The 112,684-nt window shown below is 46.7% G+C and overlaps 3 protein-coding genes and 1 long non-coding RNA gene across 25 annotated transcripts; 2 read left to right on the forward strand and 2 right to left on the reverse strand.

Moving 5' to 3' along the window:
- The first annotated feature begins 29,698 nt into the window (after positions 1-29,698).
- CHI3L1 (chitinase 3 like 1) lies at positions 29,699-43,403 on the forward strand. 12 transcript variants are annotated; one of them, XR_015143828.1, is made up of 10 exons: positions 29,699-30,035; positions 30,399-30,428; positions 31,329-31,530; positions 32,049-32,105; positions 32,875-33,025; positions 34,967-35,088; positions 37,883-38,006; positions 38,561-38,743; positions 39,114-39,359; positions 39,533-40,165. XR_015143828.1 is itself a non-coding variant. In XM_086345792.1 (10 exons), exons 3-10 carry the CDS (start codon positions 31,517-31,519, stop codon positions 39,671-39,673), a joined length of 909 nt encoding a protein of 302 aa, XP_086201918.1. In that variant the 5' UTR covers positions 29,699-30,035; positions 30,399-30,428; positions 31,329-31,516; the 3' UTR covers positions 39,674-40,165. The 12 variants fall into 12 exon arrangements, 6 of the variants coding, with proteins under 6 accessions (XP_086201918.1, XP_086201920.1, XP_086201919.1 ...); XM_086345792.1 differs by having other exon boundaries at positions 39,243-39,359; XM_086345794.1 differs by having other exon boundaries at positions 38,667-38,743; positions 39,243-39,359.
- LOC147357166 (uncharacterized) lies at positions 41,715-44,735 on the reverse strand. The gene is made up of 2 exons (XR_015143829.1): positions 43,835-44,735; positions 41,715-42,465 (listed from the first exon to the last, which is right to left on the reverse strand). It is a non-coding gene; the product is annotated as an uncharacterized LOC147357166 (long non-coding RNA).
- MYBPH (myosin binding protein H) lies at positions 43,119-51,424 on the forward strand. 3 transcript variants are annotated; one of them, XM_086345786.1, is made up of 11 exons: positions 43,119-43,435; positions 43,543-43,677; positions 44,405-44,572; positions 46,999-47,087; positions 47,442-47,637; positions 47,790-47,929; positions 48,485-48,644; positions 49,852-49,988; positions 50,098-50,284; positions 50,591-50,641; positions 51,098-51,424. In XM_086345786.1, exons 1-10 carry the CDS (start codon positions 43,189-43,191, stop codon positions 50,605-50,607), a joined length of 1,476 nt encoding a protein of 491 aa, XP_086201912.1. In that variant the 5' UTR covers positions 43,119-43,188; the 3' UTR covers positions 50,608-50,641; positions 51,098-51,424. The 3 variants fall into 3 exon arrangements, with proteins under 3 accessions (XP_086201912.1, XP_086201913.1, XP_086201914.1); XM_086345787.1 differs by having other exon boundaries at positions 51,101-51,424; XM_086345788.1 differs by having other exon boundaries at positions 51,156-51,424.
- On the reverse strand, positions 49,259-92,976 carry ADORA1 (adenosine A1 receptor). Of its 9 annotated transcripts, none has more exons than XM_086345802.1 (3): positions 92,750-92,976; positions 91,502-91,566; positions 49,259-53,732 (listed from the first exon to the last, which is right to left on the reverse strand). In XM_086345802.1, exon 3 carries the CDS (start codon positions 53,645-53,647, stop codon positions 53,093-53,095), a length of 555 nt encoding a protein of 184 aa, XP_086201928.1. In that variant the 5' UTR covers positions 53,648-53,732; positions 91,502-91,566; positions 92,750-92,976; the 3' UTR covers positions 49,259-53,092. The 9 variants fall into 9 exon arrangements, with proteins under 9 accessions (XP_086201928.1, XP_086201927.1, XP_086201929.1 ...); XM_086345801.1 differs by having other exon boundaries at positions 91,502-91,815; positions 92,750-92,934; XM_086345796.1 differs by having other exon boundaries at positions 52,468-53,732; positions 91,502-91,899.
- Positions 92,977-112,684: the final 19,708 nt, after the last annotated feature.

Here is a 112,684-nt window from a genome sequence, read left to right on the forward strand (position 1 = left end):
TTCTTTGCATCAGGTGGCCAAAATATTGGAGTTTCAGCTTTAGCATCAGTCCTTCCAGTGAATATTCAGGACTGATTTCCTTTAGGATTGACTGGTTGGATCTCCTTGCAGTCCAAGAAACTCTTAAGAGTCTTCTCCAACTCCACAGTTCAAAAGCATCAATTCTTTGGTGCTCAGCTTTCTTTATAGTCCAACTCTTACATCCATACATGACTACTGGAAAAATCATAGCTTAACTAGATGGATATAGTTGGCAAAATAATGTCTCTGCTTTTGAATATGCTATCTAGGTTGGTCATTAACTTTTCTTCTGAGGAGCAAGTGTCTTAATTTCATGGCTGCAATCACCATCTGTAGTGATTTTGGAGCCCCCCAAAATAAAGTCTGTCACTGTTCCCATTGTTTTCCCATCTATTTGCCAAGAAGTGATGGAACCGGACGCTATGATCTTAGTTTTCTGAATGTTGAGTTTTAAGCCACCCTTTTCACTCTCCTCTTTCACTTTCATCAAGAGGCTCTTTAGTTCTTCTTTGCTTTCTGCCATAAGGGTGGTATCATCTGTGTATCTGAGGTTATTGATATTTCTCCTGGCAATCTTGATTCCAGCTTGTGCTTTATCCAGCCTGGCATTTCTCACAATGTGCTCTGCATATAAGTTAAACAAGCAGGGTGACAATATACAGCCTTGGTGTACTTGTTTCCGAATTTGGAACCCGTCTGTTGTTCCATGTCCGGTTCTAACTGTTGCTTCTTGGCCTGTATACAGGTTTCTCAGGAGATAGGTCAGGTGGTCTGGAATTCCCATCTATTTAATAATTTTCCATAGTTTGATGTGATCCACACAGTCAAAGGTTTGGCATAGTCAATAGAGCAGAAGTAGATGTATTTCTGGAACTCTCTTGCTTTTTTGATAATCCATCAAATGTTGGCAACTTGATCTCTGGTTCCTCTGCTTTTTCTAAATGCAGCTTGAACATCTGCAAGTTCATGGTTCACATACTGTTGAAGCCTGACTTGGAGAATTTTGAGCATTACTCTGCTAGAGTGTGAGATGAGTGCAATTGTGCAGTAGTTTGAACATTCTTTGGCATTGCCTTTCTTTGGGATTGGAATGAAAACTGACCTTTTCCAGTCCTGTGGCCTCTGCGGAGTTTTCCAAATTTGCTGGCATAATGAGTGCAGCACTTTCATAGCATCATCTTTTAGGATTTGAAATAGCTCAACAGGAATTCCATCACCTCCCCTAGCTTTGTTTGTAATGATGCTTCCTATGGCCCACTTGACTTCACATTCCAGGATATCTGGCTCTAGGTGAGTGATCACACCATCATGGTTATCTGGGTCATGAAGATCTTTTTTGTATAGATCTTCCACATATTCTTGTCACCTTTTCTTAATATCTTCAGCTTCTTTTAGGTCCATACCATTTCTATCCTTTATTGTGCTCATTTTTGCATGAAATATTCCCTTGGTAGCTCTAATTTTCTTGAAGACATTTCTAGTCTTTCCCACTCTATTGTTTTCCTCTATTTCTTTGCATTGATCAGTGAAGAAGGCTTTCTTATCTCTCCTTGCTATTCTTTGAAACTCTGCGTTCAGATGGGTATATCTTTCTTTTTCTCCTTTGCCTTTAGCTTCTCTTCTTTTCTAAGCTATTTATAAGGTCTCCTCAGACAATCATTTTGCATTTGGGAATGGTCTTGATCACTGCCTCCTGTACAATGTCATGAATCTCTTTCCAAGTTCTTTGGTACTCTGTCTATCAGATCTAATCCCTTGAATCTATTTCTCACTTCTACTGTATAATCATAAGGGTTTTTTTTTTTTTCAGAAATCTTTCAGTTTACTTATCCTTTATCATCTATTTGTTCTGGGGGCATGTTTGAAAATATCCCTAAAGAAATATAGCAGATAATCCCCCCTTTCAACAAGATTTTATCACACATAATTCACTGTTTTTTTTACTGAGATATAGTTGATTTACAATATTATATTAGCTTCAGATAAATCTTGATTCAAAATTGTTATAGATTATTCCCCACTTAAAATTATTATAAAATATTGGCTATATTCCCTATGCTGTATAATATTTTCTTGTAACTTATTTATTTCATGCATAGTAGTTTGTACCTCTTAATCTTATGCACGATTTTGCTCCAACCCCCTTCCCTCTACACTCTGGTAACCACTCATATTTCCCTAGGTCTGTGAGTCTGCTTCTCTTTTGTTACACACATTCCTTTGTTTTATTTTTCAGATTCCACATATAACTAATAACATACAGTATTGTCTTTCTCTGTCTGACTTACTTAACTAGCATGACACTCTCCAGGTCCATTTATGTGGTTGCAAATAGCAAAATTTCAGTTTTTCATGACTGAGTAGTATTGCCCATTCATCTGTTGATGAATACTTAAATTGCTTCTGTATTTCGGCAACTGTAAATAATGCTGCTATGAACATTGGGGTGCATGGATCTTTAGAAATTAGGGTTTTTCCTTTTCTTCAGATATATACCCAGAGTGGAAATGCTGGATCATATGATAGTTCTATTTTTAGTTTTTTTTTAATATCTATACTATTTTTCATAATGGCTGTACCAATTTACATACCTGAATAGTCTAGTGGTTTCCCCTACTTTCTTCAATTTAAGTCTGAATTTGGCAATAAGGAGTTCATGATCTGAGCCACAGTCAGCTCCCAGTCTTGTTTTTGCTGCCTGTATAGAGCTTCTCCATCTTCGGCTGCAAAGAATATAATCAATCTGATTTCAATATTGACCATCTGGTGATGTCCATGCGTAGAGTCCTCTCTTGTGTTGTTGGAAGAGGGTGTTTGGTATCACCAGCGCATTCTCTTGGCAAAACTATGTTAGCCTTTGCCCTACTTTAGTTTGTATTCCAAGGCCAAATTTGCCTATTACTCTAGGTATCTTTTGACTTTCTACTTTTGCATTCCAGTCCCCTATGATGAAAAGGACATTTTTTTTGGGTGTTAGTTCTAGAAGGTCTTGTAGGTCTTCATAGAGCCATTCAACTTCAGCTTATTTGGCATTAGTGGTTGGGTCATAGACTTGGATTACTGTGATGTTGAATGGTTTGCCTTGAAAATGAACAGAGATCATTCTATCATTTTTGAGATTGTATCCAAGTACTGCATTTTTGACTCTTGTTGACTATGATGGTTACTCCATTTCATCTAAGGGATTCTTGCCCACAGAGGTAGATATAACGGTCATCTGAATAAAATTCGCTCATTCCAGTACATTTTAGTTCACTGATTTCTAAAATGTTGATGTTCACTCTTGCCATCTCCTATTTAACCACTTCCAATTTACCCTGATATATTGACCTGCCTCTTGAGAAACCTATATGCAGGTCAGGAAGCAACAGTTAGAACAGGACATGGAACAACAGACTGGTTACAAATAGGAAAAGGAGTACGTCAAGGCTGCATATTGTCACCCTGCTTATTTAACTTATATGCAGAGTACATCATGAGAAACACTGGGCTGCAAGAAGCACAAGTTGAATCAAGATTGCTGGGAGAAATATCAATCACCTCAGATATGCAGATGACACCACCCTTACGGCAGAAAGTGAAGAGGAACTAAAAAGCCTCTTGATGAAAGTGAAAGAGGAGAGTGAAAAAGTTGGCTTAAAACTCAACATTCAGAAAACTAAGATCATGACATCTGGTCCCATCACTTCATGGAAAATAGATGGGGAAACAGTGGAAACAGTGACAGACTTTATTTTGGGGGGCTCCAAAATCGCTGCAGATGGTGACTGCAGCCATGAAATTAAAAGACGCTTACTCCTTGGAAGGAAAGTTAATGACCAACCTAGACAGCATATTCAAAAGCAGAGACATTACTTTGCCAACAAAGGTCTGTCTAGTCAGGGCTATGGTTTTTCCAGTAGTCATGTATGGATGTGAGAGTTGGACTGTGCAGAAAGCTGAGTGCCAAAGAACTGATGCTTTTGAACTGTGGTGTTGGAGAAGACTCTTGAGAGTCCCTTGGACTGCAAGGAGATCCAACCAGTCCATTCTAAAAGAGATCAGCCCTGGGTGTTCTTTGGAAGGAATGATGCTAAAGCTGAAACTCCAGTACTTTGGCCACCTCATGCGAAGAGTTGACTCATTGGAAAAGACTCTGATGCTGGGAGGATTGGGGGCAGGAGGAGAAGGGGACGACAGAGGATGAGATGGCTGAATGGCATCACTGACTCGATGGACATGAGTTTGGGTGAACTCTGGGAGTTGGTGATGGATGGGGGGCCTGGATGGTGCAGTTCATGGGGTTGCAAAGAGTCGGACATGACTGAGTGACTCAACTGAACTGAACTGAACTGAACTGAACTGATGGACCAATTACCTAACTTTCCAGATTCCTATGCAATATTGTTCTTTATAACATTGTACTTTATTTCCATCGCCAGGCACATGTACACCTGGGTGTTATTTTCGCTTTGGCTCCATCTCTTCATTCTTTCTGGAGTTATTTCTCTGTTCTTCTCCATTAGCAAATTGGGCACCAATCAGTTGTTCAGTCATGTCCAACTGAATGCCTAAGCATACACTTTTGTACAGGATACTAATCCTTGAAGCTAGTTCTTGAAGCTTTGGGCTGAATCTTGGTCATTCTATTTGAATAAAATCTGCATAATCCATTTAAACTAATGATCCATTTTGTCTTGCCCTCACCCAAGGCTGTTTTTGGGGCAGTACTCAGGGAGGCAGTTAAGGATGGAGACAGGTAGGGAGAGAAATGAACTGACTCTTTGCATGGGTACAAGCAGCACCAGATCCCTTGAGCAGGGACTTCCCCTCTATTCCCTGCCTGTGTGCCAGCCTTCTGAAAGCTGCTCTTCAGTCCAGAGCACAGGTCTGCTTTTGCCCATGTTTTTTCCGCTGAGGTCTCAACTGAGACTTAACTTCCGCTCAGAATGGAGTGTAGAATGGAAGTCTCCTTATGGTAGGGGGAGCACCAGGCAGGAGCAGAGCTTCCTGCCCACCACCTACTAGTCGTGTGAGTTTTGGGGAAGAAATGGGAGCTCAGTGTCCTAGTCCGTCCTGCTGGCAGGGTGGGTGAGCATTAAGTACACATTAGCTGGATCAACATGATCAGCACTGCCTCCCACGAGCCTTCTCAGTGGGCTGTCTGCTTCTTGTACCTCTCTCAGCCAGTCCAACCTCCTCACTGTGACTAGCTTGATCTTTCTAAATTAGGAATCTAATCCTGTCATCTCCCATGCTCAAGAACTACCAACAACTTCTTCCTGTCTAAAGAATAAAGTCTCTGTCAAGTGCCAAGACCTTCCATCAGGCCCTAGTCTCTTCTCCTGCTCTCACATCTATCGTTCCACTCCAGTTTGGTTGCCAGGTACCCCAGTGGTCAGTGCTAACCTCAGACATGCCAGCTTTTCATATAGGATCCCCAGATGTCTACCATCATATGTCTACATCTTCCTATAATCTGAGCCCCTGCCCCATAGCAAATATTGCTTTAAACAAGACTGTCTCCATTGATCCACCAGTCCGTTGATCTCCAGTTGATCCTACCCATCCACCCCTAATTTTATAAACTAGGTGATTCACCCTTGAGTGGAGCAGGCCTTTGAAGTCAGGTGCAAATGCTGCCTGAAATGTTAGAATTTGCTTGTCTTTGAGCCACACAGTTTATATAAAAAGGAATTTGGGGTCACTTATGCTTTAGTGCTTAGCCCATGAATTGCTGTTAGACCACTCTTCCTAACAGCAGTGACCACTCTGAGCCCCCTAGAGGAGTTCCTCTGGTCTTCTCTCTGAGCACACTCTGAGCATTCACCACCACGTCTAATACGCCTGCTGGAACAGGCAAATCCTCAACCCCTATGCAACCCGGGACCCAGCTCTCTTGGTGGGCCCACAGGACTGCCCCAGCATCATCCACCTCTGACTGTGCCACACCTCACCTGGAGCCACGGAAACCGAAGCACTATTGTCTTTATCTTGTCTCAACTATGAAATCTACCACAGGAGCAAAAGAGTGTTTAAAATATGAATGTTCAGTATCTTCCAGAAATCAATCACAGGAGGTAAGGAAACAACATTACCAGGAACTTTGAAGCTACTCATGGGCCCCTCTTTAGTAGCACACTCTTCTAGCCGGACTTTGGTTAGTCATTCCTTCTTTTTTGTTAGTTTTACCAACTGTGTATATGTTTCTAAATAAGATATTGTTTAGTTTAGCCATTTTTGAACTTTAAATAAATAGAAACATACGTGTGGTACCTTCTGTGGCCCACTGAGTATGCTCCCCAGAGCTGGAGCCCAGTCTTCTTCACTGCTGTGCAGCAGTCCCTCACATGACTATACCACAACTTATACACACTGCTGTCAATTGGCATTTTGGGTTGCTTCCGGCTTTTGGCCAGTGTGGACAATACTGGTATGAACAATACTGGTGTGAACAGTCTTGAGCATGACTTGTGATGAGTGTGCATAGGGTGTGTCCAGGACTTGACAGCACCTGAGGCATGTTGAGTATGACTTCTGATGAGTGTGTGCAGTGTGTGTCCAGGACTTTATAGGACATGAGGCATGTTGAGCATGGCTTTTGATGAGTGTGTATAGGTTGTGTCCAGGACTTGACAGCACCTGAGGCATGTTGAGTATGACTTCTGATGAGTGTGTGTAGTGTGTGTCCAGGACTTTATAGGACATGAGGCATGTTGAGCATGACTATTGCTGAGTGTGTATAGAGTGTGTCCAGGACTTGACAGCACCTGAGGCATGCATAAGTTCATTTTTACTGGGTGCTGGTGAATGTTTTTTCAAAGTGATTATACAAATTTTTCCTCCTATTGAAAAGTTTACATTGCTTTCCATCCTTTCTACCAATCCAAGAGGTGCAAATAGGTATCTCACTATGGTTTAAATTTGCATTTTCATGACTAGTCATTACTTTACCATATTTTCCTGTATCTTAAGCTATTTGTATTCATTCTTTTGTGAGTAGAGTGAGTGTCTCTTGCCCATTTTTCTGTTGGGTTGTTTGTCTCTTTCTTATTGATTGTATGAGTTCTTTACATATTTTGAACACTGATCCTTAAATCTTTACAAGTTCGACTATATTTTCTCCCAGTTTGAGGCTGGCTTTTCATTCTTCTTGTGTGTGCTGATTGCTCAGTTGTCCAGCTCTTTTGACCCCACTGACTGGATGAAGCTAGTTTCTTCTGTTCTCGGATTTCTCCAGGCAAGAATACTGGCGTGGGTTGCCATTCCCTTCTCCAGGGTATCTTCATGACCCAGGGGCCGAACCCAGGTCTCCTGCATTGCACTCAGATTTTTTAGCATCTGAGCCACCATGCAAGCTCCATATCTTGGTCCCCCATCTTGGTAGATGGGACAGTAAATCCTTCTGTTTTCTGTTTCAGGAATGTCGTGGCTATTCTTAACTCGTTCCATGTACATGTTAGAATCATTTTGCCAAATTTCATTAAAAATTCTGTTTAGGTTTTAATATGAACTACATTAAACTTATAGGTTAATTTAGGGAGAATTGGTATTTTTATTGTTTCCTATTCTAAAGACATGGTATATCCCTTTATTTAGTTTTATCTTCTAAAAGTAGCTCAATAAAATTTTGTAATTTTTTTCATAAAGATCTTATACATTTCTTATGATACTTATTCCTAGGTTTTTAATTTTTGGTAAATTTTATCCTTTTTAAAAATTAAAGTTTTTCATTAATTGTTGCTAGTGTATAATAATGTCAGTGATGTTTGGATATAGATGTTATGCTCAGAAACTTTTCCAATCTTCTTGTTAATTTCAGTGGTTATTCTGCAGAAAGTTCTATGTAGACAATCATATCGTCTCCATGAATGTGTTGTATATTACGAACCTTATGACCTTTGTTTAATTTTCTTGTTGTCTGCACCTCCAGTATGGTGGTAAATAAAAACAGTGACAGTGGGCATCTTTATTTTGTTTCTGGCCGGATAGATGTTTGCAACAGTCAATCTTAAGTATGCTATTTATTGTAGGGTTCTTGTAGATCCCTTTTATAAGACAAAGGGAGTTTCTTTCTATTCCTAATTTGCCGAGAGTTTTCATAAGAAGGACTGTGATGCAAAATAAATGAGTCACCAGCATGAAATGTACAGTGTCAATAACAATGTTGTATCTTTGTATGGTGACATATCATAACTAGACTTATTATATGATCATTTTGAAATATATGGAAATATCAGATCACTATGTCACTTAATGGGAACTAAATTAGTGTTGAAGGTCAATTATACTTCAAAAACACCCAAACAAACTCACAGAAAAAGAGTTCAGATTTGTGGTGTGGTTTTCAGGGGCAGGGCCTTGATAAGATGGTGGAGTAGAAGGACGTGCGCTCATCTTCTCCTGTAAGAACTCCAAAGTTACAACACACTGCTGAACAACCATCGACAGGAGAATGTTGGATCCACCAAAAAAGATACTCCACATCCAAGGGCAAAGGAGAAGCCCCAGCAAGATGGTAGGAGGGGCAAAATCGAGTTTTGACTCAAACCCTGTACCCATCAGAGACTCTCAGAGGGCTCAAACAAAACCTTGTGCTCACCAGGACGCCACAGAGACTGAGCCAGACCTGCCTTTGAGTGTTTCAGAGTCTCCTGCAGAGGTACAGGTCAGCAGTGGCCTGCCACATGGGCAGGGGCTCTGGGTGCAGCAGACCTGGATCACACAGCATGTGGCACAAGCTCTCTTCAAGGAGGTCACCATTCCCCACCATAGAGCTGCCAAGAACACGACCCACAAACTGCAGAACAATTATACCAAATAAATTCTTGCACTGTTAAAAAAGTTCTAGGACCCACAACTGATTTCCCAACCTGGAGATCTGGCAAAGGGACTGAAAATTCCCAGGGAATTTGACATTGGAGGCTGGTGGGATTTGATTACAGAACTTAAACAGGACTGGGGAAACAGGCTTTTGGAGGGCACAAACAAAACCTTGTGCACACCAGGACCCAGGAGAAAGGAGCAGTGAGCGCACAAGAGACTGAGCCAGACTTGCCTGTGAGTGTCCAGGAGTCTCTGGCAGAGACATGGGTCGGCAGTGGCCTGCTGCAGGGTCGGGGGCACTGAGTGCAGCAGTGCCTGCATGGGACCTTTGAAGGAGATCACCATTCTCTTCATTACCTCTGCCATGGTTTGGTCTCAGGTCAAACAACATGGAGGGGACACAGCCCCACCCATCAACAGAAAATTGAATTAAAAATTTACTGAGCGTGGCCCTGCCCATCAGAACAAGACCTAGTTTCCCCCACAGTCAGTCTATCCCATCAGGAAGCTTCCATAAGCCTCTTATTCTGATCAGAAGCCAGACAGAATGAAAACCACAATCACAGAAAACTAATCAAACTGATCACATGGACCACAGCCTTGTCTAACTCAAAGAAACTATGAGCCATGCTGTGTAGGGTCACCCAAGACAGATGGGTCATGGTGGAGAGTTCTGACAACACATGGTCCACTGAAGAAGGGAATGGCAAACCACTTCATTATTCTTACCTTGAGGACCCCACAAAAAGGCAAAAAGATAGGACACAGAATGATGAACTCCCTGGGTCGGTAGGTGCCCAATATGCTACTGGAGAAGAGTGGAGATATAACTCCACAAAGAATGAAGAGACGGAACCAAAGCAAAAATAACTGTGAATGTGACTGGGGATGGAAGTAAAGTCCAATGCTGTGAAGAACAATATTGTATAGGAACCTGGAGTGTTAGGTCTACGAATCAAGGTAAACTGGAAGTGGCCAAACAAGAGACGGCAGGAGTGACACCAACATTTTAGTAACCAGTGACCTAACATCGACTGGAACGGGCAAACTTAATGCAGATGACCATCATATCTACTCCTGTGGGCAAGAATCCCTTAGAAGAAATGCAGTAGCCCTCATAGTCAACAAAAAAGGCCTTAAAAATGCAGTACTTGGATGCAGTCTCAAAAATGATAGAATGATCTCTGTTCATTTTCAAGGCAATATCACAATAATCCAAGTCTATGCCCCAACAACTAATGCCAAAGAAGCTGAAGTTGAACGGTTCTATGAAGACTTACAAGACCTTCTAGAACTAACACCCAAAAAAGATGTCCTTTTCATTATAGGGGACTGGAATGCAACAGTAGGAGGTCAAGAGATACCTGGAGTAACAGGCAAATTTGGCCTTGGAGTACAAAATGAAGCAGGGCAAAGGCTAACAGAGTTTTGCCAAGAAACCTCACTGGTCAGAGCAAATACCCACTTCCAATAACACAAGAGATGACTCTACATATGGACATCACCAGATGGTCAATACTGAAATCAGACTGATTATATTCTTTGCAGCTGAAGATGGAGAAGCTCTATACAGGCAACAAAAACAAGACCAGGAGCTGACTATGGCTCAGATCATAAACTCCTTATTGTAAAATTCAGACTTAAATTGAAGAAAGTAGGGAAAACCACTAGACCACTGAGTTATGACCTAAATCAAATCCCTTATGATTATACAGTGGAAGTGAGTAATAGATTCAAGGGATTAGATATGATAGGCAGAGTGCCTGAAGAACTATGGACAGAGGTTCATGACTTTATAGAGGAGGCAATGATCAAGACCATCCCCAAGGAAAAAAATGCAAAAAGGCAAAATGTTTGTCTGAGGAGGCCTTGAAATATCTGAGAAAAGAAGAGAAGCTAAAGGCAAAGGAGAAAAGGAAAGATATACCCATTTGAATGCAGAGTTCCAGAGAATAGCAAGGAGAGATAAGAAAGCCTTCCTAAGTGATCAATTCAAGGAAATGGAGGAAAACAATAAAATGGGGAAGACTAGAGATCTCTTCAAGAAAATTAGAGATAACAAGGGAATATTTCATGAAAAGATGGGCACAATAAAAGACAGAAATGGTATGGACCTAACAGAAGCTGAAGATATTAAGAAAAGGTAACAAGAATATATGGAAGATCTATACAAAAAAGATCTTCACAACCCAGATAATCACGATGGTGTGATCACTCACCTAGAGCCAGATATCCTGAAATGCAAAGTCAAGTGGGCCTTAGGAAGCATCACTACAAACAAAGCCAGTGGAGGTGATGGAATTCCAGTTGAGCTATTTCAAATCCTAAAAGATGATGCTGTGAAAGTGCTGCACTCAATATGCCAGCAAATTTGGAAACTCAGCAGTGGCCACAGGACTGGAAAAGGTCAGTTTTCACTCCAATCCCAAAGAAAGGCAATGCCAAAGAATGTTCAAACTACTGCACAACTGCACTCATTTCACACTCTAGCACAGTAATGTTCAAAATCCTCCAAGCCAGGGTTCAACAGTACATGAACTGTGAACTTCCAGATGTTCAAGCTGGATTTAGAAAAAGCAGAGGAACCAGAGATCAAATTGCCAACATCTGTTGCATCATCAAAAAAGCAGGAGAGTTCCAGAAAAACATCTACTTCTGCTTTATTGACTACAACAAAGCTGACTGTGTGGATCACAACAAACTGTGGAAAATTCTTAGAGTGATGGGAATCCCACACCATCTTACCTATTTCCTGACAAATCTGTATGATGGTCAAGAAGCAACAGTTAGAATCGGACATGGAACAACACACTGGTTCCAAATAGGGAAAAGAGTACATCAAGGCTGTATATTGTCACCCTGTTTATTTAACTTATATGCAGTGTATCATGGGAAATGTTTGGCTGGATGAAGTGGGAGCTGGAATCAAAATTGCCGGGAGAAATGTCAGTAACCTCAGATATGCTGATGATACACCCTTGTGGCAGAAAGTGAAGAACTAAAAAGCCTCTTGATGAAAATGAAAAAGGAGTGTGAAAAAGTTGGCATAAAATTCAACATTCAGAAAACTAAGATTATAGCATCTGGTCCCATCACTTCATGGCAAATAGATGGGGAAATAATGTAGACAGTGACAGACTGTTTTGGGGGGGCTCCTAAATCACTACAGATGGTGACTGCAGCCATGAAATTAAAAAACGCTTGCTCCTTAGAGGAGAAGTTAATGACCAACCTAGACAGCATAATACAAAAGCAGAGACATCACTTGGCTGACAAAGTTCTGTCTAGTCAAAGCTATGGATTTTCTAGTAGTCATGTATGGCTGTGAGAGTTGGACCATAAAGAAAGCTGAGTGCTGAAGAATGGATGCTTTTGAACTGTGGTGTTGGAGAAGACTCTTGAGAGTCCTTTGCACTTCAAGGAGATCAAACCAGTCACTCTTAAAGGAAATCAACCCTGAATATTCATTGGAAAGACGGATGCTGAAGCTGAAACCCCATACTTTGGCCACCTGATGCAAAGAACGAATTCACTGGAAAAGACCCTGATGCTGGGAATGACTGAAGGCAGGAGGAGAAGGGGATGACAGAGGATGAGTTGGTTGGATGGCATCACTGACTCGATGGACATGAGTTTGAACAAGCTCCGGGAATTGGTGATAGACGGTGAAGTCTGGTGTGCTGCAGTCCATGGGGTCGCAAGGAGTCAGACATGACTGAGCGGCTGAACTGAACTGAGTGAGGCAGGGATGGGGGAAGAGGGAATTAGATGAAGACAGTCTAAAAATATAAACTTCCAGTTATAAATAAGTACTGGGGATGTAATGTACAACATGATAAATACAAATAACACTGCTGAATGTTACATATGAAAGTTTAGAGAATAAATCCTGAGTTTATCACAAGGAAAATATTTTTTGTGTTTCTTTAGCTTTGCACCTATATGAGATGATATTCACTAAATTTTTGTGATAATTGTTCCATGGTGTCGATCAAATCATTATGTTGTACACTTGTATACAATGCTGTATATCAATTATATCTCAAAGCTGTAAGAAAAAATCTAAGGAATAAAGCTGAGACATTGTAATGTTCTAGAAAATAAGTAGAAGGGCTGTGAATTTTATCATATGGTTTTCATTTATAACACTTTTTGCTTTTATTCTCTTAACATAGTACATTACAGTCCTCAGTTTTCTCTCTTAAGCTCATCTTGCATTCCTAGGGCAAATCTGAGTCTTGATAGCTTACAGTTCTTGTATATCACTGGATATGGTTAATATTGTGTCTCGTGTTTTTGCACTTATTTATTAATGAATAAGATGGGCCTGTACATTTTCTTTCTTACATTCTAGGATGTCCTTGCCATCTCTTGCTGCCTTCTAGGCTTAAACTGAATTTTGCTAAACTTATAAAATGAGTTGGAGAGGTTCAATCTTTCCATTCTCTGAGTTTCATTGAAGGACTCATCTATTTCTTGAATGTTTGTGCCATACTTTCACAGAGGATGATTTGTAACTGCTAATTAAATGTCTCTTTGTGGTTACAGGACTGTTGAAATTTCTAGTTTTCCTTTAGTAGATTGATGGCTGAAACTCTATTATTCTCTGGGCCAAAGTTCTCCCCTTCCTCTTCAGTGAATCTAAGCGTTGTATCTGGTGGCATTAGAGCCTGCTTTTATTTACTCAGAGTACAGTATCCTGTGCTTCTGGTACAGCCTTCATTTGAGATAAAGTTGGGGAGGTTACTGGTTCTCTCTTTTTCCCATCTGTCCCTCCCAAGTGGCCCTGGAGAGGATTGGGTCAGGTTGCACACCCATAATCTCAGAAGTCAGTGGGGTGGACTCAGATTGTTGAAGGTCCCATGGACAGTTACAAGTCTCCTGGAAAGGCAGCCCATCTAGACACACCATCCTTACCTCCTCCCACTAAAGAGTTCTCAGATACCCCCAGGGATCTCCAGGGGGTTCAGGCTCAAAGAACTAGCTTCCCCTATGCCTCTCTGCTTCCTTCCTTTGCCCTGACCCCAACCCCTACCCAGAAGGCAAAGGCCTCTGGATGCCACTCTCCCTCCAGTGTAAGACCTGGGAAACACTTGCAACCCTTGACCCTAGGGCCTGCTATTGATGAGTTTGGGGAAAACTGGAAGGGATTGTGGCTAAGGGATCAGCACCATGAGAGCTACAAATGGAGAGGTATGGAAAGGCATTTTAGATAGAGCTGCCTCTAAGAGGCTAGCGGAGGCCATATCAGGAGTTGGGGGGTGCTAAAGGACCCCTGGACACCCCTGCCATGTCATGCTGCCAGGCAGCTAGTAATACAGTACTTCTGCTAAGCATCTTCACTGGATGCCACCACACAGGTCAGTGTGGAGTCCCTTCTAACAAGCACTCCTGGAGTTCATTCCACCTTTCTCTGCTGTTAAGAAAACCCATTTCCTCCTGTTCAGATCTTGGTGCAAAGTGAAAATAGCCAGTCATATATTAATTAAGCCAATAATTAACTCAGTCATTCAGACAAAAAAGTGTTTTTTAAATACATCTCAAGTAGAAAAGCATAGCTTCTGAAAGCTGACTGTTCAAATTCCCTTGGGCCTTGCCTCATTTTATTTAGCACTGGGAGTAGGGAGAAGAAAACACACAGACTTTCCTGGCACTCCCCTCTCCTCCTTGGCCCCCAACATACGGCATGTGAAATCTTGGGCGTTTGGGATGGCCGCACCATCATCCACTTCAGACTGTCTTTGCTATTTCCAGCTGTTGCCTGAGCCAATAGCAAACTGACAGCTCAAAGCAGCCGGGAGCCCAGGCTTAGCTGAGGATGTCCTCCCAGTCCTCCCATCCTCTCAGCCCCTTCATTTCCTGGAGACCATGCTCCAAGAAAGGACACCGAAGGGGCAACCTCAGAAGGAGAGGCACCTGGATGAAAAGGGCAGAGGGACTCAGTGTCCATAACTTCCATCATCACTGTGACTTGCCCTTGGCTTTCCTCTGAGACAAAATAGCTGTGGTACTGGGGAGCCAGACCAGTCTAAACCAGCCCAGACCACAGGCCTTGGGTCTTGTTTTCCTTAAGGTCCTTCCTAGCATTAAATATGAGAGCCTGGAGCTATAGTAATAATTCACGCAAGCTTATTTGGACCTCTGTAGGTCTGGAAAACTTCACCCTATTGATTTTTAAAGTAAGCCCTCAATTAACACTCTTGGCTTCTCTGTGTCCATGTGTAAGTCTTGGGCTCCCTTCCAGTGTACAACCCAAGGCTCCTTCACTCACCCTTGGCCCCCTGAAAGGCAGACTTCAAATATGAGGAGCTCAGACTGTGTAACACGAGCCAGGGCAGGATTTGAAGCCAGACATCTGGAACCCCTAAAGTCAGAGTACGGAGAGATTGTCACCCCGTCTTGTTCCTACCACTGTCACCCAGACTGAAAAGTGACTTGATAAGGCAGAACGTATACTAGGCTTTACCTCGGCCTCCCTGTGTGGCCTTGGGCAAGTCACTTCTGATCCTGAGTCATTAGTGTCCTGCTGTACAGCGGGTGGTGAGACTTACTGGCCACAACCAGCCACCACCAACCACCGAACACCTCTTCCCAGGAAACAGCATGGGGAGGCCAGAACCTCCTTTTGGCTTAAACATTTCCCCCTCACTCTGTTCTCCCAACTGAAAGGCCACTTTTAATATAAGTCTTGAGCTGAATGTTGGGAACATGCCCTGTGAATTTCTCCTACACACACACACACACACACATGCATAGGAAATTTGTGCTTCCTTGGCCAAGCAAAGGAGCTGCAACACTAGAATGGGGATTTTCCATTGCCCTTCATGCCAGAATCTGTCTTAACATATTTCTCAGGGTCTCCATCTCCGCTAGCAGACTTCAACCAGGCCTTCCTTGCCCTTGCCTCTGCCCTGTTCCACATCTGCAGGGGCAGCCTCAGAGCCAAAGCCAGCCAACAGCTGAGCATAATGTTCTGGCTGTGCTCCAGAGCATCCTTGGAGTGATTCAGAGGTCACTGGCCTCTGGGGGACATCCAGACCTCCACTCCCCAGTGGTGGAGCGATCTCTCAGCACACCAGTCCTCAAATGCCTTGAAACAATCTCTCTCCAATCCTTTAATCCAGGAGGTTGGACCATTTTCTATTAAGAGACAGTGACCTCAGTGGAAACAACAAAACATCCGTGGGTCATATAATCACATAAAATTGCTTAAGTTAGGTGTGGATGCTGCTGCTGCTCCTTTTTAGCTTAAAGAGATGTATAAGCATTAAACACACCTAATTTTAAAAGGTAAACAAAGCTATACTAAATAATCAATGTTTTTAAATACGTCTTTAATCTAAAGTTTGGTTAGTTGAAATGATACGACTTGAAATAATGTGAAGGAAAGCACAAATAAGAAATTTGTGATGGAAGAAAAGAAAGAAAAATAAAGGGTAAGAAAAAAGGTGAAGCAGTGAGAAAAGTCAGGGAGGAAGAGGGAGATGGAATTAGAAGAGAGCAGGGAAGACTTGTTAGGACAACTGCTAATAATGCCTCACCTTCTGAGCTTCATGTTCCCAGTCATCCCTAACCTTATTAAGCTTGTTTCTAAATTACTACCCGGATTATAATTTACCATTCGTAAAGAGTCAACATGGTAGATGCTTATTTCTATCATATCATTTAATTTCATAAAAATTCTAAAAATGAGATCTTTTACAAATGAAGAAATTAAGACCCAGAAAATTTGTCCAAGTTCACACACCACTAATAATTAGAATCAGGACTCAAATTCATCCTTTGTTTTAAAACTCTATATACTATGCATCTTTTATGGGCTATCTCACTATCAGCTCCCTATTGAACACTTGTTTCCCATGACACAGTTACTCTCCCCTCCCTCTAGTCCTCACAGCCTTTAAACTCGCTCCGTCTCTTTTCCCGAATTCCCCAATCTCAGAGCTTTGTGTTCCCCCCTTCACGGACTGCTCTTTTTGCCTTTCTGTGGCCACTCATGCTCATCCTTCAGGTCTTTCCTTAAGACCCACTTCTTCAGAGAGCCCTGGCACTCATTTTCCAGTTACACTATCACATCATTCTGACTTATTCTTTATCATGGCACTTACCACTAACTGATGTTTTCCTTGCTTATCATCTGTTTCCCTGGGTGAGAACAGAATCTCTACCTGAGTAAGAACTTAGCAGTCTTATTACTCTATCTCCAGCATCTAACATGATTTCTGGCACATGGAAGATACTTAATAATTGTTTGTTGAATGAATGGATGGGTGAATGAATGAATGAATGAATGGATGTTATCCCTTTATATACTGCTTTTAGCAGAGAGATGAATTTTTCCCAGAGAACCAATAAAATTAAGTCCTAGGCTGCATTTCCCACATCATTTCAAGTTTCCCCCTACAATTTTAATCAAAACTCACCCATTCCACAAACTTTACAGGATCTCTGCTAAGACTGTGGATGGAGATAAATGAGATTTGGGCCCCAGACACAGGGCTTGATCTCCTGGAGTTTATAGAACTAGAAGGGGCAACATGCATGCCTGAAGCATTATACTCCAAGATTAAAATGCCAGAAAGAATGAAAGAGGAACAAAGTAAACATGTTCAAAGGGAAGAGAAATTTTCTTTGGTTGGGTGCTGGGTGAGGGCTTTAACAGAGGTGCCAGCACTGAGACTGAGCCTTGGATGTGGGTTCAGATCCTCCTCAATCTCAGAGGCAGAGCATTGCCCAAGCAAGGACTGAATGCCAGGATCCCCAGGGCACAGCCAGACTGACTGGACATGGCACACGCAAAGGAGGCACACACAAGACAATGACGGAAGTAGGGGTTGGGGCCAGATTGTGCAAGGTCGTGGACTGGACCTAGCCAGGGGGGAGTGAGCCACAGTGCGCCTTGACCTAGAAGCAAAGCGAGCAAGTGCAGCCAGGTTCCCTTCCCCCATCAGTGGATGGGTGGGGGGAGGGTGGGCAGAGGAGGGTCTTCACTTGCAGTCATGCAGGGGCTGAACTGGCTTCTCTCTGAGAAGTTCAGTGAGACACATTTCTCTTCTTCAAGCAGTGTGAAAAACAAGCTGGTCGACATACACGATTTCTCAACAGTAAGAAATTAAGCAACAGTTTTTGAGACAACATCCTGCCTTGAGAGAGGGCAAGGTGCCAGAGTAATTTTGCTCTGTAGTCAATCCTGTTTTTGAAAGCAGTTTTCTTTGTAAGGGTGCTAGTCTGTCTGGGAAGGGGTGGAGACCTGGGGCTGGAGACAGGGATGGAAACTAAGAGTGATCTGTATGGAGTTGGCATGGACAGTGGGCATTCTGGTGGAAGAAGACTAGGGTGTGGAGGGCGGGGGAGAGGTGAAGTTGATGGTGAAGTTGAAGTTCAAGGAGACTCGGGGAGTCTCACGGGAGATCCACCAGATCAGGAATAATTCCAAGCCTCTGCATCCTTTCTCTTCACCTTCCAGAGGCTCATGGCCCCTCCCATAGACTCAGCCACACTCCCAGTTTCAGAGACCAGCAGACATTTTCAGCTCCTTCTCCTGGGTCCATCTCTACAACTGCTTTACCACATTGTGCTGTAATTACAGGTTCATACACATGCTCACACGCACTGTGAGCTCCTGAGGGCAGGGGCCGTGTCCTCCTCCTCTGGTGTCTCTAGCATCTGTGCAGCCAAGCCTGTAGGCTGGACAAAGTGTTTGGCTGAATGAAGTGGCTCCAGCTGCACCTTCTGGGCGCTACTATCTCTGCCTGATCTCTAACCATCACGGGGCTTGGACAAGGGCTGGCTGCCCTTCCATCCCTGGAAGATCTCATCCATTCTCATGGCTTTAAATAGCATGTTTATGCTCACGACACCCATACTTCTATCTCTGTAGTCCAAGGCTCCCCTCTGAGCTCCAGACATATATATCCATAAGCCTTCATGTTATTTCCACCCAGAGGAAGTGTAAACAGCTCATCTTTACCATGTCTGAAACAGAACTCTTTACTCTAAAACCTATCCTCACCCCAAATATTCCTCACTTTAGAAAATTACCACAATCCTCTCCAAGTTGCTAGAAGTCCAAGGTGGTTCCTGATTCCTTCTTTTCCATCATCCATTTACATCCAACTCATCAGTAAGTTTGTTAATTCTCCTCCAATAAATGTCTAGAATTTGCCCACTTACCTCCATTTCCATCTCTACCAGCCTGGTGCAGGCCTTGATGTCTCTTGCTTCGACTCTTTAATAGCTATTTATGTTCTTACCTCTTTCCACTCTATATCTATTCTTTACAGAGCAACAAGAGTGGCTTTTAAAAACACAAATCCTACCACATACCTCTTTGCTTAAACATTCAATGTCATCTGATTGCACACAGAGTAAACTCCCCCCATGGGTTACAAGGTCCCCCTGACCCAGAGCTTCCTCTCTCTCTCCACTGGGCTTCCTGCCTCTGTGCCCCTTGGCTCAGTCTGCCATAGCCACAGTGACTGTCTCTTTCTCTTACTTAAAAAATAAAATATCAAAGCTGTTTCTCACTCCTGGGACTTCACATATGGTATTATCTACCTAGCTCACTTTCCCATTTCTTGGCATGGCTAACTTCCTATCCCTCAGATTTAAGCTTAAGCTCACCTCTCCAGAGAGACCTCTCTGGCCATGCAGGGTAAAGTAAGTCCCTCCACGCACTCATCACTCCTACCCACCCTGCTTAGCCCAGGACTTGGCATCTAATAGGGCTCAGCAATTACTTCCTGAAAGGATGGTAGGTGCAGCCCTGGGTCCCATCTCCTGTGAGTTCTTTTCTTCCTCCTTCCATACCACCAGGGATTCAGCACTCTCCCCCACATTTTTACAGTTTCTCAAACCTGCCCACACAAGCACCATATTGTAGGATTTCTTTCTCCTCCAAAATTAGCTGCAAAATTAGACAAAGACTCCTTTGCTATCTGCTTCCTGGCCGTCACCTTCAGTTTCAGGTTTAAAAGCTAGTCACTGCAGGGAAACAGTGGGGAGAATGGAAAATCACCAACAGGGAGAAGTGGCTGAGTCCAGAGCCCGATGCAGTTCCCGGAGACGTGGTCGTGCTCTATAGTTAGCTCCTGACTGCCTCTCTTGGCAAGACCCCACCAGTTATCTAGGACAGCCCTGATTTCCACTGATCTGTTCTAGTGTTTGACTATGTACCATGAGCCTTCTTACCATGCGGTCATTCTAACCTTTTCCTGCTCTTCTCCCAAGACAGCAGGCTTTCTTAAACCACCCCCACTCTCAGTAGTTGAAAGGCCACAGTCTGGTCCAAACCCTTGTTCTGCCACATTAAAATCTGCATGACTTTGGGGAAATTACTTATCCTCTTCATGTCTCAGTTTGCTCATTTGCGAAACAAGGATAAGAACAATACCTCCATTCCAGGAAGTGCCAAAGCCGTGACTGGCATAATAAGTGTCAAGTATTTGGAACCCATAAAAGTGCCCCCATTTCCCTCAGAATGGATAAATGGTATGACAGAATCCTAGGCTCTAGTGAACACTTTAGTGCTTTGACCAGTGTACACATGATATGGCATTGGATGACTGTTACATTCCTGCGGGCTGGGTTGTGAGCCAGGTCACGTCTATAGGTCAGGAGTTCGGTCTCTCTGAGGAGAGGAAGAAAGTGTGGGGACTTTTTCTTCTAGGGACTCAGGTTTGCACTTTAGTGGGGAAAGGGCAAATCTTTATTGGAAATCAGAGCTCCTAAGACTGGTCTTAGGCAGAAATAAAGGATCTCCAGTCTTTTGGGCATGGTTCTCTTAACCCCAGCTCAGGAACAGGGGTGCATCCCTGAAAAGTGGTTGTGAGATGGCACCCTTCCTACAGCATCAGCGGGAGACCATAGCTGGAAGGTCTTCTTCCTGTGGAATCCATCGCTTAGTGCTCACTTCCCTTTGACACCCCGGAGCCGCCCCTAACGTCTTAGTTGAATCCAGTGGCTCAGACCCAACTCTGCAGAGGGAAGGCGTGCCACCTCCTGGGCTAGAGTATTCATTGAGGGACAACCAGTGTCCCAAGTCCACTTTGCTGATAGCCTCTCAAGGTGGGATCACGTGGTCCAGTTGCCCTTCCCGTGTATGAATTCTTCCAGCGCCAACTCAGGCAGTCCTGTCTGAAGTTTGCTTTTATTAAGGGAGCTGCAATGGCCCCTTCAACATTCCAGGGGCATTCATTTCACACTGCGCAGGTTTTACCTCCCAAGGCTTTGCAGGAGAACCCTCACTTTCAGGCATGGCCTCATAGTCCCTGAGCTCAGGTCTGCTTTACGCTGTGCCTGTTGGAACAAAACTGAAGTCTGGGCTCTAGGGCAGGCTCTGTCACAGCGGAGGAATGACCTGGGAATTCACCTATTCTATTTCCTTGTTGCTAGTTGGAGAAAACAACCTCTGTGTTAGTTTCCTACTGCTTCTGTAACAAATTACCACAAACTTTAGTAGCATATTTATTCTCTTACAGTTCTAGAGGTAAATTCTGTGGTGCTAGAATCAAGGCATCAGCAGGACTGTACTCCTTCTAGAGGCTTTGGGGTAGAATCCATTTGCTTGCCTTTTTACTGTCAACAAGCCACGGCATTCCTGGGTCTGTGGCCCCTTCCTCCATCTTCAGAGCTGATCACTCCAACCTCTGCTTCCATCATCACATCCCCTTTTCTGTGTTTGAAGGATTATTATGATTACATCAGGCCCACCCAGATAATCCAGAGTAATCTCCCCATTGCACAATTCTTGATTTAGACACATCTTCAAAGCTCTTTTTGTGTGTAAGGTGCTGTATTCCCAGGTTCAAGGATCAGGACGTGGGTATCTTTGGGGAACCCATATTCTGTTTACTGCAATGTCTTAGTGTATAAGCTATTCTTTTCAAACTTCATCTATTTCCCAGGCTCCAAAAGAGATTTTGTTATCTTAGTCCAAAGTGCCTGGCTTAAGATTCTAAGAATGGAGGATCTATCTGATGCTGGGAGGGATTGGGGGCAGGAGGAGAAGGGGACGACAGAGGATGAGATGGCTGGATGGCATCACTGACTCGATGGACGTGAATCTGAGTGAACTCCGGGAGTTGGTGATGGACAGGGAGGCCTGGCGTGCTGCGATTCATGGGGTCGCAAAGAGTTGGACACGACTGAGCGACTGATCTCTGATAGATGTTTCTAGTTGCCTGTTTTAGTGTTAAAAGCCCTTAAAGGAACCATCTCCTGGCTATGGTATAAGAGATCCATGTAGCTCTGCATTCACTCTCTCACACAAATGGACTGAATATTGTACTTGGATGAAAAAGGCTCTACAATCCTACCCCATCTTTTGATTAACCAGAACCATGTAATCTTATTATTACAGATGATAGTTTATTAATCATAATTACAAATTAGTTTTCCTTGTGTCTACTAAAGGCCCCTGCTATAAGCTGAAAAATCAGAAATTCAGTCTTCTGAAAGAAATAACTAACAAAGGAACGTCAATAAAACAAAACAAAACCCTGAATCTGGTTGGTACTCTTGACTTGAACCCCATAGGACATACACTCACAGGTACAGTTCAGTTCAGTTCAGTTCAGTTGTTCAGTCGTGTCCGACTCTTTGTGACCCCATGAATCGCAGCACGCCAGGCCTCCCTGTCCATCACCAACTCCCAGAGTTCACTCAAACTCACGTCCATTGAGTCAGTGATGCCATCCAGCCATCTCATCCTCTGTCGTCCCCTTCTCCTCCTGCCCCCAATCCCTCCCAGCATCAGCGTCTTTTCCAATGAGTCAACTCTTCGCATGAGGTGGCCAAAGTACTGGAGTTTCAGCTTTAGCATCAGTCCTTCCAAAGAACACCAGGGCTGATCTCCTTTAGAACGGACTGGTTGGATCTCCTTGCAGTCCAAGGGACTCTCAAGAGTCTTCTCCAACACCACAATTCAAAAGCATCAATTCTTTGGTGCTCAACTTTCTTCACAGTCCAACTCTCACATCCATACATGACCACTGGAAAAGCCATAGCCTTGACTAAACAGACCTTTGTTGGCAAAGTAATGTCTCTGCTTTTCAATATGCTGTCTAGGTTGGTCATAACTTTCCTTCCAAGGAGTAAGCATTTTTAATTTCATAGCTGCAATCACCATCTGCAGTGATTTTGGAGTCCCCCAAAATAAAGTCTGACATTGAAACAGTGTCACTTCTATGAAATGATGGGACAGATGCCATGATCTTCGTTTTCTGAATGTTGAGCTTTAAGCCAACTTTTTCACTCTCCTCTTTCACTTTCATCAAGAGGCTTTTTAGTTCCTCTTCACTTTCTGCCATGAGGGTGGTGTCATCTGCATATCTGAGGTTATTGATATTTCTCCCGGCAATCTTGATTCCAGCTTGTACTTCTTCCAGCCCAGCGTTTCTCATGATGTACTCTGCATATAAGTTAAATAAGTAGGGTGACAATACACACCTTTTTATACACACCAAATAGGAAAAGGACGTACTCCTTTTCTTATTTGGAACCAGTCTGTTGTTCCATGTCCAGTTCTAACTGTTGCTTCCTGACCTATGTATAGGTTTCTCAAGAGGCAGGTCAGGTGGTCTGGTATTCCCATCTCTTTCAGAATTTTCCACAGTTTATTGTGATCCACACAGTCAAAGGCTTTGGCATAGTCAATAAAGCAGAAATAGATGTTTTTCTGGAACTCTCTTGCTTTTTTGATGATCCAGCAGATGTTGGCAATTTGATCTCTGGTTCCTCTGCCTTTTCTAAAACCAGCTTGAACATCCGGAAGTTTACAGTTCACGTATTGCTGAGGCCTGGCTTGGAGAATTTTAAGCATTACTTTACTAGCCTGTGAGATGAGTGCAATTGTACGGTCGTTTGAGCATTCTTTGGCATTGCCTTTCTTTGGGATTGGAATGAAAACTGACCTTTTCCAGTCCTGTGGCCAATGCTGGGTTTTCCAAATTTTCTGGCATATTGAGTGCAGCACTTTCACAGCATCATCTTTCAGGATTTGAAATAGCTCAACTGGAATTCCATCACCTCCACTAGCTTTGTTCGTAGTGATGCTTTCTAAGGCCCACTTGACTTCACATTCCAGGATGTCTGGCTCTAGATCAGTGATCACGCTATCGTGATTATCTGGGTCATGAAGATCTTTTTTGTACAGTTCTTCTGTGTATTCTTGCCACCTCTTGTTAATATCTTCTGCTTCTGTTAGGTCCATACCATTTCTGTCCTTTTTCGAGCCCATCTTTGCATGAAATGTTCCCTTGGTATCTCTAATTTTCTTGAAGAGATCTCCAGTCTTTCCCATTCTGTTGTTTTCCTCTATTTCTTTGCATTGATCTCCCTAAATAAATGGACATCCTTACCATAGGCCTATCAGGCTGAGCCAAGTCACCAAGTCAGACTTTCTAGAGTGACTTTGGTCTAGATTTGAATAAGGGTCAGCAAATTATGGCCCTTAGGAGAAATCCAACTAGCTGTTTGTTTTTGTAAATAACACTTTTTTGGAACATAGTCACGCTCATTGAGGGGTTTTCCTGGTAGGTCACTGTTAAAAAAAAATCCCCCTACCATGCAGGAGTCACAAGAGATGCAGGTTCCATCCATGGGTAGAGAAGATCCCTTGGAGAAGGAGATGGCAACCAACATCATTATTCTTACCTGGAAAAATCCCATGGACAGAGCAGCTTGGCAGGCTACAGTTCATGGGGTTGCAAAAGAGTCAGATAGGACTTAGTGACTGAACAACAACATGCTCGTTGAGTCACTGTTATCTATGGCTCACTTCCCACAACAGCAGAATTCAGTGGTTACATACAAGGTATGCAACTCACCTAAAAGTATAAAACTTTGTAGAAATAGACTGCTGCTGTGGCTAAGTCACTCAGCAGCAACCAACTCTTTGCAATCCTATGGACTGTAGCCCATCAGGGGTCCATGGGATTCTCCAGGCAAGAAAACAGGAGTGGGTTGCCACTTCCTTCTCCAGAAATAGACTACCTAACCCCAGATCAATAAAATTAAAATGAATTACCTACAGTTAAATAGACTAAAGGGACTGATCTCATATTATTAACATTTATATTAATTGGCATAAGGATAAAACCTTTCTTTTTAATCTATTTATTACCCTCAACTTAGAATATACTTAACTTTTAAATAATATACTTTATTTAACCCTATGTAATCCATAATATTAACATTCCAACATATAATCAATGCAAAAAATATTACAGATAGCCTATATTTTAAATTCTCTGTCTTCAGTTTTATTTTAAATCTAGTGTTTATTTTTATACTTTAGAGCCTACTGAATCACATTTTGAATGTCATTTTGTCCCAATTGAACTTTCAGATTTCAAAAGGAAAAAAAATAATACCTGACTTATCTTAAAATAGATTATAAGCTGATATATCATTAGCACAATTTAAAAAGAACAATGTTGTAAATTATAATGATCTGTATTGATGGGGCTTGTCTACAGAACAATGATAACACAGGTTAAATAGTATGGAAAGTGCCTTTACTGATTTCCTATACTTTTCATGGCCAAATTCCGTATTTTATAAGTTTGAGGCAATGTAACCAAACTGATATAGCTTATTTACCTTTACAGAGAATTAATACTTGTGATCATGTAGATTATTTATATAGGCTCAGTAAGAATCTATCCATTTTTCCTACCAGAATATAATTGAATATTGACTATGCCAAAAATTCCACTTAATTAGGTGTGATAAGCCCTTTTTAAAGGAACAAAGATTATATTTTACATGTAAGGATGACATGAAGTCTTCTCAGGAAAAGTTTTCTGGGACAGCTTTATGGTTTGTGAAATTCAAAAATTTCATTTATTGGCAGACATATTAACAAATATGGGAATTTAAGAGAAAAAAATACTAATAAGGATGGTAAAATTTCTCTGACACATAAAAGTAATTCCCAGCCTAGGAGTTTCACAAGCCTCCAGACAGAAGTTCATTATATGGATATAAATCAAAAACAACAGGCTATCCTGACTGGTTTCAGACTCCAAAATAGTAAATTCTGACTATTTCTCATAAATATGGACTTTGGACAAAAGCTATTTTCTCCTTGATTTTTACCATGCTAACAAGTGAAGATAAACTGAATAAGATGGACACTTAAGAAAGCTGCTGATTTCTACTATGAACATAGTAGCCTTAGTCATCTTTTTTCACTTTTTAAATACTTGTTGCAATTTGTATTCAATAAAGCTTTCTTTCTTAAGTTACTTTTGCAATTGTTTACTTGTCCAGATGTTTCTGTGTCTGAGTCTTTGATAGCATTTACTACGTGCTGGCACTAATACCATGCTGGAACCCAGGATTTGGAAATGAATTTGAGGAAGAGACCTGCCTATGAATAAAGAACTTCCCCTCAAATACTTGGTAGGATGTTAACATCACCTTCATTTGTTCTGACGCTCCATGCAAAAGGAAAGGATCCTCAAAACAGTTATGCCTGAGAGGCTATCCCTGGGATCCAGAAAGTTGTCCTCTGACATGGTTCTGTCTGCCCACAGCCTCCTGATCCAGCCTTATCTGTGCCTCCCTTGCCCTACTTTGCTCTTCAAAGTGAAAGAAAGAAAGCGAAAGGCGTTCAGTAGTGTCCTACCCTCTGTGACCCCATGGACTGTAGCCTGCCAGGCTTCTCTGTCCCTGGAATTCTCTGAGCAAAAATACTGGAGTTGTTATGTTAGCCACTCCCTTCTCCATGGGGTCTTTCTGTCCCAGGGATCAAACCCAGTTCTGTATTGCAGGCAGATTTTTTACTGTCTGGGCCACCAAGGTGCCTCCCTTACCCTACTTCGTGCTTCAACCTCTTAAATCCATGCAGATCCTGGAACATGGCAGCCTCTTCCCATCACAGGCTTTTTCTGTTTCTCCTGCCTCATATGTTTTTGCCAGGTTAGCACCTGTTCTTCCCCTTCCAACTGAAACATCATTTCCCAAGGAAGACTTCCCTGACCACCCACAGCATTTGTAAACTCTCCTAACCCTCAGAAGTACTTTGTTGAACTTTTCACAGTTGTAATAAATAACTGATTTATATGAGCCGCTGTTTAATGTCCATCTTCTTTGCAGACCACGTGCTTCATGAGGACAGGCGCTGATTCTCTGATTTCACTGTTTTCTGCCTCCACCGCCTCCCACAGTACAGGGCAACTGTAAGTGCTCAATTAGCATTGGTTGCACGAGTAAATGAAGGATAAGAGCAGACGATTAGAATGACTGGATCAGGGAAAAATTGTCAGGGTGCTTTCTTTGGGTTTTCATTGTACCTCCCGAGTTGGTTATTCACAAGGTGACATAACTATTGAAAAGATGAAATTTCTAGCACCTTCGGTTCCAAACTCAAAGCAGAAGAGTTTGGAGTTTTGTACCATCCTGAGATCATTTTTTCATTTATCCAGTCACTTAATAAATACTTCCCTAAGCATCTACTATGTGGCAGGCACTAGGGATGAACACAAACGTGAGTAGAACAGGACCCCGTCTTTGCCTTTACTGAGTTTATAGACTGGTGAGGGAGGCAGACATCAATGACATCCGCACTCACACACAAGACGTAAGATTATAACAGAGTCATGTGCTAGGAGGAGAGGTACAAAGTACTCTGACAGCCCCAGTAGGGATCTTCCCTCACAGGGGAATCTGCCTTTTCTGAAGGTGCTTGCTGAGCTGCAGTCTGAAGGATGCGTAAGTGTGTTAAGTTGAGAATATGCAGATTATGACCTGCAGACCGAGGAGGCATGAGCCATGCACACAGGGTGGGCAGGAGGCTCCTTCACTATCAGCTACGACTTTGGGGAAATGAAAACCCTGGGGCTGTTTTGATTGAAGGTACGGTTTCAATACACAAAGAAAGTGAAGTGACAGGATTACTTACAGACTCCAGAAACAGAGGAGGGAGGCGTGCAAGGAGCTGGGGCCAGTGCAAGGAGCAGTGATCCGTCCTAGGTCACAAGCCGGCAGGAGACAGAGAGCAAGCACCTTTTACTTACAAGGTGGTTGAGGAGCACCACTTACTTTTTGAGGGCTCAACTTTAAAATTTTATTTTAAAAGCTGCCCAGGGAAATGCAAAGCAGGACCTTGTGGCTGGAATCCTAAACGCAGGTTCTTATCTAAATTGCCAGATTCTGGGTGTGAGTAGAGTTGTCATACTGTAAAATGCTTAGGCAGCAACTCAAATAGCTGCCTCATCACAAGAAATGATGCAAACATGGAGTTCATGCTGCTTGTTGTGACATGAAAAGTCCTTTGTCTCTGCCCTAGGGTTCTGTGTCTTCTGCCGGAATCCATAAGACTGGCTGTCTATCTCATTAGCTTGCAAGTAGTAGAAAATCTCAGGCCCTTCGTCGTTATTGACATGCAAGTAGACGGCATATGCAAAAGCTGTGTGGTGGATGAGAGCAGAGCAAATATAAGAAAGTTCAAGAAGGAGGGCATCGGGACTTCCCTGCTGGCCCAGCAAGGAAAATTCTGTGCCTCCACTGGTTTCGAACCCTGGTCAGGGAACTAAGAGCCCACATGCCACGTGGCGCGGACAAAAAGTAAAAAAAGAAAGATGGAATGAATGGATGGGTTACAGGGGCTGAAGCGGGCAGGACATGAGATGAGGTTGGGAGGTGCTCTGGGACCCTCGGCCAGTCATGCTGGGGCAGCCCCAGGCAATGTCTTGGCCTCTTCTGGCCACATTCATGCACGACATGTGGAACCGATGAACTGGGTTTAGGGGAGCACAGGATAAAGCTTGGGCCAATCTAAGCCTATGAAATAATTTTTAACAAAGGAGGAGAGTGAAAGTAGGTGTTTTCTTAACATCCTGCACCCTGTTATGAAAATTTTTACATACCTACCACTGTAATATTTCTATTAGACTTAGAAGAAGTCTATTTCCCAGTGCCCCAAACAAAGAAAGGTTATTATGAACTATCATTTCTGTCAATTATCTAGGGTACAAAAGAAGGCTATTCACCTTAAGAGGGTGAAGCAATGACCCTTTAGTGTTCATGAGTATGACTCTGGACAAACTGCTCTCTGATCGTTTCTTTCAGTGAAGAGTTGTTTCAGTTTTACAGAGAGAGGAAGGAAGAGAAGTGCACAGAGAGATAGACCTCACCAAGAGAGGGCTGTGAAACCAGTGTGGCTAACATCAGATTAGTACCGAATGTTAGTGTCAAAGTAAAGGTATCTATTGAGAAGCCCTCTGACCTCTTCCAGCAACTGGAGTTCTGAATTTTTCACTCCCTGCCTATTAATTCATTTGTAGCCTACAAAGAATGGAGTTGTCTAGGATCTTTGGATCAAAGTGTGTCCACAAATAAGACAAATCATGCAGAGCCTTGTTAAGAAGCTTTGTTCTTATCTGAAGAGTGACCAAAAAAAAAAAAAAAAAAAAATCACCGAGGGATCTAGAAAGGGGTGGTATCATTACACTTGGGTTTCAAAAGAGAGGAGCTGAGGGAATGGGGGTTATTGATCTTCTGAGATTATCTGCTCCTGGGGGAAACTGAGTAGTCTGCATTTTTACTTCTTGGTACTTCACCGAAGCCCCAGACTTGCCAAATTCTTTCTCATTCATTGTAACTGGCATTTCAAAAGGAGGGAAAGCAGCAGCAGGTCTCAGAGTGCCACTCAGCACTTCCTACTCCTCTCTAGCTTTTCTTGTTAAACAATCAGCATGTCAGTTGCTGAAAGGCTCTCTGGCCCTCACCTTGACCTTCAGGCTGCTATGGGAAGCAGGCTTGGAGAGGAGGAGAGGAGGTCAGGCAGGGTGATGCCGGGGTCAGGGAGAGAAGAAATAACAGCCTTGTTTAGAGGTGCTGCGGGTTGCAGAATTCAATTGTGCCCAGTTTCAGCCTGGCCAAAGGCCTGGACAGAGGGCTGGAGAGGCAAAGGTAGGGGTTGCCAGAAAAGCAGGGGAACTGCTGACTTTTGGAGAAAAGTGAGTGGGAGGCTGAGTCACTGGGCCCAGGAGCCCCCAGATCATCCCTCTAATGGCTGTTCTACTGGCAGATGCCTCAGGAAGACTTGGCCCAAGTTTTCAAGACTCTCCAGGGTTTCCCAATCTGCCTCTCGTGGCCCACAGTGCTCCTCCCCCGCCACTTCACAGTCTGCCAGTTCCTTCACTGACACACAGCTCAGTTTCCAGTAAAGGGAGGATTGCGGTGCAGGGGAGTGGAGAAGGGTACGTATAAGAGGAAGCTGGAGGCCCAGGAAGCGTCCTGCTCAGGCAGCTGGGGAGCAGGAACCTGAAGGCACAGGAAGAGGCCGCGCCATGCCCTCCTCTGCTGCAGCCAGGATGGGGCTGAGGGCGGCTAAGACAGGTCTCTGGGTTGGCCGCAGAGCTACTGCTTGCAGAGACTGGCCTCCTACCTGCTGTGGGGAGAGGCAGTGGGCGGGAGAAGGGGTGGTGCAGAGCCAGGGGGGAGAGAGGAGGTGCCTGGTGTGAGGAGGCCCTGGATTCCATGGTGGTGGCGGGGCGGGTGCAGGGAGCAGGAGGGAGGACCAGAGGTGCTTGCAGGGGGTCTCATCCTGGATTTCCCTTCAGGTTTTGTGGTCCTGCTGCTGCTCCAGAGCTGTAAGTAACCTTCTTTTAACTCATGGAAGGTGGGGGTGTGGTGAGGGCTATATGGAAGGGAACTTGGCACTTTTCCCCAGTTTCTTCTGTGATGCAAATGGCTCAGAAACATTAGCATTTGTTAAACCAAGGTGATGAGTATATAGATGTTTATTATACTACTCTCTACTTTTCTGTATATTTAATATTTTTCAAAATTAAAAACTTTCAAAGGCTCAGGTTCAATGAAGGCTTCAACCAATAGCCTAGTGGGAACCACTAATAGGAGCCCAGGAACAGTGTGCATGAGTGATGCCCACTCCAATCAAGAGGGCAGAAGAGGCCTGCTCTGCAGCAGCAGAAATTAGAAAAAGAAGAGAGCAGGAACTTTCCAGTCCACTGGGTTATTGTGTCTCAGCTAGGGGGATGGACTGAGGGGCCGGAGACTGCCATTCTGGGTGGGTTACAAGTCAGGGGTACCTTCCCCATGAAGGCAGAGAAGAGACAGGCCAGAGCCTCTCAGATCAAGGACTCCTGAAAGGCAAAGGTCTTCTAACACTGGCTGTTTGGAGCTAGGCCACTCCTTTCCTTCAAAGCCTCCAGGGAACCTTCCTTACTTGTACCAAGTCCCATCTCATCTTTATTCATTAAAGCCTCCTCACTCCATGCAGTGTTCTGTTCTTAGTCTGCAGTATATTTATATACTTTGATCTTTCCTAAGCATTTTCAAAATAGGTTTTATTTTCACCAGACAGAGAACTCCCTTGAGCCAGCTGCTTTCACTGAGAACTTTAACTATGCTCACAATTCTACCCATCCATCCCACCCCTCCCCAAAACCCCACTGGTGCTCAGCTCAGGGCCCCAGCCAGAGGGTCCCTGGCTCAACTTGGCCCAGGGCTCACCCTAGCCTTCTCCTCAGGTGCTGCATACAAGCTGATCTGCTACTACACCAGCTGGTCCCAGTACCGGGAGGGTGATGGGAGCTGCTTCCCAGACGCCATCGACCCCTTCCTGTGCACCCATGTCATCTACAGCTTTGCCAACATAAGCAACAATGAGATCAACACCTGGGAGTGGAATGACGTGACGCTCTATGACACACTGAACATGCTCAAGAACAGGTTAGGCCACTGACTAGCCAGGGCAGGAGAAAGATGGAGGTCAGGAGGGCTGGTTTCAGGGTAGAGTGTGCCTGCTCAAGGGGATGGGCAAGGTCTCCGGGACTCACTTCTGGGTAGAGAATTGGAGGGCCTTGGCTCAAATGGGAGGAAGTGATGAGGGCAGAGGTCAGGGTATAGAAGAAGCCTGCAGAAAAAGGCATAGATGAACTCCCCTGGGAGAAGGAACTCTCTCTGTCCCCTGTGGGTGCCTCTCCACAGAGAAAATGTTCATGGTTCTATTTTGCCATATCGTGGCTTCCCACTGGAGGGAACAAAAATGGGCAACACATCTCAGAATACATGCCACAAATACTTAGAAAACCTTAGAATAGTGAATTTCAAGGTTGGAAGGGCCTTGGAGGCCTGATTCAGCCTCTACCCAAAGCTAGAAGCCTACTACAGCTTCCTAAACATGGGGCCACCCCATATCATGGCAACTTCACTCAACCCCAGCCTTCCTGCCTCTCTGTGCCCCACAGGAACCCCAACCTGAAGACCCTCCTATCTGTTGGAGGATGGAACTTCGGTTCTCAAAGGTAGGATGCATCCCCCAGAGGATGATGGGATAAGAGGAAGCATAGGTTTCTCTACACCCATGGGATGAAGGTCACAGGGACCCCAGAATGGTCAGGCACAGGGACGTGAATGGTTGTCAGGAGTTTGCATCACGTGCAATCATGAAACCAGAGCCCAGAAAGGGGAAGGAACTTGCCAAGAGACACACAGCAAGATGGCAGTCAATGTTCTGATTGCTTGCCAATGCTCTTTTTACTACTTCTCAGACATGAAAACAAAGAAATTTGAGGGGATACTGTCCTAAGGGTTGGAAGGAGCAAGATGGAATGAATGGGAATTTGGGAGTGGAGACCCTGGGAGGACTTCCTGGAGTGGGTAGAGTTGGAGCAGCTTTAAAAAGAGTTAAAGTAATGGCTATAACAGCTCTCATTTATTGAGTGGTTGCTATGTGTCAGGCATCCTGTCCAACCACTATCACATGTAATCCTCATAATAGCACTGTGAGATATTACATTTATGCCTGTTTTACAGATGAGGAAACTAAGGCTCAGGTTATAATCTGCTCAAAATGGCTTGGCTACTAGGTGATAGAGCCAGGGATATCTGATTATAATGCACATGTTCTTTCTATTAATAAGATGATTAGAAGTGGGTCCTGTCCAAACCATGCCCTCCTATAGCTGTGTGAGTTCAGGCTCCCAGCTGCACATGCCCCAGAGACCACTCCAAGGGGCCAAGGCACCCAGCATTTTGGTGCTGAGCACTCTACTGTGGTGATTTTGGTTCTAGATTTTCCAAGATAGCTTCCAAGACCCAGAGTCGCAGGACTTTCATCAAGTCGGTGCCACCATTTCTGCGGACCCATGGCTTTGATGGACTGGACTTAGCATGGCTCTACCCTGGGTGGAGAGACAAGCGGCATCTCACCACTCTGGTCAAGGTGCTGGTTGGGTCGGGGAAAGGGGCAGGGAGGTGGGGAGCACCAAGGAGTAAGGAGGGCAGAAGCTATCTTTGGGCATGTTCTCCTGAGGCAGGCAAAAGGAGACTAAAGCCTCCTTGCTGCAGAGTCCTGAGATTTGGACCAAAGGTAAGACAAACAGGCCTGTGTCCTGAGGTCTGACACAGCAGGGAAGACATCCGCTGAAAACAGGGGAGGTGGGCTGGGGTTCTAAGAGGCAGCGTTCACTAACCAGGGCACCTACTCCTCACTGCCACTTAGTCGAGCATCATTGTCCTCTATTCATTCTCAAATTGACACTGCGCACTCCTGAGCATGCACTAAATCAGGGATACTCAACTCCATCTGGGGGCAGCCCAAGCATCTCTAGTTACCCTAGGGGCAGAGCAATCAAACAAATTGTTTACAGTATCAGTAACATTTGCTGGATCATAGAGAAAGCAAAGGAATTCCAGAAAAACATCTACTTCTTTTTCATTGACTACAATAAAGCCTTCCACTGTGTGAATCATAACAAACTGTGGAAAACTCTTAAATAGATGGGAATACCAGACCATCTTACCTGTCTCTTGAGAAACTATGTGGGTCAATAAGCAACAGTTAGAATCTCAACAACTGACTGGTACAAAATTGAGAAAGGAGTATGACAAGGCTGTATATTGTCACCCTGTTTATTTCACTTATATGCAGAACACATCATGCAAAATGCTGGGCTGGCTGAATTACAAACTGGAATCAAGATTTCTGGGAGAAATATCAACAACCTCAGATACGCAGATGATACCACTCTAATGGCAGTAAGCAAAGAGGAACCAAAGAGCCTCTCGATGATGGTGAAAGAGGAGAGTGAAAAAGCTGGCTTAAAACTTAATATTAAAAAGAAGAAGATCATGGCATCCAGTCCCATCACTTCATGGCAAACAAAAGGGGAAAGGTGGAAGCAGTGACAGATTTCCTCTTCCTGAGCTCTAAGATCACTGTGGATGGTGACTGCAGCCGTGAGATTAGAAGATGGTTGCTTCTTGGAAGGAAAGCTATGACAAACCTAGACAGTGTATTAAAAAGCAAAGACATCACATTGCCGACAACGGTCCATATAATTAAGGCTATGGTCTTTCCAGTAGTCATGTATGAATGTGAGAGTTGGACCAGAAAGAGGGCAGAGCACTGAAGAATTGATGGTTCAAACTGTTGGATTGGAGAAGACTCTTGAGAGTCCCTTGGACTGCAAGGATATCAAATCAGTCAATTCTAAAGGAAATTGATCCTAAATATTCATTAGAAGTACTGACACTGAAGCTGAAGCTCCAATACTTTGGCCACCTGATGTGAAGAGCCGACTCAATGGAAAAGACCCTATGCTGGGAAAGACTGAAGGCAGAGGAGAAGGGGGTGACAGAGGATGAGATAGATGGATGGCATCATTGATTCAATGGACATGAACTTGGGCAAACTCCAAGAGATGGTGAGGGATGGACAAGCCTGGTGTGCGGCAGTCCATGGGGTCGCAAACAGTCAGACACAGCCTGGTGACTAAACAGAGTAGAACAACAGACTGAACAACAATCAATATGAATCACTTTAACTTTGTGTTCTCATTGACTACCTTAAACAAAGCAGAGACCGACAGGCAAATGTCTTCCAGCTCTATCTGTGGACTAAGCGGGATGACTCTTTATTCTCATGGTCCCTGAAGGACAAAGAAAAATGGAATATTGATGAGTACACACGGGGTGTAGGGATGAGATCGGCCCGAACTGTTTTTAGGAAAAGGATGGGTGAGCCTGCAGATGGGACCACTTTATCATTCCCACTAAGCTCCGGTCTGGTTGGAGATTACAGCAGACAGGGAAGGCCAATGACATCCTCAAAGATCTTTCTCCACAAGGCTTGTTGTCACTCACCTGCCTCTCTCCCAACCAGGAAATGAAGGCTGAGTTTGTAAGGGAAGCCCAAGCAGGCACAGAGCAGCTCCTGCTCAGCGCAGCAGTGCCTGCAGGGAAGATTGCTATTGACAGAGGCTATGACATCGCCCAGATATCCCGGTGAGTCTCCTGATCTACTCTGCCTTAGCAGTCTGTGTACAATCAGAATACTGGGCTTTTGGTCCCAATTTCTCCAGAGATGAGTGACTTTGAGCAAGTCACATCACTTCTCTGTGCCTCAGTCTTCCTATCTGTCAAAAGGGGTATAATAATCCCTATCTTTCCTTTTCACTTGGGATATTGTGCTGACCAGTTGAGAAGATTGCTATGAATGTATGTTTGTGGGAAAAGAAGTAGAGAGAGTTATACAAATGAGCCAGTCACTAGTCTCTGGAAGGGCAAAGCAGCAGTTAACAATACCTTTCATTTCTAGGCTGCTGGAGAGTCCTCAAGGGACTCTGTCTTGCAGAGACTCCCCTTTCTTGTCCACCTGTCCCTTCTCCTTGCCTTGCCTCCTTATGCATGTGGCGATGAGCAGTCTCGAGCCAAGCAGCTTGATTTCTTGGTGGAACAAGACATGGATCTTAGGAAACCCAAGAGTAAGAGACAAAGACTCTTCACTCTGACTAGAATCTTCTTTAGGGTCTCAGGCACATGTAGATTCATTGTTTTAATTGCTTTAATTGATCACTTCAGTTCAGTCACTCAGTCGTATCTGACTTTTTGCAACCCCATTGACTGCAGCATGCCAGGCTTTCCTGTCCATTACCAAACTCAGGTCCATCAAGTTGGTAATGCCATACAACTATCTTATCTTCTGTTATCCCCTTTTCCTCCTGCCTTCAATTATTCCCAGTATCAGGGTCTTTTCAAATGAGTTAATTCTTCCCATCAGGTGGCCAAAGTATTGGAGCTTCAGCTTCAGTGGCAGCATCTGTCCTTCCAATGAATATTCAGGACTGATTTCCTTTAGGATGCACTGATTGGAACTCCTTGCAGTCCAAGGGACTCTCAAGAGTCTTCTCCAACACCACAGTTCAAAGGCATCAACGCTTCAGCACTCAGCTTTCTTTATAGTCCAACTCTCACATCCATACATGACTACTGGAAAAAAACATAGCTTTGACTAGATGGACCTTTGTTGGCAAAGTAACATCTCTGCTTTTTAATATGCTGTCTAGGATTGATGATAGCTTTTCTTTCAAGGAGCAAGCATCTTTTAATTTCATGACTGCAGTCACCATCTGCAGTGATTTTGTAGCCCCAAATATAAAGTCTCTCACTGTTTCCATTGTTTCCCCATCTATTTGCCATGAAGTGATGGGACCGGATGCCATGATCTTAGTTTTTTTAATTTTGAGTTTTAAACCAGCTTTTTCACTCTCCTCTTTCATTTTCATCAAGAAGCTCTTTATTTCTTCTTCCCGGGTCGTGTCATCTGCATATCTGAGGTTGTTGATATTTCTTCCAGCAGTCTTGATTCCAGCTTGTGCCTCATCCAACCCAGCATTTCACATGATGTACTCTGGATATAAGTTAAATAAGCAGGGTGACAATATAGAACCTGACATACTCCTTTCCCTATTTGGAACCAGTCTGTTGTTCCATGTCCAGTTCTATTGCTTCTTGACCTGCATATAGATTTCTCAGGAATCAGGTAAGTTGGGCTGGTATTCCCACCTCTTAAAGAATTTTCCACAGTTTGCTGTGATCCACACAGTCAAAGGCTTTGGCATACTCAATAAAGCAGAAGTAGATGTGTTTCTGGAACTCTCTTGCTTTTTCGATGATCCAACAGATATTGGAATTTGATCTCTGGTTCCTCTGCCTTGTCTAAATCCAGCTTGAATATCTGAAAGTTCACAGTTCATGTACTGTTGAAGCCTGGCTTGGAGAATTTTGAGCATTACTTTACTAACGTGTGGAATGAATGCAGTTGTGCGGTAGTTTGAACATTCTTTGGCATTGCCTTTCTTTGGGACTGGAGTGAAAACTGACCTTTTCCAATCCTGTGGCCACTGTTGAGTTTTCCAAATTTGCTGGCATATTGAGTGCAGCACTTTCACAGCATCATCTTTTAGGATTTGAAATAGCTCAACTGGAATTCTATCACCTCCACTAGCTTTGTTCATAGTGATGTTTCCTAAGGCCCACTTGACTTTACACTCCAGGATGTCTGGCTCTAGGTGAGTGATCACACCATTGTGGTTATCTGGGTCATGGAGATCTTTTTGTGTACATCTTCTGTGTATTCCTGCCGCCTCTTCTTAATATCTTCAGCTTCTATTAGGTCCATACCATTTCTGTCCTTTATTGTGCCTATCTTTGCATGAAATATTCCCTTGGTATCTCTAATTTTCCTCAAGAGATCTTTAGTCCTTCCCATTCTATTGTTTTTCTCTATTTCTTTGCCTTGATCACTGAGGGTGGTCAAGTGATCATTGATCACTTAGAGGGTGGGAATGAGGTGGCTCTCAATCATTTGCCCCAAACACCTAAAGCTCATATTCATGCAATCCACCTGGAGACCCCTAATCTGTGTGTGTAGAAAGCTTACTCCGTATTACAAGGAATCATAGTTTCAGGCCATCCTTTGGTCCTGCTCTTTCCCCACAAGGCTAGTTACTGATGATATTAATCTGCTTTCTCGAAGATGAATGTGGCTGGAGAGCAGGGATTGAGATGTGCTGGAGGGCAGCTCCCAGTTGTGTCCTGGGTGCAGACAGGAAGAGCCCTGTTCTTGCTTTGAATGCTCCTGTGGGACCCTGAGCAGGAGCCTAGGTCCAGCAGCCTAGTCTGGTCACTGGGTTCTACCAGATTTTGGATTAATGACTGCCTGTTCTTCTTGCTCACATCCTGTTGGGGTGGTGTGCTTTTAAACTTTTCTCCTTGCCCTGCATCCACTCTTCTATAGACACCTGGACTTCATCAGCCTTTTGACCTATGACTTTCACGGAGCCTGGCGCCAGACAGTCGGACATCACAGCCCCCTGTTTCGAGGCCAGGAAGATGCAAGTTCTGACAGATTCAGTAACGCTGTGAGTGTCCCAAAGGAGGGAAGGCTGAGAGGGGGCCACAAATGCCTGCCGCCTGCCAGAGCTCACACACCAACCTCTCCACTGCTTGGTAATCCTGTAAGGGAGGGGTTAGGGGCCCACTTCACAGATGAGGATCTGAGGCGCAAAGTTCATGCATCCTCCATGGCTCTGGGAACTGAGGAGGTGATATGTACATACAGAATCAAGATACCTCCTGACGGGCCTACAGGGTGAAGGCACAGGGCAGGTGGGAGAGAGCAAAAGAGGGCTGGGGGCTGAGAACCAGGAGTCTAGTCTAGCCCTGCCATTTGCTTGCTGTGAAATGTGAGCCAGTCACCTGATTTCTGCAACTATGAAACAGCATCTTCTCCTATACCTAAGAGGATTTCTTTGAGATGGAAACTGTACAGTGCTTTTTAGACTGACATTATAAGTTCCCGGAAGGAAGGGAATTCCAGGTGCATCTAGATCTGGAACTCCCTTCAAGGCAGCAATGGGAATTGCACGACCTTTTCCCTCCTAGACTAACTGCTCTAGACCCTTCCCACACCCAGGACTACGCGGTGAGCTACATGCTGAGGCTGGGGGCTCCAGCCAATAAGCTGGTGATGGGTATCCCCACTTTTGGGAGGAGCTACACTCTGGCCTCTTCCAAGACAGATGTGGGAGCCCCCATCTCAGGGCCAGGAATTCCAGGCCAGTTCACCAAGGAGAAAGGGATCCTTGCCTATTATGAGGTATGAGCTAGGAAGAAGGTAAGATTTCCCACAGCATCGGCAGCCCTGGGGAAGGTGACCCTCCAAATCGTCCTCATTTTACTCCTTTGAAAATTAAAAAAATTAAAAAAAAATTCCAGCAGACTTAGCACTCTAGAGAAGAGGGAGGAGGAGGGCAGGCATATCACGTCTTCATCCCCTCTGGCCACCAAGTTGGGGCCTTCCTTTTAGCCCAGGAAAAAGCAACAGCCAAGAGGTGGGTTTTGTTTTGTTTTGACCCAACTTCTGCTGCTCTGAGTTGCCTTGGCCAGTCCTCAGTGTCAGTGGAGAGCAGCCACAGAACCCCGGGATATTTGCATCTATTTTAAGTAAAGTTGCGTGAAATCTGCAGGTTCTAGGGGCAGTGCAACCTGCAGGATGAAGCAAGGGGCTGCAATAGATTTGGGGGGTAACATCCCCCCAGTGACCGGCAACGTCTCAGCACAGCTCTCCAGCCACCCCTGCCCTGTTCTCTGCTCAGATCTGTGACTTCCTCCACGGAGCCACCACCCACAGATTCCGTGACCAGCAGGTCCCCTATGCCACCAAGGGCAACCAGTGGGTGGCGTATGACGACCAGGAGAGTGTCAAAAACAAGGTATGTTCACAAGGCCACACCCCCCAGATGAAAAGCGAGAGGGACGCCCCCTGCACCGAGGGTGGGACTTGGCTACAGGGGTGTTTCGGGTCCCAGTGTCGTCTAGATAGCATGCCCCCATGTGCACCCTGGCACGGGAACCCAGCCACGCCTGCCTTGGGTCTCCCCACCAGGCACGGTACCTGAAGAACAGGCAGCTGGCTGGCGCCATGGTGTGGGCCCTGGACTTGGATGACTTCCAGGGCACCTTCTGTGGGCAGAACCTGGCCTTTCCTCTCACAAGTGCCATCAAAGATGTGCTTGCTGAGGTGTAGCCTTCTGCCCTTGGGCTCACAGTGGGGCAGAGACGCCTCTCACACTTGGCTCTGACTGACCAGAAGCCTGATCTCCTGCCCTGCTGGGGCCCCGCTGAGCCTCAGCCTCCCTTCCTTGGGCCCATGTGAGGGCCATGGCTCCGCAGTCTGAGCTCAGCTCTGGTTGAGGGGCAGGCCGGGGTGGGGCTGTGGGGCCAGCACAGCGCACAGTGCAGGGTCAGCATGTACCTGCTGACGAACAAGAATGCTCAGCAGCGCCAAGCCCAACACCGGGAGATTTCTTCCCCTTGCTTACTCTGGGGCCTGATGCCTAAGGACGCCATTTTGGCAAGCTCTGCTGCCACACAGCCTTATAAGAAGCAGCAACCACACTAATTACACTGTCTGCAAGGCCTGGCTTGAAACCTTTTCCCGGGAACATAACTGTATCTCCATCCCACTTCCCCTTGCTGGTTCTGGATCTGCTCAATAAAGCACCAGGGTTCACCCGTTGTTGGCGCTTGCTTCAGTATCTGTGGCCCCACTGGGCTCACCTCCCACCTCTCTTCTGGAATCCTTTCTCTCAGACTTGGGAGCCCTGAGGTGCAGAAAGTGAGACCACCCTGTCCTCTGCTGCCTCCAGGGCATCCCCCAAAGCGGCAAGCATCACCAGATTCATCGGTTGTGGGCTTAACCCAAGAGTGCTGGAGGCCTTCTAGATCTTAAATTCATTGTCATCCAGACTTCTCTATATGGTTCTTTGTTGAAAGAAGCCTTTTCTGTTTCCAGGGGCTAGCAGGCACTAGGAAGGAAACCCTTTAATCCCAGCCCTTCATCTCTTCTCACCCTGGGGAGGGGTAGGAGCCAATATAGGGCCAGGTTAGAGACAGCCCTGACCCTGGACTCAGAGGTAGGAGACACCAATGTTACCTCACACACTGTCCCACAATCACTGGTCTAGAGTCTCTGCAGATCTTGAGAGCTGGCCTTCCAAGCTCCCCTCACACTCTCAGTGAGCAGTTGCTCATCACCTTAGAAGAGCCCTTTTCATTGCTGGACTGAAATTGGTCAGATGTCATAGGGCTGTAGCCTAGCCCTCTGCCTCTCTCCTCTCAGGACACACTTAGCCCTCAGCCCATGCAGAAATCAAGGCTCCTTGGCCCAGCCTGGGACACGAGGTGGGGGCCAGATGAGACAGTGTGGGTCAGATAGGATGAGCTCAGATCAGCCAGGCTTCCAGTCTTCATGAAGTAGAGACGCTCTTAACAGTTTCTGCACACTCCAAGAGCCTTGGACAAGCTTTGTATCCCGAGTTCATCTGCATGCTCCAAAATCAAAGAGAATTTATTCATGGATTCCCGGCTGTTTGAATTATCTGTGACTTGGCCCAGTGGTTTGTGGCACTACTTTGAGGTGTGGGGAAAGGAAATACCTATCGGCCTCCCTGAAATCTGAACTAGCTGGAGCAGGGCAGAAGCAACTAATCCCAAGGTCACTGCCAAGCTAAAGGCAAAGAGTGAGAACTTGGCCAGAGCTTCAAGGTTGCCTGGCATTTCACTGCAGGCCAGTGGGCCCAGCATTCCCAATCTGTGCCTACAGCCCTCCCACCACACTGGGGTCTTTGAAATGCCAGGAGCTGTGAATCCTCCAGTGCAGCTACCCCCCTCCCCATCTCCCCCGGCCACCCTTCCCCCATCCTGGGACAGGCTCTGCAGGGCTGACTCAGGGTCCCACAGAGTTAGTCACATTCACTTATAGCTGCAGAGTCAGAGCCCAGGGATGGGGATCGGGTCTCCGGACCTAAATCCCGCCCGGCAGGACTCTGACTCACCCAGCAGAGGGCTCGGGCACCCAAGCAGGGCAGGATGAAGAGGCTCCTGAGGCCCTCCACTGCCTTTCCCAACAAGGACAGCCACCATGGGACGTGGCCACCACACTCCTGTGCCCTCAGCGCTGGGGAAGGGGCAGAGTGTGAACGCGACTGATGGCTTGAAATAAATTACACGGGCATTGATTTTAAAATGGTAGGATATATCATACATGCTGAAGAGTGCACAAAATGTATTTTCTATTTTTTAATTTAAAGAATTACTATATAGTGAAAGGCTGTATAACTACTACTCAGGACAGGAAACAAGACCTCATTTGTGCCTCTGAAACTCCATATCTCTGTCCCTCCACCCAGAGGCAAGCACTATCCTAATCTTCCTTGCCTTCTTTTGCGGTCTTATCACCTAAAGATGCCCACTGAAGAAGAGAGCTGGTGCTGCCCGTGTTTGAATTGAGTATGAATGAGGTCGCATCACTCTCTGTGCCCAGCTTCTTTCACTCCCTGTTATGTCTGTTAGATCAACCGAGTAGCTGAAGTTTGCTCATTTTATTCCACTTTTGGTTTATAGGTGCACATATACGCCACTTATTTATGCATTCCTCTGTTGAGGCAGAGCTGTGTTCTCCAACTTTAATGTTATACACAATGCTGCTGTGAATGTTTACATGCATGTTTCTAGGACTGTAACTGCTGGGTCACACACTTTCAGTTTGACTAGATACCATCTCACTTTTTTCAAAGAGATTGCTCCCATCTACACTCCCGCCAGCAACAAATCTTAATGTTTTATTGGATGAATGACTCAGTGACTAGAAATCTGGCCATACCTGCCTCATTTCCCCCGTGGCACACAAATGTCCATGCCATGTTCTGCTTCGAGGACTCTAGAAGTCTCTGAGTGCTGTCCTCCTCCAAGATCGCTTCCAGATCTGTCTTACGACTTGATTTCACCCCAAGGGCTAGGGGACTGTCATAGTGTCCTCTGTAACAGACAAGGAAACTGAGGTCCAGAGCAGGAATTTGAGAGGCTGGGTAACCTGGGGCCTTGGACTTCCTTCCTGGGGTCCCATTGTTAGAAGACTTCCTGCAATCCAGCCCACTTTGGGCATCTCAGCTCCCTCCCTCTCTAGGCCCTCAGCCTCATACAGCCCAAGTGAAAATTCCCAGGGAATGTGAGGGCTAGGGGAGTGTGGGAGCCCAGGAACACAGTTGGGAGTGCTCTAAGAGAAGGCTGTTGCAGGCTGTGTGCACCCAAGCTGAGAAGCCCTGAGCACAAGTGGCCCCACAGAGGCCAAACACACAGAGCCTGATCTGGGTTCATTATCCAGATGGAAGCTCTGGTTCCCAATGCCCTGACCCCTGGCACAGCCTCCTGGCAACGTCCCATCTCACTGATCTGTGCCCTCCTCCCATCTGGGCACAAGAACCCTGTCTCTAAGATTCAATCGGGATGATGGACGAGGTTGTGCGCTCCTCAAGGGACCCTTGCAGTTCCTCCCCCAGAGCTATTCCTGGCCTATGCGCCTCCCTCTCCCTTCAGTCCCCCTGCCTGACCTGACCCCACAGCTGGGAACATTTGCTTGGGGGTGGGGCAGCCCCCTGACTATATAAGACTGAACCTAGGTAGTCCCAGGCACCCTGGAAGCACAGCTCCTCCAGTGCTAATCCCTGCACACTCCAGCTTGACCCTCCAGCGGGCACTGCAATGACAGAAAAAGCCACCTCGGAGGCCCCTGCCTGTGGTCTGGAGGAGACCACCTCTGAGTCTGCACATGTGCCCCTTACAGAGCCCTCTGGAGACACGGCAGCTCCGCAGGCTCCTGGGGGGGAGCAGGCTCCCAGGGGACAGCAGGCTTCTGACCCACAGGAGTCTGCCCGTCAGCCTCCTGACCCCGCAGCCTCTGCAGCCCCCGCAGGCCCTGCAGCCACTGACCCTGCACTTCCACGTGAAGGTGATGAGAGCTGGGGCGGGCGGAGGGGGGAGGCAGTCATGGCAGGGAGCGGCGGGGGGCGAGGTCTCGGCTGCAAACCCCTTCACCGCCCCCTGCTTCTCCCTCAGATGTCCCCAGTGCCCCGCTGCTGCTGGCCGTGGAGGATGTGAGTGACAGCTCGGTGACTGTGAGCTGGGAGCCTCCAGAGAGGCTGGGGAGGCTGGGGCTTCAGGGCTATGTGCTGGAACTCCGTCGAGAGGGAGGTGAGCTCCGGGTTAAGCCCTCATATACGGAGGGGAGGTGGGCCTGGGGGGCAGAAGGGACAAGCCCCCAGACTCTGCAGTTGAGTCAGAACAGAGGGAGACGCAGAGCGGGAGTGGAGGCAGTCTGCTTAAGCCTCATGGACAGCGTCTTGCTCACCTACACATCTCTGAAAGCAGGAGGGCATCCAAGGGGCCTCAGCAGGTGCCTTGTCCTCCAGCTTCAGGAAGCCTTTGAGTAACAAGGGTAAAATGGTCGGTGACACTGCGGTTCTCCTCTGTAAGAATTAAGGAGGTCCTGAGTCTCAGAGGACCCTGCTTGTAAAGAAGCTGAGGGAGAGGGCTAAGTTAGAACAAGAGACAGTGAGGAGAAGGAGCGGGGCTGTGGCCAAACTCCTGATGCCGCCATCTTGTCCGCTGCCGTCTTGTCCACCTCCGCGGCAGGCAAGTTCAGTCTGCCTCCGCCTTGCTGTGTGACTTGGTGAACGTGTCCAAGCCTCTCTGGGCTTCAGGAAACCCGTTTCTGGCCACCACTCAAAGGTTCTGACACAAGGTGTCTTTGATGCCATTTGATACATGAGAAGTCAAGGAGGGACAGCAGAAGGAAAATAAGGCCCGGAAAGGGAGGCCAGCTTCCCCAGACCGTCAGTGAGAAGGGAAGCCCCACTGAGAAAGGGTGCTGGCGGCCATGGGGCCAGGCAGGACCTTGTACTGTCTTCATTCCTCTCAGCCTTGGACTGGGTGCCTGTGAATGCCCGGCCCATGATGGTGACCCAGCAGACCTTGCGGAACCTGGCTGTAGGTGACAAGTTCTTCGTGCGCGTGGCTGCAGTGAGCTCTGCAGGGGCTGGCCCACCGGCGGTGCTGGAGCGGCTCATCCACATCCAGGAGACCATCGGTAAAGCCCATCCCTGCTCCCCAGTCCTTCCCAGGCATCTTAGCTAATGGATGGAGAAAAGGAGGCCAATGGATAGAGTCGCTTCCCCACACTCACGTGCACAAGCCACCTGCTGGCGCCATCTTGCCTTAAGAAAGTTCCAGGTTCCTCAGCAGCAAGGAGTCTCTGGAGGTCAAAGAGGTCAATTTTCTGGGTGGTCCGGCTTGCAAGCATTGGAGGAAGGGCTTCCCGACCCCCAGAAACGAAAGCTCACGCTGCCCCGGTCACCTGCTCAGAGTCCCAACACTTAAGAGTCATTTCATTCTTCCTATCTAATCGTAATCCCTTCAGCAGCCATAGAAGCTCATTTTCTGCTCATTTCATATGACCTGGGTTCCAGATTCTCCCAAAGGTTTTGGAACAGAGAAAAATCTTTGTTTGCCTCTTACTGTACCAAGTCCCTAGTGGAAAGAAGACGAACACCCTGCAAAAGACCTGTTAAAGTTTCTCCATCCCCAGAGGCCAGTGCTGAACTGGAAACCTGGGAGGCCAGCTGCTGTCTCCTTGCTAAGATTTCTATTTGTAGGGTGCATTAGCCTCAAGCCTACCCTTGCTCCCCTCCCAAGGCTGGTCGGGTTTCAGTCTGTTAATGGCAGTGAGTCATTTGGTCTGATCCAAGGTCTCTGGGGACAGCCCAGAGCCCCAGAGTGACAAGAGACATGGGCCAGCAGGTGGCCTGAGGCCTGCTCCACCTTCCTGCTTGTCCTGCCCTCCTCTCTCCCAGAGGCAGAGGGGCACCCCGCAGCTCTGGACAAGGCCACCAGAAAGAGGGGGCTTCATGGCCACAGAAGGGAGTCAAGTTTGGATTCAAGGAAATACTTTCCAGCTTTAAGGCCTGAGAAATGTGGGAACCACAGGGCTAGGCAATATAGAATTATAGATTGTCATGGCTGGTCCATCCAAGCCAAGACACCCCAGGACTCCCTTGAGGTCACCCAAACTATTAGTGGCAGTTCCAGAACTGACTCCCACAGAGGACCATTCCTGTCCCACCAGGTGGCAAGCAATCTCTTCTGGTGAATTTCAAAACCAGAGGGCATGTCCATCCTTTGAGTCTGGGTGAGACATGGTCCCACCTGGCAGCTCAGTGTGATTCTAGCCTGGAAGTGGTGGGGAGACCTCCTGGTTGGGAAGGGGGCGTTGGCAGGCATCCTGGACCCTCCCTGATGGCACAAGGAGTTTGGACTCTGAGAGCTTGTTGGGGCCAGGACCTTCGACTTCAAGGCCTAACGTTGGAGGAGTCGGCTAGACTCGGCACCCACTACTCCATTAAAATTCCTTTGGCAGGAAAGAAGGGGATTTCCTGGAGAGAAGCGGGCAGGAGGAGGTTGTGAATAAACAGGGAGCAGCCAGGCCCTTCTTAGGGGCAGGGCAGGGTGGGGACCCTGTATAGAGTCCTCAGCTGCTCAGCTGTCCCTCTTCAGCCACCTGGAGCTGCCAAGCATTCCTGGCCCCCTGCAGCTGCCTCTGGAACATTCCACCCCGGGTGCTCCCAGGGCCAAGTGCCTGCGCAGCTAGTCCTCAGAGACACCGTGTTCCTTCTCACTGTCCCCTGCCTCTCCGCCCTGCACGCCACTAACCACCTGCTGCCACCTGTTTGTCACTGAGGGGCCTCAGCCACCCCCACCCCCACCCCGCCTAGGCAGAGAGTTGCGAGGGTGTTGCAGCTCCCCGTGGAATGCCCAACAGCTTCAGTGGTTGCACCTGATGAGGTGATGGTCAGGAATGTGGTTCTCCACTGGAGCACGGGTCGGAAGTAAGGTGTCAGGAAGGACCTCCCAACCGCAGACTGAAAGGTAGTGGGAGGGAAAAGAGAAGGAAGCGGGTATGCCTGCTCTGGCTCCCTTTAGCAAGGGAAAGACCCCAGTTCTCTCACCTGGACTGGGGACAGAACAGTGTGCAAATGGGTCTCACGGGGCGTCTCTGAAGGCCTGGGCTGGTGCGAGGCAGAAGGGCAGAGGCATTAGGAAGGAGACAGTTGGCCATCCTTCTTGGGAATGCAGGCGACAGGTGCACACTCACTGCCCACCAGGGGGAGCCCGGGAGCCAGCAGGGCCCATCTGGAGTCCAGGAATGCCAGGGCTGCAGGGCAAATCCCAGCCTGGCAGGGTTGGAGCACCAAGGGAGTGCCTAGGATGCCTACCAGTTCACACCGTGGAGGTCCTGCCCTCCTGGAACCTCCTGTCTCTCAACTCCCCAAGGGCCTCAGGGGATTCTGGCCCCTGAATCTGGGGAGTGAGCTTTGCCCTGCCCACAAGGAGGCAGTCTCAGAGCATCCCAGGAGCCCTCCTGCGGGGCGCAGCCTCACTGTTTGTCCCGTCCCCTGCCGCAGAAGCCTCTCAGCAGCCCCCCTGCTGTGCTAAGCCTAGACTCTGGTTCTAATGCAGAGGCCCCCAAGATCCGTGTTCCCCGCCACCTTCGTCAGACCTACATTCGCCAGGTGGGAGAGTCGATTAACCTGCAAATCCCCTTCCAGGTGGGTATGCCTCCCTCCCAGGGTAAGAGCATGGGTGGAAATACAGGGCCCCGCCTGAGGTGTATCGGAGGAGCCCAGAAAATGTCAGGGTTCCCTTGGAGGTCTGCTGAGACCCACCCATCAAGATGCGCGTGACTCAGTCGATTCTCCAGCTGGCGAATAGGACAGGTGGCCCCGGGGCCGGCTGGACAACCGGATGATGAGGGTCTAGGAAGCACCTGTGGCTCTAGCCGCTGCTGCCCTTCCTAGGCAAGGCTGGTGCGGCCAGCTCCCTTGAGCACAGCTCCAGAGAACCCTGGAGCGGTGGTGGGGGCCTGCCACCTTCTGCTCCCATTCAGAGTTTCTCCCTCCCAGGGGAATCCCAAGCCTCAGGCTTTGTGGACCCACAACGGTCATGCCCTGGACAGCCAGCGGGTGAGCGTGCGCACTGGGGACCAGGACTCCATCCTCTTCATCCGCTCCGCCCAGCGCTCTGACTCAGGCTGCTATGAGCTCACTGTGCAGCTGAAAGGCCTGGAGGCCAAGGCAGCCATCAACATCCTGGTGATTGGTATGGGACCAGGGGAGGCAAGGGCTGAGGTTCCCCTGCCCCAGGACTGATGGTCAGGGGGGTCAGGCCAAGAGAGAGCGATAGGAGCCCGATCGTGTTGAGGGAGGGGTTGCTGCGAGCCCAGCCCTCCTCCTTACTCTGTGGTCCTGCAGAGAAACCTGGACCCCCCAGGAGTATCAGATTGCTGGATGTCTGGAACTGCAACGCTACCCTCGAGTGGACACCGCCCCAGGACACAGGCAACACAGAGCTCCTGGGCTACACGGTGCAGAAGGCAGACAAAAAGACAGGGGTGAGGCCTGTTCGAGCAGGGTGTTAGGGAGGAGGGTCTGACTAGAGGTGGCTCTGGGGGAGAGGAAGTGGCCGAGGTGGTGGGGAAGGCCTGTCCACAGAGAGTACAGGAACTGAGGCCTTCTGGTCTGCCCACTGCCATCCTGACTCGCTGTGTGGGTTTTGGCAAATCTCTTTAAACTCTGGACTTCAGTTTCCTTCTGAAGACTGCAAGGACTGTTCTCTGGGGCCCTTCAAGCTCTAAAGCAGTGCTTCTGAAAATGTAATGTACATGTGAATTACCTAGGAATTTTGCTAAAATGCAGGTCTTAATTCAGTGGGTCTGAGGTGGGGACTGAGATCCTACACGTCTCTGAAGGTCCCAGGTGATTCTTTGCAGGTCATCTGGCCACACTTGGACCAGTAAGGTTCTAGAATTCTCTGAGGTCCCCAGAGAGGTCGCCTTCTCCCAGGAGTTGCTCCTCTGCACTCCAAGCCCCTCAGAGGAGAAGGCCCCAGGGGGCGCAGGGAGGGCGAGGGCATGGGGAATGAGGACAGCTGGGCCGGGCTCTTGCAGCAATGGTTCACAGTGCTCGAGCGCTGCCACCCCACCAGCTGCACTGTCTCCGACCTCATCGTGGGCAACTCCTACTCCTTCCGAGTTTTCTCAGAAAACCTGTGTGGACTCAGCGCCTCAGCAGCTGTCACCAAGGAGCTCGCCCACATCGTAAAGACAGGTAGGTCTGGGTCCAAGACCAGAAAGCAAGCCAGGCATCACCATGCCCGTCTCTTCCATGCCTTGGAGTGTCAGCACCCCTCCCTGGGTGCATCTCACGGGAGTCCACTTGCCAGAACTTTGGCTGCTTCTCCACACCCAGGCCACCGCTATGTAGACACACACATTCACAGAGTGACTGTAAAAGATGGATGTGGTTGACTGATCGTAACAAACACATCAGAGTAAACCACGCAAATGAGCAGCACCCCTTGGGAGACTGCACTTATGCTAAAGATGCCATGTGGTTGCCAACATCATAGCAGTCACTGGGTCTCATGTACAGCGTCCCAAGAGAACCACTTTGAAGGACAGTGTGTGTGTTTAGGTAGACTGGCGAGTTTGCTAAAAGCAAACTCCCAACCCTAATATAGCACCACGTAGATGGACAACAGAGATATGGTTATTTACTGTTTCTACATAGACACATTGTCCTCTTGCGTCAAATGTGAAATTCCTGGTCCTTTCTCCCTGTCACCTTGTGTGTCACCTGGACGTTGGGCCTAAGGGCCCCACACAGTCCGTGTGGGCCACAGAAAGCACACTCTTTTAAACACCAGCCTAAGTTGCACAGAATTAGGAAAAAGGTTTTGTTTAAAAATAGAAAGCCAGTAAAGTCTCCAAAGACAAAGAGAAATAACATGTGGACTTGCTGGGTTTTAGTCCCCACCCTCAGTCAGCCACCCCCCTCCCTGCCTCCCTGTGACTCTCCCAGCCATGGTTTTGGCTTTCCTCTGCCTCTCTGAGATACTCTGTCTTTGCTCCTGCATGTTGGCTGTGCCTGGCTTCCCAAAGATCTCAGGAGCCTGGGGTCCTGCCATGGGGCTCCAGAGGTGGAGGCAGGGGTGAAGTGGGCTGTCGCCTGCCCTCAGCCTTCCTCCAGACCACTGGCTGTCTGCTCAAAGAGCCACGACCAGCACGTGGCCTTCCACCTCTTAAGCCACAAACTCACTGTGTGAGATTGGCAAGTCCCTCATCCATGAAGGGTCTTAGTTTTCCATCTGTTAGCTGGGGTGATAAACGTACCCTTCCAAAGGAATGCTGTGTAGATTAAATGGGATACCTAGGTGTAAGCTATAGTGATTATTTCAGGAAAACAGATGAGGTCAGTCTTAAGAGGTCTCGTCCTGTAACCTCAAACTCATCCCCTCTTTCTCCTCTGAAACCAGATATTGTTGCCAAACCTAAAAGCTTTGTTGAGCGAGACTTCTCAGAAGCCCCCTCGTTCACTCAGCCCCTGGCTGACCACACCTCCACCCCCGGCTACAGCACACAGCTCTCCTGCAGTGTCCGAGCTTCACCCAAGGTGAGGTGAAGAATCTTTCCAGACAACTCTGCCTAAGCCTGAGGGTGGCCTTCGGGGGCTTCATCCTGGCCCACACCCTTCCCAGCTCTCTCTGACCTTGCCCCCCCAGCCCAAGATCATCTGGATGAAAAACAAGATGGACATCCAGGGTGATCCCAAATACCGAGCTCTCTCTGAGCAGGGTGTCTGCACCCTAGAGATCCGGAAACCCAGCCCCTTCGATTCCGGAGTTTACACCTGCAAGGCCATCAATGTGCTGGGGGAGGCGTCTGTGGACTGCCGGCTGGAGGTGAAAGGTGAGGCCTGAGAGAGGCTGCTTTTTAGGAATCTTCTGATGCATGGGAGACCAGGAGAAGCCATCTTTTCTCCTGCTGGACTAGATGAGGCTGAGCGCTGAAAATCAAGGCAAGATGAGGAAGTAAAGATAGAAGTCAGGCTCTCAGGAGGACTTTCCAAATGTGGGAAAAGGAGGGCTGGAGTCTGCCTCTCAGACACACGGCTCACTGGGTGAGGGCTTGAGACTCACTACCTCCCACCCTGCACTTGGGTCCCCAGCAGACACCCACCCCCTCCCTGAGCTCTAACCTTCAGGTCTCTCCCAGCCTCAGCCACACACTGAGGAGCCTCTGGTGGAAGCTGTGAAGAGGAGAAAGGTAACTGCATGCACCCCCTCTCCTGCCTCTGGGGGTGGAGGCCTGGAGCAGGGGTGGGCTTAAGAAGGGAGGGTGGCAGTCAGCTGAGTATAAATCTGCAGTCACAGGCAAGATACCTGCACAGTCCTGGTGGTGCTCTGGAGACCCAGCACAGTAGGGTGATGCTGGCAAGGCCTGGAAGGCTTGGGCATCCAGGGGACGGGCACAGGACAGAGTCTAGTCCCGACTCTGAATGACCTTAGGCTGGGGCATCCCCATGGGATAATTTCCTCAGCCAGAAAAGTAGCAGAAACAACCATGCCCTGACTGCCCTTCCCAGGTGGATCTGAGGTTCTGGACGGGTGAGGGTATATCCTAGAGCTGCGGGAGGCAGAGCTGGAGCCCGGGCTGCGGGTCTAGGGCCTGAGGGGAGGGGGGCCGGGAAGGGAGGCCTTCTCCCCCTTATCATCTCTTCAGCAGGCGCACGTCTCCCACCTCTGCCTACCAGCGGGGCTCGTGAAACGTTCTTTGCCAGGTGCCACAGGCCTGAGGGGTCAGGGCTGCCAGGCCCAGAATCAAGCGCCTCAGAGGCCCGAGGTATTCACCCCACAGCGACAGTTGATGGGCTTTGCTCCTTGGTACCTGCCTCGCCTCTGTCCCTCCGCTGGGAGTGGGCCTAGCAGGCCTCTGGACAGGCTTCTAGACACCAGGAGCCCTGGAAGTTGCAAAGATTGGAGCTCTCCTGCAAAGAGTCGTATGCTGGGCGGGAAGCACTTGAATAAAGGTGTTTGGTGTTATGCTGCAGCGCCTCTGTGACAGTGAGAGTCAGCGTGACGGGCGCTGTGTCCCCAGGAGGGTGGGCTGAATGTGTCCCCATGATGGAGTCTCCACCTCTGACACTGTGAGGAAGGTCCAGTGGGAGGGGACCCGTGATCTCATGGAGGTTTTCCAGATATGAGATCTTTTAGGATCTTGTTTCACATTCAGTTTGCTGACCTTAGAGGATAACTATAGGAACAGACACACCCTTCTCTGGAACCCTCCTTGCTCCAAACGCCTCCATGCCCTCCTGATTCCCTTCATTTCTCCCCAGACACCACCACTGATTTCTATCTGTTGAGGTTGCCTGTTGCCCTCAGTGGTGGAGTGCATTCTCCATGAGGGTTGACGGTCTTTTATTAGTCAAGTGACCTCCCTGGGAGCCAGGGGACATTCCACCTGAGAGAGGGAAGGGCCTGGAATCAGCCCTGGAGTTGCTGTTCACACTTAGAACCTGGCCCCTCACTCCTCTGTATAAGGAGCTTTGGTTTGGGCCAGGAGTAGGCCCTTGCCGAAGGGTCTAGTCTAAAGGCCTAGACTCTGCAACAGAGCCTCAAAGCCCGTGAATATAGTACTAAGTGCCTGGGGTGCTTAGGGTACTTAAAATCCGGTAAGACCTTCCTGTCCACACACTCCAGAGGGGCATCTCCTCCGGCCTGAGCAGCCTGTCACACTCATCCCACGGTGCCCATGGCAGCCCACTTTCCCTTGTTCGTCTCCTCCCCAGGCAGGCAGCATGTTCCCAAGAGTTGACAGGTCTGGAGTTCCCCAGAAGCAGCAAAGAGGGGTGTCACCTAGGAGGGTGCCCAGCACAGAGGACTGGAGGAGCTGGTAGAGCTGGTGGCCCAGATGACAAGCCGCAACGCTTCATTCTCTTACTTGGGATGCTCAGGGCAAGAGTCAGGGCTCAATGCTTCTGCCTCGTGGCTGTCTGAGGCCGACACCTGCCATTCCACACTAATTCCAGGGAGCATGGAGCTCCCACTCAGGGACCAAGGGCTAGTGGAGAATGAAGCAAACACTGGAAATGATTTCTGGACCCGTTCTTTCTGCCTCTCACAAGTATAACCTTGGAATCCCGGGGGTGAGGAGAGCAGGCACCCTGGCAAGCATCATGGTCAGGAACACAGGGTTGTGGGAGGTGGGGACTAAAGGCTCCTTGATTCCTGCCTGTCAGTGGCTCTGGCCACCTTCTTCTGCAGAACAGGAGAGAAAACAAGGCCAGGACATCCACTTTCTCTCCTTCTCTCTGTCTTGGCAGGGAGCTTCTCTCCTTAAGCTGGGTCCCAGGGCTGCAATCCCAGCACCTGTCAGACAAGCCGCTGTCCTGCCTGCTGTGGGAGCTGAGCTTGCTCTTCTGGCCTACGTGGTCCCACGGCAGTCTCAGGGTCTCAGGCCCACTCAGGCCATGGCACTGGGCTGCCTTGGGTTGATCAGGCAGATGGGGAGGCCCAAGCCACTTTCCTCTTTCCCTCAGGTTACCTGGTTCTCTCCCCATAGACTGACCTCCCAAACCTCCCCCAGGACCGTGAGGGGCGGGTCACAGCCACAGCCCACAGCAGGGAGAGACCAGGGAGACGAGTGGGATAGCAGGGAGGGGAGCCCTGGGCTGAGACACCCCAGATGCGGGCAAGGGGGGGTGGCGGGCGGAGTCTAGTCATCGGGTCTCTCTGCTGGGGCATCCTCATCAACGGGGGGCGCAGGCTGGCAGCGGAAGTGGTCATTCCAGATCTTAAGGAAGGTCACTCGAAACTTCTGGATGCGGAAGGCGTAGACGATGGGGTTCATGGCCGAGTTGCCGTGTGAGAGGAAGATGGCGATGTATATGAGGATCCTGGGCATGTGGCAGGAAGGGCAGAAGAGGGTGATGCAGTTGAGGATGTGCAAGGGCAGCCAGCTGAGGGCGAAGAGGAAGAGGATGAGGGCCAGCGACTTGGCGATCTTCAGCTCCTTCCCATAGTACTTCTGCGGGTCTCCGGAGGAGGCCGACACCTTCTTGTTGAGCTGCTTGCGGATCAGATAGAAGACCTCCATGTAGATGAGGACCATGAGCAGCAGCGGGGGCAGCACCCACACGAAGAAGTTGAAGTAGACCATGTACTCCATGCTGATGACCTTCTCGAACTGGCATTCAATCACAGGCTCGCCCACGCTGCCATTGGCCAGCCAGTCCCGCTCCACCGCGCTCAGGTTGTTCCAGCCGAACATGGGCGTCAGGCCCACCACGAAGGAGAGAATCCAGCAGCCAGTGATGGCCACCACAGCCCTTCTAGGAGTCACCACTGTCTTGTACCTGAGGGAGAGGAGGGCAGAGTGTGAGGCCCCCTTCTCGGTTCACCCAGCCCCGGGGGTCTCTAAGAGAAGCTCCTTGCTCAGCCAGGGCCCAGTAAGTGGGGAGGTGCATGTCTTTGGCTAGAGGGCAAAGTCTTTGGGATCTAAAATTTAGGCCAGAACTTGCAATGCACTGGCTCATGTCGCCTGCTGAGGGTGGGAAAAATCTAGAAGGAAATAACAGATGAACTCCTTTAGGAGTTTTACTAAAATTACCAAAGTAAAAATTGTTCATATGCACTTGGAACACCCCCACTGGTGACCTTATCATGGCTTCATGACAGTCCCCACGTGGTAGAAAAGCACCACCAGAATGAGGGCCCATTTGACAGCTGAGAAGACTGATGTTCAAGGTAATCAAGTGTTCTTCCTGAGGCCACACGGAGGGTGCAGGCTATCCTGTGCTTCCTAGCTTACCACACAACAAAATGATTAACAAACCACCCCTCCCCTTGGGCCAGCTGACTCACTATCATAAAAAGCTCTCCCACACCCGCCTCCCATGGCTCCGTCCCATCTCCCCACCTCCATCCTAACCTCCCCTCCTTTTACAGTCATTGTACAATGCTTATCTCCTGAAGGGTTCATCTCAAGAACCAGCTCTCCTCCCCCAAACTAATTGGGAATTATTCTCAAGAAAGAGAACTGACGGTTCCTGAGGACTGCATGCAGGGGACCTCAGTTTAGGCCTGCATGCCTGGGCAAGGTCATCCGTTTTCTGAGTGCTTTCTGAGTGCCAGGTGTTGGTCCCTGTGCTGGGACCAAGATAAAGAACCCCTTCCTCTACACAGCTCACATTTTGAGTGAAGAAACAGAAAACATAAAAGAAAGAAAGAAAGAATACAGCTACAGGTTGTGATATGTCCTTTGAAGAAAATGAACAGGACCATATTAAGGGACAGAGCCCCCAACCCTCTTCAGGCCATAACATACACAGATATGAAACCATTAGGAGGGCCTTGAGAATGGACGCGGCTGCCCGTGGGCCATGCCTCTCTCTCTGCCACTGTCCCCACGGTGGAGGAGATGCAGTCTAGAGGGGCTCCCCACTTCCCTTTAAACCAATTCAGCCAGCAGCCGGCATGTCCTTGGCCCACGCACTGGCCTTGGGATGAGTGCCAAAGGCTGGGGCCTGCCTGGCTCTGGGCCAGCAGCTTGCCCAGTTGTTATTTTCCGATGCAGTTTCTGAGATGGATGGAGTGGCCTCCTGAGCATGTAAACAGCTACTGAGGCCCACGGGTGTGAAGGCGGAGGCCTCCTTCTAGCTCCATTTTCTTCTGTCCTCTGCCTGGAGAATCTGCAGCTTTGTCCTTCACAGCAATATTTACTTTACTGGAGTGGAAAGGGGGATGATTTGGGGGATGTGAGAAGCTGGACCCACTCCCACCCCGCCTAAAAAATGAGCACTAGAAGGGACCCTGGGAACCTCGTTTCCAAACTCATCATCCCAGTGGGGAAACTGAGGCCCTTAGAACACTCCAACACCACAGCGTGGTTCCCGTCCCCTACTCTGTAATCTTGTGTCCCCAGAGCTCTGAGGAGTCTTGAAAGCTGCCCAGATTGCTTGTGCCTATCTGAAGTTATGGTTTTTCCTGTGGTCATGTATGGATGTGAGAAATAACTTGGACTAGAAAGAAACCTGAGCATCGAAGAATGATGCTTTTGAACTGTGGTGTTGGAGAAGACTCTTGAGAGTCCCTTGGACTGCAAAGAGATCCAACCAGTCCATCCTAAAGGAGATCAGTCCTGGGTGTTCATTGGAAGGACTGATGTTGAAGCTGAAACTCCAATGCTTTGTGGCCACCTGATGGGAAAAAGTGACCCATTTGAAAAGACTCTGATGCTGGGAAAGATTGAAGGTGGGAAGGGAAGGGGATGACAGAGGATGAGATAGCTGGATGGCATCACAGACTCAATGAACATGAGTTTGAGCAAGCTCTGGGAGTTGGTGATGGACAGGAGGGTCACAAAGAGTTGGACACGACTGAGTGACTGAACTGAATCCTTGCATTCTTGCTGTAACTAAAGCCTATTTCTGCCTCTTGAATCCCCAGCAGAATAGCAAGCCTGGTGCATACTTTGGAGCCACAGATCCATATCTGAGTCCCAGGTCTGCAACCTACTTGGTCAATTCTTCCTCTGTAAGATGAGACTATGGGACCTACTTCGGATGAGTTAATATATGTGAAATGCTCTGTAAGCACCCCACCAACATTCCTGTGCCTGAGCTCCTACCCCTCCAAAGCTCCTGAAAACACACACACCTGGGAAACCCTGCTATCTTTAGATGTTCAGCAAACGTAGCCCAATGTGTCTGCAATCATCTGGCTCAGGATTTGTTTCTGATGAGCTCCAATTGCTTTCCCATGTGTCCCATGGTGAAAGAAGTTCTGGCAGAGTCTATGGGCTGTGACTAAAGGACTGAAGATCATTCTACAAAAGAGAAAGGCACTCTGTCACAGCTGTCACAAGCAGGGGGCAGGACCCTGGGGTGAGCCTCAGCAGGGCCAAATGGGGCTGCAGCTGCAGAAGGAAGGGTGGAGGCAGGCGTTCCCTGTCACAGTTTATCACCTCTGTGTTCACATCACGTGTGCCACTTATAAGGTGCTTTCACATTCATGTCTCAGGTCATCCGCACGACCACCCTGCAGGCTGACTATGGGTTGTTTAGTTGTGGATGATAAGCAGATTCGGAACATCCCTTTCTGACAAGCTTTAAAATGCCTGTCCACAGGTGGTACTACCCGGAGAAGGAAGGGTAGACACGGTGAGCTCTGGTATTGCCATCCAGCCTGAGGACTGGAGGCGGGGGTGCCTAGCCCAGGACTCACATCTGGGCAATGACCCACCAAGAGAGGACCTGAACTCTGACAGTGTCCCAGATGGGAGACAAGGAGGAGGCAGCTTCTGTCTAAAGAGGTGCCCCCCTTTTCTCCTTCCCGCACCTTTCTCAACTGCCTGGAGCCCTGGGGTTAAAGCTTTCCTGGGGCTCCTCCAGGACCAGGTCCCAGCAGACCCTGCAGCCTACGGTATCAGTTCTCATCTGTTTTTCTTGCTATTTTTTCCATAGTGGGAAAGGATTAGACTCAGAACCTTGGTGGGGTAGGGGCAGGCATTCACAGGAAGGGCTATCTCCCGGGGCTGGGAGAAAAACTCACTTCTCCTTACATGTGGGAAAGAGCAGCAGAGGCTGCAAGTTCTGGGGTGCACATAGAGTGGGGCATGTTCAATAGGACAAGTGCTTGTCCCCCTCAAGTCATGGTCTAAGGCCTCATCACCCCTGGGGCTGTGCTGAGAGCTAGTCAGAGAGATGACTGCCCCAGACAAAGGGGAAGCAATAGCGTCGAGGCACTGAAACACCATGTGGGGCCCCACCGCAGGCAAGCGGGGTGGGCAGCCCTTCGAAGACATCACTGAAGGAACCAGGGAGAGCCCTGCCCACCCCTGTAGCCTAGTGAGGGCAAGACACAGGGCAGGGCAGTCAGAGCTGTGGTCTGGGGGAGCCCCCTGGGCTGGGCAGGTCACATGAAAGATTTCAAGGTTTTGTTCTGGTGCAGGGAAAGCCGTTGTAAGCAAAGCAAGAATATAATCCAATTTCGGTTTTTAAAAGATACCTCGCGCTGCGGTGTGGAGTGTGCTTTGTGCAGCGGGGAAAGCAAGAACACCACAGGGAGCCTATTTCAGCTGTCCAGGCAAGAGGCAGGGATTCCCTATTCCATGGTGGCTCAATGGTAAAGAACTCACCTGCCAATGTAGGATACATGAGAGACGTGGTTTGATGAAAAGATCCCTTGGAGGGCATGGAACCCACTGCAGTGTTCTTGCCTGGAGAATCCCACTGACAGAGGAGCCTGGTGGGCTCCAGTCCATGGGGTCACAAAGAGTCGGACATGACTGAAGTGACTTACACGCATGAAGGCGAGAGGCGAGGTGGTGACCTCGGGTAGGTGACGGTGGGGGTGGGGAGGAGCTCCCGGCTGTCAGAGGTGTTGGGAGCACAGCCCACAGGACCTGCTGCTGAGTTTGGATGTCCAAGTGAGAGAGAGCACCATCAGGCTGAGACTCAGTTTCTGATCCCTACCACTGAGGGAACAGTGGTACCCCGCCTTGAGCCTGACCCCTCTCTCACCAGGGGCCCTTCTCCTCTCCCAACCCCTCAACGTGAATAAATACACGTAAAAATGGACACATGAATCCATATATCCATTTATTCAATCTTTATGATTTACGCAGTGGCAACCACATTTTATTCAGCAACAAATAAAAATGACTTATTTGACCATTCATGATTGATTGAGGACGAGGGCCTCTTCTGAGCGGTATGAGTGAGTGTCACCAGGCCGCCAGCCAGGCTCCAACACACACAGCAGTCCTGCTCCCAACACACAGTGAGACCAGCAGAGGCTTCCCCAGCCAGAACCAGTCTCCCCAGAGTCTCCCAGAGCATTTCCATCTCAAGCTAAATTCCAGCAGGAGCTATGACCATGCCTGAGCTCTGCATTGGCCCTTTGCATTATGAATAAGCCCTCTTCATGGGTTGGAGACCCGACTGCAGAGAGGCCTGGCCTCTGCCTGCCTACAGCGTCATAGGACGGCTCTTCAGGGACACCGTTGTGGACTAATTTTTAGGCAGACTCTGATACCATGAACAATAAGCTCCTTAGAACAGGAAAAGCTTAGAATGCCACCAGGTGATAAAGAGACCCGGGGACCTAGGCAGGAAAGATGCACTGGACAAAGAAGAGAGAAGGGAGGAAAACAGATCCTCAAAAAGTCTTTGGTGGACAAAGAACTGGCCAACAGAGCAAGGCGCTCAGAGAAGCTGCTCCAGCCCTGCACAGACAAGACAGGTGTGCTGTCTTCAGGCTGGGCACCCTACCCGCCCCACACCCCCGACCCTGCCCTGTTCTGAGTCACAGGGGATGGGGGCTAACTCCTGAAGCCTGCATCTCCCAAGGGCCTGGGTCACTCAGTTCATCGAAGGCATTGGACTGCTGGAAGGAGGAGATGGAAGGATGTTTCCACCCACCTCTCTGTCACAGGAGGGTCTCAGGCAGAGGTTAAATCTCTTCCTTGGCTCCACCTCCGGCTATCAGGCCCACTGTGGTTCCAGCTTCCACTAACCGCCCACAGCCCCTGGGTTCTGGGACCACCTCCTTTTTTGTCCTTCAGCCTAGGGGTAGCTTCTTTGTTGCTAATGTCTGAGTTACCTCACTATCCCCTCTTTGACTTTTCAGATGCTTCATGGCCTATGTTACCAGTTCCTAATGAAGGCATTAAAAGCCCTCGGTTGTAAACACCTAATACTTTCTGTGTTCCAGGTTAGATCCCAATGGTTCAGGAGTGAAGCTGGAGCAGGAGCAATTGAGTGTAGTTATCACAAAGAACTCCCTGCTAGAGAGACGAAAGACCTGGCCAGACTTTTAATAAATATGTGTTAACTCAAAAGAAGAGAGATAATCCAAAGAATGAGTGTGGAAAAGGCTACACATGGTTCTGTTTGGAGGCAGGGGTGACGAAGTGTCCTGTGAACTGCTGAGACCAGGGCAGGGTCCGCAGGCCATCGTCACCTGCTTCTCACCAAGGCCTTAGGCATGCAGACTGAGTAGGGGACTGGAAGGGGCCCACACCTTTCTGCAACATGCAGTTTGGATAGTCTGCGGCTGAATCCTCCATCTTCCCTTCCCTTTCTTGCCGTGTGAGAAGGAGTCATATTCCACAGCTCGGGTTACCTCCTTCCTTGCCTCCCTTCTTATCATAGATCTTAGCTACTTATAAATGGAAACTTGGATCTCAAGATCAGGGACGTAAGACTTTCAGACTACTAAACTACTTCCTGCAGAGAAATTCTCCCTTTCAAAGGAAACAGGAAACCATATACAATGAAAAGCACACTCCAGGGACAAAATATTTAATAGTAACATTCCCCCGGGAGTCTGGATCAGAAGCCCCAGGGAAGGACCAGGATGTCTGGGTCCTAATTATCCTGCCTTGAATATTGTTTGCTTTAGGCCCTGTGGCATTACCCACCACCTCTAAATATCAGTGTTACCAATCCCCAAAAACAGGATCCATCTGAAACCCTCAGGGCTACTTTGCAGAGCTACAGACAGTGGGGGAAGACACTAAACTCCTTGAAAGAACAGAGCTGGATAAATTAATTATGCTAGTAGGGTAATGGACCTTGGAAATAACTCCTGGTCATGTTCTGAGGACAAACAATTCAACAGACCGGTAGGAAAAACAATTATATCTATGTATGTGACCCAGTTGGAGAAGGAAATGGCAACCCACTCCAGTGTTCTTGCCTGGAGAATCCCAGGGATGGTGGAGCCTGGTAGGCTGCCGTCTGTGGGGTCACACAGAGTTGGACGCGACTGACGCGACTTAGCAGCAGCAGCAGCAGCATGTGACCCAGTAACGTCCTCTATTCTGAAACAACTTCCCCCACCCTCTCTGCTTCAGATTCAGAGCTTCCTTGAATCTGGGAATGAGTGGAAGACACATGCTATTCTCTGCCCCAAGGGAACTCCCCTTCTGACAGGGGAGGTATAGCTCCTAAATCTCTGATGGAAGAGCAGTCCAGGCTAAATAAAACATACAAGGCCAATAAAAGTTCCTGGCCTCAGCCCCAGACTCAAAAGCAGTCCAGATAACTGACATCACAAGCTCCTCTAGAGGCCTAGGAGCCTGTGACAAAGCCCCTCTCCTCTCTGGCTGTGTCCTCTCATCCTCACGAAGAGGGGTTGGGATTTGTTCAGAGCATCTGATGCGGAGGACGCTGCAGGGGGAGGGTGATTCAGGGAAGGCATGCTCTCAAAGTATGAATGTGAAAGTGTTAGTCACTAAGTCGTATCCTACTCTTTGCGATCTCAGGAACTGTAGCCCGCCAGGCTCCTCTCCATGGGATTCTCCAGGCAAGAATACTGGAGTGGGTTGCCATTCTCTTCTCCAGGGGAATCTTTCTGACCCAGGGATTGAACCTGGGTCTCCTGCAGTGCAGGAAGATTCTCTACTGTCTGAGCCCCCAGGGAACCTTGCCTACATCCCCAAGCCTTTCCTGCAGTCCAGGGCATATCAGAACATCCCTACACAAGCAGCAGGAGACCCGGGACTGTGCTCTGACACAGTCCCCTGGGTGACTTTGAGATGCTGTCACTTCCTCCCCAGCCCAGTACTCTGACTCCTGAGACCAGTGAAGCCCCACATCCCAGGAACAGGGTGGTCTTCAGGGAGGAGAGTGTCTTACCTGAACTTCAAACTCAGGAAAACAGGACCCAGACCTCAGCATTCCTGGCCATTTCCTGCTCTCAGATTTGATTGTCTCCAGTTCTTGGGGGTAAGTCCAGGATGGTGAAAACATCAAGGCCAGATAGCCCCACCTGCTGTGGGAGACTTTCTGACTCATTCGGTGGCATGGAAAAAAAAAATCCTGTCTGCATATAGATTTGATGACCTATGAGTGGTTGGCACGGTGAGGCCTTTCTGGTTTGACCACGGTGGTAAAGGGTGTCAAATTCTTTTCCAACAGAGTGGAAAGACCTGATGTTATAGGAAAATGGAGCTGAGTTCTGGTCCAGGCTTTGCAGGAGGGAATGAGCTTGGGTGAAACTCTTTTCCAATGAATGAAGAATGCTATGGAGTCAGATCTGAGTTTAAGCTTTGGCACTACCAGTTAACAGTCTGTGGCCTTGGCCAAGTAACAATTCCTTGAGCCTTGCTTTGTCCTCAGCACACTGGCACAAGAGGACCTACTTGGCAAGCTCACTGTGACCACAAGGCCCCTCTGTGAATAGTAGCAACTGGTGCCTCCTCTTACCACCGCCCCTCTCCCAAGGACACCCCTGGCTCTACCAGAAAACACAGTCAGCTCCTGAAGAGAAACAAATCAGGTTGCAGCAACTTAGAGAAACAAAAAGTTACTTGTTTCACTTCAGCTCCCCTCCTGAATTCAGCCTTGGTACAGAACTAGTCTGTGTCCCCTGATCTGACTAGTGTCTGAGTCTTTGGGTGGGGAATGGACGGGCATGGGGAACTTGCTGAGCCCAGCACTACACCCCACACAAGGCCCTGGAGAAACCTTAATTCCTGACTAAGTCCAGTAAAGCTCTCACAAGTAAGCGGCCGGTGCAGAGAGTGGAGACGGGGGGACAGTCTTGGGGGGCTCTGACGCTGTCTCCCACCCTCCTCTGCTCATCTTCTAGTCTGTCTGGAACTGTAGAGTACTCAATATCTGCCTGAAGGCCTGTTTCCCTCAAGGGGCCATGACCCATCCTGGGTAGAGAGACAGTGAGCAGAGTCAAGAGCAGCCCAAAGGGGGTAGCCCACTGAGACCAGAGAGCAGACCAGAGCGTGGAGTCACAGGGGCGCCCCCCAGGCCTCCCCTGGCCTGGGGGTGGTGGTGCTCGCCCTGCGGAGGCCGCTGCTCTCAGAGGACTCGGGTCCTTACTCTGCTTTAGCCTCCTGGGCCTCATTGGTGTTGTTTAGTCATTAAGTCACGTCCAGCTCTTTTGTGACCCCATGGACTGTAGCCCACCAGGATCCTCTGTTCATGGGATTTCCTGGGCAAAAATACTGGAGTGGGTGGCCATTTCCTTCTCCAGAGGATCTTGCCAACTGAGGGATTGAACCCAAGTCTCCTGGAGTGCAGGCGATTCTTTACCAGTGAACCACCAAGAAAGCGGCTTTGGCTTTCAGGGTCCCCTAAGTCACAGCATCAGCCCTCTAGGAAAGACGCAACAGATGTGGGAGGAGGACAGGAGAACAGGGAGACCCTCCTCTGTGGAAATCTTTCCAAAGAGAGGTCCCATCTCACCCACAGGCCTTTATTCCATAGCTTGTACTTTTACACCAGAAAGTCCTACCCAGGATCTAACTTCAGTCCCTCCTGCTGTATCCCAACCCAAGGAAGTACTGCTCTTGGGACCTGGAAGAAGCTGCAGTCATATTTTCCCAGGTCCTGTCCTTGCTCCCGCCTCACGTTCAGGTTGGTGGAAATTTGGAGCCCCAATTACAGCAGTAAGAACTCCAGCACCCAGCAGCTTCCCATCGTCCCTCCTTTGTGCCTCTTCACGCTTCCTTTGTCTTGAGCCCCACCACAGGCCTACTCACTGATCCCCGCAGTGTGCAGGACATTCACACGAAGCTGCAGGCCAGGCCCAGTCCCCGAGCCAGCGCAGCCACTCGGGCAGCAGCACACAGCAAAGTTCAGCAACGGCTGCCAGCCCTGAGCCCTGTCCCACCCTGCCTTTCCGACTTTTTGGACTGGAGGCTTTTCTCCTCTTTTCTGTAGCACCTCCAGAGATGGGCTGGGGAGAAGGAGGGTCCTGATGCAGTGAGAGACTGGGAAGCACCCAGCATTGCCCAGGTGCCCTTCCCAGGCCTTCTCGCAGTCGGCTCACCTAGATCAAGGTGAAGGCTGATACCGTCCTCTTCGCCATGCGGGGCAATCACTAAAACTATGTTTTCCTCCCTGAGCATATAACTGCAAGTTCCCCAGTGACGGGAGTCAGGTCTGGTTCAATGTTGTATTCCTAGCACCGGCCATGGTACTGGTACACAGTAGGCACACAATAATATTTTTAGAAAGGAAAATAGATTCACATAAAATGCTCAATTAAAACCAGAGACGTCAGAAAAACAGAAGGTGGGAGAGAAACAACAAACTCAGTGAATAGAAAACAGGCACTAACATGGTAGATATGTTATCATGGTAGATATGATATCATTGGCCATTTTAAATGGGAATAAAGCAGGAAGGAGAGGAAGAGGAAGCTGCTCTGAGGCTTTCTGCTTCTTGCCACAACATCCCTTCTGCAAGGAGAAGAACAGAACATGCACCCAGCCCACCAGCTGAGGAACCTCCCATAGACTCCTTGAGATTTCCAATCCTAAGTTTCTGCCCCAGTTACTCAGCCCACTTTCCATTCTAAGTCACCCAGCGTAATACATTAAGCTACTTAATTAGGTGATTCTAGCCTATTTAGAGTCTAACTACACTTCCTCCTGCTGCAACGCTAGCCTTTCTCCTTACAGCTGCTCCTGGGTGGAAGCAGGGGACAGTCTGTTCTCAGCAAGCTGGCCTACCTCCCCGTGACTTGCATCAGGATAATGGAGCAGTATGGAGCCACTGGCAGCATCCCAGAGCAGGGACCTGGTGAGGCAGCTTCTCGGAGCCTTGATCAATGACCTCATTTTCAGTCACTTCTGCCACTTCTGCAAAGCCTAATAAATCACTCACATCTGCCACAACCCTGGATGAGGGAATCTCACATTATGATGTATGTGGGAGAGGAGGAAGCTTATTAAAAATCAAAGCCTTTTTTCCTGTCTACCATTCACAAAAACTTCAGAGTGCTGGCCTCAGAGCCGCAAAAAGTAAAGGCAGATTGTGGGCAATAATGGACCCTGGGGACTCAACCAAGCAAGGATTAGGTGGGAGAGGCATACCAGGCACGTGGCGGGGACCCCACAGTGGCTTCCTCTCCCAGCTGATGTTGATATCAACAGTCTGGGCCATTCGAAAGGTCCAACTCAAGTGCCCCACAAAGGGACCTGACCACCCACTACTCCCCCTCTCCTGGGGAAGCCGCTACCAGTATCTGCAACAGAGTCACACTAGTTGGCCAGGGAAGCAAGAAGCTCAAGATAACAAAGCACTGGCAGGCATGTGACAGGCATCAGAGGGCCGGGGTTCGAGTCAGACTCAAACCTGCTGTGTTAGCAGATTGCATCACCTCTCAGAATCTTAGCAAGGCAGATATCAAACGGAGCTGATATCTCTGGAGCTGCCTCACCCACCTTCCAGTGTTTCCACAGTAACTACTTGGCACTGAGCCTTCCGTGCAGTCTCTCCTTTCCCCTTTTCAAAATCCTCCTGGGAAGAAGGCAGCATCTGCACAGATGAGACTGGGTACTCTCTCAAAGTCATACAGCTGGTGGTCAGAACTGGGATTGCATCTCAGGCCAGCTCCCTCCAAGACCAGGGTTTGGTGTCTCACACAGTCATATCCCCATGAGGCAGGGCAGACCCTGAGAGCAGGGACTGTAGCCTTATGTCCCCAGTGTCCCTCACCGTCCAAGCTTCTCAGACTTCAGTGTGTGTCGAAGGAGCAAGGCCCAGTGGTATTCAGCCGAATGGTTGGCACAAAAAGTTACCCTTCCCACCCTTGTTTGTGCAAAAGCCTGTCTGAGGAGCCCAGGAAAAAGAAAGGCATATGTCTTGGATCCTGTAGGAAATAGAAACTCAAATCCATGCCAAGTCGCCTGCAAACCACCAGTGTGACTTGCTTCTCTTTATGGAGAGCCACCTCCACCATATAGAGGGAGCAAAGGCAGGGAGCCAGAACGGGAGAAAGAAGGGCAAGAGGCTTCCACCTCAGCGAAATGACAGTGGGGCGGAGCACCTCCAACCAAGGATCCTCCCTGTTGCACACATTATCTTGTCTGACCAAAAGGATAGCTTTTGTTGTTGACATTTCACAGGTAGGGAAACTGAGGCCTAAGAGGGTTCAGCCATGCAAGGCTGGTATAAACATCATTTTGACAAATAAAGACTTAACCAGGTTCCTCTGACTGTGGCCCAGTGCTCTTTACAGGGTTCCTGCTACCAGCGGGTGGCAGAGAAAGTTTCCCAGAATCTCTCACAACACTAAGCCCTAGGACCAAGCCCAGCGTCTGCTGGGCTGCCTCTTTAGCCCATCTCCTCCATCTCACTTCCACAGACCTCACTGGACTATTTCTACTGCCACGAGGCTAGCAACACCTCCTGATTTAGCTTCCTTGCACTTGTGATTGAAGTAGCTGTGCAGATGAGCACACGCAGGCTCTGGAACCTGAGAGAAAGCAGACAGGGCCTAAAGGAAACCAGACGGTGGGTCAGGCCAGGCCTGTGCCCACTGCTAGCAGCCCCTGTCCCGGAAGTCTCAGCCCTCTCAGCCAGTTTCTCTTATCTGAAAAATCTTGTGTGTTCCAGCTCCGTCTCAGCCTAGAAGCTCTCTGAGGACAGGGACTGCGGTTCCCCTGGAAATCCCTGAGCACAGTGGCCGGGTAAGTGGGTGTATCACAAATAGCATTCACTTTGGTGTCTGGCAGGCAGGTGTTCAAGCTCCACTTTTGCTAATTACTAGTTGGATAACAATTTTCAAGTTCCTTTACCTCCTTGGTTCTCTATTTCTTTATTTGTAGAAATGATGTTTATACCAGCCTTGCACAGCTAAATAAAATTGAATATGCTGCCAAAGAAGTCACTCAGTGCTGCTCCTGACATTGAGGAGACACTTAGCACGCAGCTGCCTCCCCTCCCCTCAAGATCACACGCCTCCTTCCTCGGGACCCTTTGTCAGACAGCCTCGGGGCTCATGGAGGAGCTTCAGGCAGAGGGAGGAGCCCTGGGCACTGTACCCAGAACAGTGACGGAGCACCACCTCACACTCAGCGCGCCTCCCAGCCTGCCGCAGCCACCTCCCCAAGGTAAAGACGGGACGCTTGTGAAGGAGCCCTCAAGAAACAGTGGTGCAGGTGTGTGTTAACTGTCCACCCCGTTTGCAACAGAGACAGACAGACAGACAGACAGACAGACAGACACACACACACACACACGCTGCTATCCATCTATTCTCCTCCCTTCCATGAAACAGCAGGAAAGGGGAAGAACAAGCCCTGTGGTACCAGAGAAAGATGGTGGGTTTATATTATTTTCACGTGTAATCCTCTCAGCTGTTCAGTGAGGTAGATATCCTTATGTTCATTTTTCACATGTAGGAACTGAGGCTCAGAGAGTTCTGCCAAGATCCCAGAACAAGTGAGCCGCAGAGTCAGGACGAGGAAACCAGCCCTGCCAGCCTGACTCCTGAGACACATAGTTCTGCGCCCCTCAGCTTGCCTCCCTTCTTCAGACTCAGCACACGAGCTGCCCCCTGGGTCCCTGCAGCCACTCTGAGAGGTCAGTAGGGGCTGCGATTCCCGGCTCCTGGTGGGGATGTGGGGCTAGAGAAGTGGGGCGGCTTGTTCAGGTGGTGCAGTCTGATGGGTGCAGTCTGATGGTGCAGTGTGATGATAGGTGCAGTCTGATGGGTGCAGTCTGATGGTGCAGTCTGTGGGTGCAGTCTGATGGGTGCAGCCTGATGGTGGGTGCAGTCTGATGGGTGCAGTCTGATGGGTGCAGTCTAATGGTGCAGTCTGTGGGTGCAGTCTGATGGTGCAGTGTGATGATAGGTGCAGTCTGATGGGTGCAGTCTGATGGTGCAGTGTGATGATAGGTGCAGTCTGATGATGGGTGCAGTCTGATGGTGCAGTCTGATGATGGGTGCAGTCTGATGGTGCAGTCTGTGGGTGCAGTCTGATGGGTGCAGCCTGATGGTGGGTGCAGTCTGATGGGTGCAGTCTGATGGTACAGTCTGATGGTGGATGCAGTCTGATGGGTGCAGTCTGATGGTGCAGTCTGTGGGTACAGTCTGATGGGTGCAGTCTGATGGTGGGTGCAGTCTGATGATGGGTGCAGTCTGATGGTGCAGTCTGATGGTGGGTGCAGTCTGATGGTGGGTGCAGTCTGATGGTGCAGTCTGATGGTGGGTGCAGACTGATGGGTGCAGTCTGATGGTGCAGTCTGATGGGTGCAGTCTGATGGTGCAGTCTGATGGTGGGTGCAGTCTGATGGTGCAGTCTGATGGTGCAGTCTGATGGGTGCAGTCTGATGGTGCAGTCTGATGGTGGGTGCAGTCTGATGGGTGCAGTCTGATGGTGCAGTCTGATGGGTGAAGTCTGATGGGTGCAGTCTGATGGTGGGTGCAGTCTGATGGTGGGTGCAGTCTGATGGTACAGTCTGATGGTGCAGTCTGATGTTGGGTGCAGTCTGATGATGGGTGCAGTCTGATGGGAACAGTCTGATGGTGCAGTCTGTGGGTGCAGTCTGAGTTCCAGCCTCAGGGCTGCTGGCTCCCAGCCTCTCTCTGCCCTGGGAAAATGAAGGAATCAAGTCTCCTTGGTTGGGGAGGGGTTCCCTTATCCTTGATTCTCCTCCCAAGTGTTTCCCTTCTTTTCTTTAAATCAACAGTAGACTGAGCTCAGACTCAGGCCATGTTCTGACCGGAAGACAGGGGCCCAAAGAGTGTCCCCTTCTTGCCTTTGTGGACGTCAGCAGTGGGAGGTGACAACCACTCCTGTCCAGACCCTTGAGGCCCTAGAGCTGCTCAACACTAAGGACTTCAAGCTCAATGCTAGCCTGCACGTCCAGTGGCTGAGTTCCCCCCACCAGCCCCAAGGTGCCTGCTGACCTTGTGCGGTCAGGGAGTTGTTGGTGTGGAGCCGCCAGTCCACTGTGCTGGAGGTGGATGGCCCTCTCCCAGCAGCCAGAAGCTGTGTCAGCTCTGGTGAGGGGGAGACAACACGGCATAACACCCAAGAGGGAAGAGGTGCTCTTTCTAAATGTCGGCTCCAGAGACACGCGAGGCCCCAGCCAGGCACGCGGCAGCACCCGCCTCCTGCCTTATCGCCTCCCAGCGGCAGCTGTGTCGGCCTCACGCGTTCCTGTCCCCTTGCACAGCCATTGCCCTGCTGCCAGCGTTAGCTCCTCTGGCCCTTCTGTGCGCCCGGCTGCCCAACTCGTGGGTCTTCCTCTGCGCTGCAACCAGAGGACAGGTGGGGCTGGAGCACTGGGGGTCCTGCCTCCCCCCAGACACACCCAGAGCCAGCTGACCCCTGAGCAAGGAGCCTTGTCCTCTTCTGTTCTGAGAGCACTGCCTTACAGACAGCTCTCTGCAGTATGGTTAGCAATTGCACCCATTCTATACATGTGGGAACCGAAACCCAAAGAGGTAAGTGGTTTATCCAAAACCACCCAGCACTAACGGTGGAGTCAAGGCTCAAAGACAAGTCTTTTCATTCATCTGTTCAGTTGCTCATTCAACAACCCCAGTTACACTTTGCTGCTCTGTGACTAATATCAAGCTCTTTAACCTCTCTGAGCCTTAGCTTCCCCAGAAAATGAGGAAAAGAGGAACATATTATAACTATTACTATAAAATACTATTAGCTCCTCTTCATAAAATTGTGTAAGGATTTAAACAAGAGAATCCACACAAAGCATTTAGCACAGGGCCTAGCAAATATTAGGTGTTCAAGAGTCACTTGCTACTATTACCATTCATTTATTGATCAGGTATTGGATACCAAAAATGGGCAGAAACTATGCTGGACACTGTGAAGGAGAGATGAATAGGCTTGGGCCCCACCCACAAGTTGCTCACTGGCCAATTAAGGAGGTTACCTCAGCGCAATCTGACAAGGGCTGTGTAACAGGGGAGCATTAGCAAATTAGCTGCTGCTAAGTTACTTCAGTCATGTCCGACTCTGTGCGACCCCATAGACAGCAGCCCACCAGGCTCCCCCGTCCCTGGGATTCTCAAGGCAAGAACACTGGAGTGGGTTGCCATTTCCTTCTCCAATGCATGAAAGTGAAGAGTGAAAGTGAAGTCTCTCAGTCGTGTCCGACTCTTAGCAACCCCATGAACTGCAGCCTACCAGGCTCCTCCGTCCATGGAATTTTCCAGGCAAAAGTACTGGAGTGGGGTGCCATTGTCCTCTCCCAGCAGGGGAGCATGGAGAGTTGTAAACATGACAAAACAAGGAAAGCTTCCTAGAGGAGGTGTCATCTGAGTTGACTATTAAGGAACAAGCAAGAATTAGAAAAGAGAAGGGAATAGTTTTCTGAGGGGTGTGTGTATTTGTTTAAGACATGTTCTTATATTTTAAATATCCTTTTATATTTCTCCTCAACTCCAAGGCTTGGACAGATTAAGCTGTAACTGGCTAGGAAGCAAAGAAAGTTTTGAGCATAGGTGAAAAGAGGGATGGGGCTGAGTGTCCTAGGCGGGGGAGTAACCTTGGCCCTGTGTGCTTGTGTGTGAACCAGGCTGCTCAGGCCTCCTGGTGCGTGCAACTGGTAAACTGCCAGTCTCACCCATCAGCCTATGGGGCTGTGCCCTTGGGGCAGGACTTGTGTTGTCAGAAAACATTTCTTGACTTGAACACATTGTATTTCCACATCAGAAAGGTGGGGGTGAGGCATGAGGATTGGGTGGGGGCACAAACAGAAAAGAGATTAGCTTGCTGGGCCTCTCCCCTAGGCCTTGAATGAAGGACTGGAATGAGAATTGAATGAAAGGGCTGCAAATCCAGAATAGAATTTCTTGGCCTTAAAAAATAAAAAGCTATAGCTCCCTAAACACACACACACACACACACACACACACACACACACACCACTAAGAGCCTAAAACCACCGGGGCCTCCTGTCATGACTAATGGTGATGACGGCAGGGGTGTCATGCCGTCACACCCCTCGCTGGTGTGCTGGCTGCGCCCAGACTGTCAGCCCCTGGGCCTGAGTGGTGACGGTGTCTCTCTCGGGCCCTACTGGACCATGCACACGAGGCAGCACCAGCAACCCATAACATGGGGTGCGGGGTTGTGTTTCCTCCACAGAGGATAGGGAACCACATCAGGTGCATCTGCTGAGCACAGTGGGCCTCTAACACACTGAATGTTTTCCTCCCCAGAGAGGATTTATGGATCTGCCGGCCCCCAGGGGAGCCCTTACGGAAGCTCCCTCAGAGGCCAGCCCTCCAGAAAGGGAAGGATGAGGCTTTGGGAAGGTAAACGGAGCTCAGGAGGGACTCTTCACACCCTTTCCTTATAGAAACAGGAGCATGGAGACCAACGCGAGCTGAGCTGGGGATCAGGAGGCCAGAATACTCCCCCTAACTTGCCAGATAAGCTTGATGAGACCCTGTACTCCTCTGGTCTCCTGGGGATGTTTTAATAAAACAACACTTCACTCTCCAATACCTGCATTTGCACTCTGCAGGTGAATATAAAATATCCAACTGACTTCTCAATCTAGCTACTCAGTCTGCCCCACTAATGCTTCCTTCCCCCACCAAACACTGATCCAGCCACCTACTAAGTGCCAGTCAGGCATGTGTTGTTCGGTCCTGAAATACAGTCAGTGAGGCAGGTGAAGAGAACCAGGTCCTTCTCTCACAGAGCAGGCAACGCGTCTCAGCAAGAGCTTCCTCCCTGTGGGGCCACAGTGGCCGCAGAAGAGCAAGTGGTAAGTGAAACCAAGTTTGGGTTATTTGATGATAGTAATAGCCACCATTAATCAGAAAGGCTGAGTAGTTAACCTTAATTAACCTTAAAGTTAAGTAACCTTAATCAGAAAGGTTAAGTAGCTACTCCAAGATGACTAGTTCTAAGCACCTGAACTATCTGTCTGGGGATACTGCTCTTGCCCCTCATTCTATTCGTGCACCTCCATAAAGCAGAACCAGAGAGATGTTTCTCTGAAAAGGTGATCATTAAAAATATCTGGGATAGAAGCTGTGGTATATATATATGCAATGGAAAATCACTGAGCTATAAAAAGGAATGCATTTGAGTGCATTCTGAGGTAGATGAACCTAGAGTCTATTATACAGAGTGAAGTCAGAAAGAGGAAAGCAAGTATCATATATTAATGTGCACATATGGAGTCTAGAAGGACGGCACTGATGAATCTATTTGCAGGGAAGCAGTGGAGATGCAGACATAGAGAACAGACTTACGGGCACGTGGGGGGCAGGGGGGAGAGTGGGATGAGTGGAGAGAGAAACATGGAAACATACACACTGCCACACATAAAATAGCCAATGGGAATTTGCTATCTGACTCAAAGAACTCAACCCGGAGGCTCTGGTACAACCTAGAGGGGTGGGATGGGGCGGGAGGTAGGAGGGAGATCCAAGAGGGAGGGGATATACGTATACTTATGGCTGGTTCATGTTGATATATGGCAGAAACCAACACAATATTGTAAAGCAATCATCCTCCAATTAAAAATAAATAAAATTAAAACAATACAATAGTATAAAGCAATTATCCTTCAATTAAAAATAAATAAAAAATTTAAGTATCTGGGGTAAAATAAGTCATGGGAATGTAATATACAACATAGGAAATATCATCAATAATAGTGTAATAATTTTGTATGGTAAAAAATCAACTAGACTTATCCTGGTGATTGTTTTATAATGTATACAAATATCAAATACTATGTTGTACACCTGAAACTAATATAATATTGTAAATCAATTATACTTCAATAAAAAATGAAATATATCTGGGCTAAGAGGCTCTTTTCCAAGAAACGTTTCCCTCTGGTACCCCCAAGAGAATCATGGCCTGATATGTTCCCATTCCAACTGGGTAGGTATGTATCAGAGCACTTGGTTCCACTGGGCTAGAAAAACAGGACTAGGAAGTAACTCTTGCCCTCCTGTAGTCTTTGTCCCTGCTTTCCCAGGGGTGGGAAGCAGAGAACCGGAAGCCTGTGGGCTCTAAGAACAAGTGCATGGTGCCCTCAGGGCTGGCACCAACCCCACAAACTGTAATGCAAAGCTTTCTCTGCTACACAAGGCTAAAGGAGATTGTTTCTGCATAGAAGAGTTAACAGTGCTCCACCAAGCAGTCCATGGCGACAGAGACCCTGTCCCTGTGTGGCCTATGCCAGCCTGGGGCTTTCCCCAGCCCTCCTGCTCTGCCCACTAGGGCTAGTCTAGAGCTGATAACTGCCTCCTTACTGGTTGACCATCTTTACTGTGTTAGCTAAAACCAGGCCCCCAGTGCGCAATATAGCAGCTGTGAGAGGACCCTGCTGTGGAGTGGGAGAGGAACAACCATTGTGCAGAGGATTAACACAGTCCACACTGCCAGACCTGGAGAAGAAAATGGCAACCCGCTCCAGTATTCTTGCCTGGAGAATCCCACGGACAGAGGAGCCTGGCAGGCTACAGTCCCTGGGGTCGCAAAGAGCTGGACACGACTGAGTGACTGGGCAGCAGCAGCACAGTGCCTGGTCACTGGCGGGTTCCAGCGATGAGGGTGGGAAATGAGGCCGTGGACACAGAGTATCTGCGGAGAGCGCCCGGCTGACTGAGGATGGGCAGAGACTCGAGGTGGCCTTCGCTATCACAGAAGCCACTGTGCCTCCTTCTAAATAAAGCCTGGCAAGAAGGACAAACCCCCAACTCTGCCACCTCCTTCTGGAAGCTTTAGGGAGTCCAAAGTCGCATGTCCTTATTTCTGGGGTTTCAGCCTAAGACAGCCAGTCTCCCCCTGAGAATTGAGGTGGGAACAATACACGCAGCAGCTGGAGGCACCCGGGAAGCTTGCTCGATGTTTGAGGGACTCCTTAAAGAAGGCGGTTTGAGGCCAAAAGGCTGTTTGTTGGACCACATGAAAAGGACAGAAGCTGGTGAATCAGCAAGAGAGAGACCAGCACCAGACCTGCCATTGCATCAATTCCACTTGAATACCTACTAGGATCTGAGTCGCCCCCTCTCCAATTCCTCCCTTCCTCACCATTCCCTGTCTCCAGAAATGGCACCACCGTCCACCCCGTGGCTTCAGCCTTCATCTGGGGGAGTCACACTTGATCCCTCTCCTACTTTGCACATCCAGTTCTTTACCAGCTGGTTCTAATGCTAACATGCCTGCAGTCTCTGCAGCTCTCTCCATCGCCACTGCCTCCTTGGCTACCTGCCTGCCCCAACCCCCGCCTGAGCCATGGTCTCTTACTGTCTCCTCTTATCCGCTCTAAACCATTCTCCACACACCAGGCAGAGTGACCTTACAGTACTGTGGTAAAGATACTCATTTTTTTCAAATGTTAAACCATACCTGAATACTTGGGATAAAACCTGTTTGGTTGTGATATATTACCCTTTTTATGTATCACTGGATTTGATTTGCTTCTCTTTTGTTAAGGACTTGACATTTTAAAAATGTAATCTGGACTATGTCATTCCCTGCTTCAAGCACTCAAAGGCTTCACTGTGCACCTAGAATCCAAACCAAACTCTTGACCATGAACCACCTGGGGCCTACAAGATCCTGCCTTAGTGCTTGGACCCCGAGTGAGCTGGACTGACACGAAGTCTGCAGAAGCCAAAGTCAAGTGCCAGCTACAGTGGATTCCAGGATGGCTTCCTTCCTCAAATTCTTTTCAAGTTGCAATTGTAGCTACCTGCTTGTGTTTGCTTTTTAAATTTTTTATTGGCGTATAATTGCTTTACAATGTTGTATTAGTTTCTGCTGTACAACAAAGTGAATCAGCTGTGCAAGTGCAAGTTGCTCAGTCATGTCCAACTCTTTGTGACCCCATGGACTATACAGTCCATGGAATCCTCCAGGCCAGAATACTGGGGTGGGTAGACTTTCCCTTCTCCAGAGTATCTTCCCAACCCAGGAATTGAACCAGGGTCTCCTGCATTGCAGGTGTATTCTTCACCAACTGAGCTACCAGGAACGCTGAATCAGCTATATCAGCTACATGTATACATATATCCGCCCTTGAATCTTGCTCCCACCCCATCCCTCTAGTTTGTCACAGAGCACCGAGCTGAGCTTCCTGTGTCATACAGTAGCTTCCCACTAGCTATCTATTTTATACATGGTAGTGTATATATGTCAATGCTACTCCTCAATTCGTCCCACCTTCTCCTTCCCCCACTCATACCCCATGTCCACAAGTCTGTTCTATACATCTGTGTCTCTATTCCTGCCCTGCAAATAGGTTCATCTGTACCATTTTTCTAGATTCCACATATATACGCATTAATACTATCTGGGTCTTGGTTCACTCCCACTAGTCTCTAAATTCCACAAGGGCAGGGATCAGGGCTGACATCTTGGCCATTGTAAGATACACAATGCCTGGCAAGGAATCTGGCACTTCTGATTAAGTGAAAGAATGAATTGTTCACCTGCTCTATGCCTGTGCCCATGCAGCTGAACACTCCTATTGATCACCATGAACTTCAGGTGGGCCCTTAACGCTGCCTCCAATTGTACTAGATTTGCTGAATCTAGTCATTTTCCCATTTCCTAAAGAATTATTTCACACTTTCTACTCTCTCCATCACCTCCTCCCTCTCATCTGATGACCTTGCTTCCCACTGCTAAGAAAACCGAAACACTCAGAAAAGAACTTCACCTACCAGTGCCCACACCCTGCCTTCCTGCCAGTTAGATGACCCCCATGCTCCTCTAAAGCCAACCCCTCAGAGTTTGCCCAGGTCCCAGCTCTGTTGGTCTGAACAACAACATCAATCCAGAAATTCTCTTCTTTATCTTACTGTTAGTTTTGCACTCTCTACTAAATTGTCTCAGTAAGTACACAGACATACCAATGTCCCTCCTCAGCAAAAACAGAGCAAAATGCCTCGCTCCCATTTCCCCAGGCAACTCCTGCCTCCTGCCTTTGCGCTCTGCAACAAAATTCCTCAAAGGAGTAATCTGTGCCAGCTGCCTTCGATTCCGTTCATCTTCTCTCCTGAGTCCTCTTCAATTAGACATTTTTCTCCCACCATCTATTAACATTGCTCCTGCTAATGGTAATTCTCAGTCTTCGCCTCCCTTGCCACACTGGCAGCATGTGGCAGCCAGCCTCTTGGTCCCCCTTCACCTGCTGTCTCTAGCTGGCCTTTGGGACACCATGCTAGGGACTCAGGGTTTCTTCCAATATCTGTGGCTCTCCTTTAGTCTCGGTTGCTGGTGTCTCATCTCCCCAACCTCTTAATGCTCAGTCCTTGGTCCTTTCCTCTTCTTTTTTAAATTAAAAAAAATATACTTATACAATTTTGAAAGGTTGCTTTCTATTTACAGTTATTACAAAATCTTGGCTCTATTCCCCATGCTGTGCAATACACCCTTAAGCCTGTGTTACACCAATAGTCTGTACATCCCACTCACCCACCCCTGTGTTGCCTTCACCCCGCCTGCTCCCCACACTAGAAACCACCAGTTTGTTCTCTGTATCTATGAGTCTGCTTCTTTTTTGTTATGTTCACTAGTTTCTTATATTTTTTAGATTCCATGTATAAGTGATATACAGTATTTGACTTTCTCTGTCTGATTTATTTCACTTAGCATAATGCCTTCCAAATCCATCTATGTTGCTGCAAATGGCAAAATTTTGTTTCTCTTTTATGTTTCAGTAGTATCCCATTGGGTTTCCCTGGTGGCTTAGACAAAAGAATCCGCCTGTAATGCAGGAGACCCAGGTTCGATCCCTGAGTCAGGAAGTTACCCTGGAGAAGGAAAGGGCAACCCACTCCAGTATTCTTCCCTGGAGAATTCCATGGACAGAGGAGCCTGTTGGGCTACAGTCCATAGGGTCACAAAGAGTCAGACACAACAGTGACCAACACTTTCACTTTCAGTATTCCATTGCATACACACACACACACACACACACACACCACATCTTTATCCATATCTGTTAATGGACACAGGTTATTTCCATATCTTGGCAATTGTAAATAATGCTTCTATGAATATTGGGATGCATGTATCTTTCTGAATTAGTGTTTTTGTTTTTTTCAGATAAATACTCAGTACTAGAATTACTGGTTCAAATGGTAGTTCTATTTTTAGTTTTTTAAGAAACCTCCATACTGTTTTCCACAGTGGTTTCACCGATTTGCCTTCCTACCAAAATGTAGGAGGATTCTCTTTTCTTCACATCCTTTCCAACATGTGAAAATCCAACATCAACAATGGCTTTTTTGATGAAATCCATTCTTACAGGCAAACGATTCAACATCACAGTAATCCAAGTCTATGCCCCAACCACTAATGCCAAAGAAGATGAAGTTGAATGGTTCTATGAAGACCTACAAGACCTTCTAGAACTAACACCAAAAAAGATATCCTTCTCATTGTAGGGGACTAAAATGTAAAATTAGGAAGTCCAGAGATATTTGGAGTAACAGGAAAGTTTGGCCTTGGAGTACAAAATGAAGCAGGGCAAAGCTAACAGAGTTTTGCCAAGAGAACGCACTAACCATAGCAAACATGCTCTTCCAACAACGAAAGAGGTGACTCTACACATGGACATCACCAGATAGTCAATACCCAAATCGGATTGATTATAGTCTTTGCAGCCAGAGATGGAGAAGCTCTATATAGTCAGCACAAATAAGACTTGGAGCTGACTGGCTCAGATTATCCACTCCTTATTGGAAAATTCAGGTTTAAAATGAAGAAAGTAGTGAAAACCACTAAACCATTCAGGTATGACCTAAATCAAATCCCTTATGATTATACAGTGGAGGTGACGAATAGATTGAAGGGATTAGAAGTGGTAGACAGAGAGCCTGAAGAACTATGGACGGAGGTTTGTAACACTGTACAAGAGGTGGTGACCAAAACCATCCCCAAGAAAAAGAAATGCAGGAAGGCGAAATGGTTGTCTGAGGAGGCCTTACAAATAGTTGAGAAAAGAAGAAAAAGGCAAAGGAGAAAAGGAAAGATATACCCATTTGAATGCAGAGTTCCAGAGAATAGCAAGGAGAGATAAGAAAGACTTCTTCATTGATCAAGGCAAAGAAATAGAGGAAAACAATAGAGTGGGAAAGACAAGAGATTTCTTCAAGAAAATTAGAGATACCAAGGGAATATTTCATGCAAAGATAGGCTCAATAAAGGACAGAAATGATATAGACCTAACAGAAGCAGAAGATATTAAGAAGAGGTGGCAAGAATAAACAGAACAAAACAAAAAAGATCTTCATGACCCAGATAACCACGATGGTGCAATCACTCACCTAGAGCCAGACATCCTGGAGTATGAAGAAGTCAAGGGGGGCTTAGGAGCATTACTATGAACAAAGCTAGTGGAGGTGATGGAATTCCAGTTTAGCTACTTCAAATCCTAAAAGGTGATGCTGTGAAAGTGCTGCACTCAATATTCCAGCAAATTTGGAAAACTCAGCAGTGGCCATAGGACTGGAAAAGGTCAGTTTTCATTCCAATCCCAAAGAAAGACAATGGCAAAGAATGCTCAAATTACTGTACAACTGCGCTCATTTCACATGGTGGCAAACTCAAAATTCTTCAAGCTAGGCTTCAACAGTACATGAATAGAGAACTTCCAGATGTACAAGCTGGATTTAGAAAAGGCAGAGGAAACAAAGATAAAACTGCCAACATCCACTGGATCATAGAAAAAGCAAGGGAATTCTATAAAAATATTTACTTCTCCTTCATTGACTACACTAAAGCCTTTGACTGTGTGGATCACAGTAAACTGCATATAATTCTTAAAGAGATTGGGAATACCAGACCACTTTACCTGTTTCCTGAAAAACCTGTATGCAGGGCAAGAAGCAACAGTTAGAACTGGACTTGGAACAATGTACTGGTTCAAAATTGGGAAAGGAGTACAACAAGCTGTATATTGTCACCCTGTTTATTTAACTAATATGCAGAGTACATCATGTGAAATATCAGGCTGGATGAATCACAAGCTGGAATCAAGACTGCTGGGAGAAATATTAAGAACCTCAGATATGCAGATGATACCACTCTGATGGCAGAAGGTGAAGAGGAACTAAAGAGCCTCTTGATGAAAGTGAAAGAGGAGAGTGAAAAAGTTGGCTTAAAACTCAACATTCAAAAAACAAAGATCATGGCCTCCAGTCCCATCACTTTATGGAAAATAGATGAGGAAAAAGTGAAAACAGTAACTCATTTTATTTTCTTAGGCTCCAAATCACTGTGGAAGGTGACTTAAGCCATAAAATTAAAAGACACTTGCTCCTTGGAAGTAAAGCTATGACAAACCTAGGCAGCATATTAAAAAGCAGAGACATCACTTTGCTGACAAAGGTCTGTCTAGTCAAAGCTATGGTTTTTCCAGTAGTCATGTATGGATGTGAGAGCTGTACCATAAAGAAGGCTGAGCATCAAGAGTTGATGCTTTTGAACTGCTGTGCTGGAGAAGACTCTTGACAGTCTCTTGGACAACAGGAGATTAAAACCAGTCAACCCTGAATATTCATTGGAAGGACTAATGCTGAAGCTGAAACTCCAATACTTTGGCTATCTGTTGTGAAGAGTTGACTCACTGGAAAAGACCCTGCTGCTGGGAGAGCCTGAAGGCAGGAGGAGAATGAGCAACAGATGATGGGATGGTTGGACGGCATCACTGACTCAGTGGACATGAATTTAAACAAATTCCAGGCAACAGTGAAAGACAAAGAAACCTGGCATGCTGCAGTCCATGGGTCGCAGAGTCAGACTTGACTTAGCAGCTGAACAACAACCACAGCATTCTGACAGGTGTGAGTTGCTGTGTCATTGTGGTTTTGATTTGCATTTCCCTGATAATTAGTGATATTGAGCATTTTTTATGTGCCTTCTGGGCATCTGCATTTCCTCTCTGGAAAGATGTGTATTCAGTTCTTCTGCCAACTTTTTAAGCTTTTTTTTTGTTTTTAACATTGAGTCATGTAAGCTGTTTATATATGTGTGGAATATTAATCCCATATTGTTTCATACTGTTTATAAATATTTTCTCCCCTTCAGTAGGTTGCTTTTTCATTTTGTCTATGGTTTCCCTTGATGTGCAAAAGACTTTAATTAGGTCCCATTTGTTGTTTTTGTTTTTATTTCCAATACTCTAGGAGATGGATCCAAAAAAAATATTGCTGAGATTTATGTCAAAGAGTCTTCTACCTATGTTTTTCCTCTAGCAGTTTCATAGTATCCAGTCTTACATTTAGGTTTTTAATCCATTTTGACTTTATTTTTGTATGCAGTATTAGAGAATGTTGTAATTTCATTCTTTAACATCTAACTATCCAGAAGGCAATGGTACCCCACTCCAGTACTCTTGCCTGGAAAATCCCATGGACGGAGGAGCCTGGTAGGCTGCAGTCCATGGGGTCGCTGAGGGTCGGACACGACTGAGCGACTTCACTTTCACTTTTCACTTTCATGCACTGGAGAAGGAAATGGCACCCCACTCCAGTGTTCTTGCCTGGAGAATCCCAGGGACAGGGGAGCCTGGTGGGCTGCCGTCTATGGGGTCGCACAGAGTCAGACACGACTGAAGCGACTTAGCAGCAGCAGTTTTCCCAGCACCACTTGTGAAAAGATCATCTTTTCTCCATTGTGTACTCTTGCCTACTTTGTCGCAGATTAACTGACCATACGTGCATGGGTTTATTTCTCGGATCTCTGTCCTGTTCCATTGATCCGTGTATGTGTGTGTGTCTGTGTGACTACCATACTGTTTTGATTATGTAAGACAAGGAATGTGATTCCTCCAGCTCCATTCTTCTTTCTCAAGATTGTGTCAAGATTATATTCTGTGTCTTTTGTCTTTCCATACAAATGTGAAAAGTGACATTGGTATTTTGACAGCGATTGCACTGAATTTGTAGATTGCCTTGGGTAGTATAGTCATTTAAACAATATCAATTCTTCTAATCCAAGAACATGGTGTATCTTTCCATCTGTTTGCATCATCTTCAGTTTCTTTCATTGATGTCTTACAGTTTTCAGACTACAGATCTTTTGTCTTTTAGGTAGGTTTATCCCCAGGTATTGTATTCTTTTGGGTGCAATGGTAAATGAAATTGTTTTCTTAATTTCTCTTTCTGATATTTCATTGTTAGTATATAGAAATGCAGCCGATTTCTGTATATTAATTTAGTATCTTACAACTTTACCAAGTTCATTGATGAACTCTGGTAGTTTTCTGATGGTGTCTTTAGAATTTTCTATGTATAGTATCATATCATCTGCATCCTCTTCTTTATTTCCACTTTCTCTCTTGGTGAGCTCATCTAGCCTTATGGATTTAAACACTATCTACATGCCAATGGCTCTCACATTCACATCCCCAGCCCAGACTTCTCTCCTGAACTCCATCCTCGTATATCCATCCAGCTGCCTGCTCAACATTTCACTGAGGTATTTAATAGATACAGACAATTCAACATGTCTAAATCTGAACTCCTTTTACTGCTCCCACAACTTGTATCACCTATAGCCTTTTCCACCTTGGATAATGCACATTCCATACTTCCAGTTGCTTAGAACTAAAATCTTGGTCATTCTCAACTTTTCTTTCTCTCACACTCCACATTCAAGCCATAAACAACTTTTTCTTTCTTCCAAATATATCCAGAATTAAACAGATCATGGCATATTCATTCAATGGAATTCTAATAACAATGAGAAAAAAAAAAAAAACCAAGCAAAACCTACTATTTCATTCAATAGTACAGATAAATCTCAGACACAATTTTAAGCTTCAGAAGCCAGACAGAAAGGAGGATATACTACTCAATTCCCTTTATGAAAGTTCAAAAACAGGCAACATCAATCTATGGGGATAAAAGAATAGTGATTCTCTTTTGGAAAGTACCTTAAGGGTGCTGAAATTGTTCCAAATATTGATCTGGGTGGTAGTTACATAGATATATCCATATGTGAAAAAGTTTATTTAGCTGTACATGTAAGACTATGTATTGTGTGAATATTTTATCCCAATAAAAAGGGTGTGCTTAGTCCCTCAGTCATGTCTGACTCTGCGACTGTATGGACTGCAGCCCACCAGGCTCCTCTGTCCATAGGGATTCTCTAGACAAGAGTACTGTAGTGGATTGCCATGCCCTCCTCCAGGAGGTCTTCCTAACCCAGCAATTGAACCCAGGTCTCCCTCAATGCAGGCAGATTCTTTACCATCTCAGCCAACCAGGGAAGGATACAGTAAAAACAATACAAAATGTTAAAATTTGAAAGTGCACACCCAGAATTAATCACTTCTTACCATCTCCTCTGCTTGCTATTTTATCATTCTGATTCAAGTCACTTCCCTCTTCTCTTGCCTGAATTTCTGCTTTCCACTCTATTTCCACACATCAGTCAGAGTGAGCATTGAAAACCTAAGTCAGTAAAATCATATCACTTCCTTGTTCTAAACCTGTAATAGCTTCCCATTTCCCTCAGAGTAAAAGCCAATGTCCTTTCAGTGGCTTCCAAGCCAGCAGTTTATAAACTTTTCAGCCTTATCTTCAACCAGTCTCTCCTTTTATCTCAGCTGCACAGACTTTCTTGCTACCACTTTGGGTACATTTCTTCCCCAGAAACTTTGCTCTAATTATTTCCTCAGCGTGGATTATTCTCCCAATATCTGCATGGCAGAGTTCCTCATCCCCAAGTTTGTGCTCAAACAGCATCTTCTCAAGAAAGCCTCAATTATCACTCCATTAATAATTGCAAAACCAACACCACCACCACCACCCCCAGCCTGCCAGCCCCTATCCTGGCATTTCCAATTTCATTTGCCCTGCTCTTTTTTCTGTTTTAATTGGAGGAAAATTGCTTTACAGTGTTGTGTTGGTTTCTGCCATACAACAATGCGAATCAGCCATAATTCTATAGACATCCCCTCCCTCTTGAGCCTCCCTCCCTCACCCCATCCCACCCCTCTAGGTTGTAACAGAGTGCCAGGCTGGGCTCCCTATGTTTTACCTTCTAACACTCTACATATTAGGTTTTATGTTTTTTATTTAGCATCTGTCTACCAACCCAACTAGCCTGCAAGCTCCATGAAAATCTTTGTTCTATTAATGAATGTATTTCAAGTGTCCATAAAAATGCCTGGCACATAGGATGCCTCCTATGAATGAATGAACAGATATCTCTAAATTAGGGCCCTGTGTGGAGACAAATTCAGTTCAGTTCAGTTGCTCAGTTGTGTCCGACTCTTTGCCACCCCATGAATCACAGCACGCCAGGCCTCCCTGTCCATCACCAACTCCTGGAGTTCACTCAGACTCACGTCCATTGAATCAGTGATGCCATCCAGCCATCTCATCCTCTGTCATCCCCTTCTCCTCCTGGCCCCAATCCCTCCCAGCATCAGAGTCTTTTCCAATGAGTCAACTCTTTGCATGAGGTAGCCAAAGTACTGGAGTTTCAGCTTTAGCATCATTCCTTCCAAAGAAATCCCAGGGCTGATCTCCTTCAGAATGGACTGGGTGGATCTCCTTGCAGTCCAAGGGACTCTCAAGAGTCTTCTCCAACACCACAGTTCAAAAGCATCAATTCTTCAGCGCTCAGCTTTCTTCACAGTCCAACTCTCACAACCATACATGACCACTGGAAAAACCATAGCCTTGACTAGATGGACCTTTGTTGGCAAAGTAATGTCTCTGCTTTTCAATATGCTATCTAGGTTGGTCGTAACTTTCCTTCCAAGGAGTAAGCGTCTTTTAATTTCATGGCTACAATCACCATCTGCAGTGATTTTGGAGCCCCCCAAAATAAAGTCTGACACTGTTTCCACTGTTTCCCCATCTATTTCCCATGAAGTGATGGGACCAGATGCCATGATCTTCATTATCTGAATGTTGAGCTTTAAGCCAATGTTTTCACTCTCCTCTTTCACTTTCAGCAAGAGGCTTTTTAGTTCCTCTTCACTTTCTGCCATGAGGGTGGTGTCATCTGCATATCTGAGGTTATTGATATTTCTCCCGGCAATCTTGATTCCAGCTTGTGCTTCTTCCAGCTCAGCGTTTCTCATGATGTACTCTGCATATAAGTTAAATAAGCGGGGTGACAATATATAGCCTTGACGTACTCCTTTTCCTATTTGGAACCAGTCTGTTGTTCCATGTCCAGTTCTAACTGTTGCTTCCTGACCTGCATATAGGTTTCTCAAAAGGCAGGTCAAGGGGTCTGGTATTCCCATCTCTTTCAGAATTTTCCAGTTTATTGTGATCCACACAGTCAAGGGCTTTGGCATAGTCAATAAAGCAGAAATAGATATTTTTCTGGAACTCTCTTGCTTTTTTGATGATCCAGCAGATGTTGGCAATTTGATCTCTGGTTCCTCTGCCTTTTCTAAAACCAGCTTGAACATCTGGAGGTTCACGGTTCACATATTGCTGAAGCCTGGCTTGGAGAATTTTGAGCATTACTTTACTAGCATGTGAGATGAGTGCAATTGTGTGGTAGTTTGAGCATTCTTTGGCATTGCCTTTCTTTGGGATTGGAATGAAAACTGACATTTTCCAGTCCTGTGGCCTCTGCTGAGTTTTCCAAATTTGCTGGCATATTGAGTGCAGCACTTTCATAGCATCATCTTTCAGGATTTGAAATAGCTCAACTGGAATTCCATCACCTCCACTGGCTTTGTTTGTAGTGATGCTTTCTAAGGCCCACTTGACTTCACATTCCAGGATGTCTGGCTCTAGGTGAGTGATCACACCATCGTGATTATCTTGGTCGTGAAGATCCTTTTTGTACAGTTCTGTATATTCTTGCCACCTCTTCTTAATATCTTCTGCTTCTGTTAGGTCCATACCATTTCTGTCCTTTTTCGAGCCTATCTTCACATGAAATGTTCCCTTGGTATCTCTAATTTTCTTGAAGACATCTCTAGTCTTTCCCATTCTGATTTTTCCTCTATTTCTTTGCATTGATCACTGAGGAAGGCTTTCTTATCTCTTCTTGCTATTCTTTGGAACTCTGCATTCAGATGCTTATATCTTTCCTTTTCTCCTTTGCTTTTCACTTCTCTTCTTTTCACAGCTATTTGTAAGGCCTCCTCAGACAGCCATTTTGCTTTTTTGCATTTCTTTTCCATGGGGATGGTCTTGATCCCTGTCTACTGTACAATGTCACGAACCTCTGACCATAGTGGAGACAAATTAGGGTTAACAAATCAGTTACCCTCCTCTCCTGAAGAACAGAGTTCTGAAAGCAGGTGGTAGAAAGATAGTCCCAAAGGCCCTCTCTACCATGACCAGGGCTACAGAGAGTGGATGTGGAGTCAGGCCCAGACAACCAGCGCAAGCACTGCAAAGGGTCAGGGGCTGGATTTCAGCTCTCCAGCTACCCCTACTCCCACCATAGACAGGTTGGGATTTTCTACTTGGCCACCTTGGCATATAGGAATCCACAACTTCAGCAGCATCTAAGCACCCCCAGACAGAGATAGAGACCAAACCAACCCACCCATTTCTGTATCCCCAGGCCCCACAAAGTACCCAATAAATGGTCAGTACAAAAAAGTATGTTTATGAAATAGACAAATGGATATAACCAGCTCCCTAACTGAACAGCTCCCTGCGATCCTGCTAAAGAAAAAAAATTCCAAGGTGAGGAACATTGCAAGATAAGATGTCTGATCTCCTTTTTTTGGGGAAGGGGTCAGGGAAGTCCATTGCCAGCTTCCCCACTCTGTCTGCCCACCCCCAAGCCAGTATTTCCAAGGAGATACCAATACCAAGGCCCACCTACCTGTCTCTCCTCTGTATCCCACCCCACCTTCGGCTGCTAGCCTTTTCTTTCTTCTGCAGCAGCTGATAGCCTCCTCTGGGCTTGAGTTAAGAGACTGAGGCTAAAGAGGTGATTCATGCAGTTCAAGGAGTCAGGTACCCTTCTTCCTCTCTGTCCTGTGCCCACCCTGCCGGATGAGGCCAACCAGGAAGTACCATACTCCAAGCCCCTCTCCTCTAGGGGGTACTCTCCTGACCAAGACACAAAGAAACAGGATGCCCAGGCCTCCTGTGGACTGGCCTTGGGGCCCAGTCATTCCTGCCCTACCTAGCCCAGAAGGGCAAGTGAGCAGAGAAATGCCACATGCAGCTATGGAGATTTGCAGTTTTCATGAAACTGGGCAGGAGGAGCAGGGAGAGTAGGAGGACAAGGAGTTGGGGAATATTTAAATTGTAAAATCTCTTACAGGTAGAAGCTGTGCCATTTACTAGGAGGCACAATCCAGAGTTCTAGGCTTGGCCCTGATCCTACAAACAATGTGAACTGTGGATATCACTGCAGTGTCATTTGTAAAAATTTAAAAATCAGTAATAATCTAAAAAGTCAAAATTATAAGAATGAATCAACAAAATGTGATAATCATTTATTTAAAAATGTTTACAGTATGGCTATTCTGTGCCAGGCATGGGATAGACATCAGTATGTGAGCAGATGTGTTCCTGCCCTTTCGGTGCTTACTAAATCCAGAAAGAACTACCTGGGCCAGGAGAGATGGGAAGGAGAAATATATCCAACCTAAGTAAATAACAGAGGAAATGAAACTGGGTTAGCTGAGGAGGGGGTCAGAGAAGGCCTCTCTATGAAGGTGCTGCTTTAGCTAAAACCTAAAAGATGAGTAAAAAGCCAATTCAATATTATATCATTATAAAAATCCTTAGAAAATATTTTTATTGATGGGGAAATGCTTATAACATTAAGTGAATAAAATAGGATATAAAAATCATTGATGTACTCAACTACATAAAAACATAATTATCTATCTATCCATCTATCATCTATGTGGGAAAATTTTCTGGAACACCAGAAAGTTAACAGTAGTCATGTGCAGGTGGCAGAATTACTGGTAATTTTGGAGACCTGAGTGGCTCAGATGGTAAAGAATCTGTCCACAATGTGGGAGACCCAGGTTTGATCCTTGGGTTAAGAAGATCCTCTGGAGGAGGGAATGGTTACCCACTCCAGTATCCTTGCCCAGAGGACTCCATGGACAGAGGAGCCTGGTGGGCTACAGTCACAAAGACTCAGACATGACTGAGCTACTAACATTTTATCATCTTTATTCTTTTCTATATTTCTCAAAATTTTTACAATAAATATGGATTACTTTTATGCTTGGAAATAAATATAAAATGTCAGGGCACAGCCTCTAAAACTCTACCCCATGATCTCTGGGTAGAGGGGTTATCCAGAAGGTATCTTGGCTGTTCCCTTGCTTCCAAGCAGCATTTCCACCAGGGTATCTTGCTCCTAAAGCACTTGGAGGCTTCCTAGATGCCATTCCAATGCCAGCTAGAGGGAGCTTTCACCACTGAATCTAATCCAGAGTGCTTAGCACGATCTTTAACATAACCCATTTGAAGGCTATCCCTAGTCCAAGCAAAGACACTACTTTTTTAATCACAAAGCTGACATTTCTCCATCACTTTTCCCTCCTAGACCCATCGTGAATTTGCTGGCAAGCTGTAGAGGCTGAATTTCTCTGTTCTAGTCCTTGAGGACGATTGCCTTTTACATCAGAGGCTGGGGAACAACAGTCAGAATGAGGAGGAGAAAACAGCCTGTGGCTGAGTGACCTTGAAAACGCTGGAACTCTGTGCTTCTGTTTCCTCTTCTCCAAATGTGAGGGAGTTGGGCTTCAGGGTTGCTGTCACTCCTCTTCTGTCTCAGACACTCTAAGCCAAGGACTAACCCATCCTTAGACAGAGGAGCTAGAGGTGACCTATGTCTACTGAAAGCAGATGGCGCCACGGAAGAGCAATTATTCTGGGGCCCTGAGGCCACAGATGAGTGCCTGCTGGTTCAAGAACAGGAGGCACTTAACCTGTCCAGAAAAGCCCAGGGTAGCTGGAGAGTTGGGGTTGCCTAAATTGATGCCTAAGAGCAAACATACCTTAATCTATCAAATTTCTTTCCCTGTCAGAGCTCTGGTCCAGTAATCTGGCCTCCCCCACACTCTGCTGTACTTCCCTGGTCAGCAGCCCAGTTGGGCAGGCCTCCAGCTGTGGACAGAGGCAGGGCTGCCAGAGGCTCAAATGCCCACTGGAGAAAAGGTGAGGAGGGAGAGAGAGCCGTCAAGCATGGGCTGGAGCAGAGTGTAGAGTCCATGGTAAAAATAAGAGGAGCAAAATCACCCCCACTGACAGCCTGGAGGCAACTCCTCCTTAAATCCTATAGCTTCTAGAGGCTGATTCAAAATACACATGGGCTCACTAGTTAAGGGCTTCCCAGGTCGTGCTAGTGGTAAAGAATTGGCCTGCTAATGAAGGAGATATAACAGATAAAATGTGGATCACTGGGTCAGGAAGATCCCCTAGAGGAGGAAATGGCAACCCATTCCAGTATTCTTGCCTGGAGAATCCCATGGACAGAGGAGCCTGGTGGGTTACAGTCCATAGGGTCACAAAGAGTTGGACACAACTGAAGCAATTTAGTATGCATGCATGCATGCACTAGGCCTGGATTCAAATCCTCTCTCGGCTCCTGATAAGATATTTGAGCAAATTACTGAAATGCTCTGAGCTTTAGACTTTAGTTTATCTATAGAAGTATCTAGAATGGGGATAATAATCTCTACCAGCAAGAAACTATGAGCATTATGCTTTATCTCATTTAATAATAATAAAAAAAATATGACTACTTCACAGGGGGCCGGTGGTAAAGAATCTGCCTGCCAATGCAGGAGATGCGGGTTCAATCCTTGGGTTGGGAAGATCCCTTGGAGGGGAAAATGGCAACCTGCTTCAGTATTCTTGCCTGAAAAATTCCATGGACAGAGGAGCCAGGGAGGCTGCAGTTCATGGGGCAGCAAAGAGTTGGACATGACTGAGCGGTTGAGTGCATGCACACACGCGTGCACACACACGCACACACACACACAAATATAGTACTGTGTGTAGCTCATCACCACTAGGAGCTAAAAAACACAACACAATCTTCCTAGGATTTCAACAGAGTATTGGCAGGAGTCATGATGAGAAATAACCATAGAAAGTTAGAGGTGAAAGGAACCTCAGAGACCTCAAACCCAGAATGCAGGTAGCAAGGGGCGGGGTGGCAAAGAGGAGGCTCAGAGAGATCAAATAGCTTATTAAAGGTTGCACAGCTAGTTTGTAACACAACAAGGTTCAAACTCATGTATTTCTTACTCCCAAATGCCCATCACCCCTTCCCCCCACACCAACCCAGATGACAGACAGATTGTGCTCAGATCCCCTTTCCACAGAGAGGGCTTTGGTGGTTGGGGAGTGGCACTCCTCACCATAACAAGCCCCTGGTGTAGGTATCAAGATGACACAGTGCCACCAAGAAAATCCAGGGGTTCCCTAGAAGCAGGAAATGAGGGGGATAGGGTATCCATTGCCAAACATGTGGAGGTACTACACAAATAACCTGTAAAATACATGTAAATAACCACAGGTTATTGATGAATCAACAATTTAAACTTTTTAAAATTGCTGTTACTTCCAAATGGAAAGAAATAAAAGTTCTGGTTGACCGGTCCAATCATGCCTTGCTTAGTAAGGGGTCCAGCTAACTCCTGTCACTGAATGCCCCATACATGCTTCACCAATGCTTAGGCAATGCTACTCCCTGGCTCCCAGGGTCCCATCCGCCTCGGACTGGCTTGTCAGGGCAAGCAATCAGGTACGTGGGGGCCTCTGGCTGAGAGGTATTCTCCCAGCCCAGTAGCCTGCTGACTCCAGCTGCCCAGAGTGGAGCCGTGCATGCTGTTCCTCCTGCAGGAGGGACCCAGGCAGTGACCAGCAAGGACCTGGAGGAGTCTGTCACTTCAGCCCAGCCTCTGGGATCCCAGCTTTGGAAGCCAGGCCTGGCAGCCTTTTTCTCGCAGGCACTATTGATACGTGGCTCTGAAGCAGCTGCCTGAGCTGGTATGGGCAGCTGTGGTCCTGATCCTGAGGTGGGAAGCCAGGAAGACAGGCCACAGCAGGATGGTTAGAGGTCAGACCCCTGGGAGGCCTGCCTGAGGCTTCACCGTGTGACTCTGAACACTCATCCAATTCAATTGACTTTCATTGAGTAGACATTTGCTATGTGCCAGACACTATGCTAGGCATTTTAGAGAATCTGTAAGAATTAACAAAATGTGGTCACTGCTAGGTTGCCGCCCTTGAGGCATGACAATCTAGCAAGGGAGAAGAAACATGTATAAATATAGTTTCGTAGTAGTTTGACACCTCCCGGGGAATGTGGTGTGTTGTGTGTGTGCACATGTGTGTGTGCACATGTGTGTATGGGCATATGTGTTATTATATAAGAGCTGAGCGTGTGGGGCGTGGGAGTACAGGGCTTGCCTATTCAGACCCATATGTTAATAATGATAATAAAGCAACAAAAGAAACCTACCACTTAAGGACTGCATATAATGCTAATTGTATAATACAGTACTAAGTGCTTTATATGTAGGAATTTATTATATTCTTCCAAGCACCCTAGAAGGAAGGTACTATTATTAATGTCTCCTTTTATTGACATGGAAATTAAAAATGAAGGAGGTGAATAAGTGACTTTCTTAAAGTCATAAAGCTAGGAATTCATAGCAAGGATTTGAACCCAGGCCTGCAGTCTTAGCCTCTACGCCAAAGCCTCTGCTTTGGCCCTCCAATGATAGCCCCTAAAGACCACCACCTCCCCCGCCGCCACTCTGCCGCCTCAAGGCTGAAGCAAGGAGTGGCAGAAGCTGCCTTCTGCAGGAATGAGCCTGCAGTTCCTGCCAGCACAGCCATCCCCACCCCCACAGGACAAGTTGGGCACATTCTGTGAGTCTGTGATCACTGTTACATCACGGCCAGGCCTTTGTCTCACCTTGGCACCCACTCAGTAGACCACATTTCTTAAGCAGCTTTCCTATATTCACACATCTGCATGACTTTCCGATTGTGGCAACACTTTGTTGTAATGGCCAGGCTCAGAGGCCCAGACCACTCTAATGGACTGAAACCAGGTTCGTCAGCACAGGCCAGCCATGACCTGGGGCTGATAACAGCATGAAGGCCCCTCAGCTCACAGGCTTTGTGGGCTGCCTTCCCCTCTTGCTTGAGCAGCAGTCTTCACCTTTCCTAGAAAACTCGGGTGTTGTGAGGGGGGTAAGCAAGGCAGAGAGCACGGCATGGAGGGGCAGGACACGGCGGGTCAGGAAGGAAGGGAGGCTGTGGGATTAAGGCTGCGTTCCCAGCCAGCCCCAGGAGAGCCTCTGGATCTGTTTCCCCTTAACCAGGTTCCACTTCACCTCCCTCACAGAATCATGTTGAAAAGAGGTGGAAAAAATGGTGCATTAAAGAAGCTTTGAAAAATTAAATGTACAAACAGGACAAATGTGGGTGCCTAGGCTTGCTTGGGAAAATTATCAAGTGAGGCCAGGGGCCCCATGTCCCACGTATGGAAGCTACTCCAGGGATGGCTGGTGACAAAGATGGCTAGAACTTCACAGTAGAGAGGGAATCTACCAGTGAGAAGATTTAAGGAGGAGGCAAGCACGCCTCACAAGAATGTCCCAGCAAGGCAGCACTGGCAGTGTGCCCAGGCATTTGCTGGCACTTGGTGGCCCAGGCACTGCCTGGTGATGAGCCTATGGCCTGGCGGGCCCAGGGAAGGAACCCCAGTGTGGGCTTGACACCTGCGTGAGAGGACGGCCATTATTGGGCCACCCACTGTAGTGCTGCCTGGACACAGCGTAAGGACCTCTGCTGTGACTGGAGAAACACCCGTTTCACAACAGAACGGGATCATTAAGAGCCTGTATCCTCCTCCCTGCAACAGAAGATTCCGTAAGTGGGAGTTGGGCAGAGGTAATCAGACTGCTTAGGTTCAACAGGACAGCCCTGGAGCTTGGAGCTGGCTAGCGCAGGGGTATCTGGAGAACAGGAGAGCTATGGAGTATCTTTAGGAAGCCTTCCCAGGTCTGGCTAGAGAAGCAGCATCCCTGTCTGCAGTGCGTCACCCTCAGCCCACCCGAGCAACCTGCTCTGCTCTTTCTACTTGCCTCAAACAGGTGGAGTTCAGCTCCACCACCTAGCCCCTCCCCACCACCGCCTCCGCGGGCCAGACAGGCAGCCTCAGGTGCCCTGGCCGGATCAGGAGAGCAGCAGCAGCTTCAGCTCTGGGGGCCCAAGCACTACTAGGTTCACATTCTTCCAACCACCCAGCCCCTTCCTGCTTCAACTTCAGTTCAGCTTGGCGCTGCAGAGTGAGAGCTGGGGCATAACGGCCCCAGGAAAGTCCGGCTCACGTGGGGTTTTATGTTCTACCTTTTATCCTCTTCACATGGCCCTCGAGCCTCCCGGTATGGGGTACCTGCAGCTGCTCTAAACTCACCTGAGTGGGATCTTGACACGGAGGTAGCGGTCAACAGCAATTGCCAGCAGGGCCAGGATGGAGCTCTGAGTGAGGATGAGGACAGGGCAGGCGACCTTGAGGCAGGTGTGGAAGTAGGTCCGCGGCCCAATGTTGATGAGGATGGCGAGCGGGATGACCAGCGCGCCCACCGCCACATCAGCCACTGCCAGTGACGCGATGAAGCAGAAGGTGGCATCCCGCAAGGCCTGATTCACCTTCACCGCCCAGATCACCAGCACGTTCCCAGGCACAGAGACCAGGGCGATGAGCACCTCGATGCCAATGTATGCGGCCTGGAAGGCCGAGATGGAGGGCGGCATGGTGGGCACAGGCTGGGCACATCAGCAGACAGGCGCCAAGGGGCAGGAGGCAAGCACCTGTGGTCACGGAAGCCTAGGGTGGGAAGGCCTGCCTGGGGGGAGGGGAGCCAGGCAGCTCTGGAACTCCAGCTGCCCTTTGGAGATGTGCCCCACTTGGCACATCTAGTGCCTACCCAAGCCGATGGGATACGCTAACCCTTTCTCTGCCTAATCTCTGTCCCCTCTCCTTGTCAACCCCAGAGGATCCATTCAACAACTTAAAATAGCAGCACTCACTCCTCCACTGGCTTTTTTTTATCAGGTGTGAGGCAGTTCCCAGCACACACACAACCCACAGGGCTCCCGGTGCCTGACTCTACCTACCCATGCTCATAGAACAGGATGCAGGGAGCTCACCATCCTGTCTGCTGGGGGCCAGCGAGTCCCAGAGGCGGTGCTCAAAGTTCTGGGCACCTGGTGCCTCCTGAGGCTAGAGGCTGCGCCAGACTGGGCTGGGCTCTGGGCTCCGCGCAGCGGTTCACCATCCTCCAGGCTCCCAGCCCTGCCTTTCAAGCAATCACATGGTGCAGCAGAGGCTCAGACTGGACGCTTTTAAAGAGGTAGCGCCCCAGTTTCGCACCTGGGACTGGTCTGGCAGACGCGGGTGTGGAGGACTGAGCCCAGCAGCGGCCAGGGTGCGGGGATCCCCGTCTCCCACTTTGCCGCGCATGCATGCCATAGGCACCCCCCCTCCCACCTGAGACACGGCTGGCTCCTGCTTCCTAGCTGTCCCCAATCCCGGTCCGGCTCTGCCAGGGACCCTCGTAAACATTCGGTCCCGGGGTGGGGGGGATTCTAGGAGTCCCTGTCAGCCCTTTCCTTCATCCCCACTGGGGATGACCGGCAGGCGAACGAGGTACAGACTTACCAAAGCTGGCAGAGCTCCGAGCCACCTGAACGGCTCCGTCCAAGCGCCCTCCTACCTCCACGCCGTGCGCAGTCGCTCGCTCCAGGGATGCTTGAAGAATCCAGAGGGAGAGTAAACTGGCTGAGACTCAACTCTGGCGCCCGGCGCCTCCGTCGCCCGGCGCGGGAGCGAGGCTGCCCGGCTCCGCACAGCCGGAGCGGCGGGGGCGGCCCCGGCCCCTCCCTCCTGGGCCTCTGTCTCCTCCCTCATCCCCTCCTCTAAACAAAGGCCGTGATTCCGAGTGAGAGAAGACCTTTCCGTAGGGTCTGATGTGCGAATCCAGGTCACAGCAGGGCATGGCACCTGCGAGTCTCTAGGACGCCCCTTCTCCATTTGCCTCAACAGTCAGTTGGAAGCCCTGGCACACTCTCCTACCCCTCAGAGCTGAAACCCTCCTTTCCCATGAAACCAGCCCCTGCATTTTCTTAGGCGCTAATGTTCTTCCAGTTGACTCATTGGAAAAGACTCTGATGCTGGGAGGGATTGGGGGCAGGAGGAGAAGGGGACGACAGAGGATGAGATGGCTGGATGGCATCACCGACTCGATGGACCTGGGTTTGGGTGAACTCCGAGAGGTGGTGATGGACAGGGAGGCCTGGCCTGCTGTGATTCATGGGGTCGCAAAGAGTTGGACAGGACTGAGTGACTGAACTGACTGAATGTTCTTCCAGCACACGTTGCTTTGAAGGCTCTATCCTGAGTCAACACGTTCGCTTTACCTCTATCTTTCAGAATACCTTTTCATCTATTAGCAATTCCCATTTTTCAGATGAGGGCACCGAGATGCAGACAAGTGACCTGGCTTCACAAGGTCATTTCCATCAGTGCCACCTCCTCTTGTGCCTCGTTTCTTTTCTCTATCTCCCTCTTCATAGCACAGTACGTAAACCATGGGTATCCAGTCCAATGTCCATGTGTTATTGATAAAGAAGCCGGCCGGTGGAAGGAAGAGACTTTTGTAAGTTACCATAGCGAGTCCTAATAGAACTGGAGTAAGAAGCCAGGCTGCTGACTCCCCGCACAGTGCTCTCTCCACTCTCCTCCATCCGGACCCCTCTCTTGGCAATCTCCTGCCACAGTTTCAGTTTACGTGGGCCACTGGTACTGCCTCAGGACCACCCCAAGGAAGATGCTCACTCAGACCGGGTGCCTTACAAAGATCCCGACCTGAGAAGTCCTTGCTCATGGATATTGGAAAAGAGCTCTGAAAGGGCAAAGAGTCAAGTGGGGGGAGCCCAATGCCACCTGGCCACACCCCAGTCCCTGAGGTCACTGCACTCTTCTTGGGTTTCAGGATGTCAAGAGAGGGGTTCTGTTGCGAGGTGGGTGCCTACTAAAACTGCCGTTTGCCATCTGCCTCTACGAGGGTTAGGTCACTAGCCACTGCAGTCACTGACTTTCAACATAGGAGTTCGGGGCAGAGATCAAGAATAAGGCACTCTAATGAGTTTTATATTGTAATACTTGATTCATGGCTAAGTGTTAAAATGAAGCTACGTGATCTCTGGTTGTATCTGTCTATATGTCTGTTAATATCATCTAACTTTGGATGATATTAGTTCTACTTAATTGGCTTAAAGAAAAGAGCTTATATAAATTTCTCAGAATAAAAAATTTGCCAGAATGAATTTTGTACTCACATGAACTGGGAAATTTTTAGTATTAAATTAATACCTGGTATTAAAGTTTTGAGCCACCAGGGAAGCCCAAGAATACTGGAGTGGATAGCCTACCCCTTCTCCAGGGAACCTTCCAGACCCAGGAATCCAACCAGGGTCTCCTGCATTGTAGGCAGATTTTTTTACCAGCTGAGTTGCTGTCAAGTCGCTTCAGTCGTGTTCGACTCTGTGCGACCCCATGGACTGTAGCCTACCAGGCTTCTCCATCCCTGGGATTCTCCAGGCAAGAACACTGGAGTGGGTTGCCATTCCCTTCTCCAATGCATGCAAGTGGAAAGTGAAAGTGAAGTTGCTCGGTCGTGTCCAACTCTTAGTGACCCCATGGACTGCAGCCTACCTGGCTCCTCCATCCATGGGATTTTCCAGGCAACAGTACTGGAGTGGGGTGCCATTGCCTTCTCCCACCAGCTGAGTTACCTAGTATTAAATTAATACCATCTAAAATCACTGCAGATGATGGCTTCAGCCATGAAATTAAAAGATGCTTGCTCCTTGGAAGAAAAGCTGTGACCAACCTAGGCAGAATATTAAAAAGCAGAGACATGACTTTGCTGACAAAGGTCTCTCTAGTCAAAGCTATGGTTTTCCCAGTAGTCATGTACGGATGTGAGAGCTGGACAATAAAAAAGGCTGAGCACCAAAGAATTGATGCTTTTGAACTGAGGTATTGGAGAAGACTTTTGAGAGTCCCTTGGACAGCAAAGAGATTAAACCAGTCCATCCTAAAGGAGATCAGTCCTGATTATTCACTGGAAGGACTGATGCTGAAGCTGAAGCCCCAATACCTTGGCCACCTGATGTGAAGAGCCAACTCATTGGAAAAGACCCTGATGCTGCGAATGAAGGCAGGAGGAGAAGGAGATGACAGAGGATGAGATGGTTGGATGGCATCACTGACTCAATGGACGTGAACTTGGGGGAAATTCTGAGAGATGATGAGGGACAGGGAGGCCAGGCATGATGCAGTCCACGAGGTTGCAGAGTTGGACACGACTGAGTGAATGAACAACAATAAAGCTTGTTGATTAATTAATATGGACATGTCTTTAGAGACATCGATATTTTAGTGTAATACTCATATTGTACCTAAGCTTAATAGAAGTCAAATAAGGTCTTAACATCTATTGCAAATTTGTCAGCAAGAGAAGTAACTTGGTATGATGAAATTTTTATAAGTAAAATATAAACAAGATAAGAGCTTCTGGGTGAACTCTTTAGGAGTAATTCTGTTTTAGGAATATCTGTGCATGTGTATGTGTGTTCAGTCATGTCATGACTGTAGTCTGCTAGGCTCCTCTGTCTGTGGAATTTTCCAGGCACAATACTGGAGGAGGTTGCCATTTCCTTATCTAAGGGATCCAGGGATTGAACCCACAGCTCTTGCATCTTCTGCACTGGCAGTCAGGTTCTTTAGCAGCTGAGCACCAGAAAAGCCCCCCCCCCCCAGGAATGTTTACTTAAAAATAATCTCTCCAGGTATTTGGTAACTTAAAATTTTAGAGTTGTGCTAAGTTAAATGATAGAAGTTTATCATTCTTAAATAAAATAAGATACTGAAACTTTAATTACTAAACATCGGCCTCCTTTCACAGAGAAACCAAAGGTATTCACTACTATTAATACATATATTTGGTGCCATACTGAGATAGTTGATATAAAAAAGTACATGTTTTTAGCAATTGTTATTGATATTTATGCTTTCCAGTCTACAGGATGTTAATGTAGTAGACAGTTCACAATTGCTTACTTTTTAGTTTTCACTAGAAATTAAGGTTTTTAAGAGTTGAGGATTCTAATTTAAATATCATTAAAGCTACTGGAAATAATAAAAGTTTCAGTATGCAGTAAGAAAGTAGGATGTATGTTTTCAATAAAAGAAGATATGAAGAATGGAATTGCATTTCATTAAGGAAAAGAAATTTTGTCCTAGAGCTGGTTGTTTCTGGATGGAGAAAATAAGGGATAAACTAATATGGATATAGAAAGTGATGGATAAGGAGCCTTGAGAAGAGATTTGTGCATGATTAAGATGGACTAAATTTTGAATCAATTTTAAAAGTAAACTGTGGAAATTTAAATTTGGCTTTTCTCTCTGTTAAGAGAACAAAGTTTTCTTAAAATGTTGATCTGCTTTGATAGCAGATTTTAAGTTCTTTATCTTTTAATTGATTTGCCTCTGTATTTGCCTCTGATATATTTTATTGTCACATTGGTTAAGTGAATAAGTATTTTTTCACAGTGACCTATGATTCTATTTGACCAAGAATTTTAAAACTTCTTTGATATTTTTTGACCAACTCCCCAAATAAAATTCTAATGAAGTTTAACATCTAGCTTACTTTGGGATGCTTTAAGGGGCCCTGAAACATCCCAAAGAAAGATATTTAATTAGGTTCATTTGGAATGTTAATTAATGGGAAGTAGTGTCAAATGGGTAATAAATCTTAGGTTATATTGTATGGGTAGTCCTTTTTTAATGAGGGAAACCTCATCTTTTAAATTTTTTATTTATTTTATTTTTGGCTGTGCTGTCTTTGGACTTTCTCTAGCTGTGAGCGAGGCTTGCTATCTAATTGCGTTTCAAGGGCTTCTCGTTGCGGTGGCTCCTCTTGTCATGGAGCGTAGCCTCTGGAGGAATGGGCTCAGTGGATCTGGCACACGGGCCTAGTTGCCTCCAGCATGTGGAATCCCCCCGGACAAGGGATCAAACCCTTGTCCCCTGAATGAGCCGGCAGATTCTCAACTGGTGGACCACCAGGGAAGTACTGGGTTACTGTTTTAAATATAGATATTTTAAAAATTATATAGAATTTCTAAAAATATGGTATGTTCTGATAAACTATTATCAGTCATAATTCTAGTTATTATCTTAAAACATTGTATGTAACCGAGTTACTTAGCAGTAACCGAGTTACTTAGCAGTAACCGAGTTTCTTTGTCAATGGCATTGTATAATCAGGCACTTAACTGTACCTTCTTAAGTCTTTTTTGTATTCATAGATGGTCATTGTTTTACACTTATGCCTTTGCGAAAATGTTTCCTCTTGAAGAAGACTCATAGCAATAACTTTTAAAAATATGTATCTATCTATTTATTGACTGCATCAGGTCTTAGTGTGACATGTGGGATCTTAGTCCCCTGGATTAGAAGGTGGATTCTTAACCACTGACCATCAGGGAAGCCCCTAGCAAGAACTTTTTGACAAGTACCAGCAAAGCTAAATTTTTAAAAAGCCTATATGATCAATTATATAAGTAATCAGGCCAAGTTTGTTGAAACCAGACTTATTTTGCAAACAAATTAGTCAATTTTGCAGTATTTGTTAGAAATGAGGGTAATTCTAGAGAGAGAAAGATGGTGTTTCAGTCGATATTAAATTCTAGATTTGTTAATTGAGGTCTGTATTTACTGCCTAAGACTCACGTCACACACAGCTGTTTGCTATTATGCTATATTCTTGTAAAGCTTAATTGAATTATTAAAGGGACACTCTAGGTTTATTTCTGAAGGTTATCTCATTAATGTATCTTTGGATTAAGATCAGAGGCCCTGTGACCTGAAACTAGGGGAGTATGCACACTTGAAAAGATGTCATTTATTTATTTATTTATTTTTAAATTTTATTTTATTTTTAAACTTTACATAATTGTATTAGTTTTGCCAAATATCAAAATGAATCCGCCACAGGTATACATGTGTTCCCCATCCTGAACCCTCCTCCCTCCTCCCTCCCCATACCATCCCTCTGGGTCGTCCCAGTGCACCAGCCCCAAGCATCCAGTATCATGCATTGAACTTGGACTGGCATCTCATTTCATACATGATATTTCACATGTTTCAATGCCATTCTCCCAAATCTTCCCACCCTCTACCTCTCCCACAGAGTCCATAAGACTGTTCTATACATCAGTGTCTCTTTTGCTGTCTCATACACAGGGTTATTGTTACCATCTTTCTAAATTCCATATATATGCGTTATTATACTGTATTGGTGTTTGTCCTTCTGGCTTACTTCACTCTGTATAATAGGCTCCAGTTTCATCCACCTCATTAGAACTGATTCAAATGTTTTCTTTTTAATGGCTGAGTAATATTCCATTGTGTATATGTACCATAGCTTTCTTATCCATTCATCTGCTGATGGACATCTAGGTTGCTTCCATGTCCTGGCTATTATAAACAGTGCTGCGATGAACATTGGGGTACACGTGTCTCTTTCCCTTCTGGTTTCCTCAGTGTGTATGCCCAGCAGTGGGATTGCTGGATCATAAGGCAGTTCTATTTCCAGTTTTTTAAGGAATCTCCACACTGTTCTCCATAGTGGCTGTACTAGTTTGCATTCCCACCAACAGTGTAAGAGGGTTCCCTTTTCTCCACACTCTCTCCAGCATTTATTATTTGTAGACTTTTGGATCGCAGCCATTCTGACTGGTGTGAAATGGTACCTCATAGTGGTTTTGATTTGCATTTCTCTGATAATGAGTGATGTTGAGCATCTTTTCATGTGTTTGTTAGCCCTCTGTATGTCTTCTTTGGAGAAATGTCTATTTAGTTCTTTGGCCCATTTTTTGATTGGGTCATTTATTTTTCTGGAGTTGAGCTATAAGAGTTGCTTGTATATTTTTGAGATTAGTTGTTTGTCAGTTGCTTCATTTGCTATTATTTTCTCCCATTCTGAAGGCTGTCTTTTCACCTTGATAATAGTTTCCTTTGATGTGCAGAAGCTTTTAAGGTTAATTAGTATGCAAGGATTCTTCAATATCCACAAATCAATCAATGTAATACACCACATTAACAAATTGAAAAATAAAAACCATATGATTATCTCAATAAATGCAGAGAAAGCCTTTGACAAAATTCAACACCCATTTATGATAAAAACTCTCCAGAAAGCAGGAATAGAAGGAACATACCTCAACATAATAAAAGCTATATATGACAAACCCACAGCAAACATTATCCTCAATGGTGAAAAATTGAAAGCATTTCCTCTAAAGTCAGGAACAAGACAAGGGTGCCCACTTTCACCATTACTATTCAACATAGTTTTGGAAGTTTTGGCCACAGCAATCAGAGCAGAAAAAGAAATAAAAGGAATCCAAATTGGAAAAGAAGAAGTAAAACTCTCACTATTTGCAGATGACATAATCCTCTACATAGAAAACCCTAAAGACTCCACTAGAAAATTACTAGAACTAATCAATGACTATAGTAAAGTTGCAGGATATAAAATCAACACACAGAAATCCCTTGCATTCCTATACACTAATAATGAGAAAACAGAAAGAGAAATTAAGGAAACAATCCCATTCACCATTTCAACGGAAAGAATAAAATACTTGGGAATATATCTACCTAAAGAAACTAAAGACCTATATATAGAAAACTATAAAACACTGGTGAAAGAAATTAAAGAGGACACTAATAGATGGAGAAATATACCATGTTCATGGATTGGAAGAATCAATATAGTGAAAATGAGTATACTACCCAAAGCAATTTATAGATTCAATGCAATCCCTATCAAGCTACCAACAGTATTCTTCACAGAGCTAGAACAAATAATTTCACAATTTGTATGGAAATACAAAAAACCTCAAATAGCCAAAGCGATCTTGAGAAAGAAGAATGGAACTGGAGGAATCAACCTACCTGACTTCAGGCTCTACTACAAAGCCACAGTTATCAAGACAGTATGGTACTGGAACAAAGACAGAAATATAGATCAATGGAACAAAATAGAAAGCCCAGAGATAAATCCATGCACATATGGACACCTTATCTTTGACAAAGGAGGCAAGAATATACAATGGATTAAAGACAATCTCTTTAACAAGTGGTGCTGGGAAATCTGGTCAACCACTTGTAAAAGAATGAAACTAGAACACTTTCTAACACCATACACAAAAATAAACTCAAAATGGATTAAAGATCTAAACGTAAGACCAGAAACTATAAAACTCCTAGAGGAGAACATAGGCAAAACACTCTCTGACATACATCACAGCAGGATCCTCTATGACCCACCTCCCAGAATATTGGAAATAAAAGCAAAAATAAACAAATGGGACCAAATTAACCTTAAAAGCTTCTGCACATCAAAGGAAAAGATGTCATTTAAAAGACTATCTCCAATCTAGATGGAAGGACCCTTATCAGGTACTCTTAACTAGCTCATACACAGGAAACTGAAGAGAATTGACTCTAGGATTACTATTTCCTCTTAGCAAGTGCCCCTGCATTGGACTGGCCTATAGAGAGGACTTCTGACCTTAAAATTACTTTAAATCAATGTTCATACAGAGAAGAAACTACCAGATCAGGATAAGAGGAAGACAATAACTGAAGTAGACAGTGGACCCAAGATGCTGGACCAGGCCTGTACGCCAAAACTTTTGATAATTGCTCACATCTTTGCTTATGAACCAAATGTCTATCACAATTTTATGCAGAGTTAAAGTTCATCCAATTATTAGGCTTATGGTCAGTTACCTATAATTGGGTTGCATTTGTTGATTTCTCTACCCCAAGGCTCTAATCGGAAGGCCCTTAGGAAATCATTCTAAAAGAAATTGTAGTTCTGTTCAAGCCACTATTCATATTATTAGGTAGGTTCCTCTCACCTGGCCATTTAATAATACCTGCTCTGACTCTGACCATAAATAGGAATTTTCTTCTAAAGTTAAACTTGTCAGAGTAAAATTTTAGCCAAGGAATATAACCTCCCTCAGTTGTGGAATAGATTTATATGACTAACATCAAGATATAATCATTTAAGTTCAAGGTCCTCCTTAAGTTGGGAACAATCAAACCATACTAAGGATTAAAAGTGAAGAAGAACTAAAGAGCCTCTTGATGAAAGTGAAAGAAGAAAGTGAAAAAGTTGGCTTAAAGCTCAACAATCAGAAAATGAAGATCATGGCATCTGGTCCCATCACTTCATGGCAAATAGATGGGGAAACAGTGGCTGACTTTATTTTTCTGGGCTCCAAAATCACTGCAGATGGTGATTGCAGCCATGAAATTAAAAGACGCTTACTCCTTGGAAGGAAAGTTATGACTAACCTAGACAGCATACTAAAAAGCAGAGACATTACTTTGCCAACAAAAATCTGTCTAGTCAAGGCTATGGTTTTTCCAGTAGCCATGTATGGATGTGAGAGTTGGACTGTAAAGAAAGCTGAGCACCAAAGAATTGATGCTTTTGAACTGTGGTGTTGGAGAAGACTCTTGAGAGTCCCTTGGACTGCAAGGAAATCCAACCAGCCCATCCTAAAGGAGATCAGTCCTGAGTGAATAATGATAATATATAATTTCTGTTAAAGATACGATTGGTACAGAATAGAATAAGTCAGATGACCTAGGGATATACTGTAAGTTCTTGGCATTATACTGGATATAATGGAAGTTCTTGGCATTTTTATTTTCCCTGATTTACAAAATTGTTGTTTCTTGCACTACCAGATGTATGGCTGAGCCTCTGATAAAATAATAAGTAGACGACTTGAAGCAGTTGACCACTTATGTAGTAATATATGAATGATTGTAATAGTGTAACTTTAATATGGAAAAAAAGCAATAGGGAATTGGTTCCTGGACCATAACAGATTAGTAAGACAAACTGTCCAGAGATTTTTGGCTACCATTAATAAGGTCTCAGTTCAGTTCTGTCGCTCAGTCATGTCCAATTCTTTGTGACCACATGGATTGCAGCATGCCAGGCCTCCCTGTTCATTAGCAACTCCTGGAGCTTGCTCAAATTCATGTCTATCCAGTCAGTGATGACATCCAACCATTTCATCCTCTGTCGTCCCCTTGTCCTCCCACCTTCAATCTTTCCTTTCAATCAGGGTCTTTTCCAATGAGTCAGTTCTTCACATCAGGTGACCAAAGTATTGGAGTTTCAGCTTCAGCATCAGTCCTTCCAGTGAATATTTAGGTCTGATTTCCTTTAGGATGGACTGGTTGGATCTCCTTGCATTCCAAGGGACTCTCAAGAGTCTTCTCCAACACCACAGTTCAAAAGCACCAATTCTTGGGCGCTCATCTTTCTCTATGGTCCAACTCTCAACATCTGTACATGACTACTGGAAAACCATAGCTTTGACTAGACAGACTTTGTTGGCAAAGTAATGTCTCTGCTTTTTAATATGCTATCTAGGTTGGTTATAACTTGTCTTCCAAAGAGTAAGCGTCTTTTAATCTCATGGCTGAAGTCACCAGCTGCAGTGATTTTGGAGCCCAAGAAAATAAAGTCTTTCATTGTTTCCACTGTTTCCCCATCTATTTGCCATAAAGTGATGGAACCAGATGCCATAATTTTAGTTTTTTGAATGTTGAGTTTTAAGCCAGCTTTTTTCACTCTCCTCTTTCACTTTCATCAAGAGGATCTTTAGTTTTTCTTCATTTTCTGTCATAAGGGCTTCCCTCGTGGCTCAGATGGTAAAGCATCTGCCTGCAATGCGGGAGATCTGGGTTCAGTCCCTTGTTCTGGAAGATCCTCTGAAGAAGGAAATGGCAACCCACTCTAGTACTCTTGCCTGGAAAATCCCATGGATGGAGGAGCCTGGTAGACTGCAGTCCATGGGGTTGTAAATAGACAAAACTGAGCGGCTTCATTTTCACTTTCACTCTTTTCTGTTATAAGGGTGGTGTCATCTGTGTATCTGAGGTAATTGATATTTCTCCTGGTGATCTTGATTCCAGCTTGTGCTTCATCCAGCCTAGCATTTCATATGATGTACTCTGCATATGTTAAATAAGCAGGGTGACAATATACAGCCTTGATGTACTCCTTTTCTGAATGGAACAAGTCTGTTGTTCCATGTTGAGTCCTAACTGTTGCTTCTTGACCTGCATACAGATTTCTCAGGAAGCAGGTCAGGTGGTCTGGTATACCCATCTCTTTAAGAATTTTCCATAGTTTGTTGTGATCCACACACTTAAAGGTTTTCCTAGTCAATAAAGCAGAAATAGATGTTTTTCTGAAACTCTCTTCCTTTTTTGATGATCCAGTGGCTGTTGGCAACTTGATCTCTGGTTCCTCAGCCTTTTCTAAATCCAGCTTGAGCATCTGTAAGTTCACAGTTCATGTACTGTTGAAGCCTGGCTTGGAGAATTTTGAGCATTACTTTGTTAGCATGTGAGATGAGTACAATTGTGCAGTAGTTCGAACATTCTTTGGCACTGCCTTTCTTTGGGATTGGAATGAAAACTGACCTTTTTCAGTCCTGTGGCCACTGCTGAGTTTTCCAAATTTGCTGGCGTAATGAGTCAGCACTTTCACAGCATCATCTTTCAGGATTTGAAATAGTTCAACTGGAATTCCATCACCTCCACTAGTTTTGTTTGTAGTGATGCTTCCTAAGGCCCACTTGACTTCACATTCCAGGATGTCTGGCTCTAGGTGAGTGATCACACCATCATAGTTATCTGGGTCATTAAGATCTTTTTTGTGTAGTTCTTCTGTGTATTCTTGCCACCTTTTCTTAATATCTTTTGCTTCTGTTAGGTCCATACCATTTTTGTCCTTTATTGTGCCCATCTTTGCATGAAATATTCCCTCGGTATCTCTAATTTTCATGAAGAGATTTCTAGTCTTTCCCATTCTATTGTTTTCATCTATTTTTTTGCACTGATCACTGAGGATGTCTTTCTTATCTCTCCATGCTATTCTTTGGAACTCTGCATTCAGATGGGTGTATCTTTCCTTGTTTGCCTTTAACTTCCCTTCTTTTCTCAGCTATTTGTAAGGCCTCCTCAGACAACCGTTTTTACCTTTTTGTATTTCTTTCTTTTGGGGATGGCCTTGATCACTTCCTCCTGTACAATGTTATGAACCTGTGTCCATAGTTCTTGAGGCACTCTATCAGATCTAATCCTTTGAATCTATTTGTCACTTCCACTGTATAATTGTAAGGGATTTAATTTAGGTCATACTGAAATGGTCTAGTGGTTTTCCCTACTTTCTTCAGTTTAAGTCTGAATTTTACAATTTGGAGTTCATGATCTGAGCCACAGTCAGCTCCTGGTTTTGTTTGTGCTGACTGTATAGAGCTTCTCCATCTTTGGCTGTAAAGAATATAATCAATCTGATTTCAATATTGACCGTCTGTTGATGTCCATGTGTAGAGTTGTCTCTTGTGTTGTTAGAAAAGAGTGTTAGCTAGGACCAGTAAGTCCTCTTGACAAAACTCTCTTAGCCTTTTCCCTACTTCAGTTTGGACCACAAGGCCAAACTTGCCTGTTATTCCAGGTATTTCTTGACTTCCTACTTTTACATTTTATTCCCCCATGATGAAAAGGACATCTTTTGGGGGTGTTAGTTCTAGAAGGTCTTGTAGGTCTTTATAGAGCCATTCAACTTCAGCTTCTTTGGCATTAGTGATTGGGGCATAGGCTTGGATTACTGAGATATTGAATGGTTTTCCTTGGAAACAAACAGAGATCATTCTGTCATTTTTGAGATTGCACCCAAGTACTGCATTTTGGACTCTTTTGTTGACTATGAGGGTTACTCCATTTCTTCTAAGGGATTTTTGCCCACAGTAGTAAATATAATGGTCATTTGAATTAAAGTCACCCATTCCAGTCCATTTTAGTTCACTGATTCCTAAAATGTTGATGTTCATTCTTGCCATCTCCTGTTGACCACTTCCAATTTACCTTGATTCATGGGCCTAACATTCCAGGTTCCAATGTAATATTGTTCTTTACAGAATCATACTTTACTTCCATCACCCATCACATCTACACCTGGGTGTTGTTTTTGCTTTGGCTCCATCTCTTCATTCTTTCTGGAGTTATTTTTCCAGTCTTCTCCAGTAGCATATTGGGCACCCGTCAGTTGCTCAGTGATGTCCAACTGAATGACTAAGCATACACATTTTTCCAAGATACTAATCCTTGAAGCTAGTTCCTGAAGCTTAGTGGTGGATCTTGGTCATTCTATTTGAAGAAAATCTGCATAATCTACTTAACTTAATGGTCCATCTTGCCATGCTCTCACCCAAGGCTGTTTTTTGGGCAGGACTCAGAGATGCAGCCAAGGATGGAGATAGGTAGGGAGAGAGATGAGTTGACTCCTTGCATGGGTACAAGCATGCAAGCATGGCTACAAGTCATTAAGATCTTTTTTGTATAGTTCTTCTGTGTAGTCTTTCCACCTCCTCTTCATATCTTCTATTTCTGTTGAAAAGTGAAAGTGAAGTCGCTCAATTGTGTCCGACTCTTTGTGACCCCGTGGTCTGTAGCCTACCAGGCTCCTCTGTCCATGGGATTCTCCAAGCAAGAATACTGGAGTGGGTTGCCATTTCCTTCTCCAGGGGATATTCCAGAGCCAGGGATCAAACCCAGGTCTCCCACATTGCAGGCAGACACTTTACCTTCTGAGCCACTAGGGAAGCCCTACTTCTGTTTGCTCCCTACAATTTCTGTCCTTTTTAGTCCAGTAATATCAAATTGAGTGACCTATCAATGAAGTCCTCACCTGACCTAGCACCATGGGACAAAATGGTCATGAAAAGCCTCCAAAAATCATGGCTGAATTTATAACCATGAGGGAGTACCTGCCAACTAAAAATTGTCACTTGCCATCTGCCTCTACAAAGATTAGCTCACTAGTCACTGTAGTCACTGACCTTCAATTCAGGAGTTCAGACAGAGATCAGGAATGAAGTACTCTGTGCTCTGGGAAAAACTGGCCAAACAGCCCTTCAGATAGATATTTTCAGAAGAAGATTCTATGAGCCCAATTTCTTGCAACTTCTCATATCTAGAAAATCACTAAAATCATTAATGGAGGCATTTGCTTCTTATAACTAACAGCAACCCTCTACCAAAATGGGTGCTTGTTTGTATATATCCCCCTTCACCAAAATCACATATATACTGACTTCCCCCCACCCACCTCTTTGAAGCAGTTCCTCAGAGCTATCTGAGAAGCTGTTTACCAGGCTATGGTCCTCTTTTTTGCCCCAAATAAAACATAACAGACAACTTTCATGTTGTACATTTTTTCAGTTAACAAGTGTGAGCCCATAGCTTCTTCTGGAAATCTGTGCTGAATCACAGTGAGGCCTGAGGTGGGGCTAGAACCTGAATAGCTTGGAGGAGAAGGGGAAGGGTAGATTGAATCTCCCAAGAGGAGGAGGAAGCCCAGCATGGGGAAAATTAACTTCCATTTCTACCTTCAGGGGGAGCAAGGAATCTATGCCTCAAGAGCAAAATTGCAATCTTTCCCTAGGACCTAGCTGGAGAAATTGGAACATGTCAACTTTCCTACCCTCATCCCCCTCCACTTCCCCTACAGATTTCCTTCACATTCCTGAAGGTCTGCTTACTCCCCATGCCCTGTGAACATACAAGCCTTGTGTCCACACACCTGTGTCTCAGACCTTTCCTTGACTCAAATTCTTTTTGATTCAAGGCTTTCTCTTAATTTTCATTCAGCTTCCTAATTTTCATTAATCTAGCTGTCATAAAAAGCTGCAAAAGACCTAGCTTGGGGTGGATGGTTGGGTCACCCTATTGAGTCTCCAGCAGCTGCTTCAGTCCTGGAGGCAACTGAGCACCCACCCCCCCCCACACACACACACACACTTTCATCTGCAGTTCTCACCTCACCATGGATTTTTGACATGTAATAGATACATTTGCATAATACCTGTAGGTAATTTGTTTGTTCTTCATCTCTGGGTAAAATAAACCAAAATAATTTTCCCTTCTTTCCTCCCCCCATCCTTCCCTCCCTCCCTCTACTCCTGCCTGTTTCCAGGGTCAAGTGTCCTGGGGGAATAAACTGGCCTTTTTGAGAACAGAGCTGATTCAGTTAGGGTCCATCCTGGAGAACTCTGGGAAAAGCACACGGTCTCCTCAGAGTCTCCTGGGTGGGAGATGGTGGGGGTGTCAGTGGTGAACTGTCTTTGGCAGCAGGGCCCTTTGGTGCACTGAAAAGAGCACTTGAGAGTTAGCAGAGCTGGAAGCTGGCTTCTAGTGACCATACTCTGCCACTCACTAGCTGTGTGGCCTCAGCCAAGTTACTTTTCCTCTGCTGGCTTCAGTTTATACATCAGTCATCTCAAATGATTGACACCTACCATCCTGTCCTGCTCTGACAACTGGTGAGTACATTCCAAGGTGGAAAAGATGCCAAGATGGATACGGAACCCATGGGCACTTGGATTTTCCATATACGTGAAAGTGGCTCAGTCGTGTCTGACTCTTTGTGACCCTATGGACTATACAGCCCATGGAAGTCTCCAGGCCAGAATACTGGAGTGGGTAACCATTCCCTTCTCCAGGGGATCTTCCCAACCCAAGATCAAACCTAGGTCTCCCACATTGCCAGTGGATTCTTTGCCAGCCAACCCACCAGGGAAGCCCATTTTCCATCTAGAAAACTTCTAAATCCAAGCTACTTAATCTAAGGCAGATTTCAGGGCTGAGAGGAGGGGAGGTTTGTGGTGGGAGAAGTAGAAAAGGGGGACAGAGGTCTATAGTGGGCAGAGGATGGTGTAGAGAGGTGTTAGCTGAACAAGTGGAACCAAGGTGTCTGGAGTTTACACTGAGAGAAAAACTCTGGCTTTCACAATATGTCCAGGGCACCCTAATAGATGATCATGCCTATGGCCAGGGTCCACTTAGGCTTTGCAGACCTCCAAAGCATAAATGACCTCCATGCTTACACCAGCCTTGAACAGCTTAGCCTTGGTTTCCTTATCCATAAAACTGGCATAAGAATACCACCTCATTGCACAGTTATGAAGGCTTAATGAGCTGACTTGCAGAGTGTCTAGCACAGATATTTTATCAACAATGCAAGTAGATAGCACCAAGCAGGTGGAGTAGTGGTGGTAGAATGAGTAGCGAAGTGAAAAATTCTGGGATCTGCTCTGTGCAGCCGGTCATGCTAAAGTCCCACAGGTACCAGGTTTGGGTGTCCTTAAAATACCCGATGCAAAGCTTATATTTGGCATGTGGCTCTGGGAGCAAGATAACATCGCCATGTGTCTACAGGTCCCCAAGGCCTGGCCCTCATCCCCTTTACCTCTTGGTCCTGCTTCTGTCCTCCCAAGGCCCCTGTCCTGGGTTTCTCCCTGACCCTTCACCCCCACAGTCTCAGCAGTGGGGGAAAGGGTGGATAGAGGAGAGGGGGGCTGAGGTGGAAGCACTATTGAGGGGCAGCTCTGCATGTCTTCCTTCCTGGAGTTTTCCAGACTGGGTTAGACTCCCCAAGTCAGGAAGGGCCCCCCAGGGAGGCTGAAGCCATCCCAGTCACTCCCCCCCCCCCAACCAGCCGCCACCAGGATACCAGCAGGGAAGGGGGCTGTCAAAGCTGTTTAGCTCTAAGGGGACTAGGTGGGTAGATGAGGTTTTAGGGTTCTCCTCTTCCCAACAGCAGGAGGTTATTTCAGTTCTTGCCTTATTTTTTAGGATTGTTCCGAGTATCATGTGTACAAGGAGGAGGAAAAGGAACAGGACTGGGCAAGGACAAGCAGTTTGGAAGGAAAAAATTTCTAGATGGCAGGGAAGCCCTGGCCTTTCTCCAGTGGGGCCCACCCCAAGCCAAGCCTGCCTTTGCAGTGGCTTTCCTGAAGTTCCCTTCCTCTCCTTCTTTCTTCTACCCTCCTCCCTTTAGATCTGGAATCTAGGTCTCCCTGCCTCCTTCTCCCTCCCCCCTCCTCTCTCCCTTCTCTGGGATCAGAGGCTCCATTGTTCGAGATGCTGGGTCTATGGGAAGGAGACAGGTGGAGAATTCCCTGTGGCTCGGTGTGCTTGTGAGGAGAGGGAGGTGTGGTGTAGGCCAGGGCCAATTAGTCCCTCCAGACAGCATGGAACTGTTTCTAAATCCTGAAATGAAGATGTCACTTTCATTTCTTCTTAAACTCATTGCTCATTCATTCATTCATCCATCCACTTGATCTATTCCAGAGAGGGTTATTGAGCTCCTTTTATTGTATCAGTGAGCTGAGCACTGTGGATATAGAGATAAGAAAAGCTCCCAGTCAGGAGGGGGACAGAAGGCATAAATGACCCCCAATACATAGGGCTTGGCAGAAGAGGCTCTAAAGGCTGGGAAGGAGGGTCAGGTGTTGGGGCTCAGAGAGCTGCCTCTGCTTTAGCTGTTCTGACTTATATTACATACGGGTTGCTCATATAAGATTTTACTTAAACATAAGATTTGGAAGTGTTTTTCAGGTTGTAAATCACTAAATAGATATCGAGGTCTCTTCTATTGGTGACAGGAAGCTTTTGTAGGTTTTGAACAGGAGACTGACAGATCTGAATGAAGCTTTGGAAAGATAATTCTATGACCCTGTGCAGAGGGAACTGGAGGAGGGAGAAGGTAAAAGCAGGGACACCTGTCAGAGAGTTGGTTTTACATGGGGAGACCTGAGCATGCTCATAGTGAGAGGGAGGGAAGTAGTGGCAAGGAAGAGATGAATCAGAAACTGAGAAGACACCTTACTTGTCAAACTTCTAAGTGATTAATGACTTAGGACTGCTGGGCATGAGGTTCTGGGTACTCAGAAACCTGGAAGCACTAGTGCTCCAAGGCCGTCTCTCCCAGCCCCAGTGAATCTTGAGGGAAGCTCCCAGGCCTTCTGCCCCAGCCCAGTCTCTCTGCAAAGCCCCTCCACTCTTCCACCCCACCCGCCCCTGACAGGAGGCCAGCAGTTTGCCTGGCCCTGTTGCACATCCGTTAAACAACCAGTCTTCTCCCAGCAGCGGCTCCTCTTCATCTGGGCCCATGGCAAAGCCTTCACTCCTGACCCCAGCCCACACGGTACTGGCTATGAATTTCTTGACTTCTCTGGTCCTTGACTGCAGCCCAAAAGGTGCCTCTGGGCAGTCCGTCCGCCAGGCTGGAAGATGTGGTGTTGACACTACCATGCACTAGATTCATTAGCGTTCACACCTCCCTGCACAGCCTACCCTATCCTGGCCAGAATATTCACACCCATCTCCCTGGACTCCTCAAACATCACCTTTAAGGGTGTGAGGCGGGGATTCTCTGCTTTCCCTCCCCTCAGTGGGCAGAAAGAAAGATCAAGACTGGGGAATTATGTGACTTCTGTTGGAGATTAAGCAGACTGGTATCCAGATTCCCTGATGCCTCCCTTACTCCTCACTCATCAAACAGCGCTCTTGTCCCCTCAAGAAAGGAATATGCCCACTACCTTCTGTATGTTCTGAGGAAGGGAAGAAGTCCATAAAGACTGGGGCAAAGAGGAAGGAAGGATAAAACTAGAGTTGCCAGATTAATTTTAGGAACAGTTAAATTTTTTAACAGCTTTAATGAGATATAACTTACATAACATAAAGTTCACCCATATAAAGTGTACAATTGAATGGTTTTTAGTGTATTTACAGAATTGTGCAGCCATTACCAGCCATTACCTGGTGGCTCAGCTGGTAGAGAATCCGCCTGCAATGCGGGAGACCTGGGTTCAATCCCTGGGTTGGGAAGATCCCCTGAAGAAGGGAAAGGCTACCCACTCCAGTATTTTGCCCTGGAGAATTCCATGGACTCTATAGTTCATGGGATCGCAAAGAGTTGGACATGACTGAATGACTTTCACTTTACCATAGTTTAATTTTAGAACATTTTTCTTACTCCCCCCAAAACTTTAAACCCTTTAGCAGTCATTACCTAGCCCCTCCCCATCCCTACCCAGCTCTAGGTAAACACTAATCTACTTCTGGTCTCTATGGATTTTCCTGTTTTGGACATTTTGTATAAATGGAATCAAACAATATGCAGGCCTTTGTTACTGGCTTCTTTCACTTAGCAAAACGTTTTTAAAGTTTGTCTGTATTGTACCACGTGTCAGTGTTTTATTCCGTAATATGGCTGAATGATATTCTGTTATGTGGATGTCTTACGTTTTGTTTATCCATTCTTCAGCTGATGTTCATTTGGGTTGTTCTATTTTCAGACTACTTTGAATAATGCCAATATGAACATTCATGTATTGATACTAGTTTTGGTGTAAATCTATATTTTCATTTGTTTTGAGTCTATCCAGAGAGAAGGAAAAGTAGAACCATATGCCTGACCCTTTCTCACATTTATTTCCATATATCATCATGCTGCCTGTCTGGGAGGATATTGTATGATCTCTTTTAACAGATTCCCATTTAACAGATTAAAACACTGAGGCTCAGAGGGAGACCTGAAAGCACCAAATGCTGGAGCTGAAATATCAACCCAGTCTAGGGTTCTTTCCAACACAGCACAGTGAATACCTCTCAGATAGTCAGCAATGACTCTCCAAGAACTTTGAAACACTTGAATTTTGAAAAGCAACATAAAGTGAAGAGTCAGTCTAAACCTCTAATTAGATGCTGGCTAATGGAATGACCCCTCTTCTCCTATGGGACCCTGGGAGCCTATCAGAGAGCTTTCCACACACAGGTTTTCCTACTGATTTATCTGACTGAAGCCCTGCCCAGCAGGGATGGAACCAGAGTCAAAACACTAAGCATGCACCCCATCACATTGAGGAGAAAATATTCCCAGGAAATAATTCTGGGGAAAGAATGGACAGGAGACCTTTTTCTGGCTTCAGCTCATTCTCTCAGCTCCAGTTTTATCTGAAAGCTAATTCCCTGATCTTAAGAAGAATCCCAATATTCTATTCAAATCTGCCTTGACCATCTATCCTGAGTCTAAAACACTTTCACCAAAGAACACTTGGTGTCTGAAAAGACTCTGCACTAAGTACATTTTCTGAAATCAGGATGGACGGAGAAATAGGTTCTGGCCTGGGTTCCTGGGTCCCTCAGTGAGCCCACCCAAAAGTTCCAAATTCCAGGCCAGGAGAACAAACAGGAGCTTGCCAGAGGTATCCAACTATACCTGAGAGCCATCCACTCTATCCAGCTGATCAGATGGAGTGGGAAACATAGTGGAACCCTCCAGTTGCTGGATTTTTCAATTTCAATCATTGCCCCTGCCCCAAGGGTTGAAGAGATTCCATCTAGGGCTTAAAATTACTCCTGGTGAATAATAGAGCTCAAGAAACATTTTCTGAATGCTGAATTTTCAGCGTAATATAGTGATTGTACAAGAGTACAACAATAGGAAAAAGTCTAGCAATGCTTTATTGTTTATTTAGAACTCATTTAACTCTCACAGCATTGCTGGTGAAGTAAGCATATTTTTCCTTTTTTCAGAGCAGAAAACTGGCTCAGGGCAGCATGTGGATCTGC

This window comes from Bos grunniens, chromosome 16 (assembly GCF_055505025.1).
Source record: "Bos grunniens cultivar Pamir isolate PY7600 chromosome 16, Bosgru_T2T1.0, whole genome shotgun sequence".
Lineage (NCBI taxonomy): Eukaryota > Metazoa > Chordata > Mammalia > Artiodactyla > Bovidae > Bos > Bos grunniens.

What these genes read in the sequence shown, in the direction of transcription:
- CHI3L1 (XM_086345789.1), top strand. Translation starts at nt 30,126, where the DNA reads ATGCCCTCCTCTGCTGCAGCCAGGATGGGGCTGAGGGCGGCTAAGACA. An exon ending in CCTGCTGCTGCTCCAGAGCT is followed by an intron (nt 30,429 to 31,328) that starts GTAAGTAACCTT and finishes CCTTCTCCTCAG; the next exon opens with GTGCTGCATACAAGCTGATC. An exon ending in CTGACAGATTCAGTAACGCT is followed by an intron (nt 38,007 to 38,560) that starts GTGAGTGTCCCA and finishes TCCCACACCCAG; the next exon opens with GACTACGCGGTGAGCTACAT.
- ADORA1 (XM_086345796.1), bottom strand. Translation starts at nt 91,842, where the DNA reads ATGCCGCCCTCCATCTCGGCCTTCCAGGCCGCATACATTGGCATCGAG. An exon ending in CGTGTCAAGATCCCACTCAG is followed by an intron (nt 53,733 to 91,501) that starts GTGAGTTTAGAG and finishes CCTCTCCCTCAG; the next exon opens with GTACAAGACAGTGGTGACTC.
- MYBPH (XM_086345786.1), top strand. Translation starts at nt 43,189, where the DNA reads ATGACAGAAAAAGCCACCTCGGAGGCCCCTGCCTGTGGTCTGGAGGAG. An exon ending in GGAACTCCGTCGAGAGGGAG is followed by an intron (nt 43,678 to 44,404) that starts GTGAGCTCCGGG and finishes CATTCCTCTCAG; the next exon opens with CCTTGGACTGGGTGCCTGTG. An exon ending in CGCCCACATCGTAAAGACAG is followed by an intron (nt 48,645 to 49,851) that starts GTAGGTCTGGGT and finishes CTCTGAAACCAG; the next exon opens with ATATTGTTGCCAAACCTAAA.